Raw genomic sequence first — 102,485 nt, forward strand, 5'->3', positions numbered from 1 at the left:
CCTGAAAGAACAACTCTCTGTTTACGGTCCTTCAAGTAGCTTGTGATTACAGAGAGAAATTTACCATGTACATTAAATTTATTGGAGAGCTTATGAAGAAGATGAATGTGACTGACAGAATCAAAGGCCTTCGAGAGATCAAAGTAGATAACATCTAATTGAGTATTGTTATTCATACATTTGACTGCACAGGAGAGAAGAGTACTTAAATTTGAGAGACTTGAGCTTTTCGGTAGAAAGCCGTGCTGAGAAGTGTGGATGTAAGGTGAGGTGAATTTAAGTAGCCTGTCTTTGATTATTTTTTCGCAGATAATTGATATTACAGAAAGAAGAGATATTGGCCTATAGGAGGATACATGATCTTCAAGTCCTGATTTATATATTGGGGTCACGTGAGCTAGTTTCCATCTGGTTGGATAATACCCTTCCTTGAAGCATCTATTGAATAAGATAGATAGAGGAATTGCAATAACTGAAGCAGTTTTGTTGAGAAAGAGAGGACTAATTTTATCAGGTCCGAGTGATCTATGTGGAGATAACGATAGCAAGAGAGTCAGAACTTCGCCTGGGGCGGTAGAGACATTGGATAAGGTTTCCAAACAGATGGGGCGGAGAGGGGGAAGATGGGTTGTAGAGGGAAGGGAAGTAAAAGTTTTGCAGAAGTAGTTATTGAAGAGGTCGGGTCTTTGATCATCACTCACTTCAGTATTTTCATCTTCAACTGTTGCCGGTATCCCCGGAGATTTTGTTCTAGATTTAATTACAGACCAAAAGACTTTAGGGTTACTAACAGTAAAATCACCAATTGAGTCCATGTATTCAAAATACTTACGCCGCTGTACCTTCTTGGCAAGACTTCTAATTTTAGCAAAGTTTTTGTATGTGTAGTCACTCGGATGTGATTTCCAAAGAGACCAAGCAAGCCTTTTGTTTTAAGAAGTTCACGAAGTTCATTGTCATACCAGACCGGAAACCTGTTCGATTTTGATGCTTTCACCGGCACGAAGTCCTTTATGGCTGAGTGGACAACAGATGTAAATAAGTCCACAGCGTCGTCAACAGTTCCTACCTCTAACAAACACCAAGGAAACAATTCAATGGCACGGCAGATGTCATTCCAGGGGGCTTTCTTCCAAAGAAATTGTGACCTACTTTTGAGGGGCTGGTTTGTAGTAGTGGAGGGGAGGAAATCGAAAGAAACATCCAAGGAATCGTGATCCGAGGGAAAAAGATTTCTGCATGGGACAACACAACGAGGTTCTAAGTTAGAGAGAATATAGTCAAGATTGCTATTATTGCGGGTATTATGCATATTATGTTGACCTAGACCAAGTCCATGAATAAAATTGTCCATGAAATAACTGTCGTTTCCATCTTTAGCGACGCCATGTTTGCTGTCCTGCCACGTGATGGAAAGGTTGAAATCACCCAACAGGATGACGTCACCGTGTGACAACGCATGTAACAGTGAGTCATGGCAAACTTCTAAGATGTGCTGGGGGGTGTTCTTGTGCGGCCTATAGAAGCACCCAATAAACACAGAACGACGCTTTGGAATAAACACTTCCACCTAAATGAGTTCACAATCCCGTTCTAGATCCAGTCGTCTCTTGCTCTTCCACTTATTATTTACACAAATCATCACTCCACCTCCACGAGATATGCGGTCTTTACGATAAATGGTGAAATTATTACAAAAGCTAATTTCACTGTCGTTCACTGATTCATTCAGCCACGATTCGGTCACTGCGAAACAATCCAGTTCCCTTATCTCACCTAGGTTCAATGAGCACTCGAGTAATTTGTTTTTAATACTACGAACATTTTGATAGTATATATTGAGAGCACTGGTGTAATAAGGACCGGGTGGGCCAGGGTTAACGTGAATATCACCACAAAGGAGGAGAAAACAGACGAGAATGAGGAACTGTTTTTTAGCTTTTCTATCTGTTATGGTTCTCGAATTGGAAAGCGTTACAGACAGACAGACAGATTAAGAATTGATAGAATGCATTTTCTCCCGACAGTAAATGAAAACCTACATGAATAAACTATTAATTACATGCCAGTATTGAGAGAATGTGTCCACAATAGACGAGTGGCTAAGCTCGTTGCTTTGTAATCAAGGAGTGCCGGGTTCGATTACCAGTGGGGACACAAGTGGTTCGGATCCCAAGTTAAGCTGTAGGTGCCGTCTAGGGTTGCCAGACGTCCCGGTTTTCAATGAAAGAATTAACTGTCCCGAAAAAGGCTTTCAGGACGCCTGTCTGTCCCGGTTTTTGTTCTTCAGATTGGAAAAAAAAAAATCAAATTACAAGAACTACTATGTCTCACCTAAAAACGGAAGGTTTTCGGAAGATTTATGTAGCCAATAAATTTTAATAAACAAACAAGAAATTTTGAAATCATCTATTCATTCTTTTGTCCTATGGGTTGTTTCGCTTCCAGAGGAAAAAAAAATAAAAATATTCAAGAAGGGCACACGTTATGGTAATAATTTCTCGAATATCACTTTTAATAGAAAAGAACGTCTTTTTCTCAGTGACGGGCTTTAACTGCTTGTTATTTTATACTTCAAATGAAATTTTTTCTTACTAAATACTAAATTTGTATTTCTTTTAGGGTTGTAGTTCTAGGTGATGACGCAACGAAGAAAAAATATCCCTTCAATCATAAATGGGAGGGTTTGTTGTAATTGGCGCAATATTTAGGACCTGTTAAACACTACAATTCGGAATATGGGACGCCAGGTAGCTCTTCTTATGTTACCTTTTCACATTCTTTATACATTTGTTGTGGAGCTTCATTTATGTTAATTATGTATAGAATAAACTGGAAAATTGTGAGTAATAATTTGGAAAAATCAGGTGATTCTGACTAAATGAGTAGGAACCCTGACCTTACATATAATCTGAGATTGGTGTCCCGGTTTTTCGTTTACAAAATATGGCAACCCTAGTTCCGTCCTTAGTACGTCATTATCATCTCATGGAAGGCAGTGGCAAACTACCATGGGTTCATCTTGCCCAGGGACCTTCGGTTCAAACACCTATCTTCAGGCAGAACACCACATATTAATCATCATTGAGAGAATTAGGCCATTCAAAATTACGTTGTAACTTTTGTAACTTGTCATACCTAAACTGCTACTGAACAAGAGCTGGTATGTTTGCAAAATCACGCTTGTTTCCTTGTTTGAAACATAAATGTGTGGGGGGGTGACAAATTATTTAGAACACAGGGGCGCACAATATAAAAATACGGGCCTGACCTGAGGTAGACTTGGTCCCAATTACCTCAGATAATCATGAGTATACTGTAATCTACTCTAACACCAAACTGCTCTGTGGCAGTAACTTCTCATGTCTACAGTGAGAGTCGTTGTCTTTCCCTTAGAAAACAGTTTCAAAACAAAGAGACCATAATTTTGACCTTTTGGAGTGCATTGCCATGAATCCTTCGTTGAGATCGTCCATACTAGACGGAGCGACTTATGTATATCAACTCTGTCTAATATAGCAAATAATGTTAATAAAAAAAATAAAAAGAACTGTAACAGGAAAAAAAGACATCTTTTGAAAACGGAAAAGTACTCTGTACAATTAAAACTTTTTAAAAGAATTCGAACGCAACGCACTCCAAAGCCAATACTTGGATGATGGAGAAAAAATGTTTGTGGTCTACTTTTTCTTTTGATAAACGATTTTCCTCATTCCTTTATTTTTAATGATTTGCATAGAATCGTATTTTATATGAAGAAGATTTATTCTTGTGAAGAAAATCATAGATAACGATTTCAACGTCAAATTTGAAAGCATGATATTGAAGCCCGGTGAGAAACTATATTCTAATTGCAGTTATGGTATTGAGAAGCATCACAATCGAGAGTAATGCGCAATGTTAGAGTTCAACTTCTTTAAATCTTCTGGGAATGGGGTAGTGTACATCCAAAGTATCTTGGTGTCGAATAAAACAGTCATAATATGACGTATTTTGAACAAATACAAACAGTTACAAGGAATTGAAAATTTGACTGTTTTCAAAGAACTGTATTTCAAAAAACAATTTAGATAACAATGACATCCAATCACGTAGATGATTTTCAACAGACATAAAGATGAAACTGCCATTTATAGTAATTTGATATCTCAGACCATTCCAGAGATATGAAAAAAATGGACTAAATTTGATATATTTCTTAAAACGGCATATCTGCGGGAACTTTTTAAAGTACTTTTTGATTTACTTTGCTTCTATAACATTACAACAATACTTTTCGGTAGATGGAATTACAACAGGCTCTCGGAATTACATAATTTTAAACAATGTTGCAAACTTTACCAGTATTTACCACATCTACAGGACGAGTGAGATACCAAGTTCCTGTAAATAGCATTATGATCTTCATATTTATTGGAGTTGATGTATGCAGTTCAATCAGGTACTTTTCTAAGCAGTTTTTCGACATCTAGACTTTTGAAAAAAAAAAAAAAAAATTCGAATTTTCAATTCCTTGTGTATTTGTTTCTATTCAATCGAAATCCTTCATATCACGATCATAGTATTAAGCACTAAATTGCTTTGGATGAGCATTGCTCCGTCTATTTCACTTCCGTTGTTGCTATAGAGGTCACCCACCAAAATTTGGATGGTTGCAATACCGTAGCTTGCTTAGTTTGCAACAGTGGATATCAAATCTGATACTGTAAATTTTCGTTTAAAATATAGATTTGAATTATATAATAACCTGTCGTAGTGCCATTTGAAAGGATATAACTTTATGTTAATTTGACAGTACTGTTAACCTGGTATTGTCAGAGTTTGCCAAATAATGCCTCCTGTCGATATTTTCATGGTACGGAATTTCAGCTGTTTTGTGTGTGTTAGTTTATAAGTTTCAAGGGCATATAAAGACAATAGTACACATTGCAGATGTACAGGATGCCCATAAATCATCTTTACAAGTTTAAAATTGTGTTCCAAGTACATATGAGAAGATAAATTGATAGAAATTAATCACTTAGTAGCAGTATACAAAGGGGGGAGATGAAAAGTTCCTGGCTTGTTCTCTTTAAATTGAAGTAGACAAATAAAAGTATTGGCATATGAAAGTCTCATTTCTTAATATGTAACTGTATTAAAATCAATTTAATCCTAATTGTATAACGTCTGTCAGTGCATTTGCAAGGTGAGATGGAAGAAGCACGATGAAGTTTGACGTCACTGGAGCTGAGGACCGTTTTGAAGTTCTTATGGGAAAAGTCTACAAAGGAAATTCATATGGAGATGTTCCAAACACTGGTGGAGAAATGTCCTTCATACAGGTGTGTAAAAACCTGGATATCACGTTTTAAGACCGGACATTTTCACGGTGGAACATAAGCCCCGCATCGGATTCCCGTCAACCGTAACAGACCAGCAAACATGCGATGCTGTCCATGCACTGATTCTTGAGGACTGTCGAATATCCACCAAACAGATTGCCCAGATACTGGACATCTCCAGGAAGCGAGTTGATTATATCATTAGACGGTTTTTTTTTTTTTTTTTGTTTGTTTTCATTTATTTCATCATTTAATAAACCTCAATATAGCACCATTGGTTGCAGGAAGAATAGCAAGGCAAAATTTGATTTCCTGCCATGTCCGCTGTAGCATAGCCTAATTACTGGTGACAGTGATGTTAGTGAACCCTGTTTGAGGTCAGTAATGTCGTACCTTTGTTCGATATACAATGTCTTCTACAAAGCCCCACAGAAAGAAATCTAGGGGCGTTATGTCTAGTGAACGAGGTGGTCATCCTCTCCGATCCACCGACTGGGGCATGTTTGGTCCAGGAACTCACGATCATAATTTTGAGGAAATCGCATTTTTTAATTTTTATCCTTAACTAAACTACCCTTATTTTTAGGGGTAGGAAGAACATTAAAAAAAAAAAAAAAAAAAAAAAAAACATACAAACCTTAAGTTTAAAATTTGGTTGAGATATGTTGAATGGTATGGCCTCTAGATGAATGTATATCAGGACGAACAGACGGATAATGTTGAAAACTCACTTTTTTTTGGCATCTGTGGGCCTTAAAACGTGTAAATCCGTTGAAATCTTGAATTGGATTTTTTTTATCACTAGCACCAAACTTTCTTCTCTCCTTTCGGCATTCGAAAGTCAAAAGTCGGAGGTTCGAATCCGCGCCAGGAAGATGTTTTTTTTTTCTTCTTTCTTCAGTAAAATTAGGAAATAAGTTTAAAATAATGGGTGATATCAACACGTGAACCAAGTCAGAAAAAAGTATAACATTGAAATTACAATGACATACATACCAAGAAACACCTTGCTTCCTGCGAAAATTCTACTTGTGGGAAATAAAAACTGTCTGCATTCATCAGTAGTTGAAACGTAGATAATTTTACGTCACTTTTGAATGCATTTCTAATTCTATGAAAAATGTCATTCATTCATTGATATGGATTTAAAAAACCTTCCGTTGGAAGTGAAACATATTTTAATACAAGCCAATAAAATTTTATTCTAATAATATCTTTGTGTATAAATAGGTGTTGCATTTATGATTAAATTGTAATTAATCATATGATTTAAATCATGAGTAGAAGGTATAGTGGCTGGAAGAAGGGGAGATGGGGAAAGAGGTTACAGTTAATGGACGGTACTAAGAAAAAAGTCCCGGACTTGAAGACGAAGAGGTGAAACGCTTCACGTGAACTGATCTGCCAATAATGACAGAATATCTGTAATAATAATGATGATAAGATGATTTAAGGATCTCGAAGGATTATTGTCACAGAAACATAAACTCTTAAGTGATTTTTTTCACGTAAAGCCAACAAACATATTTGACATCAATCATAATCTGTCCTGTTATAACGTCGATCCATGCGTGACTCTGCTTATTTCTCCGTAAACCAAAGGGTTTTTCTCGAAGAGTTTTCAACTAAAACTTCACATATACTTTCTGTACGAGTATTGTGGAGATATTATACATCTCATACTGAAACTCTGTTAATGAAGTGGCGTGAAATAATTTGGAATTAATCTATTATAAGTGACCATGTCGAAAGAGATTTGTGAAGTACAAATTACAAAAATAATTGGTAACTGTAGCGATCCGCAAGAAGGGAGAAGACAACAAGGGACTTAAGGTTTTCTCATCTCTTCTACTTAAAAAAAAAAAAAAAAAAAAAAATGACATTTCGAAAATATATTCCTATCTCGTCTCGTCTCGAATTTCCAGACGAGACGAAAATATTAATAATAATTTCATGACAGAAAAATACTGGATCAGATTTGAAACATGTGTAGCAAACATACAACCAGGATGGGCTGAATTATATGTTTTATGGAAATAATTTTATCATCAAGAAAGTAGTACTTCTTCAAAGAAAAGAAACACATCCGGACAGTATTGTTGTTTCAGAATAGATGAGCTATTCAGGGAATATAACAAGTCTAAATTCAAAAACAGATGCACGGATGTTCTACTAAACCACATTCTTTCTCTTAGTTATAATTGGACACTCAGTCTAGTAAACACGGAAACTACCCTGTATAAAAACTAGCAGTTAGAGAGTTCAGTTGTCCATTCTTGTTGAGTGTACGCCGCTCACTCTTGTTTGAAGCCACTCGCCGCAGCGTAGCTCCAATGGACCACGACATCTATCATCACTGATGTGTTCGACGCCCGAAGGTGCGAGACGCGCAGTTGGCCCAGGCTCCAGTCTCAGATGATGTCCAATCCAGAGACGACCTCCAGGGAGATCTGGTACGAGTCCAGATCCTAAGAGGTGAGACTTCAGAGACCAGCGGGAACAAACCCAAGACTTCAGCCTCCAGAGCCTAACAGTGACCGGAACTTCAGGACTGCACGACAGCGCCCCAGAGAAGAAGAGAGATGGTCTCCAGCGGGTTCGAACCAAGGACTTCGACAGTCAGCACCAAGCTTCTCCAAGCTTAAAAGTGCGTCGTCTAGTGGAAGTGCCTATCCAAATTCTGCATCTGTGGACTACCACCAGCTAAAGACATGTGAGTAAGCAAAACATTTCTTTACGTCCTCTAAAGGTTCTCTTTTGAGGGAAAAGGAGTGAAACCTCTATTAACCACTCATAACTATTAGCCTTGCATTGGCATGTTTATTTCCTAAGTTCCAGTCATTAGCCTTCAGCTAAGGGAAACTTCCGATCTACCAAGACCCTTCAGGACAACGAATAGATCGTCAATTAATTTCTGTCTATAATTTGACAATTTAAATTTCCCGGATCTCCCATAATTTCATCTCATTAACCCATCATCATTCATTTTGTAATAAAACCTACAAAATCTAATACCTCATCTTTTATTAAGAAAACCTGCATCATTCAGATGCGTATTTTATGAGTCGTGGGTAATTAACAAAATTTGTAATTAATACTCTCTTACGTGACAGGTAGATACATTTTCATTGTACTACTATTCCAATTTACAACAGAGTACTATTATACATGTTTCGTATGTGGGTTTAAATCCACGATAGACCTACTCATCAGAGTAAAGTTTTAATGTTCAGCGTTTAGGAGTACAAATTCCCAATAAATTCGGAACTGGTTATGTCAGGATACTTAGAAATGCTACACTACTCTTTCCAAGGTAGTCTGTAAAATAACATCACGACAGCAACAAAAATCCGAGAGCATGATCTCTGTAGACTTTTGCATTTTTGCCATTTTGACAGAGTGATTCCACTCCTTCCTGATCTTTTGTTTCAGAATCATATAGACAGATTCAACAATCGCCTATCGTTACAAACGGGCAAAAAATCTTCATCTTGCTCGAAAAGATTTCAACAACTGACGACATGTTACGCCGTGTTTATTTCTGAAGAGTTAGCAAACGCGGAACCCAATTTGCTGATACCTCTGATATGTGGTATTCATTATGAATTGTTTTCCACACACTACCATAACTGGAATCACTTTCCCGCATTATGTTATGGATGGTTGTTCGTCGGTCTTTCAAGATCAGCTCTTCGATTTTGCTCACTCTGGCGGCAACGGCCGTGATTGATGGACGTTCAGGTCTTGGTTTATCTGTAAGGGACGTATGACTTGTTTGGAAATTCCTCTTTCACCACACGACAGTGTTATAGGAGTGGCAATTATCAAGATACACAAGCTTCATTCATCATGAATTTACCGGGCGCTGTATCTTTTCAAGTTAGGCATATAATGCAGGCGCTTAGTCACGTTACGATTTTTATCTTCTCCATTTTCCAGTTTACTGATAACTAGCGCCACCTGTAAAGAAAATATATAATATTCATGAACAATTTTCACTAAATCGTACATGTAAACCTTAATGTTTACACAAAATAATAACTTTCGAAAGATAATTAAAGTTTTCCGATATCCCCTCAATATAATTACAATATACTGACACATTTTTCAAAGTTCTATCACCAAATATGAAAACCAAAGATCCACATATCAAAAGCACCTGCGTTAGCGCGATCCTACTTCATTTTAAATTTTCAAGTTTAGCATCACTTTAAACACGTAGAGCTATAGTTTAAGAGCGGTCCAGATTACATGAGCTCGCACTGTGAATGGAACCTGGAACCTCATACACCAAAGGTGCGCTAGCCACTATACGAGTGAGAGCATTTACGTTGTGTAAAACAAATCTAATCCCATACACCGTAATATGTTCACCGCTCTCCCACCAACAAACAAATATGGGACCATGTACACTAAAGGCGTGCTATCCACTAGACCAGTGGGGTGTTTTAATTTTAAAGTTATAGTTTAAATAGCTTAAGGATTACAATGAAAATGTAATGATAAAAGTCAGTAATATCATTCCTTTTCCATCCTTCACGCCGATGGACGAAGTATTTGTACTTACACGAGATCGGGCGTGTTACTATTCCTTACTGGACGCACTCAACTGCGATTGCATAACACTGAGTTTGATCTTGTTTTCTCTTCGACTTTTTCTTTACCATTGATAGGCATATAATCACAAACAAGTGAACTTCAAATGGGTACGTTGGCTTAGTGGTAGAAGCTCACCTCTGGTGTTAGGGGTCTTGGTGTAGAAAATAATGTCAGTGGGTTTTCTGGGGATTCTTCCGTTTCCTCCAAAATTCTCACATTCTACAAATTTTTCCATTATCGTTCACCTTCATTCATCATTAACCTTCTTTAGTTTAAAGTGCATAATTATAGCACGCAAATAAGAAATTTCAATTTTTCATTTCATGAAACTGCCATAAACGATTTTTGTTTCCTTATGAATAGTTTATTGGTACATTTTCTACAACTTGTGATCATTCTAACTTCACGTACTGCTATGGCCCACGCTTCAAGAAGGAAGCACAATAAAAATGTATTATTAACATTATTATTTATGTATTTACAAAAGTTTATTAATATTTGAATATTCTGAAAAATGATTTTTGGTTTGCGTTTAGTATGTAGAAAGCTCGGCTCTCCTAGAACAAGTCGCTGGCTACACTCCCATATATTGTGTAGAATGCAACCAAAATTATTTTATTCTATAGTATCTCAACACGTTCACATACACATGTAAACCTTAGAACCGCAATGACTTCAATTTATACATACACGAACTTAAGAAAGCACGACTGAGAAGATCAAAGTTCAGTTCGTTTGAGGGAAAATGTTGATATGACTATAATATTTAGCTTTAAATAAGCATAGTCTTAGAAAATATTAACATAAAAGGAAACCTTCCCAATTCTTTTTTTTTTTTTTTTTTTTTTTAACTCACCCAAGGCAAAGAGATGATAGACTTCTCTCAAAGGGCATCTCCACCTAATGCATTGTTGACTGCGTACTTTTTTGACCAGTGAGTACCTAGATCCATATGGGTATGTAGAGAACCAGTAGGCTCTGTAGGTCACGAACACCTTGGTTTCGATGTCGCAAAGTGAGATGTGTTTGAACAGGAGTCGAAAAACCGATCGACGGTCCCGATAGTGTTGTAGCCACTTCTCGGCTCACCGTATGCCACTCGAGAGGCTGTTGAAAGCATGCTACTTATTTTCATGTTCTCATTTCTTGTAGAGAAGGAAATTATTATTATGTGTTCGTTCGTACCATTTCTCATTGTTTATTTTCCAGAAATTCAGTTTTATTTTTAACTATCTGAAATGGCTCTTTTTCAAACGGCGAGGAGAGTAAAGTATTTGAACCTCTTCCTTGCTTAGGATACGCATCACAATGAAAGTGTAATAATAAAATAAGGACTAGCTCAGGAGAGTAATGCTCCCGGAAGTAGGAACGGAAAACACAGTTCTGATTGGTTGGCGTTATCTATGTCTTGCCACGTTGCATTCAAATAGCAGAATTCAGACGCTTTTTGTCGATCCTCGTGGCCGAGTGGGTTAGCGTTATATGCTAATAACGAAGACCTCTTTTGCGTAAGTTCAAACCCGGCCCGAGGAAAGTTTTTTTTAAACAGTTTTTATACATTTTTATAACACTTTTTAAATTAAAATAATACGAAAATAATACTCAAAAATGTGATTTACTTACTTTTGTGCAGATAAGTAGTAGTAGTAATAGTAGGAACGGGTTAGAAGCCCCGCAGGGCTCGATTTATTGTCCTTGTACTCCATGATATAAGGCTCGTTTTATTCCCCTTGTACTAAATTATATAGATTTTGTGACCAACTTAAAACAACTGACTAGGATAGCGCGTAAAACAGCTGGCTAGAGTAGCGCGCGAAAAACGTACTTCCGGGAGTATTACTCTCCCGAGCGGGTCGTATAAAATATGTACTTTCATGGTCATCCCTTTAAACCTATCACTCTTCATACTGATCGAAACTGAACTTAATTGGCATCGAGAGTGTCAATATCAGCATCCCCGAAAACTATGGACATTAATGTCAGTGATTTTAATTGCTTTTACATGTCACCACTCAAGTTTTCACATAAATTGTGATCATCGGTCCACGTTAAAATGTGCTTTTTAATAAAATTAAAATAAGATCCTTGGAAAGCCTAAAGTTGATAATCATTCCAACTGTTTCAGGAGTTATTTCGTGTTTGTATTATTATGCACAAATTATAACCCCGTCCCCCTTTGCATATTTAATTTCATATTATATAATTTTCATGGAGGCCTAAGGTTTATAATCATGTTAAATATCATGTTGATTGATTCAGTATCCTACTTACTGCGTTATACAATCCGACGAAAATGCACATTTACTTATATGCAATCGATTCTGTTCCGTCCTGTCTCCGCTAGTCCTTTGTGTCACGTGTATTCATATTCATTTGAAATGTTCACTTCTGGACATCTTAAATGCAAGCGCTTCTAGAGACTAACATAACTCCCAGAAATGAGGTTATATCATTCCAAACTTCCCTAGGTCTGCTTACAGGGAAATATATGTTTACTCCCTTTTTTGAACAACAATAAAACGCATTTTACACGCACCGAATATGCAGTATAATTATCATATAGAAGCAGACAAAGAATGGTATAAAAGAAAATAAACGTTAAAAATTTGGTTCAATACAAAAGTTATGTATTTTTTCACGGAGAATCAGAATATGCAATAAAAAAATGGGGGTTCCTATGTAAGATTTCAAAGTTGACCACTCCCGCCTCCGGGGTGTGGGGTAAGGGGTCAAGTGTGGTATTATTGGATGTCCCCCTTCGAGACGAACAATTTCTGCTACAACTTTTTCAAAATCTGATTTGTAGTTTCCCAGATATTCCCAAGAACTGTTTTAAATGCCTCATTTTTCAAGTGTTTGTAAGCCATTTTGAGTTTTGTCAATTACAACGTCATCTATCACGCAACGAAAAAAAAATGTTCAATACAAAAGTTACGTATTTTTTCACGGAGAATCAGAATATGCAATAAAAAAATTGTGGCTCCTATTTAAGATTTCGAAGTTGACCCCCGGGGGGTGGGGTAGGGGGTCGAGTGTGGTATCATTGGATGTCCCCCTTCGAGACGAACAACTTTTTCAAAATCCGATTTGTAGTTTTCCAGATATTCCCCAAAACAGTTTTAAATGCCTCACCCGGTGTATATATATATATATATATATATATATATATATATATATATATATATATATATATATATATATATATATAGAGAGAGAGAGAGAGAGAGAGAGAGAGATAGATATAGATATAGATACAATGGCGTATTTACGATTTTGTTTCGGGGAGGGCTTTGCTAACTTTTGGGGGCTTTGCCTGAAAATGTGAAAATTCTGCAAGATATTTCATATACTTTACTATAGTAAGTAAAATTTCGGGGGGGCTTAAGCCCGGAAGCCCGCTAAATACGCCACTGTGTATATATATATACACGAGGGTTGGAACTTAAATAGTGGCAACACTGCTGTGGAGACACTGTGCAATGAAATGTACTAGTGACGCTGATAGCGGACGTTGTTGACATACCTACCTAACCTCCGAGCAAATAAACTCGCCCGACCCACGTCACCGGCAGGCGCACAAGCGAGGGAAGCACAGTCACTTGTGAGCGAGCGGTCTAACGTAAAGGTGCCACTATGTTTTCAAAACAGGAAACAACGGAGTTGGATCAAGATTGAATGTGCCAGAGGTCGTATAGAACGAAAGTGTCATCAAGGGCTTCAAGAGGCGTGTGGGGAATCGGCATTGCCGTACAGAACAGTGGCACAGTGGGTAAAAGCCTTCAACGAAGGTTGGCAAATTGTGGCAGACATGCATCGGGCAGGTCGTCTCTGAAGAAGAAGTGCAAGCTGTTGCCGCGTTAGTGGACAGTGGTTGACGCTGACGATTCGTGAGCTCGCCTACGAAATCGGATTAGGGCATTGGCGGTCTGCCCTGGAGGAACGTAATGCGTTAGGATAACACCATCACAGTCGTACACGAGAATCACCATAACTTTCACCACACTGGGTCTCTGACGCACTTTCGACTTTCCCGGCGACCCCTAAATGACGCCATTCGTTGGATTGGCGTTTCAGTGTTGGCTCGTAAGATCTGGCCCATGTCTCATCCAGTGTTACGATACGGCGTAAGAAAGCCTCGCCTTCGCGCTCCAAATGCGTCTAAGCAGCGTCGTAACGCATCCATTTCTGCATTTCCGTCAACTCATGCGGAACCCATCGTGCTGCAATTTTGCGCATGCCATAGGCGTTCCTTAGGATGCAACGCACAGTCGTATTCGCTAATCCGGTTTCGTGGGCGAGCTCACGAATCGTCAGGCGTCGATCACTGGACACTAACGCGGCAACAGCTTGCACTTCTTCTTCAGAGACGACCTGCCCGATGCATGTCTGCCAGAATTTGCCGACCTTCGTTGAAGGCTTTTACCCACCGTGCCACTGTTCTGTACGGCAATGCCGATTCCCCACACACCTCTTGAAGCCCTTGATGACACTGTCGTGCTGTACAACCTCTGGCACATTCAATCTTGATCCAACTCCGTTTTTCCTGTTTCTAAAACATAGTGGCACCTTTACGTTAGACCGCTCGCTCACAAGTGACTGTGCTTCCCTCGCTTGTGCACCTGCCGGTGACGTGGGTCGGGCGAATCTATTTGCTCGGAGGTTAGGTAGGTATGTCAACAACGTGCGATATCAGCGCCAAGAGTACATTTCATTGCATAGTGTCTCCACAGCAGTGTTGCCACTATTTAAGTTCCAACCCTCGTATACATATAGTGTTAATGAACTATACCGACAAACTGTAAGACATGATTCCTCACACCAAATTAAGAGAAAAAGTTCATATGAACCTATGGCGAAAAGTGCATAGTTTCAGAGCTAGGGCTGTCCAAAATCGCGCAAAATCCAAATTTCAACAGGCCCTATTTCGGATTCTAGAAACTGTGGATGGTGCTCCTTATCAGCGTAAAGGAAGCCACGCACACACACAATCTAAAAGTGCATATTTCGTCAATTTTTAATAGGTGTACAGTGCATTCCCTACGGGGTATAATTCTCACACATGCTGTCAATAGAGTTTTCAGATACACCCTGATATCAAAGAGGGTTCAAAGTAGGCAGGAGGTGAGCGTTGACAACAATGTATATTCAACGCTTTGGAGAGAAGTCGGAAGTGTTAGAAACCAGCAGCTTCATTTTGTGTGTGTGTGTGTGTGTTCAGTATAACGTGATGCTATGTATTTCGTTACGGTATATTTCACGTTTTCTTCACTTATAAGTGTGAAAGAAAACATTACAGTATGCGTTCTCTCGAGTACAAGAGATCGTGCTGCTGCTGATCCTTAACACTTTCAAGATTGTGCCAAAAGATCCACCGCCTTATGCAGACTCGTTTTGACTAATGATTAGCGTCATACTAAAAGCTTGACTACTGCATGAAACATATGTTAGTCGAGCTCTTTAGTATTGCACTAATCACTTGTCAGAACGATTCTGCATAAGGCCCCCAATGTTTATCAAGGCTTAAAAATTATGTCCTTACGTTTTCACAAGACACTAATACAAAAAGATACTAATATAAAAAATTTTGTGAGAGGAAAAGTTACAAAAAAATAGAGTGTAGCGTTTATTGTTCAAAACGTCGAGTTATTTGTGCTGGAAGAAACATTTTCGTTTTGATACTTCGGTGTGATATGAAATGCTAGTAATGTTTTAAGAAAGAATCTCTGAGGAAAGTGGTAGTTCGCACTGAAAGTTTCCTCAATTTTTATATGATACATGTGTATCTATATTGTTTATTTCAAGTGATATACTGGTTTCTCTTAAGTGCTGTGCCCATATTGCGTTTTCATTTATGAATTCTCATTTAAAGAAACGAGAAAAAATGGTCAGGAGAATATGTGAAAACACACAAGCGATAGTGATCTCCGTCTGCATAGCAATGCATATTGGGATTGGAAGTCAATTATTCACTATACAGTTGAATGCACACTCTTTGACTCATCGAGACTTCTGGAACAAAGTACAAACTTCTTACAAATAGAAAGAAGAAAGAATTAAAAATGACTTTTTACTCAAAACTCTGCAGTCTTACAGTCTATATGGAATTCAAATACTATTTTTTTCTTTTGGTTGGTTGATTTGGAATGTATTGTATCGTTCAATGCTGAAGCTGTATTAGACGTGAACCTACAATTTAATATTGGGATCTGAACCACATGAGGTTCCAGCGAGTTGTGATTCCTTGTGAACAATGCTAAAAAGGAGTGTACGTTAAACTGGGAGATGCATACTTTATTTCCGCTGCCGTTATTTCCTGTATTGTATATTGGAGTTAATTATCGCAGGCTTTCCAATGCTCCTATTTTTCCTATATGTTTGCGTTTCTTCCTGTAAACTCCTATATTTCCTACATTTTAACGAAACCTCCTATATTTTTTGGCATTGCTACTACCACTTGTGAAAATAACATAAGGAAATAAGGTGTAGGTGGTTGGAGGGCCTTTTGTGTCCATAATAGGGTAGTTGAATGGAGACTCTTCTATGTTTCGTCCTTCCCTGCTTATTGTCTAAAGATAATTACACCAAACAATATACAGTTAGCGCAGAAAGTATTCATACACCTACAAAATGAAACAGTAAATAAACTAGATTCGTCATATTCATTAAAAAGTTCTTTGCAGTGGTGATTTTAAATACTTATATATAATTTATTTAGATGTATCTATACTTTTTGCACTAACTGTAGGCAAATAATTGTAGAATATGTTACACATGGTCAAATCTTACCTTAAAAGCGCCAGCTGCAGAATGTTTACATTTTAGATTTTATTTTATATTGCAGATAATTGTTCCAGAAAGGGTATACAGTGGTATTTCTGCGTCTTCTCCGTAGCGTTTTCAGTATTCTATTGTCATTTCTGCATTTTTTATACTAAAAAACTCGTATAAAATTTTGCAACGAGATAATTACCCATTTAGTTATATTTAGAGTAGAATGTTTGTTCATATAGCACAGCGTTTCCCAACCTTTTCCAACTTGCGGCACACCATGGGTGTAACGTGAATTCTCGCGGCACACTCTTAGATATTTTTATTATTAGTAGTAGTAAATAGAAAATACCGTGGTATTTTTTTTCTGTGATTACTGACCTTCTCAGAGAGAAGAAAGCTCGATCACTAGTTTTCCCCCATCGTAAATCATTATACCTATTTTTCATTGCAGTTCAAAAATAGAAAACTATTCCAATGAAATATAGGACTCAGGATTCTAAAAATACACTTTCTTTTTGCATACTGTATCCAACCTTTCACTAAGGAAGATCACTAAATAACAAACGAACAAACAAATCTCTTGTACTTTTAAAACAGATAGAGGTAATTTGTATGAGTCGAAAGGGTAGAACGAGCTTTAAAGAATTTCAAGTTATGAAATAACCTGTAACAATAAAGAAGCAATAATGGTCATAACAGTGATAATAAATACTTTTTTGAACATTAAAAATGTACAGACAAGTAACACAGTGTAAAACTTATAATTTATTAACATGGTTATTATACGTCACAATTTTTAAATATTAATAAAATTCTGTTTTCGAAATACCATCTGTGCAGTAGTAATGTATGTATATACAATAATATATTACAATTACAGTATTTTTCCATTGTAGAAGTTCATAGTAATGTGAAATACAAATACACATTTTTCTTGTCTTGTAATTTGGTTGCTATTACCATTTTGTTTTCATTTCCTCGCGGCACACCGGTTGGGAAACGCTGATATGACAATTGGTGTAATTTGCATGTGCAATTTTTATTTTTACCTATTGAATAATTTCACACCTTCACGAAATCTATATTTTTTCGTCATTTCTTATATTTTTTCATTAGCATTGGAAAGCCTGTTATCGCTACAAATAAGTTCTTAATTGCGTAACAGTTTCGATTGAACATCAAGTGACCAAACATGAACGGGTTGTGTGATGAGTAAATGTGAATATTGTGTGTTCCAGGTGTTGTGTTTGTTACTTCTTTTTAGTAGTCTAGTTCTATGCGTTCTTTAATGTACGAAAGTTCTTGTTACAGTAGCGTCATTTCAGATTTTGCTTGGGGGGAAAGACCCCTTAATATAAGTAAAATTTAGCGTTTTTCACTGATTTTCTACTATTCTAGTGATAAAATCCATATAAACCTCAAACTCAGGGGGGGGGCAATTGCCCCTCCCTGCCCCCCTAAATGACGCCTCTGTCTTGTTAGATATTCAAATTGTAATTTTGAGTTAATAAAGATGACGTTGATAACGTAATTTTATAAGTGTATAAATCACAAACCAAATATGGACACATTCTGTCTATGTGTTCCATCGTGAACGGATGCGAAGAAATTTATTCGTGGGTGTGTAAATATTGTTTCACATTTAACGGAAATGTTTTCTCTCAAAATTGAATTACGTAAAGTATTAGGCTATGTTGTAATTCCATAAGGTATTGGGCAATTTGGTCGCAAGTGTACGGAATATCTTTTATCCGCTTCGATGGAGCATTCAGTAATATCGACACAGATTATGTGTTTAGATATTAGATAATTCTGTAAATTTACATACATACGCCTATACTTATTTTCATGTATGTATGTCAAATTACAAATGAAGATGGTGCCAATCTATTTGCTAAGCCTCTAGTAAATCCACTTATACTCTTGAATTTCTAAACAACATACATGTTTGACAGTAAAATGTTTTCTATTCCACGAGGTAGTTTTACGCGATGCAGTGTGGAAATTCATCTTCAAGTGTAAAATATTTTACAATGGAAGATATATTTTGTTTTAAGACTTTAAGAGATGAAAATTTATTTACATAGAGGCTTGGCAAACAAATTGCGACTTTTTTTGTTTAAAAATACGTATGAATTTTTAAAGAGTGCTTAACATTGAGATGTGAGTACAATTGGCTTTAACTTCCTGGAAATAACAAGTTCTCAATATTGTTTACAGTCTTGATAGTTTTTGATACAATGCTTGCAGTTTGTTTCGACTGTTACTCATGAGTTCAAGTGTAGAGGGGGATTCTGGTTTGAAAAGGTTATTATCCCATAATGTAATCATCATGAAAAGAAAACCGTGGGAAAGGGATAGGGAACTTTCGTAAGCAGCATTTGAATCCACCAGAAGATCGTAGAATTCCTTGCTAGAACTAGCATAAAATCCATCAAAAAATGCTAGAATTTCTTGGTAGAACCAATATAAAATCCACCAAAGCATGCAGTAATTTTTTAAATAAAACTAGCAAAAAATCCAGCATAACATTTTAGAATTTCTTGATGGAACTAGCTTATACATCCAACAAAACGCTAGAAATTTCTTGCTAGAACCAACATAAAATCCACCAAATTGTGCTAGAATTTCTAACTCGAACTAGCATATAAATCCACCATACCATGCTAAGAGTTTTTGCTGGAACGAGTCTTAGATCCATTATTTATACCTGGATGATCCAGCAACCCATGGTGGAAGTTGCGCCAAATAGAGGATAAATTCTGGACTTTTTTGCTAGTCGAGCAACAAATTGTTGCTGGATATAATGGAATCTTTTCTGGAAAATCTGCAGTTCATAGACCAGCATTAATTTTTCAGCAGAAATTTCAACCTGGGTGTACAAAGTGTCATATATGTAAAGAGAAATGAAAGTAGTTTTCTTCATGTTAACGATCTATATTCATACAATATACGGAAAAAAAAAAAAACGTATTTACATCATATCAAAACTATACGTGCACCCAAAGAAGTGTTTTTCCTATGTCCACTAAGATATATAAAGAGCTCCCGACTTTTTTTTGAAGGATATCAAAACCATACCGAAATTTTAAAATGAACTGTTCGATTTTTTTTCTGTAACAAAATGTATTGACATTAATGAATACTTGGGTGATACTTTTTAAAATGAATGTAGTATCAATTATATTGAAATATCTTAATATTGTTTGACAAGTTCTGTGTACTGGTCTCTGATTGATAATGTGCAAATGGCTGCATGAAAATGAATGAATATATTTGCCTCGTGTATGCAAATAATTTGAAATAATTTTAAACTAACTGTATGTTCCTCTCTGAAATATGATGCCCATCCGATGTTTATATAAAAAAAATCAAATAAAACTTTGGAAGTTAGCACAATCCCTTGTGGTCTTTCAAGTTGTGTAAGATACTTTTCGATCCGCCAAGTAGCTTGTTTATAGAAAATAACCCCTTAATTTTTTTTTAAAAAAAAAATCTGATACTGTAACTCGTTGCCATTCCACAATTTTTGCACCTGATCTCAGGTTCGATTCACGATGGGTTCAGTGGTTCGGAACACACGGGAAATTGTTGCTCCCGTCCTTATATAGCCTAGGTGCGCAAAATGACGGAAAACAAACAACAACAAAAATGACAACTAAGTTTGGAGCATTGATTTGAAATAATTTGAGAGTTTCACAAGACAAGAGACTAAATTCAACATACGGTATCGTACAAACTTAATTTTCATCGTTGCAATTGTATTGTCTGTCAAGCAGAGCAAAAATTATAAATAAAAAGACATCTAGGTGCATCATTCTGTATTAGTCTACACAAAATTTGTAGAGTGTTTCGTAATGCAAAACGTACAAATATTAAATATAAATGCTACCTGTAATTCCAAAGTATCACGAAATATGTTCGTAGGTCTATTTATATCCTTGATTCGTAGACTTAAATTGGCCTTCGGAATAGAATTTACACAAATTTGAAGGCGCAAAGCGAAAATGTATGCGTTCTGTAGTCCATTGACTAGAATCTAGAGAACAAAACAAATGAACATAGAGAGAGAAATGAAGGAGAGGGAAGTAGTAAGGTAGGTACGAAGAAATAAAGGTAATTTTTTAGTTTTCGTCCCCCAGAAACTGAGTTTTGGTGAAAAAGAAAAGAAAAGTAAATCGTTAACTTTCTTAAGGCTTATGTTCATGCTTGGATTATCAAAGAACTGTCTGTAATTGTTTTATATTGGCTCTTTATTGATTCAAAATTTTTGCTTGAGTGGCAGTCATTGAATCACTTTGTGAGCAAACAAACAAACAAACAAAAAAAAGTTTAAAAAGTTACGAGTTTGATTATATCTACTTCTCAGTTGATCCTGTATATCAAAAGATAAAAAATATACAGACGTTATTTTGAGCTAACTATGCGTTAATGTTAAGGCCATTGGCCTAGGTCAGAATACATGAAGAGTCATACTCATTGGTGTATGAACAATCTCATTTAATTTTTTTTCTCTGAATTATCCTGTATTTACCTAGTGGTGCAGATTCACAACGGAGCGTCATAAAAATGGTCATTTTGCGGTTAAAATGACCCAGTGCATACGAATGAAGACTGTCGAAGGCGTTAATTTCTAGCGGCGGTGTGTTTCTGCTCAATGTTGAAAAGCTGTAACTCTGTCTTGACAGAAAAAAAAAAAAAACTGTCTAATGTAAATATTATTTAACCACTCAGAATTATAAACAGATACAACATTTCTTAAAGCACTTGTAATGGTTTCACATTAGTGTATTCAATTTTTGGGGGAATTTTCCAGATGCGCAAGGCTGATGAAAACAAAAACTCTGACTAAACTGCCGCAGATGGCGGTCCACATGTATCTGTTTTCAACTTTGTATTGCAACTAAGGCCCTACCTGTTCTTGCTTTCATATATATATTTCCTGCAATTACATCTGTTTCATTGTTAGCCTTCAATATTTACTCTTAATCGTAAATATTTCTTATTTTCATGCTTCTTTTGCTCCTTCCTACATTCGTATACATCAGCAAGGCGCAAAAAAGTAATAGTATACATGAGAACCACCTGATCTGCGTTTCTTCTGTGTTTTATTACCACTTCTACATGAAATACCATAAATTTTCTACGTAGTGCAATAGTAAGAAGTATCCATGTGCACAAGACATGCGATATGCGTTAAATTCCCCCCCCCACACACACACATCGTCATAGATAAAGTACAAGGACACTACACATGCAGATATAAAGTACAGGTACGTTTTTTTATTTTTGTGTCAGTCGATAAGTAAATAAAAGTCGCTTTGTTACCCCCTTTGTAAGTTCGAACATACTCAATGAATAATCCCTAAAAGTATGAGCGTCCTGCTCCTTCGGGAACTGATGCAGCTTCATGTATACTATATCCCGCAGAAATACTGTTCGCGAGTTTGCCATTGGCGTCTACAAATTTAGAGCTGACGCCCAGTGCTCAGTAGGAATGGTTTCTGCCTAAACGCACAGGGCTGCGCAGTTTCTGCTTGGCACGTAAATAGTTGTCACTGAGTGAGAGAAAACAGAATGTGAAGTCTTAACAACGTTCTTTCGCAATGTTTTGCCTCCTGACGCGTCTGGTTTTGAAACTTTATGACCTGATGTAATACCTTTCTGTGTCAAACCAAAGGCCACGGTGGGAGGGTGGACCTCTTATAATTTGGGGAAGGTTCTAGAACACAGGTTCCCCCCATATAGGTTAGTACCTAAGATGGTTCCTTTCTGTACCAAAGTTTAATATTTAATCCAAATAGTATTGCCTAGCGAGCGTCAGCGAGTGAAGGCGAGTTAAAGCTCCGCAGGACACGTTGTTTTCGGTTTTTGTTACAGCTAAATGGGAAGGGGGACCTGTGTTCTAGAACCTTGCCCATAATTTGCACGTGAGAGATACTTACGACTATATTTTTTGGATTGGCAAGTGCGTTTGACTTTGAAATTTTCACCCTGCATCATTATAGTTTTACTGTGCAAAATTAGTACCTTGGAACTGTTAACTGTTGTAAGGTAATGTTAAATGTACATTGAACTTGCACCGTCTGAGCGTGACGTAATGTCACGTGGTATTTTGTCCACATTGCTCACACAACTTTATTCATAAAAAAAATTGATTTATTTGGATTACGAAACACAGTTGAACGAGCGAAGGGCGTTAGAAGCCCCGCAAGGCTCGTTTTGTTCCACCTGGATCCCCATGATAATACAGCAGCATATATATTCTAAGTTAATAACACAATGGGTTTGAAACTGTCAGATTATGCTCTACTACCACCTCACCTCATAACGCATCAATCCGCGACCACTTGCAGTCCACAATTTTTCCTTACTGATCACCCTACAGTAGTGACCTTTCGGCAGGAGTGCACTTTGTTCAGAATATGTGATTGTTTTGCAAATATAAGATCTCTAATGTCACTTACTTAACAGAACATAGCTGAGCGAGCGAAGGAGGTTAGAAGCTCCGCAGGTCTCCTTTAGGTATGGTTCCTATGAATGTCATGCACTAAGTGCACTCTTACTGACCTTTCTAACGTTTGTTACTGTCATTATCACATTTAGTCTGATTCTGTTCATTTCGCTGTAAATTTTGTGTTTCGCGGCAGTTAACCCGATTCCCTTATAACCTACATACACTTGGTTGGCATTGGTCAAAAAATTGACGCGTTAAATTTATTATGTATTCACTTAGTTGTGACATTATTCATCCAACATTGTGTTTACAAGTGATTTTCCTAACTTTGACAAATAGTATCTCGGGAACTAAAGTTAGAAAGAAAAATCTTGTGCTGGTTTAGTTTTGGCTCACCATATTTACAAGGAACACATCTGTAGGCGACAGAAATAAATACAAAGTAATACAACTGCATTTTAAATTTACTACTGTAAAATCATTACAAGTGCTGCGAATAAAATAAGTGAGTTCATATGAAAAATGACTGTATTAAATACTATTTTCAACTGACGGTGTATTGGTGCAGCGTGTACAAAAGCTGTATTTTATGTTTACATTTGGAACGTTACAAGTGTGAAACCATGACAAGTGTTAATGAAACTCGTATCATTGCCGAAACTCACTTGTTTGTACCAGGGTTTTTTTAAAAAAAAAGTTTTTTTCGGGTTTAATTGTTTTTTTTCGAAATATTTTAATGTCTTTGGGGTAAAAGTGTTAAAATGTGATTTATATTTTAAGATTATCATTGTCACAACTAGCAACAATTTTCTATTCACTGCTGTTTTAAAAAGAATGGCCGCCATTTTTTAATTTTACATTGGATCGCTGAGAAAACCTATACAGCCAATTTAGAATGCCTCGTGCTTCTACTCTCAAAATTTCAACTTAAAAGTCCCATAATTGCACCCTGTAGCGTAGATAACAGCTATTATAAAAAATGAAATTTTACGTTGGTATGCCGCCAAAATCTATACAGCAAATTTAGTGTGTCTCGTGCTTGTACCCTGAAAATTTAAACTTAAAAGACCGAAAGTGGTACCCTGTAGTATGTGTAGTACACCTGGGGTGGATAGACTCCAAGTGGGGGGGGGGATTAGAGCTGATAGAGGTGAAATATTCGTTTAATGATCTAAAGGAAGAAGGAATAAATGTAGATCGAATCATCCCAGGAGCCTCAATGACATTCGCCAAATGTTTTGTTGAAGTTCACTTCTGATATTTTGTGCGTTCAATTACGGGCATTTCCCGAATACTTGTTGCAAGATGGTTCTTGCCAAAAAATTAATTTAAAACAATTAAAAATATAATTCATATTTTATAAAGTAAGTGTTTCAAAATGTCTTAAATGGAATTAAATATATTCCAGCGTAAAATAAATAGTTTTATTGTTTAAGTATTCACTTCTGATGCTTTGTACGTTAAATTGCGGGAATTTCCCGATTCCTTCTTCCACGACAGTTCTTTTTTTCCTCGAAAATGTAGCTTTCTTTACTGTGCAGCGTGGTCCGGAAGTGGGCGTACCACTAATTGGTGTTTTCTGACGGTTTGAGGATGTTAATGGACATTCTTACTGGGAGATGCTTAATGAGTGGTTGGTGCCTCAACTGGAAGAAAATGGTAGAATCAAAGGAGTGTAGGACAAAATCCAAGCTAAATTCTGGTAAGGCGGACAAAATCCAAGGAGCAGTATCATGTGCGTAGCTGTAGTATGTGCCTGTGAACACCCTAATTAAATTTTATGTTTGTTTCTTTCTTCACTTGTCATGTATTCTAAAGTTTTATCTGTAATTCTTCAATTTATTGAAATAATATTTCATTTACATTTAAAGAACTGAAAATCCAATAAAATATGTAAGATTGACACAGTAAGAGTGCAGATGAGCTTTAATTACTCATAAAATAGTCTGGTCACTGCTAGAACATGCCCAGGTGAATCCAATTTAGGGTGATCAGAAATATTTTGACTGAAAAGAGTATACTCACATAAATTAACCAGAAAATGAAAGCACTGGCTTGCTATATCAGAGATAACAAATAACAGCAAAGCAGCCCAGTCTTAAAAAGAGTACACTACTTACTTAATTCTATTATATTTATTGAGAATTTAAAGTAAAAATAAAATTAAAAAGATATAGTTTAGATAAAAAACAATACTTCTCTACCCTCAAAATATGCATAAAACACTACCAACAAACAAATCAAGACTTCTGTATGCCACCTCATAAGAATTGAATTAAAATACTCCAATGATTGGTCTCACAATAATATGCTGAGTGTCTTAAATATATTATAATGTATATAATAACATTGAGAAGAAAATACATACTTTTACAAAATGTATTTGTACACATAATATTTTTACATACTTTCATATGGATGTGATAAGTAATTAAAGCTTATCTGCACTCTTACTGTGACAATCTTACATGTTTTATTGGATTTTCAGTTCTTTAAAAGTAAATGAAATGTTATTTCAATAAATTGAAGAATTGCAGATAAAACTTTAGAATACATGACAATTGAAGAAAGAAACAAACATACAATTTAATTAGGGTGTTCACAGGCACATATCACAGCTGTGAACATGATACTGTTCCTTGGATTTTATCCGCGCCCCGAATCAAAGACAGTGTTGTGATGCAGCAGAATGGAGCACCAGCGCACTTCGCTATTTACGTACGCAATTATCTGAATCAGACATTTCCTGGCCGCTTTATTGGAAGAGGTTATGCGTCTTCACCAGCTCCCTTTGCCTGGCCTCCAAGAAGTCCCTATCTGACGATACCAGACAATGCTCTCTGGGGTTTCATAAAGCAACAAGTAAGAAACACTCGATATCAGACAACGCAGGAATTACGAGCAGCTGTGGAACGCGGCGTCACTCGCGATTCCGGAGTATCTCCGGAAAACATCTGCGAGAACTTAGCGCAGAATTCAGCTATGTTACGACATGGATGGTAATCATACCGATGTTTATGACTCTTAAGACTTCAAGGTAACTGTGTACAGACATTCTACCATAAATGACACTATACTGTTGAAACTAAAGGGGGGTACGCCCACCTTCGGACCACCCTGTACATCGAAAGTTAAACTAGTACGGAATTTTGAATTGGGCACTTGAAATACTAAGCGTTACTTAGTCTTCGGATCTCCGAACATTAAGCTTTTAAATTTGACTAGAATTTTACGCTATTGCTGGTGTTGATTGTACAGATTGCTGATTTGGAGAGTAACAACAAATAACTGAACTAAACTGTTGTTGGAAAACGAAATTTTACTGAAGAATACTTCTGTTACCATCAAAGTAATAAAAAATAATACTAATAGTTTTAATAATGCACTACATATTTATTGGTAGTACCGGCACGTATGGCCTTAAACCCATCAAACATATGAGGGATAATATCCCTCGGCGTCGGCAAGTACACTATTCACGGAAAGTATTTTCTAAAATATAAAATTGCATATTTTACTTCAAACAGGCTATAAGCATAATCCACACATTAATTTGCTCTATAATTATCTTAAGCTAAGGTTTCTAATTCATTCATAACTTTATAAAGGTTTTATGTTGAAAGGTGTTGTATGCCTTAACGCGAAAGCGTCTAATTCACCCAAGGAAAGACCAAAATCGGATAAACATCACTTTCAATGTGATCAACTTAGTTGTACCAACAATATACTTACAAAAAGCTCAAAAACCCAAGTGTTTTTTTTTTTTTTTTTTTTTTTAGGTAGGTCCAAACCGAAAAAACTCACCGGTTTTTTTTTGGGCTTGGCCCATTTGGGCAAACCCTGGTTTGTACTACCCTCACTCGTGTAAGCATTCGCTAATGTGCGTGCTTTCTTCGGACACATCCCCGCGGTATTCTGCGGGGCGCTTGCTTCGCCCAGCCCAAACTATGTTAGATAAAGTACGTGCTTTGTAGTGGCCACCTAGTACAAGTTGGTTCGTTTTTCTGCACTAGTTTTTATGCCATACTTCCGAATACAATATTCATATAGGAATCGTGAAAGGATGCTTTTTTTTGTGTGTGTGTGTGTGAATGAATAAATGCTTATTTGTCCTCGTACCTAGTGTCGCTTCGCCCATGCTCCCAACGAACCCATACCTTGGTAGCCCACCAGCTTCCTTGTTGTGACCGGAAATAAATAATTTTCTTGCTTGTGATGGCCACCTAGCATTTTTCTCATGAGTAATTGTTTTTATAGCACATCAGTTGGCACGCGTATAATATCTAGGCAGTTATTTGTCACGCTGTGCAAAAATAACAGTATAGAATGTTTTAGGGAATCGTTTCGGTCAGCGATTGATTCGTATTTTTGACATGAATAATCTTTTTATGGCATATCGTCGCATGCATATCATCAATCTGTATGCAATTATTTAGACAAGCGGAGAAAAATACGAGTCCAGAATATTCTAAAGAATCTTTTGAAGCGAGGAAAGTAAAGTTATACCGTATATAATTTGACGGCCTATTGTAGACCTGCACGTAGTTTATAAAAATGATAAAATGGTTGGAGCCTTGCTTTTAAATATGTGGAGGAAAGTTCGTACTTAGAGTTCGTTCAGATTAAGATCACATAACTTGAAATGTATGGGTTAAATTGAATACTCAACATTAATAATAATAATAATACATTTTATTGCAGAAACATCCGAGAACATAAATAGAAACCAGAAATAAATAGTTAAAAGTTAAAAATTTTAGTGTTACATATGTAACATACCATAATATAAACAAAAATCACTGTATAACAGACGAAAATAATTTAACAATTCGAAAAATTCGTCAACACTATATATACAATTGTTAATAACTAATTTCTGAACTAGCTTTTTAAAAGCGAAAAATGGAAGTTCTCTTAAAAATATCGGAAGAAAATTATAAAATTTAACTGACTTATAGTAAATCGTTTTTTGTGTCTTACTATATTCACGTCTAAATAATTCTAAACCGTTCCTGTTTCTAGTTTGATATGTATGATAATACCCTAATTAATTATAAATATGATTGTTTTCCTTGATATAAAGCAAACACTGATATATGAAAATCACAAGAACAGTCATAATTCCGAGTTTAACGAAGCTTGATCTACAATGTGCACGACTAGGGAGACCGAACATCAATCTTACACATATCTTTTGTATTTTCAATAGGCTTTTGATGGAGGACTGATGACCCCAATATATTGTGCCATAACTTGAATGACTATAAATTTGAGCATAATAAACAGTTTTAAGTACCTTTAAACTTACGAACAATCTTAATCTGCGTGTTAGATAAACTCCTTTACTAGCTCTAGATTCTATTTTAAGGATATGGTCATCCCAGTTCAAATGATTATCAGTTAACCTCCCCCTCCCGAAAAAAAAGGAACGGGGTATTTTTGAAGTTCTGCATTTGAATTTTTGTTATTGTAGGTAAGCACCAAGTCTTTCATCTTGCCAGACTTAATACAAAGCAAGTAGGAAGTACACCAGTCTTTAATAATATCTGAGGTAATGTCTAATATAGACTGAACTGAATTTTTTTGACGTGAGTTGACACATATTGAGATCATCAGCAAATAAATAACTATTGAAGAAGGGTGAAGCGACATTGTATGGAAGGTCATTAATGTAAATACTAAAAAAGAATAATAATAATATAAGAAACACATTTTTGCAGAGTACAGAATTGAAAAGGAAGAGAAAAAAATGTAAACTTGAGTAACATATCAGAGCAATAAGGAACACCTAATACAATGTATATTTGACGGCGTGGCCGTTCCCCCTGGTTTATTGGCTAGCGTGTGTGCTTTTAGTGCACGTGGTCCCGGGTTCGATTCACAATGGGAGAGCACAAAAATTTTTGTTTCACAGTTAGTTACTTTGATTACTCATCCATCTCCTTTAACCTAAAGGACATAATGACGGGACGTTAAACTAAAAAATAAAATAAAAAACTGGACGGTATGGGAGACGCGGGTTCTATTCCCGGTAGGAGCTTATGTGTTTTGGGTTCCGTTTTGGGGAAATTGTAGTCTACGTCTCATATAGCCTGCTTATTGAAGTGGACGCTAAAGTTCAATCCAAGCAATTAACCAGTGAGACAAGTCCCCTCTTTCAAGCATAACTAATAAAAATGGAGAGCCTTTAATAGATCACGAGATATTAAGGTATTAAATAAACTGTAGTCATTGTTATATGATAAAAGTAAGAATCAAACTATGTCATCTGTAAGTGAAAATTAAGTTAAGTTCACAGTGAAAAATGTTCAACTGAACCTCAAATCTTAGGTAGCGTAGTGTTTTACACTCGCACGGTGAACCGGAGACCGTGTTCGATAAGTTAGTCCAGTGGTGCATTTTTTAGTCTATTGACTTCATTTTATTTATAGCCATGTTTGTGGTGGTTCTCTCAACTTCACCTTGAAGAAATAGGTATAATATCATGTCGCCTTATTCAAATATTTTAAAGATAATTTTAATGATGTCTTTAAACTTGAGTTGCTTTATCGAAGATAAGTAATTAGATTCAGGTCTTTAAATGTGAATGCGTTAATATTTAAAAGAAATGAAAATAATAATATAAAATTTATCTAAGGAAGACAAGCTAATTCCTATTGACGGATTACTGAATACGCGTGTGTGTTCTTATGGTTCTGGGAACAGAATCGAAACACATTTTTGCATATGGGTTCTATTCCCAGAACCGAAAACCTTAACAGTTTGGGTTCCAGTATTAAAACCTAAATAAACTTGTGGATTTGGTGCGGTTGTGGAAACAGAACCGAAATGTATTTGGTCTAGGAATTAATTCGTGCGGGTGGACAAGAGATGGCGCAACGAACGGAGCGTCCCGCAGTTCCGTGTATCCACACATGTGTTGCAAACCCCTGTCATAGCGTATCGTTCGTAGTATAGGGCAGTGGATTAAAGCGTCAACAACACCAGTTTGTAGTTAAGTGAACATGGCGCAATTTGTGCCTGATAAAGTGTTTTTGCGGGGTGTCCTGCTGTATTACTTTAACATGCAGAAAAGTGCGACTGAAAGTCATCGTATTTTGGTGGAAGTGTATGGTGACCATGCTCTAGCTGAGCGAACGTGTCAGAAGTGGTTTGCACGGTTTAGAAGTGGTGATTTCGGCTTGGCAGACTAAGAGCGAGCTGGACAGCCAAAAAAATTTCAAGACGAAGAATTGACAGCATTGCTCGAGCAGGATTCGTGTCAAACGCAGGAACAACTTGCAGCAGCATTAGGCGTTGATCAAACAACAGTCTCCAAACGCTTGAAAGCCATGGGAATGATTCAAAAGATGTCACATTGGGTTCCACATGAATTGAAAGACAGAGACGTTGAAAGACGAAAAACCATTTGCGAATTGCTGCTTCAACGACAGAGCAGAAAGGGGTTTCTGCATCGAATTATTACGGGTGATGAGAAGTGGATCCATTACGAGAACCCTAAACGAAAAAAGGCCTGGGTGAAACCAGGTGAACCAGGTCCATCACAACCAAAACGAGATACTCACTGTGCAAAGGTTATGCTGTGCATATGGTGGGATATGAAAGGTGTGGTGTACTATGAGCTGCTGCAACCGGGTGAAACTATGAATGGAGAACGTTATCGACGACAATTAATGCGTTTGAAGCAAGCTCTGGCCAGAACACGACCAGAATGGGAGAACAGACATGATAAACTTATTGTTCAACATGATAACGCTCGCCCACATGTCGCAAAACCGGTCAAAACCTATTTAGAAAATGTCGGATGGGAAGTTTTACCCCACCCGCCGTATTCACCAGACGTTGCTCCTTCGGACTACTACTTGTTCGATTGCATGAACAACGATTTGATTGGACAGCGGTTTACTTCTTCAGAAGATATCGAAACATGGGTCTCTAACTGGATCGCTTCCAAGGATGAGGACTTCTTTCGCCACGGAATCCGTACATTGCCTGACAGATGGGCGAAAGTGGTGGCTAGCGATGGACAATATTTTTCTTCAGGTATTTATGTATTTTGTGTTTGTACTACAGCTTCAATGTGTGCGTACCAACCGCACGAATTAATTCCTAGACCAAATACTTCGGCATATCTATTCTCTTTACTGAGTACGCTTCCGAGTTACGGTTCTTTATTAACCTTATGAAATATTCAGCAAATATGATCAAGTAATACCCAGGGAGTATTCTAAGATTTTCCGTCTCTCCCCGCTGGTCTAGTGGTTAACGCAGTAGCCTTTGGTGCACGCTGTCCCAACTTCGATTCCCGATCAGGGAACATTGAAATTTGAACGCAGACGGATTCCAGCTCAAACTGTATGTTGACGTCACATGTAGGCTCGGCGCTGAAAAGGGACGCTGCACTTCAATAAACAAATAAACGAAGATCTATTCCTCGTCTCCCAATCTCATCTTTTACTTCCTTCACCTTTACATTCTATTACTTCAAGTTTTGGTAATGGAAACTCAGGGCGATTCTGTACAAAGCAGACGGAGTGCTAACATGATATCGTAACGGGAATCTTTTTGTTTTCCTACTCATAAAATATGTGCGCCATTTGATCGAAAGAATTCACTCCTCTTCTCGTTGAGTTATAGAAATTTAATGTTACTGGTTTGCCATTACCTTAATCAGTCGTGTTGGTAGAATGTATTATAGAAAGCAAAAACATCCCCACTAGTGTCAGTCTCACTTTCTGCATTAAAATCATCAATATGTTCAGAAAAGCATGAAACGTTATCTTGATAATTTGATCCTTCATTATTGGAATCAGAATCATCATTTTCTTTCAACCAAGTTTACACAATATCTGCAAAGTTAGTGTCCGATGTTCTCATGGCTGGATTAAACTATGTTTAACATGTAGGAGTAGAATATTGTGCCCTTTTTGTTACTTTTTGCCTCACAATATAAGAGAGGCCTATTACAAAAATCTAAACAGTAACGTTAACATTGGGTTTCACACCACCTCAATCACCAAACTTCTCGATTTGAAAGCCCCCTAGTTACGACAATGAACAATTAGCTCATCCAGTTTAAAATAGCAACGAAAGTTAAGAACATGTATAGATAAGACGTAAACATTGCCATCTTTATGGTTTAAGGTATAGTGATATTTGAAAATCTTTCTAGGGTTACTTGTAACTCCTGTTTGTGCTCCAGGGTTAAATTCTTTCAAATTTAAATTTTTGAACATGTTTTTGTGATGCCATCAGAAATAGCAAAATGGTAATACACGAAGCACACTTACATAATGAAGCTTTTTATTGAAGTATTTGACAGTTTTCTTAAAAAGTGAAGCAGGTGTCAATTCCGAAAACGATTATCCATAACACGAAAAAGATAAAAGAAAAATCTAATTTAGAACGTGATGATGCATGAGTACAATTTTACAAATCATTAAGATCATTCGCAATATACGGGGTTTCTCAAAAATCCCCTGCTATAGGGTAACTCTGTTATTATCAGACTTAACAATAAAATGTAAGAGGGGAAACCGTCTCCAAATATAATGTTTTCAATCTAAAGTGAAGGAATTTTTTTTAAATCGGGCGAGCCGTTTGGGCTGTACACTCTTTATGCACCCAGTGTTAAATGAAAATGAAAGTTGCCATTTACTTGGATCCACATCATAAGTGAATGAAGTTCCTGTCTTATGCTAACATGACGATGGCCAGCTCCGATTTCAAACATACCCTCATTCACCATACTCTTACAAAATTTGTTCACCTCCCGTCTTGTTCTTCCCTCCCCCATCCCCAGGTAAATGGCAACGTTGCATTTTCATTTAACATTGGGCGCATGAAGAGTGTACAACCCAAACGGATCGTTCGATTTAAAAAATCCCTTCACTTTAGATTGAAAACATTATATTTGGAGACGGTTTCCCCTCTTACATTTTATTGTAACTCTAATAATAACAGAAATGCCCTATGTCAGGTGACTTTTGAGACACCCTGTAGACATAAAATTATAAACAAAAGAATCATATAGTGAATGAAAAGAAACATTTGCGATGTTGATGATCATCTTCGGAACTGATATCAGTTAATGATTTGTAGCTTTCTTACAGTTATGTTGAGTAATTGTTATTTTCTCTTTTATTGTAAACTAGATGTTGGAATGGAAAGTGGGCGAAAGGTGAGAAGTTTTACTGTAGCAGAAAAGCTGAAAATAATCGAAGAGGCTGAATGTATTGGAAATCGTGCTGCAGGTCGCAAATATAATATATCAGAGTCCAGTGTACGTAACTGGAGGAGAGACAAGGATAAACTTGCAACTGGTACACCTGAGAAGAAACCATTGGACGAGGTGAAAGAACAGCGTGGAAAGTGCGTGAGAGACAAACAAAGGCATGATCGTACTGTGACTCTAGATACATCTAAGGCTAAAACGTTTGAGTTGGTGCGAGAGTTCGCTGATGTAGACAGCAATAGAAATGATGGTGAAAAATCCCTGCTGAAAAATGGCTGTATCGCTGGGAGTCAAACATCAGATTCACAGATAAAAGGTAAATACTAACAATGCTTAATGCTTACAAGGAACATCACCCAGGTGTCCGGCTCCGATTTCAATGAAATTTTGTTTTCTGATAGAGGGTATGTATACTTTATTTGTGATGATAGAAATTTTTGCCATAGTGCATGTTTTCTATTTAAAAAAAAAAAATAAATAAAATAAAATAAAATTAAGAGTTGTGATATGGTTATTAGAGATTACTGCAGAAGTCCCTTACTACCCTTTGTAAACGGAGTGTTAATGAAAGAACAACCATGTAGATACATATAAGGCCTAGGAGGAAGTCGTATGGTAGGTATGACCTTGACGGCAGCCATCTTGAAATCCGCCATTTTGAATTTAGATCAAGTTTTTAAATGGGAATAGGCCAATATGATACATAATTTCAAGCTAGAATTTAATCAGAAATACAATGATGAAGTTAGTTTTAAGATACGCCCATTTGGGGAAAATTTACAGACATATTAATTGTTTATACTTACTATGTGCGTGAAGTCCCTTCTAACCCGCATATTAATGATAATAAGTGGGGTAAGGGTAACCTTCACGGCAGCCATCTTGAAATCCGCCATTTTTAATTAAAGTGAAGTTTTGAAAAATGAAAACCATAGCATGTGACACCTCATTTTAATAGCATTTTTTCCCAAAAAGCCAATGGTATACTTATTTTTGTTCTATAGTTAACCAGTATGAATTTAGGACTGCTTCTAATGTGCACCAAATGTCCATTGTTCGATCTTTCAAATTGGCAACACTCCTAATTTTCACCGCATATTTTAAGATTCCAACTGGCACTTTGCAATTGTTGCCATGGCTCATGCTTTCTAAATTTATTACATTTTTTAATAGTTGCGATTTGTCAGTTCATGAGTAGTGTTGAGATAAGCTTCCAGCAACCAGCAATCTTTCTGTATTTTGAAGACTTGCAATGTAATTATTTATTTTAAACCAGAATAATTTGTTTATGAAGATTTGTAACTTAATCGAGTTTCCGATCAAAACTGATTATAAATTTTACTAATTATTACCATCGACAATAATCACTAGAAAACGAATGACATTTTTTTCTGACCAGCTAAAATATTGCCATACAAAATAAATAAATAAATAAGTAATAAGGAAATAAATATAAAACAAAACAAAAGACCATTGATTTACACAACAATCATATTTCGTTTTCCTTTTTGGAATGAAGTTTCATTCGATTTCTCGTCTATCTGCTATCCATTACAAGCTACATCTTCGGTTTACCTGAATGCAAAGTTGCAGTTGTTTCGTTGTGCGATGATTCACGCCAGTAAACGAGTGTTTGAAGGGCAGGTATAGGAAATAAATAATTACATTCCAAGTCTTCAAAACACAGAAAGATTGCTGGATGCTTATCCCAACACTATTCATGAACTGACAAATCGCACCTCTTAAAAAATGTAAGAAATTTAGAAAGCATGAGCCATGGCAACAATTGCAAAGTGCCAGTTGGAATCTTAAAATATGCGGTGAAAATTAGGAGTGTTGCCAATTTGAAAGATCGAACAATGGACATTTGGTGCACATTAGAAGCAGTCCTAAATTCATACTGGTTAACTATAGAACAAAAATATGCATACCATTGTCTTTTCTGGAAAATTTGCTTTTAAAATGAGGTGTCACATGCTATGGTTTTCATTTTTCAAAACTTCACTTTAATTTAAAATGGTGGATTTCAAGATGGCTGCCGTGAAGGTTACCCTTAACGTAACACTTGCCTCTAGGCATAATAGTATTACCGAAACTTTTATCCACTTATTATCATTAATACGCGGGTTAGAAGGGACTTCACGCACATAGTAAGTATAAACAATTACTATGTTTGTAACTTTTCCCCAAATGTGCGTATCTTAACCCATTTGGGACCAGTGTCCTATTTTTAGGACACTTGATATTTTATTTTTTATAACAAAGAAGAATAAGGTTTTCGTGTTCTGCTAATTACAGGGAGCAATTGGAGACCTGTCATAATGCACTGTAATTTTTTGATACATTTTTTCCTTTCCCTCTGTAAAAGACGGACGCTTAAATTTATCTGAGTAAGTTACTTTATTTGGGTATGTTTCGGGCAACGTCATTTTTTGTTTTTAATACAAACAATGAGTTCAATTTATATGTATTAGGCAGCAATAGGTACGCGGTAATCAGACTATAAAAGAGTTATTTTAGTTTTGTTATTACTTTTGGTGCTATAGATGTTGAAACATTAGTGTCATATAAATAGGACGCTGGTCCAAAGCAATATACTACTAAGTAATAAAAGCGAATCTATAGATAGACTGACGCCCTTGATCTTTCGCGTTCTTACGCTTATCATTCATTGTTCAATACTTAAATACTACGTTTTTTACTTTTCTCATTTGAATGCAATTTGCATCCAAGCTTTAGTGTAACTACAGTAGAGAAATAAGTGGTAGAAAAAGAAAAGTGCTGAATAATAATGTTCAAATTTGAAAAAAAAAAAAAACGCATCCTACACAAAGCTTCCCCTAGTTGGTGTACAAACTGACAAAAACTTCAGCGAACTGAAAGAGAAATGTTGTAAACAAATCACCTGCAGAGATATTCTTTTGTATTTTCAACAGTGACTCAGTGCAATATAGCTATAGTGAAGGAAACAGTTCGTTACGATGTACATATAAAGAACAATCATCATTTTCTGTAAAACCAACTCAGTTCAATATGGATCTTCTGGCATTTACACGCAACATATCTGTATATCTATCATATATATCAAACTTGTCGGTCACATTGTCAAATGTATGCAATGATGTAAGCCTCGCTGGATGTGGTTACTTCATTATGGAAAGGAAGACGTAAAGATGCCAATAGATGCACGTGAATATCATTATCATACTTTGAAAAGTGTAATGTCACATTGTGTTTCAAAGCGTTTCGTGAAATACCAAGAAGGCAAAGAAAAATAAACTTTGAATCAAAGCCAAACACGTGTAACAAACTAGCACAGGTAGATCGAAATTACAAAATAGCAATTATCTGAACTTCAAACGTAACAATTTAGTGTTCTAAATATTGGTATTTGTACGTTATGTTTAGTTATGTGTCATATATATATATTGTATTTTGTATAATTTTGGTAAATAAACATCAATGCAAAACACACACGCATATATATATATATATATATATATATATATATATATATATATATATATATATAAATCAGGAAGACTTCGTGCTTCGATAGACCAGCCGTGATCACTCAGTGCCTTGAGGCACTTAGCGGTAAAAATTTGAATTGCCTCACTCAAGCAATAGAATGCAATTAGTTAGGAATATGGATTTTCTAGTATATCAGAAAGGACCAGCGTCCTATTTATAGGACAGGGCGTAAGTCACATCCGATGCGCAGGAAAAATCAAAATGTTATATTTTCGTGATACTTAGGCAATAATAAACTAAATTGAATTCTTAAAGTGAAAGAAATCAAAAAAATAATAATTTGGTCCCAAATGGGTTAAAACTAACTTCACCATTGTTTTCCTAATTAAATTCTAGCCCGAAATTATGTATCATGTTGCCCTATTCCCATTTTAAAAACTTGACCTTAATTCAAAATGGTGGATTTCAAGATAGCTGCCGTCAAGGTCATACCTACCATACGACTACCCCCTAGGCCTTATATGTATCTACATGGTTGTTCTTTCATTAACATTCCGTTTACAAAGGGTAGTAAGGGACTTCTGCAGTAATCTCTAATAACCATATCACAACTCTCAAAAATCATTTAAAAAAAAAAATGCACTATGGCAAAAATTTCTATCATCACAAATAATGCATACATACCCTCTATCAGAAAACAAAATTTCATTGAAATCGGAGCCGGACACCTGGGTGATGTTCCTTGTTAGTATAGGACTTTTCAACATTGTTTTACAAGCTGAGTCAAAAATTACGATTGATCATCATTTACAGGGGACTATAGTCAGCCCAAAGTTATAGGATTTTTAGAAATGGAATCTTTGAGTTTTACGTCCCACGAGTATACTAGCTAGGCTAAAGGAGACGGTGATGAGAAATGAATGAAATGGTGGAATGAAGAAAGTGGGAGGGAACGGGAGAACCCCGAGAAAACCCACGCACACGGTGTTTGTCCACCAAAAAGTTCTCTTGGCGCGAGCTGGAATCGAACCAAAGACTCCATGCACCAGCGGTGAACGCTCTATCGCTGAGCCACCGCGGCCCCATTTAGGATTTCTAGAACTGAGAAATTGACTTTTTCCCATTCACATTGGAAACTAGCTATTCAGTCGTTTCCGAACGAGAGTTCTGTACCTTGTTTTGTTGGGGAAGTTTTTATCCAAGAGAATAAGAAGTCTACCTTGGGGAAATGAATTGTGGGATCAGCCACTGATGTAATATTTCCAGATCTCATTCTTTAGTCACTCTTGATAACTGAATGATGATGGTTCTGGTAACTCGGTCCAAATCATAACATGAGAGCGGGGTTGTTGCATTCCTTCATGGTAATAGACGGGGTCATAAGATTTTCTTCTGACCTAAAAGCCAGTTCAGAAAACCAGGCGGAGCGATAATACAAATCCAATTTCATACATAGAACTATATATTTTCGGGCTTGTATTATGATTATTGGTACAAATTAATTAAACATTACTGGAATCAAAATATTTTTGAGTTTCAAGGTAATTCGGAAACTTTTAATTTATTATAATTTGATCTTAATCCATCCAATCACATAGAAGTCAGAACTAGTAGGCGGTGAAAACTAGGAATACGAACATGAAAATAAGGACAGCAAACTCGTATGTCTAGTAACTCCTGGGATTTTGAGTGTAGGTAATGGGGGTTGTTGAAATAGATAAAAAGATCTTACCCCTAACATCCGTTGAAACGTATTACCACTTACGATTTTGAGGCACAACTCACCCCTTCGTCAGTGTAGCTAGTATATTCTTGCAGCTAGACAAATTACATGTTGAAATTTTTCCTGAAAATCCCGTAAATTGTACTTTCATTTTTCCAATTATTTAAAGGAAAATTACCGACACAAGTGTTCGTCTTATAGATTGGAGTGTTTCTGAATCGCTTTTTTATCAGAAGTATATATCCAGCCTTGATAAAAGGAATTTAGATAGTAATAGAACAGCTTAATTACGAGTTCAGAGAAACCGTAAAGTCAACACAATATTTATTTAATTTTTCTCATTTCAGGTACATTTAATTGCTCTGAAATTTTCATGTTTGTCCAAATATTTTTTGTAACCAGTTTGATTATAAGAGTTCGGGAAACAGAATGTCGCATACTTGGGTATCTTTCCCTCCAGTTCTTCGTTTGGAACAATAATAGAATTATTTAGAATACTTTAGCTTAATGTATTATCTGTGAAGACTTTCTTTGTTCATAGGCTACTTTGCAATGACAAGAAAGAAAAAAAAAACTACGAAATTCTGATAGGTTTTTGACTAGAAATTGAGCCACTAATCTTTCGTGCATGTATCATGGATGGAAAATTCTAAACAAGGTAAAGGTGTTCAAAAGTAGTGCACATCGGCAGTGTTCCTTCAGGGAATGTGAAGAGCAAAAGAACCTTACAAAGAAACAGATCTCTTACATTTAATTTCCAGGATCGATTTCAATGAACGATTTCCTTGGACACGTAATTCTTCTAGCAGTGAGACTTTATTCTACTCATACTGACAAAGGAGCAAAGTGTGGCTTGAAAATGTATGTGGTAATAAGCTTTGATGAAAGTTAGAGGTAAGAACTTTTTGTATGTTTAAGTATTAACATACGTATATCCGATGATATCAGTCAGTGTTGAAAACAGTCACGATCTTTTCCAAAACATCATTTGTGATGATTTTTTTAATTTAAGTCATTTTTTTTATTTAAATAACTTGTACTTCATTAAAAAAAAAAGGAATAAAATTTAAATAATGTTCCTTTTCTTAATTGGTGGGAGACCCGGGTTCGATTCCCGGCCAATTCCATGTTAATCAGTAGGTCCTGTCTCATACAGCCTCTCTGCTGAAAGGGACGTTAAAATTAACTCAACCTTTTCTTAATTGGTAATATACTGAGTTTCGGGATTGTCTATTAGCCCTTTGGAGTTCTAGTACCTACTTTTAGGTACTAAATACTGTCTTCATTATTCGATTAAAAAGAACCAATGAACTTTTTTTTTACTTCGGGTGTTTTTTTTTTTCTTTTTTCAAGTCTAGAGGCATTGTATAGAACACGTTACATCTGGTTTCACGTCTTTCTGCGTCGAGACATAGTAGGTGACGACGTCATAACTTTAAAAAAAAGTTTGTTAGGTCTCTTTTTATTATCTTTTGGCGGGCTTACATTTGCACTTAGAAGATTGAAATTTTGCACAAACATTCAGTCTACCGAGTAATATTTATGTTTTTTTTTTCAGATCTCTACTTTAACACAGGGGTGTCCAGAGGGGCAAAAATGTAAAACGGGATATTTTTTAACAAAAAACCTTTTTTTGGGGCGATTTTCACGCCTTAGATACATGATAGAGACATGTGAATGGTACAGTTTGAAAGGAAGTTCTAAAGGTCCTGTTTTATACGGGAATCGGGTATTGTGGGTATAATATTCTTTTGGCGGGCGTACTTTTGCACCTAGAAGATTGAAATTTTGAACAAACATTCAGTTCACTGAGTAGTATTTAAAATTTTTTTTCAGACCTCTGCGTTAACAAAGAGAGGGGGTCCAGAGGGGCTAAAAGTTTAAAAAAGTGATATTTTAACAAAAAATTCGCTTTCTTCGCGATTTTTCCGCCTCAGATACATGATGGAGACATGTGAATGGTATTGTTTGAAACGAAGTTCTATTCTGAAGAGAATGATGGGCGAACCATAATCCTAGGATGAATATGGATGTCTCAGGAAATTTTTTACCTGAGATCAGGGTCTTTTGCGGTAATTTGGGGCACTGTGGGGATTATTGATAAATATTTTTCCCCACCTTACTATTCAAGATAGAAGCTTGAAATTTGGTACACACATTTAGTACATCTCTTTGCATTTTTTTAGTTGATTTTCAGGTCTCTGCGTTAACTCAGGGGAGCTCAAAATTTGAAAACGAAAAAAATATTTTCAGAGAAACATTCCGATTTCTCTGAAAATTCCCCACCTGAGGGACATGATTTCGAAATGTGAATGGTACCATTTGAAAGGTTGCTCTATTGTGATAAAACGAGGCATGAACCATGATCCTATGATAAATAGGGATGGTGCTGTAGCCGTTTGACCGAAAGTCTATAATTTACCTTAAAAGAGCCGGAATCTAAAAGGGTTAGGTGATACTAATAAAAGCGAAATGAAAAATTTCCCGATATTTACTGCAAGGTGTTTCTCACACGTGAGAATTACTCAGTGGTAGTACAGTGTTGTTCCCCAAACATCTAAGCGGACGCGGGCACCGTAATCTTGCAAATTTAATTTACAATGAGTGGACTAAAGAAAGCTGATTATGGTAATCTTAATTTTTCTTTCTAACCATTGTAATCAGTAAATAACCTAGGTAAAATATACAATGTAGAATGATTACCATTTTGCAAACAGCAAAAAAATTTGCATTGCGCTGCACAGCGAATGTAGAGCGTTTTTAATTCTGTGTATAAATTAAATATAGTTTCATCATAAGTCTCTCATCGTAAATATCAGTATTGTTTGCTTTGCAATTGTAGAATTAATTAAGATAAACTTGCAAATCATTATGAATTGTATATGAATATAAATATTTGATTTCAAGTTACCTGCACTCAGTATGGCAAAAAGATAATATCATTCCACTTACAGGTTTCTGTAATTCCTGAATCTTGAAATTTCCAAGCTTTCGATTCTCCCGTGGAGTCATGGTCACGAAGGTTAAAAACAGGAAGAAAAAGAACAGAAACATCAAGGAATAAAAAGAAACGGACTTATCAAGGGGAAGAACTGTGTGCAAAACACGTTATCAAGTGAGTCTGCGATCTGCATATTGTCTTGGAGCAAACTAAAATATGGCGGAGTCAGATTGTGGGCCTTTTGTGTTTTTGCTGGAAGGTTGCTTACTCATGTTATTTTTATTATCGTGCCAATGCTCTGAACATTTTGTGATAATCACCTCCAATTCGTCACACAGCCATCCCTTGTCTAGATTTAATTTTGGTTTTGGAAATGAATAAATAAAATTTCAAAAACCAGTCTCTCTGCTTCATTTCTAGCTTCAAATAAACTTTTTGAATTAAAATTATTTATTAAAAAAATTAAATAGTATCATAAAAATTTGAGATTCACGGTTGAGAAAGAAAAGGAGGTACCTAGACCTTAATATAAGAAGTCATAACAACAAAGTCATTACCAGTGTCCACCACAAGCCAACACAGGTACACAGTACATACATTATAAATCTGCACATTCAGCAGGTACCAAAGCAAATATTTGAAAGATATCTTTTTGCGAGCCATACGTCTTACTTTCTTAAAATCAGATTTACAGACAGAGATTGAATACCTGATGAAACTGAGTAGTTTGAACGGATACCCATCTCCATTATTAAATAATTGATGTAATCGGGTTAAAAGGAATTTAAGATCCGATACACCTGAAACCGAGATCAAGAATAAAAGATGGATAGGATGGCCTATTTTTCCCAGCATTAAATAGAATGTATACTCAATACGGTTTACGTATAGCTTTAAAACCACCTAAAACTTGGGAAAAGAACATCACCCAATTTAAGAGTTATTATACAGATCCCAAAGAGAAATCGGGTATTAATGAAATTAAATACAGTTGCCAAGAGAGTTACATAGGCGAAACGAAAATAAATTTAAAAGTCAGAGTAGAGATTCGAAAGCGGAAAATCCAATGTCAGGTTTATCGAAAAATTTAAAAGAAACGCAGCACAGGGTAGAAGATTCAAAAATCTTACTTGGAGCTAGAAATGAAGCAGAGAGACCGTTTTTAAAAATTTATTTATTCGTTAATAATAATAATAATAATAATAATAATAATAAATCTAGACAAGGGATGGCTGAGTGACGAATGGGAGGCGGTTGTCACAAAATTTTCACAACGTTGGCAAAAATAACATAAGTTGGCAACCTTCCAAAAAAAAAAAAAAAAGCACACAAATTTACTCCGCCATATTTTAGTTTGCTCCTGACAATCTGCAGATCGCCGATGCACTTGATAACGTGTTTTGCACACAGTTCTTCCCCTTGATAAGTTGGTTCCTTTTTATTCCTTGATGTTTCTGTTCTTTTTCTTCCTGTTCGTAACCTTCGTGACCAAGACTCCAGGAGAGAGTCGAAAGCTTGGAATCTTAAAGATTCAGGAATTACAGAAACCTGTAAGTAGAGTAATAGTTACAATTCCTGAGTGTGTTTTTGCAATGTCTGAAAAAGATAATAGTTCAGTTTTTAAGGTACATTGGTAGTAAGGTGTTTCGAATCAAGAATGAAATATTTTTTAATATTTTTCATTTTTCTTTCTAACTATATATTAATTTGTATGTTTGTTAACAAGAAACGGAAATGCTCGTTCGCAGGACGAGAAGAATAGGTTTATGGCAAATATTTGAAAAATGTATTTGAATCCCCTTTTCCACCCCTTTGGAATGAATATTGATCAGTTCGATCCATTTTCAGGTGTTAACTAAGCATATTAAATGCTGCATCCGTCATTGTTTGCGAAAAATTGACAGGAGTCTTTCTATGCGTGGGGAAACACATTCCACTCAAAGTGTAGAACTAATGAGAAATACTCAGTCAACCCAAGTAGTAATTATGTTTAGAAATTCGTTTTCAACAATTCAATCATTTTTGGCACCCGTGTCGGTTTTTTTCAGTGAGGAGTTTATATACCGAGTTACATCTCTCTAACGTTAGTAGATCGTGAGAAGATCAATTTTTGGCGTACCTGTTTAACTTCTTTTTCCCCTTAATGAATTAAAAAAAGAGAGGAGGGGGTAACTGGCTGCTAACTACGTTCAGAAATTAATTTCAAACAGTTCAGCTATTTTTCCGTAGTGAAAGAGAACAGTGATGAAGTTTTAATATACTGAAAAACCATTTATAGAAATCACTTTTCCCTACTTAAAAAAAGCAGAATTTTCTAAAATGGTGTAGCACATGTCCACTTATTTCTCATAAAGGATTTTTTATATATATAATTTCCCCCTGAATTTTCAAAACGGTGGAACACGTGCCAAAGTATATTTAATGTTGAACATATATACCGAGTTTCATCTTCCTAACTTGAGAGACTTGTGAGACCCTCAACTTTCGGCATAAATTTTAAATGCCCCCCAATAAGATACGTGTTTTAATCAGACCAATTTGATGAAAACCCAGCTTGAGGTAGGAACTGACTATGTTCAAAAATTCATTTCAAACTGTTCATTCCGTTATATAACAGAAGTTTCAGTTACGGTAAAAAAAAAAAAGATTGAGATATATATATATACTACCACGATATGTAAAATTCTGAACTGGAGATTATGAGTATTGAGTGTTAAACATATTTCAAGTTTCTCCCCAAATCTCCTGCACAATATAAAAAGATTAAATTAAATTCATGGGCCATTAACTTCAATCAAAAAACTTAGATATTTTGTTTAAATTGCATTATTAATATCCTGCTTTCACATAGTACGGAGTTAATTTCAGACTGACACTCAATAAGTGTCCAAAAATTGTAAGTAATACTGCGTTTTATTTCAGTTTTAAGCAAAATAAATTTGATTTAAATTATAGATTAAAAAAAAAGATTTAAAGCAGTTAATCCTGGCCCAGTGAGTAATCATAGAGGTTATTTTATTTTACTTATTTTCTTCGCACAGAAATAAACATTCCGAGATCTGGAGCTAACACCATGTATTCCTCTGTCATAATGTTACGTTAAATTGGTAAAATAGAAAAGTAGCAGTAACTATTCACATGCATCACGTCGCACATCTATATCAATACTTAATTTCACATGGGGGCCGCGGTGGCTCAGTGGTAGAGCGTTCACCTTTGGTGCATGGGGTCCCGGGTTCAAACCCTGCTCCCTCCAAGTGAACTTTGTGGTGGACAAACACCGTGTGCGTGAGTTTAATCGGGGTTCTCCCGTTTCCTCCCATTTTCTTCATTCCACCATTTCATTCATTTTTCATAATCATCGTCTCCTTACTGTGGGACGTAAAACTCATTTCATTTTTTAATTTCACATGGTATTTCCTTATTGATCAAATGACGTATAGTTTCTTGCTCTGTGCATTTCCGCCGAAGCGGTTCTTTATCCATTGTATTGCTGAACAAGTCAGTGATGCATACAAACAGTCACTGACTTCGTCATTGTTTCGGGTTTACACTGCATTGTTCATTTAACAGAGAACCAGTGGTATTGAGTGATCTTCCTGGAGCTGGTTCCTTGAAACTATGAAAACAAGCTTTTTTGATTCCGTCACACTCCTCATTAGTTAACACTTTTCATGCATTCATACACTAACTACTTTCAGTAATAAATCGGCTTCCGTCAAGTGGACTTCGTGGTGAGCAAATACTTGTGCGGCTATTTCTCGTGCTTATCCCATTTCCTTCCATTTCATTATTCCACCATTATCATCCAACTCATCAGGACCGCATCCGAACATAAAGTAAGACGTTAACTTCAAATCAAATGTATATATGGTTGCATCCACCATTGTTATACACAAAGAAAAATCTTTTTACCAACAAACAATTCGGAAACACATGGGAAGAGAGACACACTGATACAGCATGGCTTTACATCCGAGAGTGGGATCGACTGACCTGTATTGGAAAACAGACTAATTCTTACCACAGGAAATATGTGAACAAGTAAGAATTCCGTATAACGTACCGCACTGAATTTCGTTTAAGAAAAATATGTAACGACAACATTGCAGGTGATATTCGATCGTTAATTTCAACTCAGCCTTATTAAAAGATAAATAAATAAGAAAGCTACTAACTATATGAAAGCAATTTAAAAATTGTATTGAACATTAGCTTAAAAGCATTGGTTATAATTTGTATTCGAATAAATTGCAGAACTAGATTATCGATGTAATTTGAATCTTCGTTTATTAAAGTAACGAATCCGGTCTTAAACTAGAATGGAGAATTTGCATTAAAAAAAAGTAATAAATTCAATATTAAATGAGTTTATTAATTTAGAACAGTGGTGTCCAATTATAATGAGCCTGAGGGCCAGAACCGTCTTTACTAGTAAACTGGATTGCCGCAGCTAAATAATAATAATAATAATAATAATAATAATAATAATAATAATAATAATAATAATAATAATAATAATAATAATAATAATAATAATAATAATAATAATAATAATAATTATTATTATTATTATTATTATTATTATTATTATTATTATTATTATTATTATTATTATTATTATTATTATTATTACGCTACAAAAGAAAAATTTATTTGAAATATTACCTATTCAATCTGTGACAAATGAGGGTGACTATCAGCGTTTACAAGGGCTGCCATATCTACATCTATTCCTGTTGTTGTGAGCCACAGGAGATGTAAAAGAAAAGAATTTCCAAGGCAGTTTCTGAAGCGATTCTTCACAATATTCATGGTGGTAAATGCACTTTCACACAAATAAGTACTATCAAATATTGACACTCTTTTCCAACCAAACACTCACTTTTTAGGGAGTGTTGCCGTGGATGTTCGCGCCTTTTTGTTGTACAGAAGCTCTAAATGGGTGCGTTATTTCGAAAGAAGAGTGGAAACATTAAACGAAAGAATAAATATAAATGAAAATACTATCAGTAATAAAAATCGTGAATCGTGAAAGCTTTGTGGGCCGCATTGGACAGCACTGATTTAGAATAAGAATTGTACAGACGTCGAGAAAATAAAATAGGGTATGCCAAATAGAGATTACCTAGGAAATACTCTATTCACCTTTGTCGATGATTGTACAAGGACGGATTGATGCAAAGTAATATCAGTCGATTCAGGTTAGATGAAAATCCAGATATTTATCATGACAAAATTACAGGAAAACTATTTTCATTATGTGCGAAAGAAAAATCCTGAAGAATTCCATTGTGAGTTTCCTGAAAATAATATTGCCGTCATTCAGAATTTATAGCGTAATACTCCCAACAGATTGATTGATTGATATTTATTATGTCGGTCCTCCCCAGGTGCATCAGTTTTGAAGAAAGAAGAGAAAACTGCAACACCTCTTGATTAAAATAAACACTTTTAAATCATCACTCAGACGATTGGATTCCATGATGAAAGAAGTCCTCAATCATGCGTTGTGCAACCCAATCCTCAGGCAAATTTTTCCTCCCAAGAAGTGATAGAGATGCCAAATGAAATGGTAGTTAGTGGGAGAGATGTCGGTGGAATACGGTGGATGGAGTGGTATATTGCACATTGCAGTGGATGGAGTGGTACATGAATATATTACAACTCATGTAGAGGCTGCACGACGCTTTGCGCGACAACATTGTCGTGCAACATAAGTATCTGTTGGTCGTTACTGAATGCTTGCGAACTAGTTTCCGGTGAATTTTATTTGAGGTAAGAGCAGTAACGATCTGGATTGATAGTTTCACCTCACTTCACAAAGACATGAAGAGATAACTTCCACTATGCCAGCAACATCATCATCTGTGGCTGGAGAAGGGGTTTAGGAAACCGTCCTGGATGTTGATCTCAATTCAACTATTATCCTCATCGGTTATGATTTATGATAACAAATTCATGTTTCATTTGAAGTGACAGTCCGATGCAGGAAACTTTACCAGTTATTCCGTAACACTTCTAGACGACGATTTTCGTTAAACTGTGGCAACTCATGTCGCACCTGTAAGTTCATTTTCCTTTTAACCTTACTGATTGCATAGAGCTGGTGAAGGACAGTCGTATGCCTAACTCGTCTGCAATAGCACGAACGCTTTTTCGAGGGCCTCCTACCGTGTTTGAAAAGCTTATCTAATATGGGCGGTGTCGACGGGACTCATTTTGAACTTCCGTGTAACTGGGATGAAATTTGACAAATCAACGGCGGACGAAAATGCATTGATATTTATTTCTTAAATTTTATTTATTTATTTATTGCGGTTTTCTGTGCAGAACGTAGTTTGAGTAGGTAAAGAAAAAAATCACTCATAATTATGTGTTGTCCATTCTGCACTTTCATACGACCCTGTTCGACAACGCAGTGCCAGCTGACTGTTTCAGGATATCCTAACCTGTTTGCTTGACCAATAAGGAGTTTTGACGTTAGGCACGAAACTATAATCTATCCCTGTGTTTAATCACCAGACATCAAAGCGGACATTTTATTCGCACCAACCTGATATTTATGTCCTTCGTCAACAACAAATTTCTATATAAGACGAGAGTAGTATTTAATTTAACGTTTCTTTTAAGATATAATCGTATAAAAAGTAAATATTTATTATTATTATTATTATTATTATTAGAGGATTTTAAGGTTAAGCGTGAAACTTTGCTACAAAATACTAATTAATGCTTAAATGTTAATATTGTAAGTCGATTTAGTTTAAAACGAAATATGCTTTCGTGTTCCCATTTCCTCCCACATTCTCATTCCGTCAATTCTTCCTTAATGTATCACTAGCATTAATCATCCGTCTCCCTTAGCCTAAATGGCATAATCGTGGGACGTTAAACATGAAAGTTTTCATTTTCTAAACGTAAGAGATGTATTATGTTTCATTTTGTGAAACCTAGTTGTACGTTTCTATATGTTACGCTTGACGTCTATATATTTTACTTGTATTACGTTTTTTTATTTTCTTAATATGTGTCCTTTAGATACCTGTAAATGGCTCGTGGTCTAAAAAGAAAGAGTTATGATACACTCTGCTTCTACGGCTGTCGTTCTTAAAGTGAGCCATTTTGAATGTACACTTCTCTTCACAAAAAGTTAAACTGTCCAAAAAGAGACCCTAAATTCCTATGAATTTCTTTGGGGTTTTGATAATTTTCCCTGCATTTCTGCCACAGTCAGGAGTGGAAATTGAACGATAATATTGCAGTATGCATATGAAAATTTCGTTGCAGATAACAAGAACACAATACAGGGAAGTTCTTTACATTAATATTTTTAATATAGACTGATTTAAAAAGCGATAGAAGTAGGGGAAATATAAGTAGGAACACACTACAATGGTTAACCACCTATTCACGCGATTTGTTAATTGTTTCACTGCCAATTAGAGTTTTCCGAAAACATACCTTTGTCCGAGATCTTCCTTGGAGTCCAAACTAGAGAGAAGTTTATGAAAAAACATCAATATCAGCACATAAAAGCAAGAATATTTGAAAACATTTTGCTGCTTTCTGATGTAACGTGCGATTCATCTGACCTGTCTTTTGCATAGGAGATTGAGAGGAAGCTGTTCTTTCTAAAGGAGTGGAAGATCTCAAGAGTCAAAGTAAAATCAAATTTACTTGCAATGCCAGTGTTACAACCTTCGTGCCAGAGTTTAGTTACCTTACGTTACAATATACTACAGCATAAAATAAACCATAATTTGAATAAATATTGCTATACATAAGGCGAGTTAAGTTTAACTTTTTTTTTTCAAACCAGGTCCTTAAAACGATACAGTTTATTTTATGCTGTAGTATATATATGAAGGGTACAGGAGAAAAATATGTTAAGTCACATTTTGTACATTTTTCAGGGAAGTGTTTTTAATCATGGACATGGCAGGCAGGTTTGTTCCCTTTATAGGATTTCTTTAATCGTTTAGAAAATGGGACCAAACTATTACTTTTCCCACTATTATTACACTTTTGGAAAGATACTCCATTTACAAGGGAAGGCTGGAAAGTTCATGAAATCACCATGAAGAAATTAACCTGGAAGAACCATTTTAATACACTATTCAACGTATTCCCCCCGAAGCTCAATACACTTTTCATAATGATGTTGCAAAATTTCTAACTTGCAAATAGGTCTTGTCCTGCTATGCAGGCCAGCCCTCCACCTCCGCAATGAGTACCTCATCGGATGAAAAATGTTTGCCATGAGATGTGGGAAGAGGTGATAGTCGGAGGGGGCTAGATCATGTGATTAGGATGGGTGAGGTACACAGGTGAAGCCCAGATCTAACAGAAATTGCATGGTTTGATGAGCCTTGTGGGAGGGTGCATTGTCCTGAAGAAACTGAACACCACTGCTCACTTTTCCCCGATGTTTTTTCTTCAGAGCCTCCTTGAGCTTAATCAAATAGTTGAAATAAACCCCAGCGTTGATGGTTTCACCCTTTTTAAGATATTTGATAAGGGTGACACCGTCCTTATCCCAAAACACCGATTCAAGCACCTCCCCAGCTGATCTTTGGGTTCGGAATTACTTCGGTCGAAGAGATCCACTGTGGTGCCACTCCATGGATTGCTGTTTAGTCTCTGGATCATAGTAGTGCAGCCATGTTTCATCTTCTGTCACCAGACTGCGCAAGAACTCATAAGGGTTATAAAACTTCTGCAAATTTTCCTGTGACATTGCACCCGTGTTCTCTTCTTGTTAGCATTCAAACATTTTGGGATCCATTTGGCATTGACCTTCCGCATGTCCAAATATTCTGCTGTTATGACACCCACACGCTCACGCGATATCCCCACACACGCAGCAATGTTTTGATCGATATGTGCCTGTCCTCTATGACCATGTCATGCACTTTGTCGATGTTTTCCGTGGGCAGTCTGTCTCGCTTGTGCTATAACTGTTGTAGAACTCTCTAGAATTTGTTGTTTTTGGATGTTTGTGATGTCGTTAGCGTCCTTAGTGTGCAACATTGAATAACAAATGTGTTATTGTAAGTTTTCATTTTTAATGTAGATTTGAAAAATGGAATAACTTGATGAAGTGCCATTTGAAAAATGTACTTTATATTGACTGGCAACACTTTCAATCTTTTGGTATCAAACGGTATACCAATGTCCCTCGGCTGATATTTGCATGGTATAAAATTTCAGCGTTTTTGTTTATTAGTTTAAAAATTACAAGAGCTTATCAAGATAGCCCACCCTGCATACATAAGCCTCCCGATTCAAGAGATTATCGTTCGCATACCAACGACCTATGTAAACCCAGATAATCGCCAGTCATATCAGTGATCAATTTTAACCTCTTCCTCGTCATCGATCGTATATCTTTGTCCCATGTTTGTGCAGTTATCTTAAATCATAACTGAATTATTATTATTATTATTATTATTATTATTATTATTATTATTATTATTATTATTATTATTATTATTACTACTACTTTTATTTCTTGTCCATTCTAATGAACAATGCTTCCTTCTGCTTTTCTGTGCAACTTTTGTTATCTCTGAAACTTATGAAGATTCTTGTAAATACTTGAATAATCCTGAGATGAAACGCTTGTAAATATTCTTTTAACGTTTATTGTCCCTTTTAGTATTACCAGTGTACAAGTTTTGATAAGAACAATTAATATAATGAACTCCATTTCTTTATATTGACTGCGTAAAATAGCTTTAATAACATGTCAAATATTTTTCATTTTCTCTCTCAGCTCTGCAAGTCACATTTATGTTATATTTCTTAAAAATACGTTTTAATTTATAGATCCTTCCATCAGCTTTTATTGACCTTACTATTTCGTTTTCTGTCTTGTTATTAACGTTATTTAACATGATATTAGTGTCCTTTTGTGATAACCGTTAAACACACACACACACAAAAAGTAGCGGTCCATGTTGTTCAAGGGAGACATTTCCCTACTCGTTAAGAAGCGAGAAATATCCTAAATCATTCTTCATAATTAGAACATTATTTGGAGCTGAATAATGATCATTAACCGTAAAACCACTACAACATTCTGATAAAGTGACAATTTTCAGGAAATTTGTAATTTTTCGGAAGTTGACCATCATTTCTGGGAAAAGTGAGTATTAGAAATAATTCGTAAATTATTTGATAGGAAAACGTCTCCTCTTTCAAATTAGGAAATAATAAAAGAATGAATGTACCACTCAATATTCATTCACTTCAAACCTCTTCATATTTGTTAAAATAATAACAGTGATACAGAATTGATTGGCTCCCACGCACGCAAATAAATTCGTAAACCAGACTACATTATTTCACTTCTACCTATGAATTAGAAGTTGAGATGTTTCAGCTTATGTCCAACCCTCTGAAAGTTGCGAAGATCCTTTCACAGATAAAGAGTTGCATGCGGCGTTTTAAGGAGCCTTATTGTAAGGCTTACTATTGCTTTGAAAGATATGTAGTTAAAAATGTATATAAAATATGAATCAGAAATTAATTAATATCATTATTGTAAGTATTATTTGAATAAACAATTAAATATCCTAAATTTTATGTTATTTCTATTTGTTTACAGAATTGGATTCTGGTGTGAAAAAAACTACTACAAATTTCAGAATGGACTTGGAAGTTGAAAGTTCCCTCAGCGCTAATAACAGTGAAAATGAAGATGAGTATAGCCGAGTGGACCCTCTTGACGTTTCGACCTACGTGGATATCTCAGTTAAGAAAGAGCCTACGGATTCCTCAGAGCGTCTATGCAAGAAAGAGGCTGCGGATTCCGTAGAGCGTCTATGCAAGAAAGAGCTTGTGCGTTCCGCAGAGCGCCTATGCAAGAAAGAGCTTGCGCGTTCCGCAGAGCGTCTGTGCAAGAAAGAGCCTACGGATTCTGCAGAGCGTCTATGCAAGAAAGAGACTGCGGATTCCGTAGAGCGTCTATGCAAGAAAGAGTTTGTGCGTTCCGCAGAGCGTCTGTGCAAGAAAGAGCCTGCGGATTCCGCAGACCATCTATACATTGTGAAATCTGAGCATTCTAGCAGAAGTAAAGTTGAAGAAGCTGACGAGGTAACGGTAGAAGTGAAAAATGAACAGATTTCCATGGATGAGAACTTAACTGGTGATAATGTACACATGAACGAAGTGTATCAAGCACAGTCAAGACTTTCTGAAGCAGATGATGATAGTAGAAAGTCAATGAAAGAGAATAATATACGAATTACTAATATATACACTCTGTCACAGGAGTTTGTTCCTACGCAAGATATGAAACAGGAAAGCTCAGCCACGGATTTTGTTATGGTGAATTCGGACAATGATAATAGTGGTAGTGGTGAAGGTGGTGAATATATCCTCGGTGGGAAAGAACATGATGAACTTAATTTTGGCATACGCAAAGGCCCTGATGTACAAATGGAAACTAGCCTCGAGAACAGGGAGGTAGAATCGCTGATTGATGAGGATTCTGACGACGACGTTGGCAGAGAATCCGAAAGCAACTATGACTACGAGGACGAAGATGACAGGATAGGTCAGCCGCGAGTGAAAGTAAAGAGAAAATCTTTCAGCAGGAGACAACAAAGCAAGAAATTTAAGCGGGCCGGCGAAACTAGTCCAACAGACAGGTAAGTTCTAGTTTTCTAGGTATGTTTGAAACTATAGTCATTTTTAATGAGGAAAATTCTAGGGAAGTTTCAAAATACGAGAAACTTTCCTAATGTTTCCGACCTTAAAAAAAAAAAAAAAAAAAAAAAAAAAAAAGCAAAGTGTGTTCAACATAAACTTTTAGGTACTCTCAATTGATTTCCACGCGATAAAACTACGTTATTCAATGATAAGCCATAGTTTTATTTTGTTACTTACAAACAAGTATCAATAGTTAAAACACGCTTCCCTGATAAATTCACATATTAAAAATCCATGAGTTGATTTTGTGTAGCTCTTCTCTATGCTTTATACAGTATATCGGGTGTTTTGAAAGTAACAATCATGAACCACAGGATACTATTCTATAGGTTGAAATACAGTAAAACGTGAATTCTATATATAATGGTATATCATCCGGGACCTCCTTCCGGCGCTCGGACCAACCAAAATTTTTCAATATGGAAACCTCGTTTGAAAACTCTGATCATTAGCACAAATCCTTCGTGATTACATCGATTTTCGCCAGATGGCAGTTAAATCCGGTAGATATTGATACTGATGGTATTTGTTAATATGATACAAGTTATATCGTTCTCCATGAAAAGCTGTTCATGTTTGCTTCTGTAGTAGCAAGTGACTGAGTTCGATTCTATTCATGTACATAACTTGTACAATCACGAAAGAAATAAGTTAGCCGGGCAAGAGGAGAAAATATTCCCAATCCTGTTCACGTGAGTTAACTTCTCCGATAAATTTGGTACTCTCACGTGAGGTCTGTATGCAGCTCTTCCAGAACCAGTGTCTGATGTAAAGCAATGTTCTTTTCGATACTAAGCTTAGTGCTTTTAGACAGAGAAGAAAAACAATACTTGAATTTGCTTTCGAGGAAAACAAATAATTCATGCATAGTAGTTTACAAGTGCCAGATTACCTATTATAATTAATTTAGATATCTAAATACTCATGATCTACTCACAGGTAATTGAGGAGTGAACAATGATTTCGGAAATTCAAGACTGCATTATTGTTCTAATACTATGAAATGAAATGGGAATTTTAACATCGCCCGATTATGTCCTGGAGGCTAAAGGAAATAGATGACGAGTGAACGAAATAATTAATGAAAGGAACTGGGGAATGAAATGGAAGGCAGTAAAGAACTCTTAGAAACAAATGGACGCAATGCTGTTCAACACAAACTTACATAGTATAGCGTGGAATCGAGCCTATGACCTTGAAACCAAAAGTTAGCGCTCGAAACCAAAAGTTAGCGCTCTATCATTGAGCCACTATACTCTAATTACGACGGAAAGGCGCTCCCGATTCTGACGTCGATTAGTTGGGTGGTGGATTGATTTGGAGTTTAGTATTCTGTTCAGCGCCGAGGCAGTTTAACCGTTTGACTACCAAAGATACACATGTGTCCCATGCGAATAATTAAAAAGACCGATTCCATTTCAAATCGTCCAGGCAAACCACAGTTGGTTCTCATCATAGTCTCAGATTTCATTTATTATTTTTTATGGGATCTACATGCAATAAAAGCTCTACCAAGTTGGCAACACTGCCAACCGAATTGCAACGCACGTAAAAATCATCATATAGATACAAATCAACTTTCTGAACTTCATCATAACTTTAACACGTAGTTTCTGATTTAACGCGAGATATATATTTTATTTTCTATTGTCGCGAGCCGATTTTGTGTCCCAAGTTGGAAACCCTGTAACTCGAAAACGAAGCTGAATTCGACTCATGTTTATAGGAGCTTTTCTACTTGATTTGATGTCAGGATTCATCTTTCAAAAATTTTCATATTCCCTTTCAATTCGCCTTGTGTATAGGACATAAATGCCCATAGGAAATATTTACATTTCAAGTACAAAAATCGAAATTTCAATAATTAATTGCGAATGTTAGGGGCTGCAGCCGCATGAACGGTTAACGGATATTAAATACATAGGTACTTCTCCAATAGTTGTAAAAAATTCAGATTTTTAAAAGGTGGGATTCTCGAGAAAATTGCGCCCAAACATGGCGTCTTAATGAAATTTTCAGCTTTGCATCATGCTATAACGTGGGGTGTAATAATCATAAACGTAAGTCCTTTACATTTTCAAGAGACCTTATGGAATATATTTCGATGCTAGAAGCAGATGGTTGATATTGCTCGTGAGAACAGAAAAAAATGTTTAAAGTTAGCAAAAATTTCACGAAAGTTGGCAACATTGCGAGTGAATTGCGCGATTCCTATTGGACCAATAGACGAATTTTGGCCCTCCACCGAAACATATAACTTTATACTCTTCCTGCTATTGCGATTATGTTACTAAGTACACTCGTGTCTCTACAATGAAATTTTTAATTTGACATGTTTTTCAGTTTTTCGAGCAATCCGAGAGGAGGGCAGCCATTTTGGAAGGCTGTATATCGAAGAATTTTTTTCAGCAAAAAGAAAAAATACGGGTCTAATAATTTCTAATAATTTTGTATGTAGTTTCTTATTTTAAAAAAATAAACTAAATCTGAGACAGTCGTGTGGACCACCCTGGACGATTTGAAATTGAATCACTTTTTTTTTTTTTTTTTTTTAAATAGAAAATTCTAAAGAAAAAATTACATGTTGTTCTCCCATAGGTTCAGATGTGACCAAGAAACTGTGTTTTATTTCCTAAACTGTGTACAGATGTCAGGAATATTCTACATTAAAGGAGTCGTACATGTATTTAAATACATATAAAAGAATATTCACATAAAAAAAATGGTAGTCAAAGGGTTAAGACGTGGACCTGTATCTTAACGTGAAATCTGAACCACATAAGTTCCCATCAGGAATCGATCCCGGGTCTCCCGTGCCGAAGATGAGCACTCTAACTCTTACGAGGGAATTCCCTGCGCTCCGGTGGTGCTATTCAGCCGGTTCTCTAGAACCGGTTGTTAAAATACTTTCAGTTCGGAGAACGTTTGTTAAACCCAGACAACAGTAAATATTACCCAGTTATACCCAGAAATAGTGCATTTTTGTTTAACTATCTTTGTTTTTAGAACCTCTGACAGCTACAGAGTTAAACATATGATCTCTCAGAACAAGGTATAAGCGCTTATTTTTTAATCTCAAATGCTCAGATATCAAGAATGAGAATTGTGATTATATCATTATAGTTGTGAGCGTTATTTATACTCGAAACGCATACATACTATTATCAACAACGACGTAAACTTTGTGGTTTTTGCTAGTGTTGTTCACGACGGGGGTCTGTCTCGTCTCGTGAAGTATCATGCAGATTCAATTTCGTTTTCAAAAAGGTTTAATTATTTCTGTTGGACGATGTCGTCTTGTGTCGTTTCCTCAGCAACACTACATTCTGCACACAATAACACACATATGAGTAAATAGCATGTGTATGAGTTTTCAGTATTATAGTGTTTCGTTTACTCGTCATACATTTCAATTAAAAAAGTATATAATTGTAGCATCTCTACTATCGTATAGGTTGTGTTTTAAATATGCTAATTATATATTGCGTAATTGCTGCTCGTGAAATTTTCACCAATATTGCTTCAATCGTTTAAGTCAACAGGTTTCATTATTTCTCTTTGTTAAGGGGGAAGTTTGGATCACAAATTCTATATAAGTAAGATTAGGAAGTTAAGGAAGACTCGTGCTTAGTCTTGAAGGAAGTAGTTTAAAAAAAAAAGATAACAGGAAGAAGACCCTTAGGTAACAGGAATAAGAAAGACTTTGTAGTTAAATATTATGCTGCCCACACCAAACGAATAATTTTATTTTCAGATGGACAGTGACCCAGACATTTTCCTCTTCCATTAAATAATTAAGGATCAGATCTCATATAAAACGCTCCAACAAAACTGTTGATTGAAAGTGTCGAGAAATAAGACATTTCATTCACTGTATGTACGGGGACACTTGGTCGAAAAGGTGTAACAGCTTTTTTCAGTCCAGCCATTCTGAGTGATTTTTTTTTTCTCGGTTTTCCTCATTCATACCAGGGAAATTCCGAGATGGCATCTAACATACAGGTCCCAGTCCACTTCCTTCCTTTCCCATTCCTGTCTTCCTTCGTCACTAATTGATTCAATGTCTCCTCGAATCAATGCGGTGATAGATAATCATGGTTCCTGGACACTTTAAATTTAAAATTATAAGATTTTAATGTTTATTGAAAAGTATTTTGTTCAAGACTAATATTAGTTTGAAGATATGAAGTGTCACGAGCAAAAAAAAAATAGTTCTAAGCATTTGGAATTGCCAAGGCAGACTGAAATATTTTATCTTGTTCTTTTTGTTTAGTAAGTGTAATTGTAATAATTTTTGTAATAGTAAGTGTAATAGTTTTTTAATGGAAATTAACAATTCTTATTCCATCATTTTTCTGTTGGAATTAGGAAAAACATTCTGAACAAAACAATTTTGAAACACACAATGCCAAGGCGTAGTTAAGTAGAATGTTTTATTTTGTTATCTGTTTGAAATATGTTTTTTTTTTCTTTTTCTTCCTATATATGAGAATTAACATTGCCCTTTATTCTTATTATGGAAATTAGAAAATGGATATCCAGAACAGTTTTGGTTTTCAAACACTTAATGCCAACAAGTAAACATATCTCCATGAATTAAGCATATATTTTTCTTTCTTTCTTTCGTTCTCGACTCTTATCTAGTCGATCGCCAGTAGTTCGCCTGGAGGGAAAACATCGCACAGCAAACAAGCTGATTCGACACGTGCCAATGTACACTCATGTCCAAAATTATTGTCGCATGTCTATAAAAATGTTGTTGTAGGAATATAATATAATAACGAATTCGCCCGGTATTTCTCATAATGTTAGTATGTGTATAATCGACAAAACACATGTATGTGGCAAATTTCATGTCAAAAAAGCTGTAAATAAGAACAATAAAGCAAAAGTAAAACTTTCTTGTCCAGTTAGGAACATTTTGTTTTACTCATTCTAATTTTCGTATTTATAATTCTTTTCCTATGAAATTTACCACAAATATACATTTCCCGATTATACACATAGTATCAGTATTAAAAGTACCCTGCAAAATAATTATCAAAATATAGTCTTACAAGAAGACAGTTATAGATATGCGACAATCATTTTGGACATGAGTGTACCTTCTGTGCAGGGTTGGATGTTCATTTTTTCTTTCCTGCTTTCATGAATATATATATTTCTTTCTGTACCGATGCTAATGGATGGGAATTAGTATCAGCGTCTACTGGCTTACCTGTCTTCTGTAAATAACAGATGTAACTATTTGATAAAATCTTTAATCAATGTTATGGCCCAGTATTTATCGACGACGATGTCACATCGTCAAATTTTTAGTCTGAAGGAGGCTCCAGAAGATATGTCATGTATATATATAGTATATCATTATACAGGGTGATTCTTTATAGAGTTTACAACTTCAGTCAGTTATAATTCGTTATTGGAACCACATACGGACTTGGTTTATATGTCATTATACTGCAAAATACTTAAAGTTCTTTGTGACAAATCCATTATGGCTCAATGTGTGCACCTGGAATCATCCTGGACACATCCTATTGAAAGTCGATTTCCTGCCAAACACTAGCGAGCATTTCGGGGTAACGTTCGCGATGGCTGTTGTGATACGATGTTTCAGTGCATTAACATTATCACGTAGGAAAGGGGTGTTACACCTTATCTTTCACAAATCCCTACAGAAAGAAGTAAGTGGAGTGCAATCTGGAGACCGTAGTGGCCAGACAATTGGTCCACTACGACATATCCACTTATCTCGGAAACGCTGATCAAGAAATTCCCTTATGTCTATCAGATAGTGTGGTGAGACCCTATCTTGTTGCCACCATAAGCAGCCATCGTGGTCATCTTCATCTAACTGTGGAACAAGGAAGTTCTGGAGCATATCAAGATAGCCGATGCATGTGATGGTGCTCTCAGCAAGGAAGAATGGTCCATGCACCTTTCACGTTCATTTTGGGGCTGTCACGAACCAGCTCCACGTGCGCATGTGGATTTTCCCAACCACCAGAACAACCTGTTTCAACAAATGTCTGGTGCCATTTGTACACTATTTGTCTACTGGGTGATTCCTTGCCGTATTGTGTGCGAAACTTACGCTGTACACTCGTTGCTGACTTCATTTCGTCAAACCAAAACTTCTTTCCACACCAGTGAAAGTCTTCGTTTTTAATGGTTGACCGATGGTCAACTACGTGAGTGAAACTTGACGTGCTTTGCAGTATAATGACATATAAACCAAGTCTGTATGTGGTTCCAATAAAGAATTATAACTGATTGAAATTGTAAACCCTATAAAGAATCACCCTGTATATATAGCTTTTGCTTTATTTTGACCTGTAGAATCATTTTCTGTAGTCTGTTGGCGCTATAACACCTGAAGTATGCAGAGTGTTGCAAGAAGAGAATTTAGAAACGGGAAAAGATGATAAAAGCAATCAAAATACGTGTAGTGCTTTCACTAAAACGCTTCGTCAGGAAAGAACAGATACGAAGCTGAGAAGCGTCGATGTGGCTACCGTACTGGAATGCAAGAATACGTGCGCAAGTGATAGTGGTACTAGGGTGTACGTGTAAGTAGATAAAGTTAGTGGAGGAAGATCAAAGTAATGATGGGACACCGGTAGAGTGCAAGAGAGAACTAAAATAAAGAGAAAAAATAAAATAGAGTAAAAGGATTGAAAAATTAAATGAAGAAATTTATATATATATATATATATATATATATATATAGTTATTACAAATGATTTATCTGGTTTTGTATGAATGTATTTCACAAAATATTACATAGAAAATAATGATTGATACATCATTTAAAAAAAAGCACATTTTCAAGTTTCTTACACATCATTACAAATGTTCTATGTGCGCTACTCGTGTTACACGACACACATCTATGCGGTAGGCAAGCTCAGCCCATACTCATTCGAGCTCTCCGCTGTATCCTCCGAGACAGGTGGTCCCCCGGAGGTTTCTCCTTTTCAGAGGCAGCCAGTGTCCGTAAACTGTCGATACCATCGCAAAATGCTTTGGTGGGTTAATGGTTGTATGTTGTACTGTCTTCGAAACGCACGCTGCACGATGGTGACGAATTCTGTCTTCACATAATACATCACACAAAATTCTTTCTGTTGATTTTTCGCCATTTTGCAAACTGTTATCGCCCTGCCACCTGGTGAGTCACAATGGAACCTGCAATGACAAACTTTAAAGTATACTTTTTTGATTGGCTATTAGTACAGATAGGTGAGCATTAAACATGAAAGTATAATAGTAAAAAGTGAAAGATAAGTCAGAATGGAAAGTGAATAATAAGAAAATACTAATTTTAATAATAAAAAACTGTATGGAAAACTGTGTGTGTGTAAGGAGGCAGAGTATTACAAACTGTTTAGTACTAGATGTATTGTCATCTGCTGAGGGACTGGAAGAATTTTGAAGATACGCGTAGGTGTGGTCATATGTTCTATTCGTATCTACCGATTGTGTATTTTGGATTAGGTGGAGGGAGAAGTGGCCGTTGATGGAGTAACTGTAATTGTTGGGGTGAATAGGAAGAGAAGTTACAGTTCTATGAATGTAGAGGAAAGGACAGCGGATGTATTGAAGGATGTAAATGAAGTTGGAGGAATCACAACTATTGGAATGATAGAAAGTGTATGATACCGTGTAAGGGAATATTGGAAGGTAAAATTTGTATTCATAAAATACATGTTATACATGTGCGTTTCTGACCTTTGTGCGATGGAAGTGTTTCTTATTTATGGTGAGAGATATTTTATGTAACCCGGTTTCATGTGAAAAGTGAGTATGAGGTTAGTGAGATTTATTAGTTTCTGTAGGAATTGGAGGCAGGAATAATATTTGTTATGGAAGTTCGAAATAGAGGATTTTAGTTTTGTTTCTTCTTTCTTTCTTTCTTTCTTTCTTCGATGGCGCTTTTTACATGAGGAAGTGTTGACACAGTTGATCAGGTAAACTTGGTTGGCATGTGCTGACGAGATGATCTTGAGGAAATTATTGAGTGACGATATGTTGCAACAGATACGGGTTCCCTGAATATCCAAAGTATAGGGTAGGGAACGTTTGCTGTTACGGTGACACCTCTGGAAGTGGAGGTATTGCGTACTGTTGGTAAGTTTGATGTATATCTCAGTCTTGAGATTCTCTTCTGTGATTGTCTTGCCGCGAGTTGTATATACTGTCATCAGCTTGGACAGTTCGCAAAGGAAACGCATACCCACAATTTAGCCCCTTTGAAACTCAGAGAAATCTCACATTTTGCATCACCATCGCCTGCCAGCCTTACAACACGCCTCCTTCCTTTTCCGCGTGACTTTCTACAAGTGATCACCCAATGGCGAAGCTCTACACACAATTCCTTAGTTACCAGTGCACGTATCTTACATATTGCAAACTGCACGTGCATATGTGTCAGTTATGTATATAATACGGCAATAAAGTTCTCGCACTAATTCAGGATTCCCACTGACCTGGAAATCCTAGAAGTCAGAACTTTAGTACGGAATTTTACTTCTCAGAACCAATTTGTCTTTCTGCCGTACTCGGCTGCTTGATAGGGGATATTTTATAAAATAAGTTCTTTGTTTTGCAGACTCCTTTACCTACATACACACTATGTACATGTACATTCATAGTAGATAATGAACCTCCTTGTCGGGAAAAATAAAATGCTTTTGTACATTATATATAGACATGGAAATTCGTATATCGTGAGCTGGAGAATCTGGAAAAGTCAAGGAATTCATGCTCGCCAACTAGTAATGGCCTTCATACCCTCGAGCATGTTCTTAAAATAGACTTTCAACTTTGAGAACAGAAAGTGGTCAACTGGAGCCAGATTTGGCGATTATCATGGATGGTCCATGACTAAACTGATTTTTGATCAAAACCATTTGACAGTCTTATAGTTTTACAATGTTACAGATGGAGCATATTCAGAGAAGAATTGAATTGCCGGCGCTCATTAATTGTGCCCTGACACGAGTTCACTGGAACAATTGCTTCATCACTTCTAGGTAAAAGCTGCCATCAATGGGCTAGCGTTCTGAAACAAATACATAGTGAACATGACCAACAATAAAGGCCATCAAGAAAGATTTTGACTTCGTGACTAACGCATATGAGCCTTGGTTTCACTGTATCCCCGCCAGCGACTGTCGTGTAGCAAGAAGACCGTTCTTAAAATGCCATTTTTCACTGGTGACAGTGCTTCTAAAAAAAATTGCGAGGCATCTCTCAATGATTTTATGGAAAATGGCGGGGAATCTGCAGTTATCACGTAGTCTTTGAAACTTATAATTGGTACCTCTCTGTTTAACATTCAGAGGGCGTGGTACAGAACGGGCGAACAGCTTTTTGCTTTTCCTCAAATCTTCAGGGATGATACGCCTAACACTTCTCTTATTGATGCCGAGGATACTGCTGATTTTTCGGAGAGACAGTTGATTCTCGCATCTTAGGCAAGAAGATCCCTCACGGAGTCCACAAAGAGTTCCGTCGTGACTAGGTAGATGGCGTACGCACAGGATCTCACGTAAGGCTGTAGGTCCACGTTTCAGACAGGATCGCTGCTGAAAGGGACGTAAGCTCAAATCAAGTCAAATCAGACTTTTATATATATGTAATTTCCACTTCCCTCAGCCATTGCCTGTATCTTCAGGACTTATTATGCCAGTCCCTACTGCATCTTACTCTTTTTCTCTCTTCACATTCTTTTCGTTTTCCCTCTGTTCGATTTAATCCCCTTTAGCTAGGGACGAGGCACTTCTGCTGCACGTTATCTTATATATTTAAACATTCTCCCCTGGCCTCACAAAAGCATTTGTGCTACTTAAGTGTACTTGTTATAGACAGTGCTTCATGCTCATATGCATTCTGTAGTAAGCCATAGATTTCTGTGGCATTTTTTTTTCTTTTTCAATTTTGCACAAATCTTGATTACAGCCCTCAGCACCTCCATGCTGAAAACATGATCGAGTTACTGCGCAGTAATTACTAACAAGCTCGATTGCATACCGGAGCATGTTGAAACTTCCTCCAGTCCCTCGACAAACCGATGGGTTAAAAGAAAAATCAATCCGAAAACTTCATCACCGCACTATATATATATATATATATATATATATATATATATATATATCTAACTAACTAACTCTATGGCCTATGGAACCCGGAGGTTCAATGCCGCGTTCACAAAAGCTCTTCACTGACTTCTATCCTTAGCTAACTGCATCCAGCTTCTACTTTGTATTCCAATCTCTGCGAGATCCATCTTAACATTGTCCTCCCATCTGCGCCTAGGTCTTCCTAATGGTCGTTTTCCGATTGGTCTTCCTGTCAAGACTTTGAAAGCGTTTCTACTTTCTTCCATTCTAGCTACATGACCCGCCCACCTAAGCCTCCTAGATTTCACGACCCTAACAATGTTGGGTAAACCATATAAATTATGTAGTTCCTCGTTATGAAGTTTCCGCCATTCCCCATTCCCGTTCCTCTTGGGTCCGAATATTTGTATCAGGATCTTCTTCTCAAATACTTTCAGTCTATGTTCTTCCCTCAGAGTAAGTGACCATGTTTCGCAGCCATACAAAACAACAGGCATGATTACCGTTTTGTGTATATATATATATATATATATTGCTGCACTCAATTATTTGATTAAGTAAATATGAATATTAATACAAATCCCTATTTTAAAAAAAAGTTTTGGCATAGTTACATGATTTTGTCCAGAAATGAAGAAAATCAGCAAAGTTCATGAGGAGGCAATGCAGGTATTGCAAGGGATGTAACGAACGCACCGTGAAATTGCTACCAAAGAAGGTCTGAGCATTGATATGGTGGCAAATAAACGTAGACTCTACAAACCAAATATCGTCAAATCAAAACCATCTCAACAATACGAATAAGACTGTCTTGCAGTGGTGTTTGGTACGGTAAATTACAATAGGAACCTTTGATATTGCTGTCCAAGCCTTCCTCGGCCAAATCCATCTAACATCAGGGACAGTATGCAGAATACTCAGGAGTGGCGTCTTTTGATGCAACTCAAGGCCAGGAAACCCTTAATCAGTACCAAACACCAGACATAGCATCTAGACCGCACAGCGCCACAAGAATTTCATTGCAACAAATAGGGTGGAAATCATTGAGTCAGACGAGAATAAAATTAACTGCTCCGGATCTGATAGAAAACAGTGGACATGGTAGAAGGCCGGAAAATGCATAGAACCATCATGCACAACCCACATCCAAGTTTGGTAAGGTCTCCTTTATGTTTGAGAGCTCCCTCGTGGCTAAGCGGTTAGCGTACGCGCCTTTGGCGTGGGAGACCCGGATTCGATTCCCGGCGGGAGCTCATGTGGTTCGAATTCCATGTTAATCAGTAGGTCCACGTCTGATATAGCCTCGCTGCTGAACGGGACGCTAAACTTAAATCACCTCACCTCCTTTATGTTTGAGGTGCATAACCATCAATAGAATATTAATTGAATTAACCATTGTATTAATGAATGGAATGTAGAGCGTTTGGTGTACTAAAAATTGGTTGTTCTTTTACTGTCATTAATAGAATAATAATGCAACCGTCAGAGGTATTCTTAATGACATCCAAACACAATAGGAAGTTGTGGTACATACCACGTGGTCTGAGTGAAAGAGTGTGCGGCTGTTTAGGGAGCGAACTGGGTAGTGTAGTGATTAACCATCGGGACGGTACGTCGAAGATTCTGGGTTCGGGTCTCGGTCCAGTCGTGTACTTTTTCACTCTTTGTATATAATTGAATTCGCACTACAGAGGATTTGGTGTGATAAAAATCGGTTATTTCTTCCAGTCATTAACAAAATTAATTTGATTTAAATCATTCATTTTTCTTAAAAAATCAGCCGATTTAAAACAATCAACACTGCGAATGTATGATCGTTGTCATCTTTTCTTGGTCTTGTTTTTCAATCAACATGGAAAAATCTGTATGGCTAATTATATATCAGGGAAAATTTTAAAAATAACGTTCTGGGAAAATAGGAAAATTCAGGCAATTTTTCTCGTAATTTTTGTCACTACCGTAGTTGAGTCACTGTAATTTGCAGCAAACTATTCTTTTTGTGATATCACTTTAACCGAAACATGAGTTTCAGAAACGTTATGAGAAACATAAGGTCTCAGAGACCTATAAGTCAATTTTGTATTATATTTACTTCAAAATGTATTTAAGGTTTTATTATATATGTGGTATAGGAAGTATAAAATAAAAGAGCCATATAAACTTAAATTTTCACAAGTAAACAGATGTGGCACCACTGTGTTTTAAAATTTACCACTGGGTCTCCGAGACTCATGTTTCGGTTAAAGTGATTTACGAAACTTTCACAACTTCCTTGTATACTTTAGTTAGGGAATATAGAAAAACTACAAAATTCAATATGGCTTTGAAGCCTCAACACTTATCCGATATTGATTTAGGAGTGTGTAACATTTACTAATACTGTGAGTTGTGTAATTGATACCGAATTTGTGTTTTAAAAGGTTATAGTAGCTATGAAAGAAATGTCTAACTCTATTTTTGTAATATATGGAAAAATACTAACTCATTCTCACGCATGGAAGAACACAGTGAACGACATGTTTACTACGGATGTGTTAGTGTAAACTCCTTTGTTTGACCTAATAAGACCAGAATAAGAGAAGAATTCAAAGGCAGTTACAGCGTTTGAAGCTTCCCGAGGAGTAGATTCAGATTACTGTATATATTAACTTAGCCTCCATGTCCGGCTGTTTCCTCGGAATTTTTCAGTTTCTCCTACATTTTCATTCCACTATTTCTTTCATAATTATTCGTTTTCCGTCTCTTTGTCCTAAACATAATCGTGGGACATTAAACATTCCATTTCATTTTTAAAAATTAATCTGGACAATCAGTCCAAGCATTATATGCTTTTCACTGTGCTATTATTTTCTTTCGTTTAGTCGTAGGTAACACTTCATCTGTTTCCCATTTGGAATCAGCCCTCTTCCGGTTTTTGCATCTCCTTTATAATCCTGCATCAGGGTTTCACTGTGACCAGGAAATGATCTGAATCAATGTTCCCCCCTTCTATACATTTTCACATCTCTCAGACTATTGACTTTTACTTTCATCAATTTGTACTCGGCATTTACTTGGCATTTGTGTAATTTTTTAATGTATTTATGACGTTATCTGATTCCTGAACTTCTAATTTCTGGTAGAAGTTAACTTCATAATTCTACTTTTTTCTGTCAGCACGTATACATATATTGTTGTTATAGTCATCAGATTTCTTACTCTCAGTACATACCGTATATCTTTTTTATTCTTTGGATTGAAATCAACTTTTTGCTCTTAATGTTTTTCCTTACTAAACTGACGACTACAGATACGCTGTGTACTTTCACTATACAGTATCATTTTGTTTAGTGTTATGTTCCTGTTAAGTTTTTGATTTGCTACTGTGTTCCTTGTAATATTGTAATCCTTATCATTCAAGTGTAGTTCTTCAAGGTGTTCAAGTATAGTTCTAAGTGCTTGTAAGGTGTCAGTGTACAGAGTGTTCCCACATTCCAATTGCCGAAGGTAATGTCCACCCTCCTGGGTAAGTCTTATCTCCATCTATTCCACCCCATCCGAGCCTTAACTAAAGTCCTCGCAGATTGTCTATAGAATAAAGTGGTCGGCCATGTAAATAAAATTGGTGGAGGGTTTGCTCAACCCCATACCAGGAGAAGCAAATAATCTTTGTTAGGGTTTTCTTACTTAGGCTTAGAATCCCTTCATTAAGTACAATACAAAGCAAATAATGCTGGTTTGATGTACCCCAAATGCATGTTGATGTACTGTTCCCCTATTTGCTTCCCGGGGGTAGGAAACCTGGTAGAGAGTTCAACTTCTCTCCCAACTTCAAGTAAGACTTAAAAGTGGTTAGGTTTTATGGATCCAGATCATTGTGCATTGGTACAAATTCTGAACAACTCAAGTGGTTCTACAGTTCTCATTCGTATTTATATTCTTAGCTACCCGCACTCTGCTTGCTCTTCGATCGTTTCCAGATGTCAGAATGGTATATCATGATTCTAGGATTGGTATATTGTGTTTCGAAATATTTAATTATTAAAATCCATTTACTTTAATATGAAACCTCGTTATCATTAACACTCACTTTTTATGTTTTAGTTCAATCAAGGATGATGAGATGCTGGAGATCGATGATTCTGATTCTTTGGAATACCTCGACGACGAGGCCAACAGTGATTCAGAAGACAGCCTGATGAGGGAGGCACTTACCGACGAAGATATTCGGAAACGACGCGAGTGGAATGAAGAAACAACGAAGAAATTCACGCGGTGTATATCATGCTCGAGAAAAATTTTTAACGCTGCTTTACACTCCGGAAATGAGCCCTCCGGGGACTGTTACCAGTGCAGTGTTTGTATTTACGGTATTTTTCAAGCCAGTGCCAAAAAAGTTAAAGAGAAGGAAACAACTGACGTTTCACCTTCCGTTCCGTCTGTGTGTACGATGTGGAAGTGTACGGATTGCAAGAAACTCTTTAACTCGTTATCGGAGCTTCAGAAACATACAGAGAGCCACCGATTCAAGTGCAGCGCTTGTAAATTAGGTTTTGGTGATCTTGCAAACCTAGAAACACACATGAAAGTTTACCATAAAAAGAACTCGTATCGCTGTCACTACTGTCAACGAACGGTCACTGGATTGGCCAGTCTCAGAGAACATTTGATGAGCGTTCATTCGCAAGTTATGTGTAGCGTATGCTCTATGCTATTCCCCTCGGTAGAAGAGTTTGAGAAACACCGTCCTGTTCATACTCGATCGAATGTTCTTAAGTGTTGCGTGTGTGATAAAACTTTCAACTACAACTCTTTTAGTCCGAATCTGAAGGATTTTACTTGCATTACGTGTACATTTAGAAAGAGAAGGCTGAAAATGTAAATTCTGTGGTATCAGTAATTGTAATCATTGTCGTCATCCCATCCTCACTTTTTTTCATTATTATTATATACTGTGTAATTGTATTATTCGTACCAGTAATATATGAGTGAGTAAGCAATTTAATGGTATTGGTTACAGATTATCTCCAGACAGTACAAGAATCTATGTTGCTCCAGAATTCACACATTTGTATTGCAGAATAAGTAGATTTTTCTTCTGAAATAGTTGCCTAACCGTGATAAAAATAAGAACGGATTCATCCCGAAGTCCACTTTCATTCGCTTAATCTCATGACTACTATCCATTTCATAAAGATAGGCCCCTGACTTCGTGGTGCTGCCGTGACGTTCAGTCAAAACTTATATTGCATTGTCGTACCTCGTTGGAATTGCTGAAATGTTGTCTTTTCAATACTTAAGACATAAAAATTTTCTCTGTACTATGTAGTGAGAAAAAAATAAAAATTAATGAAAAAGTGCGTATTTTTTCGTACTTTTTTGGTAGATCAATGTTTAGAGGACTATATCTCAGAAAAGAGATCACGTGAAATAATTTCCTGTGCACAATATGTAGATGCATCCATTAACTGTAAGTTGTGAAAAGTTCAATTTTCATCACTTGATACTTTTTGTGTAATTAAAACAAATGTACGATGCTCTGATCTCCTTTACCATGGTAGTTAGAGAAACGTACAAAACACTGTTCGAAAATTTGGAAGTCTAGTATTCCAAATATTTGAAACTATTAACTTAAAAAGGTTTAGTTGGTAGAGTATTTATTTTTAAATTTTTTTTTTTTACTTCAACATGTTCTCTGCGTTAAGCGGTGAGCCATGTTGAAGCCCAATCTTTAAATTCCCCGCGCTTATATGAAGAAACAGCATACAGTAAGTGGAAGTGCGGCAACGCTGTCGTGCAGTGTTGTCGCGTTCAGGAAGTTTGTAGCGCGAAGCTTACTTCATAAGAATGTAATAGGAAAAAGTATTTATTATAACTTTTCACAACATCATAAAAATAATAATAATGCATTACACATCTCAATTTAATCGAAATAAAACGTTGAAGTAAAACATCCGAAAACTCATCTCTTAATCTATTTACTTCATTCACTTTCGTAATGGGTTTGTTGACTCATCGCTGCTCCTGTTATCTTCCTGTATACTTATTAACAATGGCTCCATTTCTACCTCAAGATCCTGTATCAGTATACACACTTTGCAGCTTACGAACATGTTAAAGGTTAAAAAGAAATGTATCCTTGGCAATCACGTGTTCACCTAAGTTCTGCGATCAATTCCCCTGCCGAATGTACAATAACACAGAATGGGTCCTTTGTTTTCTTTCAACGAAAAAAAAAAAAAAGCAATGAGTAGGTGACGAGGGCTGTATTTGGGTCTAATCACGTTGCACTGATTACGTCTTCAACACTTCCCTTCGGTTCGTAGGCGTCAAAAACTTAGACATGCACTCACATCATATGGGTTCATTGCAATGAGACGGACGAATGGGCATTTATATTTTCCTTAGTATATGTCGTGGCTTTTGATTATATATATACAGGGTTTGTATGATAAGTAATGAGACCAGGTCTGGAAACATTGTTTTATTGATCTGATCTGTACAGGGACTTAAAAGCTTTCGAAGTACTCTCCTCTTGCGTCGATGCACTTCTGCAATCGATGTTTCCACGCTGCAAACGCCCCCTGGAAGTCAGCAGCCGGCATGTCCTTTAGAAATGTGGTCACGGCTGCTTGGATGGCTGTGACGTCTGCAAAACGGGTTCCTTTCAAGCGTGGCTTCAGCTTCGGGAAGAGGAAGAAGTCGGCCGGGCTCACATCTGGGCTGTAGGGTGGTTGTGGAAGGACTTCCACCCCAATCCGGGTCAAAAAGGAGGTCACTAAGAAGGCGGTGTGGGCAGGGGCATTGTCGTGATGCAACTTCCACCGGCTAGCGATCGCCGGTCTTTTCCGCTTGACGCTCCTGTGCAGTCTCTCAAGGACTTGTTTGTAGAAGGCGGCGTTGACGGCTTGTCCTTGGGGTACAAACTCCTTGTGGACCACCCCCACATTGTCAAAAAAAACAATCAACATTGTTTTCACCTTTGACTTCGACATTCTGGCCTTCTTGGGGCGCGGGGACGCAGGAGTGTGCCACTCCGCGCTTTGACGTTTCGTTTCAGGGTCGTACTGGAACACCCACGACTCGTCACCTGTTATGACGTCATCTTCAAAGTTAGGGTCACTGTTCATGAGGTTCAACAGTTCCTGACAACAATCAACACGTCGTTGCTTTTGTTCGTCAGTCAACACTCGCGGCACCAGTTTCGCACAGATTTTTCTCATTCCCAATTGTTCCGTCACAATCTTGTGCACTGTTGTGTGGTTCATATCGAGTTCATCAGCAATCAATCTCAACGATAATCGACGGTCTGAGTTCAGGAGATCCCTCACTTTTGCCACAGTTTCGTCCGTAGTCACTGTTGTCGGGCGTCCAGCCCTCTCCAGATCCTCAACGCTTTCCCGGCCGTTCCGGAACGCACTGTGCCAACGAAACACCTGGGCTTTGGATAGGGCTTCCTCTTTGTAGGCCTCCGTGATGAGAGAAAGCGTCTGAGTAGCCGTTTTCCCCAGGCGAACGCAAAATTTGATCGCATAACGCTGTTCGATGGAACCCTCCATGTTTGTTGATTTTCCGCCGTGACAAGAATGTTCACAAGGGCTTTGTCCAAGGCTTGTCCGCGCTCCACTAAGGCTCGGAGCCAACTGACGCGCGGTGCGTTGCATGCTCGGACCCCCCCCTACATCCTCCATCACCGACAAACCCGCTCCAGCGACACGCGCGCCGCGGCGCGGCGAGTCTCATTACTTATCATACAGACCTTGTATATATATGGATATTCCTTTACGAGCGGTGGTATTACAAAAAGAAGAGACAACATTTTTAGGGATAATGAAATTGCAGAACTGATGAATGACTCCGACTCAGACAGTTATGAGTTAGTAATGAATAGTAATGACATTGATTATTCTGTGCTCAGTGGCGTATTCGGGAGTGAACAAGATAGTAACTCTGTTTCAAGTGAACCTGAGGCTGCGCCGGGAAAGAGAGAAAAAAAGTGTCGTTCCTATTCAAAGACAGATTCTGATGTAGCTTGGAGCGATAAAATTCAAGTAAATGCATACCCCTGTTTTGTGGTATCCCGGAAATTGATCAAAATGCTGGGCTATCTACAGAGTATTCCGCATATAAAGTGTTTCAGCTGTTTTTACCGATGAAGTTTTATAGTAAAAAAAAAAAAGTTGAATTGATTTTGAGTTGAACGTCTTGTTCAGCAGTGAGGCTATATGAGACGTCGACCTACTGATTAACGTGGAATCCAAACTACATGAGCTTCTCCCAGGAATAGTAGTAAAAGTTATGAATCAATACGCAAAACAGCAGATTGAGAAAAAGAAAAAATACTAAAACAAAAATCTTTGTTTTCTAAATGAAAGCGTGTTACTTTAATTAAAAACAAGGAAATTTTTACACTAATTATTCACATAAGCCTTGTACGGAAGCCAGCTTTACGCGGTTTTACAAATCAACTACGCAAGAGCTATTAGTATGTCTGTCAAGTGGTGGAACAGATTTTCTGTGAAGTGTAAACTCAATATTACATATCAACTAAGGTTGTATCATATAATAAAGTTTATGCTTGTATTTGTTTCTGTGCAAGTATATTTTGTACTGCGTGCAGTAAGTGAAAAACTGATAAGAAAGCAACAAATTTTCGAAGACCATCACATGCAAATCCAAACAAAATAAGAGTTCGCTTTTCTAATTTTGAACATTTGGCACATTTTCTGTATATCCTGTTAATTTCTAAGAAATTGGTTTAAAATCTGCGGAGATAAAATTTTAAAAATATCTCTAAAAAGTGCCGGACAGTGTGCGTGACAAGTTTAAATACCCGTCCGTCTGAGAATGTATACGCGCCAGGAAAATGTGGCAACGTAGCACTCCGTATAAACTGCGATAGCGAAGGGCGCAAAGCTGAGAAAATCATAATGTCATATTTGTGATTATTTATCTTTTAAAACAAGTCAAAACAGTTTGGTTGAAAAAGCTACTTTAAGATCTTTCTAAAAGTTTTTTAAGATTGTTAATACACCGCAGCAATTCAGAGATAATGATGTCTCACTTTTTACTGAATAACAAGAAAATTACTACGTGTTGAGTGATGAAATTTTCAGAACTTACAGGTAACATATGCATCTACATATGGTGCACAGGAAATTATTTCATGTTATCTCCTTTCCGAGATATAGTCCTATAAACATTGATTTACCAAAAAAGTACGAAAAAATACGCACTTTTTCATTAATTTCTATTTTTTTCTCACTACACAGTACAAAGAAAATTTGTATGTCTTAAGTATTGAAAAGACAACATTCCAACAATTCCAACGAGGTACGACAATGTAATATAAGTTTTGACTGGACGTCACGGCAGCACCACCAAGTCAGGGGCCTATCTTTATGAAATGGATAGTAAGTGTCTTCATAACGTATTCTATTGACATGTGATTTTTAAAAATTAATATAATTTTGTACTTATGTATAAGTTATAGTGTTGGTACGTACATCATGAACGCTAAACCTAAATAAGGAAATAATATAAATTTCAGGAGCCGTTTATTTAGTTAATTCTGATGTTTACTAAACCAATCCATTACAGCGCCGTAGTCTCATTGGAATACCGCTTTTCGTTAGATAAGCAAAATCAAACAGTACCAGTTTGGTCCGATTGGCATTTATCCAGCGTCGTAAAGACAATTGGGGGAGCCACCTAAAAGAAATAAATATAGTGAATTCCGTCTATGAGTGTCACAACTGTCTGTTATAAATCAAAAACAATTCTGTTTGTAGTCGATCATCCAGTTAAGAGTTTTATCATTTGACTGGGTAGAGCTCTTCATCGACTGAAAAGATCACAGTTTATTTTAATGAATATAACCAATTCATATTTACTTGTGAAACAACGCTTGTAAATTGTCATTTCTTTCTGCCTATTCTATCACTGTGTGTGCTCTCACACAAAGTTCGTGAATATGAAAATTGCTGTTTTCCATCTAAATGATTGTTATTGTAATAGCAAGAGATCCGTTTACTAAACATCAAAATGTAACTAAACTTCAGTTCACTAGTACTAAAATTTAGTCACAATTTGAATTATCATTGCTTTGAGACATTAAAATTGCTTCCCTTATTTGAGTGGTATCCATATATAATCTGTGTTTCGTTTTCTATAATATAATAGATGGTCTTTCTTTTATAAGATGTTTCGTTTTGTACAATAGTTTATCTTTTCTGTTTGGAGATAGCTGTTACATTATCTATTGTAAGTTTCAGTTTATGGTGTTATTGAACCCTTCCCAACGTTTTCTAAGAATATATTTATAACATTGAATGTATAGGAGTAGTGCAACATATGATACATATCTGTTTTGTTTTCTGTAGGGAAAGTTATATTAAGCTCCTGAAAACTAAATAAACGTATTAGTGTCATTTTTGTACGTAAGAAATCTAAATATGACCATGAACGGGAACAAAAGTTATGTGAATTTTAAATTCCGAAAAAATGTATGTATTATATACATATGTCCTGAATGAATTTTTAAAAAATCAGTTCATTGTGTTGGGACAACAAATTCGTTCCGAAGTATTATATATTAATTTATATAATGTGCACAACAAATTCGCATTTAAATTTGAATTTGTAATGATTTTTGTTTTGATACTATATGTAACGGAAGCAGGACTTCCAAATCATCATAAATTGAAAGCTATATACCTTAAATTACAGAAGGTATGAATATAGTCTAGACATATCTGCAACTTGAGTAAGTTTCGAATGGCGTGGACCTACCCACGTATAATCATTTGCAAAGTTCTACTTGTTTAAGAGTATTACAGGACATATTATTTCAAGGATATATTAGTTCACCTGTCATTAAATTTGGACAAAATATTATGGAAAATTGAATGTCCATTCCTTAAAATACAAGGAGTGTTCAAATGAAAAGATACGAAATGTCGTACAAAGCAGACCAGTTGAAATAGGAATATACCGATTTAGAATAACGTAGTGAGATATCTAGGGAAGAGAATGTATGCCTGGCGTGGTTATGCGTGTGCGCCGACGCATCTCACATGGCGCAGGAAAGAATTAGGCAGTTGTGTGTTCCGTCCAATTGACGCGACAATACGTGTGGGAAAATCATGACGTTCACATTGAAGTATTTGACGATTGAGGAACAGCGAGGTGTTATTAGATTTCTGACTGCGGAAGGGGTTAAACAAGGCACTGTTCATCACCGGATGGTGGCCGTATACGGGGAGACTGTGTATCCGACAAGTCAGCGAGAAAGTGGAGTGCTCGTTTTCGTGAAGGCTGGACAAATTAAAGTGGGAGCGGCTTGAGATCCGCTCTACAGCCGTACATGTCTCTCTATGACTTCCATCCGTTTGATATGTATAAAGCTCAAAGGGAAGCTCTCCAATTTGGACGAGGAACTGAAGGACAATGGAGAACTGGCTGCTGTCATAACCACAGGAATTCTGGGAACAGGGAATCCTTCGGCTCGTGAAACAGTGGGGTAGTTGTGCTCAGGCCTCTGGTGATTACTTTTGAATAAAGACTTCGATTATACACACAATTTTGTTTCGTACCTTTTCATTTGGACATCCCTCGTAATAATAATGGTTCAATTTTCATGTTTTGTACAGCGCCATTTAGCGGTTGTTCACAAGTAGGAGCAGAGCATAGTTCTCGTATGAAAGATCTACCACTTCAACAATTGATTTTATAATCTCAAAACGGATTTTTCATCGCTTCGAAAACCGTATTTTCCGACATTCTCAAGTATATATTTGATATATTCGTTGTTTTTGTCATCTTAATGGACTGTTAAGTTTTGACGTCACGTCCGTATTGTTGCGTGGTATGGGTCTATTCCGCTTTGATGAAGGACTTTAAAAAGAAAGAACTATAGAAAACAGGTATCAGTAATGATATTTCAGGAATTATAAATTATTTTGGAGGGATCCTAGTCTGATTCAGAAAGAAAAGAAAATGAAATGAAATCTTTGAGTTTTACGTCCCACGATTATGCCGGTTAGGCTAAAGGAGACGGTGATGATGAGAGATGAGTGAAATGGTGGAATGAAGAAAGTGGGAGGAAACGGGAGAACCCCGAGAAAACCCACGACAGAAAGAAAAGAATGCCACTAAACAAATAGTGTTGTTTCAATTAAATACGATGGAAATTTAGTATGTATTCGGTGCAGCCAGTATGAATAATAATTAAAAGTGTACATATGATTCTGAGAACATTTTTTTTAACACAGTGATTATTAAATAACAATTGTGACAATTAAAAGTTCATACATTGTGAAAATGCAAATCGAGTTAGTAACATAGGTGTGCCAATGTGTTACTAACTAGTCAAGTAAATGGAACGTGGTGCATACTAGTTGTGTGATATAACTACATTTAATGTAACAAATGAAATACTGATCAAAGCTTAAAAAATACCTGTATTTTAAAAGTACAATGTGATACAGTTTCGGATAGCTACCATATCCTTCATCAAACACTATATACACACTATCAGAAAGTGTATGTATAGTGTCTGATAAAGGATATGGCAGGTATCCGAAATTGTAACACTATAGTTTTAAAATACAGTGTGTTTTTAAGTTTTGGTCAATATTTCTTTCGTTACAATATCCAATCCAAAGCCATGGATAGTGTTATTATATATTTAATATATTTGTCGTAGTGAGGGTATGAATTATTGCGCCGTCTCTTTACATGGTATACAAATGGTATCAGGATTCCACAGTGTTTAATTCTTAGTGCGCATCGAGGCCATATACTGAAAAATCATATTTTTTAAACATATGGACGAGGAAAGGTCGGTTTGATGTAACTCATAGCAGGGACTGGTGGCTTGGTGGGAGCCGACATACAGTGTCCAGTATCAGTGGCGGATCCAAGGGGGGGCTATAGCCCCCCCCCTTGACGCTCAGTTATACACTGGATAAAATGGGTTTCAATCCTGCTTTGCACTGGCTAAAACGGCAAAGTATGGTTTAGTCCCTCCCTTGATCATATCCTGGATCCGCCCCTGTCCATTATAATAATGTGTGCACCCACCAACTGCTCCGCTCAGATCAATATAGAGTGGCTAAATAGATTCTACCTCCATAAGCTTGGTGTTGCTTAAGCACGTAAAATATCAAAACAGAATTGGAACTCAATATAGCTCATTAGTGAAAGGAATGTGTGGGGTAAGAGCAAATGTTTTCCTTACTGCTAGGACTTGGGATCTAGAGCTTAGCGTGCGAATGAAACTCAATATTTACAAAATTAACGACAGAAAGGAAAAAGATAAACGGGGAAAGAGTGGGAAAACTCAAGAACATTACTTGATTGCAAAGTATTACGTGACTACGTATTGTTGCTGTCCTTTGAATATCGAAAACTGCGTTTCTTGGTCTTCAGATCTCTGCTGGTGGGCATCTAAGGCTTCTTTCTTCTAAACTTGTAAAAGGACCTTAAGATTTGCTCCTATCTATTAAGGGTACTCACTTGTGGGTATGTAAATAGCGTATGCGCTTTTGACGTGGGAGATCCTGGTTCGATTCTTGGCGGGAGCTCGTGACTCGGATCCCGCTTTAAACTGTGAGTCCACGTCTCATATATCTTTGCTGCTGAAATGGACACTAACATTAAATCAAACTAACGAATTAATCCTCTCGATTAGGATCCAGGGATAGTCTCTGAGTAGGCATTCTATTCAAGCAGTCCCTTCTCTTATGTTCATCACAAAACCGATTAGAAGAGAAAGTCGGAAAATTAGTTTTCCCTCCTCTCCCGAGAAATCGTAAAGCAATGAGAACAGGACATAGGTTTAATGCGAGAACCGGTCATCATTTAGTGACGTACCACCAAGATCCTGTAGATGGTGCTATCACAGTGTACGGCGGATGAGTGGGCCAGTCTGTGCCTAGCGGGTATGGAAGTTGATACAACCAGTGTGTAGCTGTATTGTCAGACACTGACAAAACTGGAGTGTGCTATTTGCACGAAGCGGCTTGTCCTTTTGACATCTAGGCATTCCTTTCCTTTTGTGCGAGAATGCGAAACCACCCAGCTACCCTCGATTGGAAGCGCCTTAGCCATCCGCCATACAGTCACAGTCTCGTCCACCTCTTTCCAATACTGAAGAAAGCTCTTGCAAAAGACATTTTGGAACCAGTGACGAAGTTAGGACAATCGTAGTATTTTCCCGCATGTGGACAGGCTCGGACTGGCCAGGGCAGGAGGGCAGGAATCCCTGCCGGGACCCTCTGTAAATATATAATGAATATTGAATAAAATGGAAAGCAAGTTGAAACATGTCTGCTGTGTTGGTGCATAGTTACTCGTTGTAGTTTGTTCCATTCCTAGAGTTCGGTGGTCCCCAGCAATGAACGTAGTCTTGGGGTCCCATTATTGGAATGAAACTAACAATATTAGGCTATAAAGTCCTGTTTGAAGTCCTTTTTTTGTGGCCTAGTAAGAATATACTTCAACAATATGAAGAATGGGCCTCCAGCATCATATTGTCTAAATGTGTAAATAGGGCCTCATGAACTAAGTTACATAAAGTCCTGTTGAGACCCGCTGTTAGTCGTTTGACAAATTATTGCAACACCATAAAGAAACAGACCAGGTCCCCACCGTGGGGTATCATTACCACCGTAAATGAAGCTGACTGCTTTATGAAGAAAAGCCACCCCATCTCAAAGGTTTTACAAGACTGTTAAACTTCTACTACTACTACTACTACTACAAGGGAAAGGGAGATGGGATCCTTCAAATGAGGCTCCTAACGGGACCCTATACCCCCCAGTCCGAGATTGATGTGGGACACGCATTTTTCCCGGGGAGGGGGTTTAAACCTTGTAAAGCGGAGTGACAAATGCATGAACGTCCTTGATTCTTATGTGGAAAAATAAAGTAAACCTTGTTCAATATTTTCGCAATGTATTATTTGTTTTACGTAAACACCTCTGTCCATAGCCGCCAAAGGAAACTTATTTTCCGACTTACTTTCGTATAGTCCCTCGTCATGAATCAATTACCCAAACTATGTAAACAACCAGAAAGTAAAAGTTTTAAGATAAGTAGAAAAACTTTCTTTGCTTTCAGCATTGAACTAGGAAGAGGGATAAGTTTCATGATTTAGTTTTATAAAGTATTAACATGGAGTTGACAAGACGTGATGTCTTAACTTATACAATGTCTCTAATTAATTTTCTCCAAAGACTGGTATGGTCTTGCCAAATGTAAATATTTTTACTGTAAAACTGAAGATTCAAGATACACGTGTAGGAAAATATTTCACGTTGATTCGGCAGTTGATAAATTGACAAGGAAGTTAAATTAACCACTACAGGAAATATGATTGGTGTACTTACAGAAAGCTAAAATATGATTATCATTTTCAAACTCTAATGCATATTGAAAAACTAAAGTTTTGTGTATTACATAATAAAGCATTGGCAGTATGATTCAAAGGACGATTATGTAATCAAGGTTTGGTAATATTTTATGAAGACAAAATAATACACATGTATTGTCAACATGATCAATCTTTGTACGAATTTGTTGTGTGTGAAGTGTGAATAAAGGTTCCCCGATTCTTTTAGAGGTATTTCAAATAATACATTTTTCTGTATTAGTTTGTGTAGAGAGCAAATGAAAAAAATTGTCTAATGAACAGTGTATGTAAATATTTCCTATACTTTCGTTTCTACTTAAAAACGCAATCACATCATGACTGCTGATATCCTAATGTTTTCTGTGTGGGGTTCTGTGGATCGATATACATTTATATATATAGGTTTTGTTACTATTCTTATAGAGAATCCACAAGTTTATTTTATTTTATTTTTCAGGAAGGAAGTTCATTAATTTATATGTGTACTTTCTCCGGTGCAACCGAACGGTTGCTAGCTAGAATGGTTTATCTCAACTTTCGTGGAAATGGAATTTTTCCTCAGTATGACGAATATACGGTTGCTGTGTATATTTATTTATTACATGTAGGGGCAGCTGTTTCTGGATATACGAGATTTTAGTGAGAACACACTGGAAAAACATCAGTATTTTACCATCGGCCGCTGGCCATCAATCCTTCAGTTAGGTTAAGAAGTATTTATCTTCAACCAATGACTTCCTTGAAACTTGCTGCATCATTTTACTTCGTGACGACCACGAATCTTCTCAGTGAAATTGTAGAGTACTTATAAGGTCACCGAGAAAGAATGATGGGCCTTCCTGGGTTAGATGGTATTTATGTGGTTGAATGATACACCGTTTTGTTTGGTAACTCAAATAGTTTATTCAGTTCAATAATAAATGCAATGCTACCAGAATCCAGTATAATACCTCAAAAAACTTTTTAAAGTACGTTTCCATGTCAATATGTTTGCACCATTCACATCACAATATGCGTCTAGCTGATAAGAAATTTCACACCAGACACCGTTGAGGATGTCTGGCATAATAGTGCCAATTTCTTCGTTGATTCTTGCTTTAAGTGGTTCACATTACCGATTTAAATGTGGTGTAATATGTGTTTGATAAAACTTCACAAGAATGATGCACACATAGAAACATGTAAACGCACTTTAACAAGTTTTCTATCTCAGTATACTAGATTCTAGTAGCCGTACTTGTCTTTTCACCGAAAAGTTGCCAAAGAAAGCAGTGTATCATTCAACCACCACCACTCTTCTACAGCAGCCTCATGGATTCACGCTATTCTTTCTCGAAGACCCTATATTTTTAATTTTATGATTTAGCTCGTCAGCTACAATTATTTTGTTCCACATAAATATAATTTGCTTTAACATAATGATAATTTTAAAACAAGCAGTCTTGCTTGAAATCGCGTAGTCCATTTTTAAAGCAGTTTAAGATTGTATGAGAAAGTTTTTTTTATTTATTTATTTATTTTTTTTTAAATATTTATCTATTTATTTGCGGACAAACCTTAGGTTTTCGTGAAAATGTAAGTTTGGAGAGCTGTAGTGAAATGTAAAAGCGTCAATGAAAATTTATTAAAACATTTATTTATTAAAACAATGTTAGTTTTATCTGTATGTGAAGGAATAAAATATAGTAATAAATATTTTTTATTCTTACATTACATTCAGTTAATGCATTTGGACGTCTTAACTTCAAAGTTTTCACAACAGCTTGTACTGATTTTCTCATTTATGTTCATAGTTCCAGGGCCTCTTAATTTTTATTTTATATCGGTGCCCATAATTAGAAAATATTTAAATTAAATGTATTGTGTGCAATGGTTTCGTGTTGCTAGAACACACAGGCTTTCCTTAATGAACTAATACGCAGTGGTTCAAATTCCATCTTAAACCATAGGTCCACGTTTCGTGTAAGTTCGGTGATTAATAGGGATTCTAAGCTCGCACCAACTAGAACACAGAGTGCAGGCACATAGCCAAAGGGGGGGAGTCCGGAACCCCCCCTCTCGAGACCAGAAATTTAAAAAAATAAGGAAGGATGAAACGAAATGAGAAAATGAATGATCAATGTTAAAAATAAATAGCTACAGCAAGGTTTTGGTTACTCTTTCTTGAGGAGATTTGTATTACTTGCAATACGTGGTGGCGAGGTGAGCGAGATATCCTGAAAGAGTCAGGGAATGTAAAATTTCTAGAAAAGTTACGGAATTCTCATAATTTCTGCCACTAGTCATGGAGATACCAAGCTTCCGAAAGCATAGTGCTGTTGTGTAACAGCGTGAACATTTTTTATCATAATTTTTCGTCATCGCATCCTTGCAGTATCAAACATGTTATTTCAAAAACAACTTTCTACTGCTTCTTTAACCTGTCATTTGGAACAGACAGTAGTTGACGGAATAATAAAAACAAAATTTATGTGGAAAGAAAGTGCTGTTAACATTTGATTCAACGTAGAAAGGAAGGCAGATATTGTAAAATCTTTTTCAATACTTTTTTTATTATTTTACTCGAGATTTCTTCATAGTTTGTTATTAAAATACTTACCAATATATCATTTAATTGTCCTAACAAACCAATTTATGTTGCTAGCAAAATAGTTTAGATTGATCAAGCTCCTGGTGTGATAACCACAGTATTTCATGTCACGCCATTCCCCCCCCCCCCCTTACTTAATCCTGGCTAAACGAACCAATGTATGTTCCAGTAAAATAGTTTAGAATGATCGAGCCCTTGGTGTGATGATCACATTATTTCATGTCACGGATCCCCCCCTTCAGGAAATCCTGGCTACGTGCCTGACAGAGTGTATTCTTAAAATACAGTAGATACCTTAACACTTGAATTCTCTTTTATTTCTAAGTTTCGCAGTACAAGCACTAAAATATAAACGTTAAGAAAAAAAGGTAAATTTCCTGTATGACAGAAGATGCCATTAACTAGAATGCCTTTCTCTCTCTCTCTCTCTTTTTTTTTTTTAAATCTTTTAACAATATATTACTAGAAGGGCTAGTTGTTAGAGTGAAGGGATTACCCAAGCTAGTCAGTTTCAAAAAGTTTAAAAAAGTATGTACAGTGTGAACCATTTACCTTGATTAGTGTTGTGAAGGCCTGAAAAAAAAAAAAACGGAAAATTTGGAAAAAATTGAAATTTTCGAATATTTTATTATATTATGCTTTCAAAATGAAAACTATATTATATTTACTAGTTTAGAGTTAAGATAATTGAGTACTTATGTTTCTTGTATTAAAATAGAGAAATTTTGTGCACAACTCATCCAAACACTTTAAGGTTATCACCGTGATAGAATGGAGTTATAGCTGCAAAAGATACTAAAATATAATCCTAGTTAGCTTAATTAGTATAGACGCATTTAAATTATCTTGAGCTATCTTACGAAGTTCCTCCTTGATGACAGGGAAGTGTTAAAATAACGGGGCCAGAATCATTTTAGTTAATATATTAAATCAAACATGTATTTTATTGAGATACCTTCCTTGTGTTATGTGAAATTTCCGGAAATTTTGAACCCATTAGAAAAAATAATTTGTTCGAAAATATTGGCAAAAAACCGGAAAATATTTAAAAACTATTTCTTCGCCTGATGCTATAGCCTTCCTATTTCGAGTGCCCTGCTGTCGATGTGTGTTTTCCCATACCCCCCTCCAAAGAGGAGGGACAAGTTGCTATGGCAGAGATCCTTCAATAGTTGGATGTGGACATGGTTCTTTCCCCAAAGCAAAGAGGTTTCCTCCATAGGAGGTCGGCGGGGGTGAGGCCGAAGGATGTTTCACTTTTTTTTTTTTTAATCGAGTATACTTGAAATGGCGCTAATCTTACTTACTGTAACATGTCTGCAGCGCATATACAATGTATTTCGATAACAGGAAAAATACTTAAATCAACAGGTTTTAATTCTACTTTTATAGTTTTCTGATTCCTGTTAAAATCCCTCTTTATTATTTGTATATTTTTCGAAGAACTCAAAAAGAGATATAATCTTATTTATACACCGCACAAGTGAGTAAATTTCAGCAGCGAGAAATATATTAAAGGGTTGAATATATGAAACTTTCGTTCATTATTATTACAGACCAGAAGAATACCCGTTCTTCGCACGGGTAGAATAGTTACATTTTGGGCCTAAAAGGCATTGAAATTGTCATCAATCAACTTACGGACCCCCAAAACTATGAATTTCACACAATATCGGTCATTTTCAATTATCTTTAAATGTCTCCCCCCCCCCTCCTTAGAAGTACTAATCAGGCTGAATTTGGATTTAAACAGCATCGGCTGTTTATCTCAGCCACTCCGAAAACTATGGATTCGACACTAATAATGGCCATTTTCGATCATTTTTATGTGTCCCCCTCCCCAAGTTGCGGGGATGAATTTGGATTTAAACAACCGGAAGTGTCACTGTTCATCTCAGAGACCCCGAAAATATGGAATCGACACTAATATCGATCATTTTCGATATATATCTCCCTCTCCCCTTCGTTCAAGATGCACCTTCAAAGTGAAATGATAAAAATCATCCCGAACAGGGTTCTATTTGTTAATTTACCAGTGAGGTGATAGGTGGATCACAATGTGTAGAGCATTTGCATATACGTACATTAGGGGCAGTAGAACTTCGAAGTTGTAAGATGGCCAAAACTATTTCCTGAAGCCGCCTCTAATCAGAATAATATTTTACGTTCAAATTCAAAATCTAGCTAAACAAAACATTCAATTATCAAAAGTAACAAAACAATAACAGAAAATGTAGTAAAGATAGAGTAATCCAAAAAGTACGCAAGTACAACAAACTAAAGTTTTTTTTTTATTTTTTTAAAATAAAAACATTACTTACGTTTTAGTTGAAAAGAAGAGATGCATGTGAACATTCTTTGACATTTCTTGCTTTCCCGGTAGGATTGTCTGTAGCACTGTGACGCTTCAATGTTATCCACATTGTTGCATATTTTTCGGCATTAAAGAAACGCAAAGGTGGACCATTTATAGATACAAAAAGGAGCTTGCTAAGTGTTACAATCTGCATACGATTCCTCAGATAATTCCATGTTTGATTCATAGCACTAAACCCACGTTCACATTCTGCAGTTATCTGTATTACTTCTACAGTTTTCTTAAGTTCTTGAACAGCTGGAGGCATATAAGAAGGATTGTTCTTGTATATACAAACGAAATTCTTTCACTACGAAGGGAACACCATTCATTGACTGTTTCAACAATTTGGATAATCGAGGGATAGCTTCGTCTCCTAAGAACACTAGTTCGTTTTGATCTACAGGCCAAGAAGCAGGGTTTAACACTGAAGCATCAACGAAAAAGTCTTTATTTGGAAAACGGGAGTTTATGTTGTCTAAAAGGGATTGAAGAAATTTCAATCGGAAAGTGTCAAATTTTGTTTTATCATTAGCAGTAGGCTTAGTGATGGACACTCCTTTGAATGTGTTTCTTTGCTCTAATTCATTAAAAGCATTTCTTGTTCTCGGGGGATCAACAGTCTTTAACGCGTAAATTGATTGATATACCAAATCGATTTTTCGTTTGGCTTCAACTGCAGATGCACTTCTGTTCTGCAAATAGAGCGAAAAAGACCTTTCAAAATTTCAAGAACATCATAAATTAATATAAATTCCCTGATGAATAACCAGCAGGTTAGCTTCTTTACTAAACCCTCGAATTTCGATCTCTCACGCACCGGATGGGATGTATCTTTACTACATTTAGTCAAAAGACTGCACAACGTAACTCCCACAGTGACCGCACAAAATTGAATAAAGATACAATCCAACGTATTCCAAACACACGACCCAATTTCAGAATATTTGTGGACAGTTCGTCTGATAATTGTTTAATCCTTTTGGGATCTTATCGTACATTTTGTGCGATACGCATTTTTCATGGTACATTGCGTTATTTCTCTTCTATTTGAGCTTTTTCGTCCGTTTTTTTTTTTCAAGTCCAGATACATTGTAGAAGACATTACGTATGGTTTCAGACCGTCCTGCGTCCAGACATAGGAGGTGATGACGTCATAATTTTGAAATAGAAATTTTCCCTTATGAAGCCTATGTTCATTATTTTTGGGCGGGCTTATTTTTTCACATAGAAGATTGAACTTTTGCACAAACATTCAGTCTACCGAGTAGTATTTACAAGATATTTTGTTCAGTTGTCAGTGTTAAAACAGTGGGGGAACCAGAGGGGCAAAGGGTTAAAAAAGGGATATTTTTACCCCCAAAATCCCGTTTTCAGGATTTTCCCGCCTCACATACATGATGGGGACACGTGAGTCATACTGTCTGAAAGGCAGTTCCATTCTGAAGAGAATGAGGGTCGAATCATTATCCTAGGGTAATTAGGGACGTCTCAGGGATTTTTTTTTGAAAAATATACTTCTATATAGGGAAAAATGGGACATGAGTAGTAGAAAATGGATCGATCTGGGCCAGACCTGGGCCATAATAGAACAACTCAGGAGCCCCTGGGAAAATGACCACCGTGCACCGTGAGCCCACGGTCTTTTACGACCTCCATTTTAGGGGTGAATTTATTCCCTTTTATGAGCACTTTTTAGGGGGTGTACTCGTTCTCTTTTACGACCTCCATTTAAGGGGGTGATCTCGTTCCCTTTTATGAGCACTTTTCCAACCCCTATGTTAATTACGAACACATAGAAGAAGAGATAACACATAACACTACGTAACACACAGCAGAACAGATAACAGATAAGAATATGAAACATAGAAGGGGTGAACCCATTTCCTTTTATGAGCATAATTTTCAACCCTTATTTTAACATAGCAGAAATTACACTGAGACTATGAACACACAGCACAACAGATAATACATAGCACAGCTAATAAAAGAGCATGGCGTATTTTCCAACCCTTATTTTAACATAGCAGAAATTACGAACACACAGCAGAGCATAAGAGTACGTAACATAACAAGGGTGTATTCGTTTTCCAACCCCTATTTTAACATAGCATAGAATACATGGAGACTATGAACATACAGCAGAGCAGATAACAAACACAACCACCTCCATTTTAGGGGTGTATTCATTCCCTTTTATGAGCATATTTTCCAACCCCTATTTTAACATAGCAGAAATTACATTGAGACTATGAACACACAGCAGAACAGATAATACCAGCAGAACAGATAATACACAGCACAGCTAATAAAAGAACATGGCTTATTTTTCAACCCCTATTTTAACATAGCAGAAATTACGAACACACAGCAGAGCATAAGAGTACGTAACACACAAGGGTGTATTCATTCTCTTTTATGAGCATATTTTCCAACCCCTATTTCAACATGACAGAGACTATGAAACAAGGTGGACATAGCACAGGGGGTGTATTCATTTTCTCCACCCCTAATTGAACATAGCAGAAATTACACTGAGAGTACGTAACACACAAAAACCTCCATTTTAGGGGTGGACTCGTTCTCTTTTATAATTACTTTTCCAACCCCTATTTTACCATAGCAGAAATTACATAAAAATTTTTTTTCAACCCCTATTTTAAGACAATGAATACCTATGTAACATAGCGATTGGATACGCTCTTTGAACCGATTTGGATGGAACTCGGCATATGGGGGTTTTCGAGCATACTGAGTACGAATATCATACTTATTTTTACCTGGGTCCTATAGTTTATGTGGCATACGCCCTTTTTATGACAATTTTAACCGATTTGGGTGAAACTCGGTATATGAGGGTTTTCGGACATGCTGATTACAAATATCATACTTATTTTTATCTGGGTCTTATAGTTTATGTAGTATACGCCCTTTCTATGACTATTTTAACCGATTTGGATGAAACTCGGTATATGAGGGTTTTCGGACATGCTGATTACAAATATCATACTTATTTTTATCTGGGTCTGATAGTTTATGTGGGATACGCCCTTTGTATGACACTTAAAACCTAATAACTCGAAAACGGAGCCAAATATCGAAGTGGTGTTTCCACATTTAGCAATAGGTCATCAGGTACTACAAGTTCCAAAATTAGTGGTCATCGAGGTCAAAGGTCAAAATACTTAAAACCCAATCACTCGCAAACTGCGCCACATATTGAGGTGGTGTTTCCACATTTAGCAATAGGTCATCAGGTACTACAAGTTCCAAAATAATGACCATCGAGGTCAAAGGTCAAAATACTTAAAACCTAATAACACGAAAATGGATCCACATACTGAGGTGCTGTTTCCACATTTAGTAATCGACCACCAACTACTACAAGTTCCAAAATAGTGACCATCGAGGTCAAAGGTTAACATACTTAAAACCTAATAACACGAAAACTGAGCCACATATTGAGGTGCTGTTTCCAAATCTAGTAACTGGTCATCAAATACTACAAGTTCCAAAATAATGATCGTCGGGGTCAAAGGTCAACATACTTAAAACCTAATAACTCGACAACTGAGCCACATATTGAAGTGCTGTTTCCAAATCTAGTAATTGCTCATCAGTACTACAAGTTCCAAAATAATGACCATCGAGGTTAAAGGTCAAAATACTTAAAACCTAATAACTTAAAAACGGATTCAAATATTGAGGTGCTGTTTCCAAATCTAGTAATTGGTCATCAACTAGTACAAGTTTCAAAAATAATGGTCATCGAGGTCAAAGGTCAATCTCATAAATGAAACCACATATTTAGATAACGTTTCCTCATTTAGTAAATTTGTGTGATCTATTCAATTTTGTACAGAGCAGAAAAAGCAGTGAAGAAGGAATAAATTTGAGTGGCTTATTTACTTTTGTATTAACAAGAAAGAAAGCAAAGATATGCCATATTAACTAGCTGAGAATTATATGTCGTCTTGTATTATTTAAGCAAAACGAAAGGCTAAATTTGAGAAAGCGAACATGGGCCATTTTACTCAAATTTGGATGGAGTATTTATCTTTGTATGAACTAGAAAAAAAATGAAGAAGGTTCAATATTTCTATACAATTTTGTACTACCCAAATAAACGAAATTTTATTTTTGTACCAATCACAAGAAAATCAAAGAAGGGTCATTTTATACCTTTTGTGCTATTCAAATAATAGAGGGAACAAATTTCAGTGGTCTATTTTATTTTTTGTACCAATCAGAAGAAAAGCAAAGATATGCCATTTTAACTATTTAAACAAACGAAAAGATAAATTTGAATGACCTATTCAATTTTGTACCAACGAGAAATGCCATTTTATACCATTTTGTACTACTCCAATAAACGAAGGAATACCAACCAGAAAAAAAAAAGAAGTGAAGATTAGGTGGATTATTTTCTTTTGTACCAACTAGAAAAGAGAAGAAGAGCAACTTTAACTAGCTCATTATGTACTGTTTACACAAACAAAAATTGACCATTATGTAACTTTTGAACTGCTGAAATGTTATATTTTTGTATCAATCAGAAAAACCCAAAGAAGTTCATAATTTCGATTTTCTACTTTTTATACCAACGAGAAAAAAATGAACTAGCTGAATATACGAAAGAATAAATTTAAGTGACCTATTCAATTTTGTACCAATGCTGAAATGTCATTTTTAACTGGTTCAGAATTTTACTACTCAAATAAACAATGGAATATTTAGTTTTGTACCACCGAGAAAAAACAAACAATATTGTACCATTTTGGAGTTTTCAAATAAACAAAGGACTTATAATTTGTGTCAACTCTAAAAAGGATCATTTTAACTAGCTGAGTATTTTATATCATTTTGTATTATTTCAACAAGCAAAAGGAAAAAGCAAAAAAGGATCATTTTAACTAGTATAATAAACGAAGGCATAAATATGAGTGTACTACTCAAATAAACGAAAGAATAAAATTGTAGTAACCAGAAAAAGTGAAGAAGGCCCATTTTAACTAACTGAGAATTTCTGTACCTTTTTGTACTATTTAAACAAACGATGGAATAAATTTGAGTTGCCTGTTTTTTGTACTAACCAGAAAAATCGAAGAAGGTACCTTTGTTCTAGCCCAATGAACGAAAGAACAAATTTGGGTGTTCTACTTTTTTATACCAAACAAGGAAGAACCATTTTGTACTACTCAAATAAACGAAAGAAAAGCGAAAAAAGACCTTTTTAACTAGCGCAGAATTTCTGTAACGCAAAAATTAATTTGGATGGAGTAACAAGAAAGAAATCAAAGATATGCCATATTAGGCTAACTATTTAAATAAACGAAGGGATAAATATAAGTGATCTATTCCATTTTATACCAAGGAGAAATGACATTAACTTAGAATTTCTTGTGCATGCTGTATTATTTAAACAAAACGAAGGGCTAAATTTGAGAAAGCGAACATGAACCATTTTACTCAAATTTGGATGGAGTATTTAGCTTTGTATGAACCAGAAAAAAAAGTAAAGAAGAACCATTTTAACTAACTCAGATCTTTATACCATTTTGTACTACTTTTTGTACCAATCAGAAGAAAATCAAAGAAGGGTCATTTTAACTAGCCAAGCAGAAAAAAGGAAAGAATTAACACTTTGTACTAACCAGAAAAGGAGAAGAAGGATCAGCATTCTATACTTTTTGTGCCATTTATTGGGGTGTCCTATTTCTTTTTTTACCAACGAGAACCATTTTTAACTGACTTAGAATTTTATACCTTTTTGAAAAATTTGTATCAAATCGAAAAAAGCAAGGAAATACCATTTTAAATAGCCCAGCATGTTATAGCTTTTTGTGTTTTTGGTCTACCCAATTTCTTGGCCATGTTGTACTATTTAAACAAACGAAGGAATAAATTTGTGTGACCTATTCACTTTTGTTACAAGCAGAAAAAAGGAAAGAATAAATTTGAGTGGCTTAAGCAAAGAAGTTCAATGGTAACTAGCCTATTGAAGAATGAATAAATTTTGTTTGCAATTAAAATGCGGAGAAGGTCTACTTTCTGTACAAACCAGAGAAAAAACAAATTTGTGTGACCTATTCACTTTTATAGCAAGCAGAAAAAGCACGAGAAAAAAGGGAAGAAAGTTCATTATAACAAGCAATCTATTAAATTCTTAATATTACAATACTACAAATTGATCCATTTATCAGTTCAAGTTCTTCTATTCATTCACAATCAAATGCATATGCTACAGTGGGCTCAGTGTTCATTTACAGAATTAAATAATTGTTTATCTTTCTCTAAAAACATTTCTACTATTTCGTTGATATAATAATCACACTCTGTAATGTATTCATATACCAGATTAAATTTTTTCTCCAAAGTATAAGTGTTCTTAATATTACAACTTTTAAAATGCTTCTTTATATAAAGTTTATAGATTTTTTCTCTCATTTCACGTTTAATTAAGATCGTCCACACCTTTTGCAATAATTCGTAATCATGCTGCAGCAAACAGTTGTGATCTTTTTCATTCTCATTATGTTTAGAACATGCTTCACATAATAATACTGAATTTGGTGTATACTTATTAAATAATTGTATAACACATGTATGAGTAATACTTTCACTAGTACACTCGCACTCATTAGCTTCCAGTTCAAAACAGGTAATATTTGAAACACTGTCATCATCACTTTCCGGGAGTATTTCATCATTATATCTATTATAGCGTCTAAAATAATACACTTCTTCTATTTCTTGTGTTGGATATATGATTCTCACTTTATCACGTAATTCATCTGGCAAATCGGGGTCAGACGGCTGGATTAACAGTATAGGTTTCTCGTTTTCACGCTGAATTTCTTTTTCTCTAGGTGAAACATAAACAATCTCCATGCTCTTCAGCAAAAACAAATCTTATAAATAATTTTATATATCTACAATACAAGCATTCTATGCATTCTCCGTCTTAAATAATATGTTTCAAGCAATACAAAACATCATGATGTATGTTCTATTATTTCCAAATATACTCCATAAACTTATATTCCATTATAATAAAATACATAAATGCAAAAATATATATTTGTCTTTTTGGACTTAGACGAGGAAAGAAAATTTAAAAAAATAATTGAATCGTTGAGCAATAGGCAATACCCCTGTTAGGTAACGCATTCATAACGTTGTTTAAATATCTGCAGCAACACAGAACTTTGAAAACTTTTCTTACTTTGATATGATCTCTTCTTCTGCTGTGATCAAAAATAGCCATGCATGATGTTACGCAAATTACTATGGAGTCTGTTCTACACAATTATGACGCAATTCTGGTTTGTTAAATCTTACGTTGAAATATTTTATAAGCCTTACTTAATGACGGGAGAGGCAATTTAAATTGTTCTCTGGATGACACAAAAATAATACAAAATGTAGCATCACAAAGGTATAATATTCTGAGCTGGTTTCTTCTGATTGTTACAAAAATGAAATAGAGTAATACAAAATGGTATAAAAATACCTAGCTTGTTATAATGAACTTTCTTCCCTTTTTTCTCGTGCTTTTTCTGCTTGCTATAAAAGTGAATAGGTCACACAAATTTGTTTTTTCTCTGGTTTGTACAGAAAGTAGACCTTCTCCGCTTTTTTAATTGCAAACAAAATTTATTCATTCTTCAATAGGCTAGTTACCATTGAACTTCTTTGCTTAAGCCACTCAAATTTTTCTTTCCTTTTTCTGCTTGCTATAAAAGTGAATAGGTCACACAAATTTATTCCTTCGTTTGTTTAAATAGTACAACATGGCCAAGAAATTGGGTAGACCAAAAACACAAAAAGCTATAACATGCTGGGCTATTTAAAATGGTATTTCCTTGCTTTTTTCGATTTGATACAAATTTTTCAAAAAGGTATAAAATTCTAAGTCAGTTAAAAATGGTTCTCGTTGGTAAAAAAAGAAATAGGACACCCCAATAAATGGCACAAAAAGTATAGAATGCTGATCCTTCTTCTCCTTTTCTGGTTAGTACAAAGTGTTAATTCTTTCCTTTTTTCTGCTTGGCTAGTTAAAATGACCCTTCTTTGATTTTCTTCTGATTGGTACAAAAAGTAGTACAAAATGGTATAAAGATCTGAGTTAGTTAAAATGGTTCTTCTTTACTTTTTTTTCTGGTTCATACAAAGCTAAATACTCCATCCAAATTTGAGTAAAATGGTTCATGTTCGCTTTCTCAAATTTAGCTCTTCGTTTTGTTTAAATAATACAACATGCACAAGAAATTCTAAGTTAATGTCATTTCTCCTTGGTATAAAATGGAATAGATCACTTATATTTATCCCTTCGTTTATTTAAATAGTTAGCCTAATATGGCATATCTTTGATTTCTTTCTTGTTACTCCATCCAAATTAATTTTTGCGTTACAGAAATTCTGCGCTAGTTAAAAAGGTCTTTTTTCGCTTTTCTTTCGTTTATTTGAGTAGTACAAAATGGCTCTTCCTTGTTTGGTATAAAAAAGTAGAACACCCAAATTTGTTCTTTCGTTCATTGGGCTAGAACAAAGGTACCTTCTTCGCTTTTTCTGGTTACTACAATTTTATTCTTTCGTTTATTTGAGTAGTACACTCATATTTATGCCTTCGTTTATTATACTAGTTAAAATGATCCTTTTTTGCTTTTTGCTTTTGCTTGTTGAAATAATACAAAATGATATAAAATACTCAGCTAGTTAAAATGATCCTTTTTAGAGTTGACACAAATTATAAGTCCTTTGTTTATTTGAAAACTCCAAAATGGTACAATATTGTTTGTTTTTTCTCGGTGGTACAAAACTAAATATTCCATTGTTTATTTGAGTAGTAAAATTCTGAACCAGTTAAAAATGACATTTTAGCATTGGTACAAAATTGAATAGGTCACTTAAATTTATTCTTTCGTATATTCAGCTAGTTCATTTTTTTCTCGTTGGTATAAAAAGTAGAAAATCGAAATTATGAACTTCTTCGGGTTTTTCTGATTGATACAAAAATATAACATTTCAGCAGTTCAAAAGTTACATAATGGTCAATTTTTGTTTGTGTAAACAGTACATAATGAGCTAGTTAAAGTTGCTCTTCTTCTCTTTTCTAGTTGGTACAAAAGAAAATAATCCACCTAATCTTCACTTCTTTTTTTTTTCTGGTTGGCATTCCTTCGTTTATTGGAGTAGTACAAAATGGTATAAAATGGCATTTCTCGTTGGTACAAAATTGAATAGGTCATTCAAATTTATCTTTTCGTTTGTTTAAATAGTTAAAATGGCATATCTTTGCTTTTTTTCTGATTGGTACAAAAAATAAAATAGACCACTGAAATTTGTTCCCTCTATTATTTGAATAGCACAAAAGGTATAAAATGACCCTTCTTTGATTTTCTTGTGATTGGTACAAAAATAAAATTTCGTTTATTTGGGTAGTACAAAATTGTATAGAAATATTGAACCTTCTTCATTTTTTTTCTAGTTCATACAAAGATAAATACTCCATCCAAATTTGAGTAAAATGGCCCATGTTCGCTTTCTCAAATTTAGCCTTTCGTTTTGCTTAAATAATACAAGATGACATATAATTCTCAGCTAGTTAATATGGCATATCTTTGCTTTCTTTCTTGTTAATACAAAAGTAAATAAGCCACTCAAATTTATTCCTTCTTCACTGCTTTTTCTGCTCTGTACAAAATTGAATAGATCACACAAATTTACTAAATGAGGAAACGTTATCTAAATATGTGGTTTCATTTATGAGATTGACCTTTGACCTCGATGACCATTATTTTTGAAACTTGTACTAGTTGATGACCAATTACTAGATTTGGAAACAGCACCTCAATATTTGGCTCCGTTTTTAAGTTATTAGGTTTTAAGTATTTTGACCTTTAACCTCGATGGTCATTATTTTGGAACTTGTAGTACTGATGAGCAATTACTAGATTTGGAAACAGCACTTCAATATGTGGCTCAGTTGTCGAGTTATTAGGTTTTAAGTATGTTGACCTTTGACCCCGACGATCATTATTTTGGAACTTGTAGTATTTGATGACCAGTTACTAGATTTGGAAACAGCACCTCAATATGTGGCTCAGTTTTCGTGTTATTAGGTTTTAAGTATGTTAACCTTTGACCTCGATGGTCACTATTTTGGAACTTGTAGTAGTTGGTGGTCGATTACTAAATGTGGAAACAGCACCTCAGTATGTGGATCCATTTTCGTGTTATTAGGTTTTAAGTATTTTGACCTTTGACCTCGATGGTCATTATTTTGGAACTTGTAGTACCTGATGACCTATTGCTAAATGTGGAAACACCACCTCAATATGTGGCGCAGTTTGCGAGTGATTGGGTTTTAAGTATTTTGACCTTTGACCTCGATGACCACTAATTTTGGAACTTGTAGTACCTGATGACCTATTGCTAAATGTGGAAACACCACTTCGATATTTGGCTCCGTTTTCGAGTTATTAGGTTTTAAGTGTCATACAAAGGGCGTATCCCACATAAACTATCAGACCCAGATAAAAATAAGTATGATATTTGTAATCAGCATGTCCGAAAACCCTCATATACCGAGTTTCATCCAAATCGGTTAAAATAGTCATAGAAAGGGCGTATACTACATAAACTATAAGACCCAGATAAAAATAAGTATGATATTTGTAATCAGCATGTCCGAAAACCCTCATATACCGAGTTTCACCCAAATCGGTTAAAATTGTCATAAAAAGGGCGTATACCACATAAACTATAGGACCCAGGTAAAAATAAGTATGATATTCGTACTCAGTATGCTCGAAAACCCCCATATGCCGAGTTCCATCCAAATCGGTTCAAAGAGCGTATCCAATCGCTATGTTACATAGGTATTCATTGTCTTAAAATAGGGGTTGAAAAAAAAATTTATGTAATTTCTGCTATGGTAAAATAGGGGTTGGAAAAGTAATTATAAAAGAGAACGAGTCCACCCCTAAAATGGAGGTTTTTGTGTGTTACGTACTCTCAGTGTAATTTCTGCTATGTTCAATTAGGGGTGGAGAAAATGAATACACCCCCTGTGCTATGTCCACCTTGTTTCATAGTCTCTGTCATGTTGAAATAGGGGTTGGAAAATATGCTCATAAAAGAGAATGAATACACCCTTGTGTGTTACGTACTCTTATGCTCTGCTGTGTGTTCGTAATTTCTGCTATGTTAAAATAGGGGTTGAAAAATAAGCCATGTTCTTTTATTAGCTGTGCTGTGTATTATCTGTTCTGCTGGTATTATCTGTTCTGCTGTGTGTTCATAGTCTCAATGTAATTTCTGCTATGTTAAAATAGGGGTTAGAAAATATGCTCATAAAAGGGAATGAATACACCCCTAAAATGGAGGTGGTTGTGTTTGTTATCTGCTCTGCTGTATGTTCATAGTCTCCATGTATTCTATGCTATGTTAAAATAGGGGTTGGAAAACGAATACACCCTTGTTATGTTACGTACTCTTATGCTCTGCTGTGTGTTCGTAATTTCTGCTATGTTAAAATAAGGGTTGGAAAATACGCCATGCTCTTTTATTAGCTGTGCTATGTATTATCTGTTGTGCTGTGTGTTCATAGTCTCAGTGTAATTTCTGCTATGTTAAAATAAGGGTTGAAAATTATGCTCATAAAAGGAAATGGGTTCACCCCTTCTATGTTTCATATTCTTATCTGTTATCTGTTCTGCTGTGTGTTACGTAGTGTTATGTGTTATCTCTTCTTCTATGTGTTCGTAATTAACATAGGGGTTGGAAAAGTGCTCATAAAAGGGAACGAGATCACCCCCTTAAATGGAGGTCGTAAAAGAGAACGAGTACACCCCCTAAAAAGTGCTCATAAAAGGGAATAAATTCACCCCTAAAATGGAGGTCGTAAAAGACCGTGGGCTCACGGTGCACGGTGGTCATTTTCCCAGGGGCTCCTGAGTTGTTCTATTATGGCCCAGGTCTGGCCCAGATCGATCCATTTTCTACTACTGACATGGTCGGTATTTTTTTTTTTTTGGCGGGCTTACTTTTGCACCTAGAAGATTGAAATTGTGCACAAACATTCATCCTACCTAGTAGTATTTATCAGATTTTTTTTTTCAGATCTCTGCATTAAAACAGGGGGGTCCAGAGAGGGAAAAAATGAAAAAAGGGATTTTTAGACCCAAAAAATCTCGTTTTTCAGGATTTTCCCGCCTCACATACATGATGGAGACACGCGAGTCATACCGTCTGAAAGGCAGTTCCATTCTGAAGAGAATGACGGTCGAATTATTCTAGGGTAATTAGGGACGTCTCAGTGAATTTTTTTCAAAATATACTTCTGTATAGGGTAACACGGGGAAGTTTCTGCATTTTTTTTTCTGGCGGGCTTATTTTTGCACCTAGAAGATTGAAATTGTGCACAAACATTCAGTCCACCGAGTAGTATTTAACAGATTTTTTTCAGATTTCTGCGTTAAAACAGGGGGGTCCGGAGGGGCTAAAATTTGAAAAAAGGGAAATTTAGACCAAAAAATCCCTTTTTCTGGAATTTCCCGCCTTAGATGCATGATGGAGACATGTGAATGGTACCGCCTGAAAGGCAGTTCTATTCAGAAGATAATTTGGGCGACACATGACCCTAGGGTAAGTAGGGATGTGTCAGGAATTTTTTCCCTGAGATCATAGTGTTTTGTGGTAATTTGGGGCATTGTGGGAATTTTTGATAAAATTTCTCCCGCCCTTATTTTTCAAGATAGAAACTTGAAATTTGGCACACACATTCAGTATACCAAGTACTATTTCTCAGATTTCTTTTAGATGGCTACGTTCACACAGGGGGGGCCAACGTTCGAGAAAAAAATCCCTCGGAATTTTTTTACTTTTGACATTTTTTCCCGCTTCTGGTATATGGTATGAGCATGCAAGTGGTACCATTTGAAAGCCAGCTCTATTCTGAAGAGAATGAGGTATGAACCATGATCCTAGCATAAATAGTGACGATGCAGTAGCTGCTTGACTGAAAGTCTAAAAAATAGCCCAAAAACACAAGATCCCAAAAGGGTTAAGTAGTCTCTGGTTTCTTGGGCTATAAGAAAACACTGAATATAAAGCATCCATAAATGTGTGCATATGATACACATCAGAGACAGATTTAATCGCATCTTGAACTGTAAGCTCAAGTTTATGATTCATATAGTGAACCACAATTAAGTCGTTGTTCAACAGTTCACGTAATCTTGTCGCAACTTCATTGTAACAACCCTGCATCACTGGCGTGTCATCTGTTGCTAAGCAACAAGGTGATTCTTCAGAACGATTTCCGTTATGCCATGGTTAGATAAAGTCTGTAACAAGCTTCCTAATATAGCTTCTCCTGTAGTGTCAAATACGACAATTCAAAAAAAAAAAAAAAAAAAAAAAAAAAAAAAACGCAACACCTTCAAAAACTACACGAAATAAATCATCATACAAGATTTATTAGATGATGTCGTGCTCTCATCAATTAAAAATCTAAAATTTTCTCCTGACTCCACAATAAACTTAAAACCTCTGAAGTTCAACCAAAGAAGAATGTGTCAATAAAGACAGATTTTCTTGAGCGATCATATATGCAGTACACACGAGTGCTGCTGATTTTTTTTCTTTATTTTGGAGTTGCCATAGACTCGTGCTTTTTTGTATGGATTCCTCAATGTGCTGTTTCTTCCGATTATCCATTATTTCCATGCACTAGAGGTGGGATTTGCATCTTCCATGATCACCAATTTTGTCATTAAGTTTCTTGGAATTAGTTGCTGAAACACCGTCTATAAACGCTTTGTCGATACGTACGCATTCCATACTATCTACGTTAAGAGATCGAATTTCACTGCACACGGAACAAATAACTAATTTCATTTTGTTTATTGCCAACCACGGTCTGCTCTTCTTCCAGTTGTTACAACGAGATAATTCAACACAACCACCGATATTTGCATTACTCTCGTTTCCCAACTCTGTGAAAAGGATACTATTAGCATCACATTTAGCACGTTTTTCTGCTGATAGGACTTCTGTATCGGTATTCACTCCATCAGAGAGTTTTATCTTACTCGATTAAGTGCCTTCATTTGATGTTGTATTTGGCGGTCTTTGTTCCTGTTGTTACGTACTGGGAGCATAAAACGATAATATTGCAAGGATCCCCACATCATAACAGACGCACGTGTCAACTCAACACGTGCTATTATTTATAAAAACATAGCAGACAGCAAGCCAACGCGGAAGGACACCGAGGAACGCCGAAAGCAGACGGACCTCACGAAAGGACCCGAGGAGGACAAATAAAAGGAGGAACACCGAGGGACCCAGCATCAGTCGTCCAACTGATCAAATCACCTACACCGCCCTGAGGTCGCACTGGACTAGGGGACACCCATCCTTCCCGAGGTCGCACTGGACTAGGGATCCTTTCAACAACAAAGCCTTGCGAAACTGCCTTGAGCTGAGGGGGCTATCCTTCCAAACTCACCGAACCGGCAGGTGCCTTGGAGACTGCTTTGAGAGAAGGGGCACCGTGCAAAACACCTATACTCCTCTATTTGGACATTAACGAGGAAACAGCATTATTTTCTTTGTAATCAAAGACGTTTTGTATTTATCAAATTTTATAATAAAATTGGTGAAGGGATAAATCTCGGACCATTATTGACTCTACCAAAATTATTACATGGTGATAGGCACCGGAGTTTTGTACGGGACGCTCTTTTTATTAACTTTTTTAACAGGCACAAGGTCAGTATCAGAATCTATTTTATCTAGGTTTTACTATCAAAATTCTAAATTTAATTATCAAATTTTCTCTCTTCCTTTCCTTAAGTGCGATTTATGCCGGAAACTAGATCGGGTAAACAGACATATAGATCAGGAGAGAATAACACAAATATGACAGAGGGTGCATCCAATTTATCCTTTAATATGCCACACTTAACGAAGTATGCGGGACACATGCACGAGGATCCGGACAGGTTTTTTATGATATTCGACCATATGGCAGCAATGCAAGCATGGTCACCGGCTAAGAAGAAGGAGATTCTACCAATATATTTACAAGACACGGCACTAGATCTCGTATTACAGCTTAAAAATCAAAATCAATTTGACACACTGACATATGACAATCTAAAATCTAAGTTAGTAGCTTTATGTAGACCAAAGGTCCCATCGTATAAAGCAGAGCAGGAATTATTCGAGGTACAGCAAGGAATGGACGAGCCAATAGATTCGTACTTTTTACGTAAACTCCGAGCAATAAGGCAGTTATTACCGGAAGCAACTGAAGAACAAAAGATCCACCATTTATCTTTGGGTTTGCAGAGGGATTTCCTTAATAAGATAGCATTAGAAAGGTTTGCAACGGTAGAAGCGCTACAGAATAAATTAAACACACTGGAAGCAGCTAATGACCTTTTAAGGAAAAGAGAACACGCAGAGCTATCACAAAAATTACATATGTTATACGGCCAGAATAATATACCTAACCTGCATAATACATCCTATGGCCTATCAACCGAACCAAAATCAATATATCCTGGACAACAGTTATACCATCATACCTATCCTGTGCAGATGCAACCTGTTACACAACCAATGAACAGCTATATACCAGGATATCAACAACAAAATAATATTTCCATGGCAATTCCTCAATCCAACCCTCAAGAAACTCAAACCTCAAGCCAGGAACCTAAGACCGTTCCCCACAAAGAGCAAAATCCTCCACAAAGTGACCTCTCTACCTTGGCCAATAAAATGGCAGAATTGTCGCTGGTGGTAGCCCAGACGAATTACAAAAAACATCCGAGGAATAGGAAACAAGGAAACAGGAGGAGAAATAATAACAACGGGAAGAACAATCAGCAGGCTACGGAAGATCAAATTTTGGTATGCGCAATATGCCGGAAGCGGGGGCATGGGGCATCTAATTGTTACAAGCGTCAAAAAAACGCATAAGGCAGCCCCTTGACAAGGGAGCCGATAGTTACACGGAACGAGGAGACCCAAAAGAAACCGACACAAATTACGAAATTCCTGTAATAAACGAACAATCAGGACAATTGGCAGAAAGACGGGAAAATATTGCATTAGAGGACGAAAATAACAGGTCGCATTTAACAATTAAAACTAAATTAGGCCTTCAAAATGCGATAATTGATACAGGAAGTACTGTTTCCCTATGGCCCACCCAAATTATTCCCCCTGGGACAAATATAATTCCATTTCAGACAATAATAAAAGGAATTTCAGGCAATAACATTCATTTGAACCAAATAGCATTAATAAAATTTAAAATAGGTCAGACAACATTCACTCATTGCTTTAGAGTAATTGACAAAACAATGCCAATAATAATAGGAATCGATTTTCTCCAACGTTCGCATTCCACCATAGATTTAAACAAGAACACAATCTCGTTTTTTAAACGACCGAGGAAACCGCAGTTACCAGTTCAAAGTACAGAGAATACATTGTCAGCTTTAACGACTCAGATAGTATCACAGACGGATCACAATTGCCTATACCTGACTAAACAAATAACTTTGCCTCCAAGATCGCATACATATGTACAAGTAGCAGGAAAGAAAAAAATAGCTGACAGAGAATTCCTATATGTATCATTGCTTCCTGGATTACGCGAGAAATTTAATTTAAATGCCCTTGATCAAAAGATAGAAACAAGCAAAATGGTCATGTTAATTTCAAATCCAAATGGCAAAAGCGTAACTATAAAGAGAAACACGCCAGTGGCGGCTCTTGAGGAAGGGCACGAAATCTCTTTTAACGCCCTAGAAGAACCAGATTTTTTTGAAAAAGCATATCAATTTAAAACAAAAGAAGAAACGGAAGAACGTTTAAAGTACACAAAAACACTTTTCAATAAAGAGCTCTTTGACGTCAATCCCGAATTAGACAGAAAACAAAAGCAAGCAGTTTATGATTTGTTATTTAAATACAGAGACGTTTTTACATATGCACCTGATGATATCGGATATTTTAGGGGATACGTTCATAAAATCAGAATTTCTAAGTCTGCCGTATTCCACGACCGCTCCCCACCTATTCCATTACATATTAGAAGTCAAGTAGATAAGCAAATTCAAGACCTTATTAAGGCAAACATAATCAGGCCAACTGACAATAATGAATTCTCTTCTCCACTTCTTGTGCTCAAGAAGCCTAATACGAAGGAATTTCGAATAGTTCTCAACCTGCAGAAGTGTAACACTTACACCAAGTATCTGTCGGTACCATTTCAAGCAACAGAGGACGTTCTAAACTCTATAAAGGGGAAAACTTTCATAAGCATTGCCGATCTTTCCAATTCATATTTCCAAATCTTGTTGCATCCTAAGAGCCGTAAATATATGACCTTCGAGCTCAACCATAATAGAAAGTCATACGAATTTTTGAGATGCACAATGGGGGCCAAAACAAGTTCCCAAAGCCTTAGTGTCGCCACGAGAATGATTTTGGAGGGACTACCAGATAGAATTACAAATTTTGCTGACGATCTTATTACTAGTTCGTATAATTTTCCACAGCACTTGCAGGATCTAGAATTATTATTCCAGAAGCTTAGGAAACACGATTTTCGAGCATCACCCAAGAAGACCCACATTGGCTATCAGGAACTTAACGTATTAGGACACCTTGTTATTGGGGAATCCATTAAAATATCTCCAAAAATAGCTAAAAAGATACGAAATTTTAAGCGACCGACTACAAAACGGATTCTCAAAAGCTTTATCGGCCTATGCTCATATCTTAGGGCCCACATTAAAGACTTTACGTTAAAAATTGAGCCTTTCCAACAATTAGTAACATCCAAATCTAAATTTAAATGGACAGAGAATCACGATGTTCTCTTTGAACAATTAAAAGAAGATATAACTTACTAAACGCTCCATCACTTGCTCACTTTGACGATTCGCTAGAAATTCGCGTTTATAGCGATTGCAGTCAAACTCAGGAAGGAGGACTACTCGCCTGCTATGACCCAAAAACTAACACTGAGAAGGTGCTTGCTTATTGTTCCCGGAGGCTAACGAAAAGTGAAGAGAAAGCAAGCATTTGGCAAAAAGAGTTGTACGCTCTTATATACACATTGCGCAAATTTCGCTACTTTCTACTTAATAGAAAATTTAACCTGTACGTAGACGCAAAGTGTATCGCGACAATGAATACCCAGCCGGACAAAGTTGGGAAGTACACAAGATATAAGTTATTTCTAGCTGATTATGATTTTGACATACAATATTTGCCTGGATCCAAACACCCAGCAGACATAATCAGTAGGCTAGAACAGGCCCAAGATATTAAGAAAGAAGGTAAAACAGAAGAAAATAACGAAGAAAAAGGGGAGGACTATTATGCTTTTAAATCAAATAGCCTTCAAGTTAATACTGTAGAAGCAGGAAATAACGAGCCTTTACCGAATATCGCAAAAGAGCAGCGCAAGGATGAAAATTACAAAGACATCATTTCTGTTTTAGAAGGAAGGGAACCGGAAAAGATCTCCACAGTCAGATCAGCAAGATTTTTTTTGTCTTAAAAACGGCATCTTATATCGAAAACAAAACCACCCTGATTATGGATTACTACATCTTTTATGCATACCGAAGTCCCTAGCTAATTTGTGGTTCACAACCTTCCACCGCCAGGCGACCAATCCGCATTTTGGATTTTCAAAATCATACAAGACCGCTATCAAGAAGTTTTATATGCCATATC

The 102,485-nt window shown here is 36.2% G+C and overlaps 2 protein-coding genes across 3 annotated transcripts; both read left to right on the plus strand.

Moving 5' to 3' along the window:
- The first annotated feature begins 20,655 nt into the window (after nt 1-20,655).
- LOC145690683 (uncharacterized) lies at nt 20,656-69,990 on the plus strand. 2 transcript variants are annotated; one of them, XM_081765823.1, is made up of 4 exons: nt 20,656-20,790; nt 33,306-33,701; nt 52,136-53,180; nt 67,452-69,989. In XM_081765823.1, the coding sequence occupies exons 2-4, from the start codon at nt 33,314-33,316 to the stop codon at nt 68,227-68,229; spliced, it is 2,211 nt and encodes a 736-aa protein (XP_081621949.1). In that variant the 5' UTR covers nt 20,656-20,790; nt 33,306-33,313; the 3' UTR covers nt 68,230-69,989. The 2 variants fall into 2 exon arrangements, with proteins under 2 accessions (XP_081621949.1, XP_081621950.1); XM_081765824.1 differs by lacking the exon at nt 20,656-20,790 and having other exon boundaries at nt 67,452-69,990.
- A 31,183-nt stretch (nt 69,991-101,173) lies between these two features.
- Nucleotides 101,174-101,653, plus strand: LOC145689472 (uncharacterized). The gene has a single exon (XM_081763641.1). The coding sequence runs from the start codon at nt 101,174-101,176 to the stop codon at nt 101,651-101,653; it is 480 nt and encodes a 159-aa protein (XP_081619767.1).
- The last annotated feature ends 832 nt before the right edge of the window (nt 101,654-102,485 follow it).

This window comes from Thermobia domestica, chromosome 7, assembly GCF_964235325.1.
Source record: "Thermobia domestica chromosome 7, izTheDome1.hap1.1, whole genome shotgun sequence".
Taxonomy (NCBI): Eukaryota; Metazoa; Arthropoda; class Insecta; order Zygentoma; family Lepismatidae; genus Thermobia; species Thermobia domestica.

Coding starts and splice junctions, on each gene's coding strand:
- LOC145689472 (XM_081763641.1), top strand. CDS start 101,174: ATGGGGGCCAAAACAAGTTCCCAAAGCCTTAGTGTCGCCACGAGAATG.
- LOC145690683 (XM_081765823.1), top strand. CDS start 33,314: ATGGAAAGTGGGCGAAAGGTGAGAAGTTTTACTGTAGCAGAAAAGCTG. Junction 33,702..52,135: donor ATCAGATTCACAGATAAAAG/GTAAATACTAAC, acceptor ATTTGTTTACAG/AATTGGATTCTGGTGTGAAA. Junction 53,181..67,451: donor GAAACTAGTCCAACAGACAG/GTAAGTTCTAGT, acceptor TTTATGTTTTAG/TTCAATCAAGGATGATGAGA.